Source organism: Anopheles nili, chromosome 3 (genome assembly GCF_943737925.1).
Source record: "Anopheles nili chromosome 3, idAnoNiliSN_F5_01, whole genome shotgun sequence".
NCBI lineage: Eukaryota > Metazoa > Arthropoda > Insecta > Diptera > Culicidae > Anopheles > Anopheles nili.
In genome coordinates this window covers 26577826-26722004 of record NC_071292.1, presented here as the reverse complement: position 1 = coordinate 26722004, position 144179 = coordinate 26577826, and the positions used below count along the sequence as shown (strand labels likewise).

General features: G+C 47.9%; 1 protein-coding gene across 1 annotated transcript; it reads left to right on the top strand.

Moving 5' to 3' along the window:
- The first annotated feature begins 52716 nt into the window (after nucleotides 1-52716).
- LOC128723578 (tyrosine-protein kinase Dnt) lies at nucleotides 52717-138245 on the top strand. The gene is made up of 6 exons (XM_053817333.1): nucleotides 52717-52825; nucleotides 136402-136768; nucleotides 136842-137597; nucleotides 137679-137898; nucleotides 137984-138060; nucleotides 138134-138245. The coding sequence occupies exons 1-6, from the start codon at nucleotides 52717-52719 to the stop codon at nucleotides 138243-138245; spliced, it is 1641 nt and encodes a 546-aa protein (XP_053673308.1).
- The last annotated feature ends 5934 nt before the right edge of the window (nucleotides 138246-144179 follow it).

Genomic DNA, 144179 nt, shown 5'->3' with positions numbered 1-144179 from the left:
GGCCTTTCCTCATGCTGGTTCGATGCTTGGAACGCCAACAAGTGCCACTATTGCTCGTCGCGCCCAAACTGGCTCTTCCAAGGGATTACGAACGATTTTATGGGCTTTTTGCAACAAGCAGAAGAAGCAGCAATTGGCCTCGAAATAAACGCGTTTTGGTCATCGTTGGCGAATCGGATTAGTTGTTATGAAATTGGGCAAAAGTAAACGATACTAGCAGCAGGCATTTACTTAACCGCACCTCTGTTAAGTAATAATGAATATGAAATGTAGCTGTAGTAATAAAATTTACTAAAATATATCTTTCATTGAAATATGCATGAAGTTAAGCGTTACAAGCAAATGTTAAAAAATGATCCAATGGTAAAAAATCCTTTCAGCAGGACTTTCATACACCTGGAGTGTCTAGTCCACCGTACCGAGTGCTTCAATTCAAGCAGATTATGCTGCAGCTGCGATGCAAATTATCGTAAAAATATTGCTTTAAATCCCTCGCGGGTGTCTCGGTTTACGGCGATGGAAAAACCGCTCGGAAGTGTACGATTGCACCCTCTGCATTTTTCCCCAAACTCATGCCCTATCGAACGTACGCCCAGCAGCCAGAAGCATGCCGAACCAGTGGTTTTCCTTCGCCAAGCGGTTCGATATCGATCTCGGAACTATAATTTAATTGGTATTAATGAACAGAACCGTTTCGATTCGGTTCGCTTCTCGGTGGCCGCCGAGAGGGAAGCTACGCGACGATGTCTGGCGTTTTCCTGGCACGTATATATTTTTTTTGTTTCCCCACTTCCATGTCAAGCCCGTGTTGGTGGCTTTCCGGTGCGCTCGACTCCAACCGTTTTGCCTTTTCGCCAACGTCAACCCAAAACCTGCTAAACCGTTGTCGATGTCGATCAACGACAAGGAGTGACGACCCGTCGCTGTTCTAGCCCGGTTCTAGCCTCGCTATGCACCATTTGCATATTCGGCCCCGGTGGCTTCCACATCCCTCAACCGGGGAGGGTGCAGGTCCTTTGATGCGTAAATCGCTGCCCGCTAGCAGCAAGCAACGCTCCCAGTTGCCAAAGGCAACCCGAGCAGGACGTGCGGAAATAAAAGTGAAACCGGTGCGTGTGGCGAACGTTTAGCAGCCACTCCGGAAGCGACATTTGTTCGTTTTGCCACCATTTGCGCCCGATTGGTGGAGAAGGTGGAGACCGGAAAAACGGGGCTCTCAAATACAGTGACACAATCGTCATCGTCATCGGCATCATCATCCTGCTTTGCCGTTCATTGTGCCCGAGTGCCACATGTGAAGCCCGTGTGCGTTCCGTGCCTTGGTGGCACATCGCCCATCGACTCGCTGCGAATCGAACTACAGGGCCACCCCTCTCAGAAGCGTTTTTCCCACCCACCCAGGGTATCTGGGAGGGTTTTTAGTCCCCTTAGGCCCACCGGAGACCGACTCACCACCGGAGCGCACCGGGCGGAATTGGCAATGATTTGATATATTGCGAATGATCGATCAATTAGCAGAGCATTTTCATTTGTGCTGCAGCCAGTGGCGCGCCGGCTGTTCTCCGGCACTGCGCCCGAAGTGCCTCAAAGTGGTTTAATAAAGCTAATAAGTTAAATGCACCGTTGCACCCGCGAGGGCATCCACGCCGGTTGCTTACGTTATTGGTGGCGAATAATGCATGCCGACTCTGACTCGGTTGTTCTGTTCGATCGGGTGGCAGCACAAGGATTTGAGGTTCTTTTATTCATCTGGTTTTTTTTGTCTCTCTATTTGCAATCGCCGCAGGGACCGGCGTGCCCGATCGTACGTTCACCGCCCGTTAAGCCGATAGAAGGATTATGATGCATGCTATCGAGGCTCTGGTGTGGGCATGCATTCGCATTCAAACTATGCTAAGCACTGCTTTAGCTTGTTTTGATTTTGCCTCTTTTGATCTGGTGGTTGGTCGATTACCGCATGGGTTGTGGTTGTTTGCGAAAAATGCAATTAAATTCATTACGCTTTAGATGACACAACGCGGGATAACATGAACATTTGAGAGTAAGTAAAGCATAAATTTCATTTGAAAAGGGAAAAAATAAGCGATTTAAAATATGAAATATTATGAACTATAATGGAATGGTTTTCATATATGATCAGATCTCTCAATGCTTGATTAACAAAATTATAACACTGTATGTAAGCACATTTACTCATAGAAAAGTATACATAATGATCCCTAAATGAATTGTATAGCAAGAGGATAGTTTCTTAAATGAATGTACAACGAAAGAAAACCCGATTAACGTGCATAGTGCAATACTGGAAGTGGGACTTTTACCTAGGTTTAAAGCTCAAAATAAGCATTAAAAAAATAGCTCCTGCCACCTCGAGTTGGCACTGAGGAGATCCTTCTCAAGAGGCTGCACTTCAAAACCCACGACAAAGTCAGGCAAGTCTCATCAGCATCTAAATATGCAGTGAACGAAAAAAAAAACGATTCACTTTAACCAGCCAAGCTGAGGGGCCACGAAAGCTTCTCCTTTGCCGGAAGAGAGTCCCAAACTGCGAGAAGCAGCGAGCTCTTCAGCCCTCCGAGATGTCTTCCTGTCGGTGGGGCATTTATTTTGCACTTTCCTCTCAAAACAACCTGCCGTTGATCTCATTTTCCTCCAGCCCGCGTAGCGCTGTGTTTAATTTAGACTCCTGGGGGTGTTTTTTTTTTTATTGTTGTTGTTCAGTGTTGTGTTTGTTCATCGGGATGCATTTTTCCCCTCGAAACGCGCCCGGCTCACCCGGTGGACAAAATTGTGAAGGCTCGAAAACTCGAAAGCCCCCCCCGAGCAGAAGCGATCTGAATGTGAAGCACTCGTGGCAGCGTCCTCGAGGATCGCGAGGAAAGTGACCCAACCAGCCAGGAAGCCAAACAGGCACCAGGCACCTCGCTCGCAGCACTCCAGCGGTTTGAGTGTCAACGTCAGTCAAACGGGGGGAGCAAAAGTTTTTCTTTTTATCTTTCGGCCTTTCTCGCCGGTTTCGTTATTTTTCTGTATGGAGCCAATCCTCGGTCCCGAGCAGCATCCAGGAGCCGGTGTCAAGTGTGAGGATAGTTTTATCTTCAAACTTCATCCTCCTTCAAGCGAGGCTGCACCGAGTGTACGCCGAAAGGCGACGAGCAGTGTATATATATGCACAAGCGCTAAATAAACACACCTCACCGGAAAGCGGACACGGCTGCTGTGGAGTTTTGTGGAAATTTTTGGGGATGCGAGCACAGCAGCAAAAAAAAAAGCTAGAGGCACCCACACAAAATGGCGGTTCTTTTTTTTTTTAAGCGGCCGGCGTTGCACCGTGCACTTACCGGCGGCTGCACATTTAAATAAAACTCCCCCGCAAACTACGCTTAACTGTTGCTTGCGAACGTTTTCAAACTCCGTGCCCAAACCCTTCGCTAGGTGGTTATAAACGCGCTGAGCAGCCGCCATTCATGTGCCTTTTCACGAAATGTATGTTAATGAGCAACGGTGGAGAGCGTGTGGGAAGCTAAAAATGGGCCCCAAAATGCATCGCTCTTGAAGCAATGCGCATCACATTTAAATGAAATGGCTGTAATCTAAATGATTAACAACGCAAAAACAACGCCCGGTTTGCACATGAAGGCGTTAATGTGCCAGTTGCTCAAATTCTTGTGTTCTCATGCATCGTTCCCGTTTTCATTGGGTTGCTCAGAAAAACCAACCGCCCCTTTCGGTGCCTTCTCGAAGGGTCTTTATTCGTATTTTGCTCTCACACTGCCAAACCGCATTACTCGGGTCGGGACCCGGGATCGCATGGGAGAAATGCACTTGCGCTTTTCCGGTAAAGTTTTCCACCTGTGCGGCCCGGTGGGAGTTCCCTTGGAGAAAGGAAAACTAGCGCAGAAGTCGCGCACAGTCGCGGTTTCGAAACTAATATTTTTGCGCAAACATTTGCACGCCCCAGAAGGCACGAGAGATGTTGGCGAAGGTGTGATGAAACTAAAATGACAACACAACAACGACGGGTCTCCTGCCGAACCGGCGCAGGACAGATGCCGTCACAGGGGGCGGATGCACATTGCACCGAGCCGTGTCTGGGTTTGGGACCAACGGCGCTGGGTGGGTAATTTGGATAAAAGCCTCCAACAACCTCCACGGAGACCGACTGCTTCCTTCGGTGAGTAAGCTCTCGTTTTCAGATGCCGCGCATCGTTCGGTTCCCTCGGATTGTGTGGCCCAGATGGGGGGAGAATGTTCTATTTTCTCGGCGGTAAGTGTGCCTTTGGGAGCCACGAAAGAGAATGCACACAAACAAAAAGCGTTCTATGGCATAATGTTTGTGAAAAGGCTGCGGGCTGGCTGGTGGTGCATAAGCGGGAGAATCACTTTAAGGCGCATTAATTTGCAAGCCTCAACTGGAGCAGTAGGGTCTTGCACCTTTGCGAGTTTTCTTTTGTTTTTACTCCATCTAGGGTTTGAGAACACAAAAGCTTCTCCCTACACAAAAAGGCCGTTGCAACTATAGATTGTAAAAAAATCTGCTTTAGTGCGTTTAATGAAAACTACTCGACCCTTAGATCGTGCTTGAAGCAACAAGATTCTTACAATCCCTCCATAGTACAATCCGTTATCGCATGCTAAACATATGCTTCACCAAAGCACAAACCACTCCAGCACGGTGAGGTCCAACGGCCATTGATCGCAAAAAAAAACACAACTCAAACCCCCAACTCCAGCAAAACTCCGATCCCAAAGTGCGTGTTTTCGTTAATTGCCAGTTGTTGGCGCTGCGTGGTCGTTGTTCCGGTGCGCTCTCGTGTATTTTCCTGTTTCCGTCGCACGTCATCCCTTTACCAGTGTGGCTTGCTTTCCCAAGTGAAAAGCCAGCTTCCGGTTGGCGAAGAAACGGGAGGCAATAATCCTCAACCGATCCTGTCCCAAAATAACCATCATCATCATCATCATCATCATCATCATCACCATCAAAGGGGAGCATAGAATGAATGTATTTTGGGGTTAGTTTCCTCCCCGAAATCGGGCTCCCATGTGAGTGATAAAAGTGCCCGGGATGGAGAGTGAACGAGCGAGCAAAAAGAGCAAAGCCGCCGGCTGGAAGGACGAAAGGTTTGGCCGCACGCATAATGATATGCTTTTGTACGAGCTTAATCCTACCCTACACACACTCTGCCATTTCCTACCGGCCTGCTATGATGGTGCCGAGAACGAGAAAACGTACGCACACTCGCTCCCCACAGCTCCATGGAAAAAGGACATCCGAGCAGGCGGTGGCAAAATTAAATCGAATCGCAACATGTATTTAATTATGGGACCGGGGCAAACGTTCACCGACCGACCACTGACCGGTATGGTCACTTCCGAGGGCGTCTCTCCGGAGGGTGGAGGAGGGAAGGGCGACGACACCGGCCGTTGGTGTCGATTTTAGGGTGGAATTTTCCACACACCCTCCAAACACGGGCGCGCGAGTGCCGATTTCGGGGGCGAGTCAAAGCAAAAGCCAACCGAAACGCCCCGGCCGACGAAGGCAAAAAACAAACCAAAAAAAAAGTGCACCTTCCCGGGAAAATAACTCTTTCCGGAAGGGCATCGGGACACCGCAACACATTATTGGGAGCTGCCGCTGGAGCCCGGTTCCCGTTAGTGCGTCACCCATTCGCGTTCTGAATGGTCTGCCAAATTCGATCCATTCAGTGCCGTTCCGGGAGGTGGCTTTCGCTGATAACGTTTTCCACACACACGCGTCCCCGGACGCTGCGGTTGGGTGTTGTTTTCTTTTCGCACCTCCTCCCCGTTAGGGGTGGTGGGAGGGGAGGTGGAAATCAACTCAATTTTGCCGGCTTTTCATCGTGGCCGGCGTCGATGGTGTGTGCACCTTCCGTTGGGGTGAATCGTTTTCGCTAAAATGACGCCCGGCCTGAAAAAGGCGGCCATCGAGTGCAATGAACATCGAAACGGGGTAAATCCACCCAGGGGGTGGTAAGTGAACAAAAACCGCCACCATCCACCGTGGCGCGCGTGAAATCGAGGTAATATTTCACCGATCGCATAATAACGCAATAATCAGGATAATAAAATTACGCTCGCCAAACACGCGCATGGCGTACGGTGTACGGGCAAAATACTCACACACACACACACACACACACACACACAGACTGCACCATCGTGTATGTCGATTTTGTCCTCCCGCCCTGTGACCCATCAGCAAGGATCGGAAAATCGAAACGAGCAGTCGTTGGGAAAGTTTACAAATTTCCCTATCATTTTGGACGCCGCACCACGCGTCGTCCGTTGGTGACGTCACTGATGATGATGATGATGGTGTTGCTGTGGTATTGGTAGCGTATTGATAGCATCGATAATGATTGGAAGCATTAAACCGGTGCTTAACCGACGTCGTCCCCTCCGTTCGATGTCCATTCTCGGAGCTGGGAAAATCGATTTTCCGCCGGTGCTAAAAAAAACCCACCACCAGCCCAACAACAACAACAGATAGTGACAAAATGGCACCGGGCGACATTAAATGGGAAAAGTTTTTCCCAGCTGCAAACCGGCTGACCGGGAGCGAGTGTTTCATTCACGGGTGTGTGGGTGTTTCGCACACCCAGCGAGCACTGATAATGAGCCGACTGTTTGCCAAACATGTGGTTTTGCTTCTGTTCCGGGATTCCTGGCAGTTCGTTCGCCTCCCACTCGACGCGTGCGGGAAGTTTCGCTTTTTTTTGCATGCTTTCATTCTTTACCCATCCTTGGAAGGTGGGGGAAAAAGAAGTTATTGAATATTTGCGTACACCCTCGCGCCGTTCGATACTACTTGCGTTTGTTTTTCCTCTTTCACATCGGCATGCGAGTGCAGCGAGATCATTAGCGGATGCTTTTATGCGCTTCCCGGAACGGTAAGGTACGTGTATGGTCAATTAATTTCCCACTATCGGCGAATGTCGTCGACGATACTCGTCGCGTTTCATGGTTGAGTTTTAATTATCGTATGGTTCTGTGCTCATTAAAATAGGGAGGACTGGGTTGCGTTTGATGTCAGGTCAACATTCAACTGCGCCCGTTGCAGGTCCGATTGAGTCAACACTTTATTTAGTGTGAGCCTTGCGCCAGATCACTCAGGACACGTGTTTCTCGCGGCAACATGAAAAAGTGACGGCTGACGATGATAAACAGATTTAAAAATATTCTCGCATTAGTACACCCCCCTTACGGACGGTCTAACTTTTGCACAAAACTCCTCTAATAAATGGCTCATTTTCCTCGGCTAAATTCCACCGTTGAGGCGGTTGTTCCTGTCACCAAAAAGACCACCACTTGATTGCGCATTGTGCTACATGTGCAGCGCAAGTGCAAGCTTTTACGCCTGAACTAAACCAAGCCGGTTCCGTTGAGGAATTTTCCACACGAGATAACCGTGTACCGGTCGCGCCGGAAAGTGCACGCTCACCGCCCCGGGGGATTGAATTAATAGTTGTGTATAATTTTATTATAACACATAAATTTCCCACCCCGTGCGCGTACGCAAGAGCGCGGAAGCATTCAATAGGAAGTGCCTTGTTAGTGGTGCGTTCCGTTTCAAGAGCACAATCCGCCGGAAATGGCGTGCTTTGCGACGGGGTTGGAACTTCCACCAGATGGCCTGGTGGTTTTCGACGAGGGAAGGATGAAGATGATAAAAAAAACCTCGTGTGCTCAAATAAATGCCCATCACTACGGTTGAATGGGTGGTCAGTTTTTCGCACTCCCAAAACCCGACGGTTGCATCGATTGCATCTCAACTGACCGTTTTCGAACGGCAGTTCGCTTTGTGGCTGGGAGAACAAAACGGTGGAAGAGCCTAATTTATGGTGACTGTTTCACGGTTGGATTTTCCGGAACTCCGGTCGCTTTTTCCGGTCGCCATTTCCATTGGAATGCACACGAATGGAGTTATTATTGTACTGCGAGTGTGTGGCGTTAATGTACTATCGCATCGTGTATTTTTTGCATCGTGATAAACTACAATTGAATATTTGGAATATTGGTATTTGTTTTCCCTGCATCCGGCGGACTTAGAACCACCGATCGAAAACAATGGCCTGCAAAATGGGCAGCTAGTTCTTTCACATTTCAATTTTCAGCATGCTTTTCGGCGAGCATCAAACAACGCTTCAATTCATGCGCCATTTCCTGAGTCTATTTTCCCCCTGGTCTTATCTTGCTGCTACAAATTCTACCAGCAACGGGTGAACAAAATGTTTTTCATATTTAAAACACAACCTTGGTGTTGCATTCCGTCCCTCTTTATCTGTCTCTTTTCGTTTTCTTCCGAACCATGGAAACTCGCATTTCCCCTACAACGTAGAATGCTTGCGAGATCGTTCGGGAAAAGGACGGAAAAAAAAATTCCGCACCAGCCAAAGGAGCGTGTTCCTTCCCGAAATACCTTACGGCGTTTGTCGCGGTGTTACTTTGGCGCCCCGTTTGCACCCGACAACAGGGAACATGGTGAGATAGTGAAGTGACACGATTATACCCAGCCGGTGCCTTGCGCTGGCAGCAGCAGCGCAGACCCAAAGGAACACCCACTCCAAGCGTTCTGTGCGGGTGTTGGCAAAAATTGCACACGCCTGATCCTTGGGGGGTGCACGACCCTGGCAGGGTTTGAGTTTTTCCCCTCGGCAAGGATACGCGCTGCCAGCCAGCCACGGAGGAGGATAGCTGATAAAACCAGACAATTACTTCATGAATATTTGATAAGATTCGCAACTCCCTTCGGGGGTTGAGCCTCGAATGGTTGGGCCAAGCCGGGACGGGGAAAACTTGGTTCGTCCTTTCCGGAATGAACGACACCAGGGCACTACAAATGGAGTGTTTCCGGTGGTTCGTTTTATGCCCACGATTTCCTTCGTTGGGTGGTGTGTGTGTTTTTTTTTGTGTATCTCGTTCGTTTAATCCCAGGCAGTGGTTCAGCGAATGGTCCGGTAAGAAATGTCTGTATTTCGTCCCTTTCGTTGGTTGTGGAGGGTGATGCTAGGCATCAATAGTCATGAAGCAATCGGGCAGGGAGAGAAAAAAAGTTACATGCTCCCGAGAGAACAAGCACGGGTGGTTCTCGAGAGGGTTTCCTTTCCTAGGGATTAAGGACATTATTTTTCTATTAAAAGCGCTTGTCCTGGGAGTTGTGATGTACGGGGTACGGAGTAGCGTAAAAAATCACACGGAATCGCGTTCGTCTGGTATTGAAATGAGCATGAATTTGGTGCTGCTGAAATGTTGTAATGAAACGTTGGTAGTAAATGAAAGCAAATTTTTTAAATTATTTCTTTATTATATGTGGTCAAAATAATTTCTTTACATTAACCTTATTGTTGGTTGGTATTTAATTGTCAACCTACATAGTTGATGTGTCAATCCTTATGTACTGTATTTTTTTTGAAAAGATATTTTAAGGTTAGTTAAGTAAGAAGGCTAGTAGTTCTAATAATTAAAATACGCATTTATCAATTCGCTAGACATTCTTTTGATTAACTATCTCAATATTTCAATTCTCTTGTAGTAAAACGTATCCTAGGGATCTTACTCATGATTGAAGTACTTTCCAATGTCTATAACCGAATAGTTCTGCGTTTTTATGGCACTCGGCTATCTCTTGTAAGCGGTTCTACGGAAATATGCCATCTAAACGATAAAGTTGAATGAAAAATGGATTCCGATAGAAAAAAAATCCTTGTCCCATCAACACAACGAGACGAGGATTCAGCACTGCTGCAATTCATTCTTAAGCAGACCATTACCGAGCCATCATCATTTAAGCTCGCGTTCAACAGAAAGAACTCGGCTACTATCGCTCGTAATCGAACAAATCGTCTTCGTTCGGAAATTTGCTGAGCAGTTAATAGTATTTCAATCTTTTTTATTTCTACCGTTCTCTGTTAGTACCGCTTCGCTCCGTCAGCCGGGGAATAATAATTCGCGTACAATAATTCATCCCATCGTCGGGCGAGTTTCTGAGTAGAACCTTGTCATTTTTCCGACTATCACTCTCTCTCTCTCTCTCCCTTTCTCTCTTATTTTGCTCGGGGCTGTACCGAAATGTGCCAGTCAGTGCAGCGCGATTGCAATCGTCTATAAGAACTGCAGACCGGCAGGAGAAACTGCCTCAGGTACCGTCCGAGTTTTCCCGCCACCGTAGCAATCGAAACAGGTAGGAAACCGGGCACCAACATTAGCGGAATAGATCGCCCCGATGAACTAACATATTGCTGACGTCAGTGGGAAATGGGAAGATTTTACGTTTATCCGCTCGAACCCGTCTGACTGGGTGCTTCCTTTCCCGGATGGAAGAGGAAAAACTGCACGCTACACAAACAGCACACCGGTACGATTGCACTCGTGCAAGCCCCCGGCTCCGGGGCCGATAAGCGTGGGGGTGGAAGAAAAATCGAGAAAATTGAAGAAAATTGCCCCTCATCCGATCAAGCTCCAGCGACGACGACGTCGACGACGGGCATCGTCAATCGAATGGTGAAATGTTGTTTTAGAGGGAATTAGCTTGGTTGTGAGTGGAATTTTGATCGCATCACGTTTCCCAAACGATGGGAAGCAATTTTTCCGCCCACGAATTCGCCTTCCCCTGTACCACCGGTGCATTCAATCAAACGTCCGCTGCTGCACATTTCTCGTCGATTTTTCGAAAGGTTTTCCACGGCGCATTTCCACGCGTCTCGGGAAAACGATCAGCGAAGCGGCAGGAAATAAAAGCGGGTTCATCTAAACTGCCGCATCATTCGCTTGTCAGCCCATTAGTCGCAGCCGCGGGAGAAGTTATTTGCCTTCACGAACGATCGTCTATCTGTCGCATCGCTTCACAACTGGCCTGGCTGTTCAGGCACACGCCGGTCGTTGTCATTTTTCATAATCGCAGTTAATTTCGGTTAAATAGATCCCCGAAAAGGCCAACGCAGCCCGCGCGAGCGTCGCATAAAATCGACCGAAGCGCGGACATTTTGTTACGTGCTTTTGCTCCCTTTGATTATTTCTTTCCCAGGTCCCCGAGCCAACCTGTGGGACAGCTACAATGAAATCTGATATCTATTAAACCGGCGAAGACGGTGATGATGACGACGATGGTGATGATAAGCGCCCGGCGAACGGTGCTGCCCGCCCGCTGCGATTTTCCCGGGCCAATAAATTATTTCAAATGTATTTCGGTGCGGCTTGGCCGCTCGGGCAACGGCATGGTAATGATTTGTGAAAAGACACGCACCAACAGATGATCTCAGGGATTTTGTGGGGAAAATTGATTGCGTAATTCCATGGAACGGAAAGGGGATGCCGTGCGGGCATCGAGGGTACCGCTGGGGGCCTATTTTTGGTGGGAAACCCGTTGTCATTAGTTCGGCTACGAGGTGGAATGGAAAATTATGACATACTGCTGATGGCAGTTGTGTTGTCGCTGGCAGGAAGCACAAAGTGTTGAGGAAACATAATTTTCTTCGCATTTGTAGTGCCGCCAGAATTAAGAAGCATTCGGGGGGGGGAGGAAAAGAAACTCCTCGTTGGGTCCAGCCCAAGGAGCATTTGGTTTTCTTACAGCGATTTCGGCGCTTAATTGTGGGTAAATTAATTCAATTTTCTTTCGCCATCTTTCTTGTGCTTCAAAAATCTTTTAACAAGCTGCACTCCTGTTTACCAGCCGTGCCTTCGACGCAGCATTGTATCTTTAAAGTTACGTTTCACACATCCAACATGCGAGCCTACGAGCCAACAACCCAGGGGGGGTAGAACAAACTAGAATGAAAATAGAAGAACCAATGCTTAAATATTGACTTTCCCAAAACGGTCCCAACAACAAATACGGCCCGTGCGAGCCGGACAGACGATTTCCAAAGTCAACCTACGGGCACGTCCACCGGTTTTCTCGGTGGGGTGAAAAATTCCTCGATCGACTTTCCCCACCGAAGCGTCAGCCGCCCGAGCAAACAAACACGACGCTGCTCGGCAACAAATAGAGGCACCACCTTCAACGCATGGTACGGCTTCTTCGCCATCGAGCACAACAATGCAAACATATTTGCATAAGTTCTTGGCTTCCGAAGTGATTAAAAAGGGGCGGACGGCGCTGGAAAGAAGCGCGCTGGATAGAATCGAGCCACAGCTTCCCCAGAAACCGGTGCTACACGTTTCAGAGCCGGCAACGGAAAAGATCAACACATATGGCCGCATCACCCAGCGGTTGCGCCCGTGACAGTATGGGATCGTTTGTCTCCGTCCGTCGTGCTGTCCAATCGCTGGCCTGTCACGTGAGCTGATAGCATAAACCCATTTTCTTGCAGATCGTGGCACACTGCTGCCGTACCTTTCTTGGGGAATTTTCCGTCCGGCAGCCGACAGACGGCCCCGGACAGCAGGATGATCCGAAGGTACGTCCACTCGACCCCGGGCCGGTGGCGTTGTTTGGGTTTGCATAATTTCATGAATATCAATCAAAACTTCGAGGTCAGTTGCATAAATTGGCGAGACCAGTCTATTGGATGGAAATGATGCCCTCTGGCGCACTGGGTGAGATGTGCCGACTGCAGTGGGCAGGTTTGTGCAGTGGAAAATCATTGAATCAGATCGATTGGATGTCGTCCGTATTTTTCAAGATTCAATTTTCATATTGATATTGGAAGAAAAATCTGTTGTTCACGTCGTTTCATCTAGAGTGATGCAATATTCCGGCTAGGCGTAGGAGAGAGGCTATTTAAATTTGAATGGGAACGAAATCCTATAAGGGCAACATTTCAAACAATCGTTCATCTCGAGGAACATATGCTACTTGAAAGGCAAATAGCAGTGGGCATCAAGTATGCTGAGCGTTTTTCATCTCCCACACAACGTCGCCCTGTGAACGTAGCATGCGGTGGCTTGAAGTGTCAATGGAAGGCGACACACAACTGACAGCAAAGCTAAATGACACCGCACACTGTGGGGAAGTTGAGAAAAGAAAGAAAACCACGCCTCTCCGCGTACACACATATATTTTTGAGCTGTCAATCACAAGCCGTGCTACTGATCGAATCCTCGATGAAGGAACCAGAAAGTGGTGCGAATTTCCAATTCCCAAACGATTGGCTCACGGCAGCCAGCAGCCACCGGCGTCGGAAAGCGGATTTTCCTTTTCCAGTATGCAAAGTGAGTCGCGATCGCGTCGTGTTTGTGGCCAAACAAAGGCACGAAAACTGCCTGGGTTCTGGGCGGAAGCATAAATCCAATCAATGGTTCATCATCAATTTTTCGCCCCACGGTTGTTCGGACCCTCGCAAGTACACGGTATGTTTGCGTTGGAGCCGTGTGGCCTTCAGTTTCTTCGCTTGCGCTTCCAGGCCGCTGGGGCGAGCATTATATTTAAATTCTGCCCAACAAACCCTCAACCGGTTTTTTTTCTCGCTGCTCGCCAGGCGCGCTCGCGCGTTCCTTCAGCCTTCGGCTGTGGAGCATGTGCGTAAAAACCGGGACGCTTTAAAAGGACGCTTTGTGGGCTCGACGCTTTGCGAGCCCGCCTCGTGGAAAACCAACCCCAAACGGGCTTCCAAATCTGGCCGGACCGGAGGCAAGTAAATCGGTTCCGTCAAACATCCATTAGCATACAAAAACCCCGTCGTCGGGCTGCTGCGCCGGCCGGTGGTGGACGATGATGGAAGAATAACGAATAACTGTCAATCGCATCGCCACCGAGACGGCTCTTTTTTCTGGCAACCGGCGAAGACGACGTGCCCTTGGCGGGTTCGAATTCCATCCTTCGCTTGGTGAGTTTTGAAAAGAAACCATCCTTTATTCCTCGCGGGACGTGTTGCTACACGGAAACGGTCGTTTGAAATCGCCTTTTGCTACCATTATAACGCGATATTATGTTCATTGATCTGAATGATGGTATGATCTTATGATCTGGTTAAGCAAGAGCATTATGCAATATTTTGTCAGAACGTTTGTGCTCCTCAAGAATAACGCTCTACCGTTAGCCCAGACGGCTTCCAAGGATTCATCATGCTAGGAGGATGTATGGATTAGAAAACAAACAAAACCTATGAGCATAATTGATCCTACGACCCTCTCAGTGGTCCGTAAGGGCAAGCATTACCATTTGTGATAGCATTAATCTATGGGCTGCTTAGGAAGATCATCTTGAACAAGAGACAATACGCATTAGGCATCGACCGACAACAGGGGGAACCAATATCGCTCCCACCGCAGTTTCCTTTTCGGGAGCGCTTCCCGAGCATAAACATAAAACATGGAAATACTGTCTGCTCATGTCCATCTTGACCAGCAGCAGCCATGTTTCGGTCGAGAACGGGCACTATGACCGGCATCATAAAGTGCACCTAAAAAGGGTCAATTGTCACTACAGCGCAAGCCCACAACGATACGAAGTGCAGCCATCGAATGGCTCATGTCCCGTAATCGAATGGCTTTTGTGGGAAGCATTTTCTTCCTCTCGTTTGGCTTAGTCGATGGGACCCGAGTGCCGATCTGGTCGGTGACCGAGAACCCCCTGAAGCGTTTATTGGAATTAATTTCTCATGTTGCATGTTTGATAACCGGTGGGGGTTGTCGTAGTAAAAGCAGTAAATTAATGCACAATTTATGGCAGCAATTTATCAAAATAATACATTAGAAGAAAAGACGGAATGATTCTCGACGAATTATTATGCTATCGTTGCCCTTTAGAAGCAAGTTTTGGAACTTGTTTCCTGTTCGGTTGAATTTTAACTCGTTTTACTTATTATAATGGGTGTTATTTTGTTTCGATTCCAATTATACGCTATATGTGAATTCACGCCACACCGAGAACGATAAGCTTCCAGCTGTAAAGGCTGCCAGCGCCGTCTTCGAGTAGAACGAGATGGATCGTTGCAAACTTTCTTTAGCCTTAATTCATCGGCTCAGATGCATCTTATCTGCACCATGCCAGGCTCTGCCTGAAGCCTGAAAGCTACTGCTGATTCTGCAACAACGCCTGAGATCCCCCTGTCGTTCTTGTTGCACGAGTTTGCCTCGGCGCAGGGACGACACGACAGCCAGTCACTTACTTAAGATGCAATTTATGGTTCTTTATCCGCTTCCGTCCGTCCCCGGCGCCCCCCCCTGATGGTGGCGTTTCCCCTCCCCACCCACCAGCGAGGCCCGTATCAGGCCCATAACGCTTAACGGCAGCACGTGCCGGAAATTACAATCATAATAATCTTCTTATGACAGATGATTGGGTGGTTTTTCGTCATGTTGTGCGCGTCGTCATCCGCCTCCGATGGGGAGGATGTCAACCGTCGACACCGCGTCTGGAAACGGTTCGCCCTCCTCCCACCCCGGAGAAAGGGTCTCTTCAGTTTAGTTTTCTTTTCACTTTTCTTTTGATTTGGTTGTGTTTCGGTGGGCTGGCGTTGCTTCGTACGGATGTCGCACTCGGCGACTTGGCCTAAGCGCAATACACGACGGTGTGAAGGTGCCAAGTTGGCGCCCGTTTATCTTCACCCGAATGAAAGGCGTGTAAGATGCCGGGAAGTCGAGTCATGTTCAGCTGTATGCTTCCCGTCTTTCGCCGTCGTCGGCGTCTTCGGGCGTCACGGAAGCATCCTTTACCGTGCGAACGGGATTGTACACGCACCCAAGCAAGTCGACACGACGTGAGAGGCGTTTTATTTAATTCGATAGAAATTATCTTCATGAAGGATAGTGGTTGGTTGTGGCCTTTCCCGTTCCCGGTGCCAATCGTCACTTTCACACGGTTATCGTTGCCACTGAATGTTTGGCTTCAAAGGTTTACTGGCTTTGGAGAGCCGTTTGATTGGAGATACTTTCCATCTGCCATATGATGCTACGTGCATGACATTATGAATTCAGCGGCTGTTTTGCAAGATTGTGCCATTAAAGCGTGTGATTAACACTTTGAGATGTATTCACTTTCTAATAGTTTCCCTTTTTGATTGAAGGATGCAGAAACATGCCATTGCGAATAATAAAATCACAGGGCGCAGCCTTTATGGCATGATCCCGGAAAATGGCATTCATAATTGCGAACCATCACCATCGAGCTGGCAAATAACGGAAAGCGAATCCTCGTAAGCGATGAATGTGTGCTTAATTACAGAACCGGCGCATCCGCTGCCAACTTCAGCCCTCGTAATGTTACATTGCATATGTCTTGCGCAGCAGGAGCCAGCAAAACGCTCAATTGACTTATCAACCACCGGAGAGCCATTAAACAAAAGACGCGAACCACCATCATGCGACGCCGCTCCTGGTGACGCTTGGTTCTCCCGCCGTTTTCCCACAAACGGGTACGCACGTTCGGTGGTCAAAATAAGTCATAAATTGTCTAACGACTGTAAAGCGCATTACCGGCGCTCATTGTCGTCGTTGGTTTGGGCTGCTTGAATGCTGATCCCATCGACCGGTTTTCCCGGTTCGACGTGGGGAACGGATGGTGTTTTGGCTTTTTATTTAGGCGCACAACGGAACGGACGGCAGCACAGGATGAAAAATTATCCCTTACCAGCGCTCGTATGGCACCTTTCTGTGTGCCGGTGCCCGGATCCGTGAGCACACGTGTGCACCAGGACGACTCCCTCGGCTTGCTCTCGGTGTCCTGCTGCGTGTGGCAATATATCAAATCTCTATCACCCAAAGTCCTTCGCCGCATTTCCAACCAACGAAGGATAATTTTCCATCCAACTTAACCCGGCCCGGTGGGATGGGTTTTTTTGTCCTCCAAACGAACGAGCGCTCTGTGAGTGAAAGTAGAAAAGGAATGGAATTGTAAAAAAAAAAATATGTCAGGGAAAAACGGTCTCTACTTGGGATGTTGTCACATTTTGAGGCGCAATTAAATTGCTTCCCGGCATGCCCAAGATCCTCATCTCTGACGGCACAGCGGGGGATGGCACAAAGGGACGGTTTGATGCTGATGGTTGATTCGAGTTTTCTAATCTCCAAAATTCGTACCGGCACTCAAGCAGGAGAGGGTGAGCCAGCAAACAGGATCAAGCGTGCGCTCTCCTCTGCCGGAAGCAATTATTTGACAATTGTGAAACGACGTGATGCGATTGCTCTCCCGGGCCACTCTGGTCGAGGGGTCGAGCTCTCGGTTCGGACGATTTGGTCCGTCCCGTTTGACAAACAAACCATCCTTCGTGTCGGTGTCCTCGAAGGTCCTGGTGTGTCCGGTCCGTTTGGTTGATCGCGAGGAAACAGTCGGAAAGGACGGACGAGCTTTCACGAGTTTGCTTCGATTAAATTACTCTCGTTCGCTAATGAACATCAAGTAAATTGTCCCTGATTCTTTTTGATTGGCTTGCCTTCGGATCTTCCGCCATCGCGCGTGTCCTTTTCGCCAACCGCCTGCGCACAGAGTAAAGGAGTATGTCACTGGAATTGTTTTGTTTTTCCGGCGTTGCGACAGCATTTGTTGTTGTGCATCCTTGTGGCGGTGGTGAAAGTTTTCTTCCACCCCGCTGTGGTGGAGGGAAAACTTTTTCTTTACTTCCGCCGTGCTGGAGAAAAGAAAAGAAACTCAGCGCTGGGGAATCGAAATTGAGGTAAACTTTTTTCGCCAGCAATAAAACTGCACTCGCCTAGCAAATAGACGACCACCTGGTTGGTGGTGGGTGCTGCTGGTCGGGCAAAAGTTTTCCACGCGGTCCGTGGTCAAAACCGCCCAACCGTTCGCGGGAAACAACCGAAAAGAAACCCCGGAAGTAAACCGGATCGGCGGATGCCCGTGCTGCTGTCGTAGTAGGGAAGGAACGATTTGTTGTGCAAATACATCAAAAGTAAGAACCTGGTCGGGTTCGACCGTGGTGGGTGGGTTGATGGAAGCGTTGAGGGTTTTTTCCTTTCCCGGCCGGAGATGTGGAATTGAATTTTGTAGAAAAGTTTCGCGCTGCGGGTTCATTGTACAGGTACACCGGGAGTGCTCGCGGTTCCGCGTGGATCTAGCTTTTGTTAAACAAGTTTTAATTTGAAATAGGAGAAAAAAACGGAAGTAATCAAAGATTATCTGGTGGTAAGCAGAAGAGGAAAAAAAAACGTTGGCTCTTGATTTCGCTGAGTAGTGTTGTAATGCAGGGTATGGAATTGTCGTATCTGCTTCACCTTGGTATTATTTCACGAAGCAAGTCGTTGTTAATTTGTTTATGTGGGTATGTTTATTACTGCCAATCGAGCTAATAAAACTATTACCGTCTAGTTGAGGAATTTAGTGCTTTATTCTCTCAGGCGCGCTATATTGACTTCGCACCCATGTCAGCTTTTCTAACAACCGCTCGGCGAATGGCAATAATTTATTTATAGTCAAATTCTGCGCTCCCGTTTGGCAGCAACACATCACTTAGCCCCGGAAATAATGGAATATTATCCAGAAGCGCCTCATCCTTCCGGTTGCAAAACGCGGCGTTCCACAACTTCCGTAACACCGGCATCATTCGTCCTTTCTTCGGAAGTGTAAAATGCGACCGAATGTGTCCGGGAAAATACTCTCTAATAAATTAGCTCTCGTTCCGGTCCATCTGCGTGGGCCGACCACCGTACCTTCGTCAAATGAGCTGACCTCGAACTTCGCACAAAAACCAGGGCCCAATTCCGAGCGATTGAGCAATTTAATCTACCGGAGCCGTCCGTAGAATAAAGGAGGCCCCCTTTGCTGCATGCTCTTGCTCGTCCCAATCGTGGCTGAAAGTGAGATGTTCGAAGAACACCGTGCACGGTGTTCTTTGCCATTTCAAGGTCCGAAGCGGCACGCCACAAGAGTGCCTTCTCCGCTAGACAGATCGGTTGAGGCTTTTTTTTCACCCTTAACGAAGGAACAAAAAAAAAGCAAGAGAACTCCGTGAAGAAGGAAATAAATTGGGAAAGTGGTTGAGAGAGTGAAAGAGCATAGAACGAAACGCTTGAAGCCTTCGAAACAAGGCTGGAAAGTGGGAAGAACAATTTACACAACAATAAAACATTTTACCCATTTTCGGGTTTTGAAAGGCGAGGCCACAGGGCCACGGGACGAAAACAAACATGGGCAGCTTCTGCGCCGTTGTTGTTGCGTCCTTGGTACGTTACGCTTCGTTAGGGCTTTGGTCAATCGAATCGGATCGAGGCTGCAGGCAAGCTCGAGACTCATCCAAGCAGAGGTCAGTCAGATTCTGGGTGTTCCTGGATTCTTTTTTTTTCCCGCCACTTCCCGTCAGTTGAGTTATTTTTGATCGTTCTCTTGTTCGTCTTCTTTAAGGAAGAAGAATGCCCGGCAGGACCACACGTAACCTCACACTCGAGCACATGGTTTTGGAAAAGGTGGAGAGTTTCCAGGACCGCGTTGAGATTGTGTAGCCTGCTGCCATTAATGCGGCATTACGAATCGAAGGTAATGCAAACTCTTACGCCACCGAGCTATGACTAGTTCCTGCGTAACTGAATCATGCCACTAGTAGCGTTACGTTTGCATAAGCACTAGCCGTGGATAATTTTGGCATAGATTAACTTGTGGCACTTTCGAAGGATTGCAAAACTCGCTCGCTCTTAAGATGGTTGCATCCACCTGCCGTTGGCTCAAGGGAGGCATTTCGCTTGCCCATAAACCGGACCAGCAGCAACAGCGGCTAACCCCCCGGGCCTGGTTGAAGCTGCCATAACCTACAACAAGCCACATAAACAACACGCACCGATGGAACGCTCAAATTCCCCAGCGCTCGATGGGACCTGCTTTGGTCCGCGACATCACGCCCAACTCTCAACCGCTCTGGAGGCTGAGACGCACACGAGATAACCATAAGATCGATGGATTTGGAGGCGCTAAAGTCGCGAAACCGATCCATCGTGGAGGTCTGGTTGGTGGCTGCGAGTGCGAGCGGCGCGTGCTGTCTCGCAAAAGGCCCGCGGAAACCGGTTCCCAAGCGGACAAGACAGTTTTGTGAAACATTATTCACGTCTTGTTGGATGTCAATTGAGCGATTTATTTAACATTCCTCTGCCGCGCCGGTATGCCCGATCGCACCAACCGAACCTTTCCTTTCGGGAATGGCATCGCACTGGCGTGGTGTGGAAGGCGACGGTTCCTGGCGGGTTGAGGGTTTCTTTTCGCAACAAACTGTCGTTGCGTTGTCTTCTTCTGCACCAACGCAACCATCGTCGTCGTTGGCATCGTTTTCTAGTGGTCTAGTGGCACACGCCGGCAACCAACACGCGCGGGAAGTGCTTTTGCACGAGAAGTTTTATAAATTGGCCGCCATAAAGAAGTCGGATAGGAGGAGGAATCGGGTCCCGGAGTTATAAAGTGCGATATTTGTTTAGTTAATGATCTACACCTCCTCATATGGTGCGCTGGTTTTGTGGCAAGATTTGCGTTGTTGCGGTGCAGCTATTCACTTAGTTATTTTTGGTATCGATAAATTTTCAATTGAATTGCGTGGTGATTTGCATGGGTAGTATATATGAGCGCTATAATTATTTAAGGATAGCACCCCATAGAGGTTGCAATTTTCTTTACGACAGTTTTGAGGAAATCCAATCACGTATTTCTGCTATTTTTACTCCTTTTCATACAGCATACATATTTTAGTATTTTTACTCCTAGCCCAACATTAAGTTTTATGCTACATATGATTTAAGATGTCGTTTTTTCCCTATTATCCCTACGCATAATGTTTTCCAACCACCCAGCAAATGGGAAAGGGTTACCAAAGTGGGCGCCATGCTTGCCTCATTTTCATACCAATCTTCCTCCAAACATTGCCAGTGCACCTTGGGGCCAGATGCAGACCACGCTCTAGCCACGACGCTTTAAAAGCTGAAGCTATGCGCATGAAATATGCTGTCGTCATATTTCTCTCCGCCTGACAGCGCCCGGCGGAAACGCCAAGGAGAAGTACGCAAGAACATTCCTTCCAAGTGCGGCCCACGCCCAGGGCACGGAAGGGCATCCCGGTGGGAAATGCGGTCCTCTTCTCCCGGCGCGGCCACCGGACGTGCATTGCAAGCCTGCCGGATGTAAAATTATCACCTGAAGCCCATGATTTATTGAGATTCCGGAGGGTCCTTGTTGGTGTGGCTCGATTAAAATACTCCAGACGCGGGAAGTCGACACACACACACGCGGGTACTTCGCAACGACCACGGCGCCGCTGATCTTCTGCTGGAGAAACCGCGGGGTTGCGTTCTCGCATGTGGGAAAGACAAATATTTTAATGAGGACAACTATTTGGTTGTCGCTTTTCATGTAAGAGATTTCATATTTTTCTCTTCTCTTTCGCTGCCTGCCACACCAACCACTAAAATAATGATCACTCCCGTCGAGAGGCGCATTTTGCTGCGTTGGGTGGAATGAATGCAATCGTGTTTTATTCCTCGTCTTCCACGGGGGAAGTGAAAAATAAGCCAATGTGGATATGCGATGCCCTTAGCAGGCTCGGGGCTGCATGTTGACGTGAAATTGGACGGTTGATGTTCATAATTCATAACCGGCTCGGTCGAACACGGACGTCTGACGCTCATTAGGAGCGGTTGAAACAATTAAAATGGACATAAAATCTGTCCAACGTACGGCGCGCATTTCGTGTGTGTTTTTTGGCAAACTAAATTAATGGATGTGGATGCGAATATGCAATTTTGCTGGTCATTATAAAAGTCATTCGTTTTGCGAACTGTAGCTGCCAGTGAGGATAAAATCGCTTTAAACAAAACGTCAAGAAACATTTGGTTTTATGTAGCTATAATGTGGAAAATTCGTTTATGTATTTAATCATTCACTCATTTAACCTGATCGAACTATCTGTACAGCGTTGAACAAGGTTTAAAATCCATCCCCTTAAGTGGCTTTATGAACAAGCAATCCGTCTAAATTATTCAAATGTTGTTGGCAAATTAAGTTGCCTGCAGAACCGTAAGAACCGTAACACCCGCCGGTGTCTTAAACGGTGCCCACTTAACGCGCACATTCCTGCGTACGAAAGCGACTGAAGAGTGCTTCCGACCGTTGCCCTAGCGACGGACAATTAACTCCAACAAGCCACTGAAATTGGTGAAATTCATCCTTCCACTTGAAGCTACGATACCGGAAATTATACCGCTTTAATTTAGCTCGCTCCACCCCAAACAGCGCCAGACAGGGATTTTTGTGATCGACGTTGTAAAACTTTACGACCGCAAGTAACATCACTCTTGACATTCCTGCCCGAGCGCTACCGTTGGCTTGGGGTTCGGTGCCGCGAATTAGCAATCATCCTCGAATCGTTTTTCATGCGCGTAAAGCGATTTTCCCACTTGCGGAACGAACACCGAACGGTGGCGGCTGACTGACTGGAGCCGGTGGAAAACTCATGCCGAAGGATTGCGTGGGGATTCCGAGGCTGATGGGTGGTATCGTACTTGTGTGCGTGCCTTTAAAATTAGCACCCTCGAGATAGTGGCGGATTTGTTATTTGGGTGTAAAAGTTTCTATGTGAATGCAAGCGGACGTTTCGGGGCTTCGAAGTGGTTGTTGGGGTGTGCATGAACATGAACTTATCGAGGAAAATAAGTGCACTTAAGTACGATGAAGGATGAAAATAACCATACGAGGGAAACATGAGCGAATGCAAGCTGACAGCTTTAAATTAGAAACGTAAAATGACAAGGACATTCGCGAGCGCTGTGCTTAACTATAGATCCGATGAGTTATATAACACCAAACAGCTGATTATTAAGCATCGATTTCGTTAACCACACATAGCATAGCTACATATGAGTATTCGTAAGCCCATGTCCTTAGCTGATCTGCATACACACATGCCACCACCAGCACATTCCGGTGGCATTCCCCACAATCAACCGACCCGGGGAGACTTGTTTAGCATTAAGAGGGATTAATTAACTCATTGCGCGCACCAGAACGTTGGTTCGGGCTTTTCCGTTTCCATTTCGCGGGTGTTTGCTCGGTCCTGTGGTTTACAACCACCCGGCACATACACATACACACGGGGAGGTACTCTTCGAAAAACAATTGGTGTTTCTGTAAGGTACACAACAACAACCGGCAGCAGCCTCATCACCGGCTAGACGTTGCCGCAGCGCTGTTTGCCGGAATGTCGACTGTTGGTGGTGGGCTGGCATCAAAGAGGGCTGGCAGAGAGACGGTTGTGTTTTGTTTGTTTCGTCGGGGCCTGGGCTCAAGCGACGGGGAGCACAATTTTCCGCCACTACGCGCTGCAAACGACCCGAACCTGGTTCAACTCTCGCGCGTAAACGCGACCCACCGGGTTGCCGTGTGCCAGGAATGAAGCCACTTCGACCTACAAATAATATAACTCGTTGTCCTCGGGCCGGCGGGGAGGCTTTCTGTCTGTGTGCGGGTGTCAGGGAAAGCCAAAGGCAACCAGCACTTCGACACGCTAATTGAATCCCGCTCGGTTCGGAGTCGGAAAAGTCAACAGACCCGTTCGACGTGTAGTCGATGGAGTGCGATGTTTGGATTTTCACAGCTTGTACCGGCGCGATGTTGGCAGGATTCGAATCTTCGTCCATGTACTGTACTGTTGCTTTTTCGATCTTCAGCTCAAAATTATCCATCCATTTGGATTATTTCCGATCGATACCGTTCTAAGGAAGTAGTTTTAATTTTTTTATTGGAAAGTAAAAACATCATTCCTTTGTACCATCTTAATAATCCTAATTAAATCTTCGATTCCATATTAAAAAAATTACTCAATGTTTCGATTGACGGGTTCTGTAAAGCCACATGCTTGCGTCAAGCATTTTATCGTTTTTGATATAAACCTGCTAGGTAGAGAGTGCACGAATGTCGCGTGTTCAAATAATTGCTGCCTTCGCTCTCTGTCACCTCTTTCGAGTGATTGATATTCTGATATGGTGAAAGGGTTCCGAACGAACGCAGAGCTACATACGTTCATTCTCTTGCCCGTGCACTTTATGATGGAAAGCATAATTTATGTTGCCTTAAATCACCCCCACTGTTGGCTTATCATTCACCGAGGAACGGGGAATCCATTTCAATGCGCCCATCGAGAGGCGCGTGTTTTTTTTCTCTCACTCCCATCGACACAGTTTGACCCCAATTCCCCAAAGTAAGGGCTTTTTTTTGGTGTATTCAAGAGGGCACGTGGTAATAAATATTTTCAAACCGTACTCGGGGCATTATTATGATCCGACCATGGCGTGTGCTGTACCTTTACTTAGCGCACCTTTCACCGGTACGTACGGCATCGCGAGGTGTTTCTAGTTGCATCGTAAGTGTAATTTTTCGATTTACTACCCTTTCTTAGGTGGGGCTAATCCAATCTCGTCGAGCCTGCCACCGTGTTGCGTTGATTACGCGGAGACGCAACATTTCCATAATGTTCAAATTTGCCTCGTCGATCACGTATCGCACCGTCAGTTTGGGGAGGGTTTCAGTTTCTAGTGCTCCTAGGAGAAGCGGCCTCTAGAGGCTTGAGCGCTTTAGCCCGATGCTTGGCACACCGAAGAAGAAGGTGCGTGTTGGTGGATCGACCACCGTAAACGCTACCGTTTGAAACCGTGCTTCAATGCCTTCAAGCTCTCCGTACAGGTCGATGATTGATGGATGGATGAATTGAATGCTGAACCGGGCGCAAAAGTGTTCAGGCATCGACGACGATGGGGTAATTCCCGTTTACGGCTTGTCGTTAAATAAATAATCGAAGGCGACTGGGAGGGTCATGCCGTTGGTTCGTAACTTGCTTTTTTTTTATTCCACACTTATTCGTGCTGACAATTGGAATCTCCCATCCGCGCTGCACGTTTGGGTGAGGTGTGTAAGAAATTATCAAAAAAAGAAAATTGATCTTTTGCCCCCGCTGGGAACCATTAACGTTGCCGTGATTCTTTTTGCATTATGGACGTGGAAATTAATTTATGAATGGCCCTAAAACATGGCGGACAATTTATGATGAGTGGCGATGACAAAGCGTAATGCAGATGGCTCTTCACAGACGTTATTCAAAAGACAACCAACGGCCTCTGAATGTTATTTTTTTGACATTTTTTTATGTTGTGGGTGTATCTAAAGAAATGTGTGAATGATTTTATGGGAAAACTGCAAGCTATTTCCCTACCTACCGTAGATTGAAAAGTGCCACAAGTGAAAGTAAACGAAAATTATGCAGGCTTGTACTTCATATATATAACGTATTTTCCAAACGTAAATCTCCGTATAACAAAAATTTTATAAGTAATTGCTCAATTAGCTCCATTGCCACCTGATGGCATTTCCTGAAAAACTTTCCCCTCCATTAAGGCGTGAATGTTGCTCAATTGCCATGACAAACCAAGGATCAAGGATCGCGAATAGTTGCTTCCAACCGAAGCCGTGACGACTAGCGGCTCTTTACATTCCCGCGCCAACACGTGATTGAAAGCTCACCTTCTCGCGCCTGCCAGCCGGTGCCGAATGTTTCGAATAGTTCCCTTCTCGTCGGAATCGAATTTCTGCACCAGCGAACTCACAGCCTCGGTGTGACCATGGCTGGGATGCCTATATACCAGCATCCACTGCTCCCGAAGCGCGTCCCAGAGAGGTGCGTATGTTGTGGCATTAAAACCACTGCAGCAAATGGGGTTCATCGTCGCTGTCGTCGTTTGTCGTACTGTCCGGGAAAAGCCAGCCGTGTTCGGGCCGGAGAAACGCGACGGGTGCCGAGAAGACAAACGGCTCGCGGAAATTATTTAAACATCATCTCGTACATTGATTGATAAATCACTCGTTTGTGCCGGGGGCACGGTCTGTCGTGTTTTTTTCTCTTTCTTCTGTTGGTCCCTTGGACACGTTTCGCCTGCGTCATGCTGGCGAAAAGAAGCCCAAAGCGACGCAAAGTCGTCGTGGCACGCAACGACACTTGACGCACGGGCACGGGCCTCTGCTGCGTTCTCTGAGCGGACGTGAGCGAAAAGCACGACACGATTTCGCGATTTTATTTTATTTGCCCTACGTGCGTCACTCACTACGGTGCCTCGGCGTTCCTTTGCGCATTCTGCAGTAAAGACCGGTAAAATAAACACTCGCTGGTGGGGGGGCAAAAGAAGAGCAACGCCAGGCATGCAGTCGCAGCTAATTCGACGGAACGTCGGATTTTTTTTTTGACGAACGAGAACAGCATCTGAAATACCACCACAACAGTCGGCAGGCAGAGGAAACAAATGTCCTCCTTTGGGATAATTAGCAAAATGGGGGGGCATTTTTATTTATTTATTTGTTTGTGATGGAAAATATTTCCTGTTATGCTGTGTTTGTGTTCTCAATTGAATAGATTCAAGATTCTTTGCAAAATAAGCGTCATTAAAATCCGAGGCAACTAGAGTGTTAGTTTAGATTCAACTAACTAAATCTAATTAATTCGTCAGATCATGGTTCTTCTCGTTTATACCTTTATCAACAATCATAAAAAAACCATTACCATTCAATTTATCTTATCTTTTACAATATCAAAAAATATATTTTATCTCATACTAAATATGTAAATGTTAAAAAAATACAGTCTTCTTGTCGAAGTTTTTCGTAGCATAGTACTCCCTGTGTGCCTCAAAACTCATTGAAGTTTCGTGATGCTTTATGGTCTTCTTGAAAAACGCCTCTTGACACCTCGAGACGTTGTTTGACTGTTAGGTGCTCACCTGAGCCCTTGCAATGTGGTAGGAAGGTTTTTTTTGTCGTAAATGCACATTAAACGTCCCGAGCGTGTAGCTCCGCGCCGGAAAGTAAACCACATACACATGCACATATCTCACGCAGCAGCGACAAAAAAAATGGCACATTGTTCGAGTGGTGTTAGCTCATGCCGTAAGGGTCCACTTCCCGTTTTCCGCGTAACCGTGCAAGGTTTTCCGGTGCATCCTGCCCGGTTTGAGAGTGTGTAACGCAACCGATTCTGCCGCGAATGTCACCTGAAGCGATCTTTGACGGCACTGACGGACGTTGAAGTATCACTGCCGCTGGCACTTGACGTCCGCCGGAACGCCGAGCGGTTGGAAAACACTTTTCCGGGCCGGATTTTCCGACACCCGGAATCCGACCCGGTTCAAAAGCACCACCACACGGATAGGTGTAATGTTGTTCCTTTCATGAAGTGGAGCGCGTGAAGCAGCAAAAGCACCCTCCACGCGAAGAGCCCTCTCACAAGAGACCCTCCCGCGGCTCGGTGGGGGGAAAAGTTTTAACATAATTTGAACATCAAGCGCCAAAAGCAGAAAAATACATCACGGCTACGATTAGAGCAAGCGGCTTTTCACAGAGGAAGTTCGCGAACGAGCCATCGCGCGCGTCTGGGCAAACAGAAAATCAGTTGGAAGCGCATCCATCGTAGAAGGCGCTGAGATGGATGGAAATGGGCCTGCTTTGACGCAATCGCGAGGTGCGAAACACTGGGCACACTGCGGGCGGAACACCGACAACGGTTAATCAGTGAATTTTAGCAAACAAAATTGTCATCAAACAACGCCCCCCAGCTCGTCCTTTGATCTCGCGACCCAAAGCGCAGATTTCTTTCGCCGGCCCGGGGAAAAAGTTACCGATTTACTTTCGTTACTTATCCAATTCGTCGCGGTTCGCTGCGGGCCGGCAAATAGCTGCGCCAGTCGCTTGATTTTACGCTGTTTGCCAGGAAGACGGTGCCAATTAGGTGTTTTTTGGCGAGAGAAAAGTTACAGAAAGTCTCCCCCAAAAACTTTGCTTCGTTACGAATTAAAAATACGCATCCGGAATGCCTGACACTCGACCTGAATTGTAGGCTTTGTTTGAACGATTTTCACACGGCAAGCGCCTTCAATATCGCCTTCTTTAACGTCAAACGCTCAAGGATGTGCTTTTCCGCGCTCGCAAGGATCAACTCATTGCCAGCTTCACCGCGATACAATGCCATAATCCTCTTAACGATAAAAAAGAGACGAAGCGATCCTCTTCAATGTCAACCGTCGCCATTGCCTTCCGGCGGTTGTCGCCAACAGTCACCAGCAGCTTCAAGCTCCGCAATCACGCGGCCGGATGTGGAAAGCGTGGGTGAGAAAAAAAAACCAGCCCCACACCGAACCCGAAACCATCGCCACCGCAATCCGCGAGAAGTGATAGCGCGAATAAAAGCGAAGCCGCCAGTCGCAGCGACAAGCAGACGACAATTACTTCATGAATATTTGATAAGATTCCTCGTAATCCCAGCGCTTCGGGTCGCTGGCGTGACGACATGCGAAACCAAATCCACTTGCAAAGCCGTTTTACATCACTTTGGCCACCCTCCCGTGTGCCACCCTTTCGGTGGCCGCCGAGGTCGAGCATATTTTCCCTCGCAAGGGCGTCGCGTTCCGAGGGAAATCTTCAACTTTCCGCCGGGTGTGGAGTGCGATGGAAAAATTGAATTCGAATCTACCACCATAAAAAGCATTCAGCATCTTTTCGAGTGAGATTTTTTTTTTCTTCGTTCGCGCCCTCCTGCTGCCCTTGCCTGCCACGTTGTCTGCCTGCCTTTATGCTGGGGATTGGGTGCGATATTGCGAAGAGAGTGCGTTTTTTTTCTGCTTCTTCCTTTACATTCACCACCCGAACCGAGAACAGAGGCCAGCCAGCGAGGCACTTCCGAAGGGCCAAAAGGGGTTCGAACTTGGGCGCCGAAAAGCGGCAAGATTTATTCGATTACACTGCCAGCAGGGTTGCGGTGCGGTTTGTGATTAAAAACAGCAACACACCACCGTTGCGTCCGCGGGTGCGTGATAAATTTAAAGGCATTAGCGAGCGGCCTAGCCGGAGATTTTGAACCCTGTCACCATCTGTCATCTGCCATTTGCCAATGCGAGGGCAGGAAGTTAATTTCATTAGCACACGAAATGGCGCCCCCCGATATTGAATTAAAAAGGCGTTTGCAATTAATGCACGGCCCCTGCACGGTGTGTGCCACCCGGCCAGTGAATGGTTGGAGTGAAATAAACATTTATATTCATTTAACGGGTGCTAGAATGGTGCGCCAGTTGGGCGTTCCCGAACGGTGATTTGTGCCCGAAGAGTTGAACTTGTGCTCCTGCTGGTAAGAAATCTTCTTCAGGGATGAACCTTTGTGGCTTGGGGATGTCAAAAGAGGACGTTTTACATCTGCAGAGTAGCTTTGGAACCATTTTTGTGTTTGTAACATATCTCAATCTAACGTTTCATGTTGCAAGCATGATCCTTAAGATTATTCTAAACTTCGTTCATTCTTGCCTTTTTATTCCTCATGAGTTTACATTCTTCCTTTATTCCTTTTATTGTGTTCTCGAAGCTCCATTTTATGTTCCTTCTCTGGTGTGACACATCTTCACAATCAAAATGAACGCTAATAACACTTAAAGGTATTTTAAACCATAAACATAGGTCAAATATCAACATTCCTTCAACCCACAAGCGCGTCATGCGTGTGGCTGAGAATTGATGCATTCGGAGTTGAATTTTGATCGATCGATAAATTCTACCCATCCGACTGGCCGTTCTCCACTCAATCAGCCATCGAAATAAATCGCTCCATAACAGCCGAAACGAACATCCAACCGCGGTGTCTCCCCTGCGAATGAGTCAAATGCACCAAAAGCTCCACCGATCACGCGCCGGCTCGGGACGAAAATCCGTGCCGTGTCCTGGGCGCACTGTCCGCCGCTACGATCGAAGATTAATAACTTCGCGCCGGGCCACGAGAACGCAACCGAAGCGATGCTAACGGAATGATAGATTCCAATTGAAAATCAATACCAGAACGGCTGTGTGAAGCGAAGTAAAATCGCACCGAAAACAATTAAACAAATCATCCCTCCGGCGTGTGCTGTGGGGGTTGCATTCGTTGCCACCGCTTCAAGCGACAGCGAGCGGTTGCGTGCTGCGTTTCGAAAGCCTCCAACACCCGGGTGCTTCGTTCGATGATCGTTTGTTTATTTGACGCACACGACGGAGAGGGAAAAAAACAACAACCCCATCGTAGGCCACCTTGGAGCGCGTCCCGGGATGGATGACGAAAAAATCATCTAAACAATTTGTACCACGCTCGAAACTATCATAATCTCGTCTTTCCGATCGTGCCAGGGTGCTGTTGGTTTTGGTCAGCTTCCACCCCGAATCAGAGAACCTCCGCGGACTCCCTGCGGAGGACGACCGTTTTGTGGAAGGGAATCGCCGTCCATGGGACTTCCACCATCACGAGATCATATCGCGCCTCATCCCGGTGTGTGCCGCGAACGATGGCCGGCCACAGACTCCACGCCGATGACTATCGGAAACATAAATCCAAAGCTCGTTTTCCTGCGTGAGCGCGCGATCCTCCGGTGGATGCTGGGTGCGATACAAAAAAGGAAGGACCCCAAGTGGAAGAGTTCTGTCGCGTCGTGGCGTTTCGAGCGCGCGGCAAACGAAGGGAAAATTAATTTTTATTTTCCAAACCATTTATCTTCGCTCGCGTTCGGGAAAAAGACACATGGTGGGGTGAAACCCATCGGATTGTGTGTCTAACCAGGGGCGTGCGGATATGAAGCAGAAGAAGAAAATTGCCCACTTAATAAATACGACCTTCCCAGCGCAGCAGACAACATCTCCAGGACGCTGGCCAAAAAGGAGGGTTTCTCTCGTTTCGTACACCTCGTTTACCGTGTGTGTGTGTTCCCAAGACGCCCGGTGGGGTCTCCTTCGCGTGTTACGGCTGACATTGAAATGAAGCCTGAGACCTTGCTCTGTGGCTAGCCATTTGATACAGGTTCACCTTTTTTTTTTTTACATCCCCGTGTGTGTGAGTGAGTTTTTTTTTCGCAAACGAAATATGCACCCTAAATATTGGGACTCTTCGCGACCGATCGACCAGCTTGGTTGGTGCGATCGTTGGAACGGCTTACGGTTTTGATTGATCAGCTTCAGCAGTCGAGTCGAGTGGATGCAACAGGCGGAGCCAGGCTAGAAGGCAGGCAGTAAAGAACCTACCCCCTGAAGGTGTTTCGTTCGATGTGTGATATTTTGTGCGCCGTTTGACACTTGTCAGGAAACTTGAAACGTTCCCAGCGGGAAACCGGATTTGTGAGTTGAATTGTTTTGTGTGTGTGTGTGTGTTTTTTTTTTGTTCTCAGTTGCTTGCGCTCATAAAGTTTATGAGCTGCAGGGCCACACGAAACATGAGCCCCCTGCTTCGGGTGGATGTTCTGTTCTTCTTTTCTGCGGGCTGGGATTTATTTTTACCATACAAGCCGCCAGCAGCTGGAGCTGGAAAGCGAAAGGCGGCAAGGGAAATATTATGTACGATTAATTGTTTGTGAGCATAAACAAATAATTTACGATGGAATAAATTATAGCCAGAAATTACATCCTTGTGGGAAAGAATGCATCGGTTAGCCAAAGACATTATCGGCAAGCAATGAGGAGAAATGTCTGGAACTGTTAGTAGAACGCTTATTTTCGCTCTTTTTTTTGACTCCTTTGAGTCATTCGGATATCCCACGTTGGCGAACGTAATTTCATCCTCCTGACAGCGCATCTCTCTGTAAAATATTCCCAATTGAAGCTTCATTGAAAGCTCTTCACTGCAATATGATCCAATTGGGCCCTGCGACCCGGCACTTGTGTCTGCACTTGAAACGACCCTGAAGGAATTGGAATGGCCGCTCTCTTTCGCCCAACGCCCATCATCCGGATGTTAATCGATGTCAATTGAATCGCGAATGGACAGGCGGAAACTCACACCGCCCGCGCATTGTCATTCATAATTCCATTATGTAAATTTATTCCTTCCGACCTCCCAACGGCTCTCGTCGGGAAGCGTCGGTTTTGGTGCCGAGCGAGAGGAAAAATGTTTTCCCATCTTCCCGCCACCTCCCAACTCTGGCCCGATTTCCAAACCAAGTGGTAAGGCGAAATCCTTCCCCAGCGTACGAAAACTCGTCCCCCGATGGTGGAAAGGCAGCGTGGAAATCCAAAACCCAACGACCGAAAATATCGCCACTCGGTGACACTTATCAAATTATTCGTCGTTTTTCTTCCGCAGCCCTTAAATCGCTCCCGGACTCGTTCCCGGGTGGACCCGATCGGGGATATCATGGCGCGCCGCTGTTTTTCCTTCGGATCTGTCATTGAAACTTTAGCTTCGCGCGCAATGCATCTGGGACACGAGGGCTTTGGTCCTGCGTGCTACCACCGTACGGTTCCTATCCTTGGTTCGTTCCACCAACAACCCCCACGGTCGCGCTGCCACAACGGGGGAGTGAAGCTTCCGGAAACGGCAGAGATCGAGAACCGCGAACGCGAACTGATGGCGCAAGTTTCAATTTACGGTGGCGCCGCAATTGCAGCCAGCAGATGACACCGTTTGCCGTTGCGGTGTTGGATCCCGGCGGCTTGGGGCTGCCCGAACTCCGACCGGTGCAATCAACGATGGCGCCCCGGGAAATCCGAAAGCACCGCACGCTGGTGTGAAGTGAAAAGTGTAGGTTTTTGGGGAGATGAAACTCGCTTCCATGTCTGTAAAGCAATGTCCTTTCGAAGGGTAGCAGATTGAGTTTCCTGCAGGTCCTTGAACTGAACATAAAACCGTACGTATTACTTCCACGTTACATTCTAGACACTTATCAATCCAAAAGAACTCCGCTTGTTGACCATCAGCAGCATGGTCGGCTGGCTGCATCGACACCGGTGCCAAAGCCCACCTATTCGGTCGGATTTTGGTTTTATTTCGCGAGTGGCCGATCCCACGGGATCGCCCCGGTGAATTGCACGAAATGATGCTAAATTTGTTAGAAACCAACGTTCCGCGGCCCTGCGAGTCGTCGAGGTACCACCACAAACCGTGGCTTGCAAACCGATGCATATCGGTCGGAACGCTAACCGGTGCCATTTACCTTTACCGGTGCCTTGGCCACGTGAACTGGAACACACGGAGCGTTCAGGCCGGGCGTCTGGTGCAGTGTGCCACTGTGCCACTGCGGTGGTGGTTCTTCTTGCTGATCCGGCTTCCGGATCCTCGCAGCAACCGTTGGCAGCTGGGCTGGGCTGGGCCGGCTGTCAAACCACCCGAGACTTCCGGTTGGCTTCCGCGAATGCTGCGCTAGGAAAAATGCCAAACCACACAAAACACGAACAAGTAATGAACAAATATTTACCCATCCACCGACTCGATGCTCGATGGCAGAAACGTTTTATTCGACTTTTTCACAGCACTCGGCCAGTTCGGCTCGGTTTTATAGCGGTGCTGTTTGACAAAATTGTCACAGGATGTTTTTGAGTGTTGTGTGGAGCACGTAAGCACGTTGGTTTCGTAGGTGGAAACATTTTACCCCCAGTTTTAACTAGAGTTTTTTGAGTGACCATAGAATATTGCAAAAAAAAGGGATGGTTGTATCTCCTTCCCTTAGAGGTGATTAAAAAGTATGTCCTGTCATTCCTGTTCAGCGGAAAGGAGACTAAAACTGCACAGTTCCCATTTAATCCTTTACGAATTCAGGAGTATTGATTTGGTTTTGGTAGCGACAGTGGTCAGAAATTCAACACGACAATGTGTCCACAATGACTTCCTGGTATTAGTGGCGATGGGAAGGCTGCAAGGACATTGCAACATTGTACGCCGCCCCGTGCACACATTCGGTACATTTTAATACCCACGCCGATCTGGTGGCGGGAAATTTAATTAAGCGTAAAATATGCTCGCTTTATGTTTAGCAAATATGCGAACAACAAAGCAAATAATGCCATCGAAATCGCTCGGATCAACTAATGCCCTCTGTCCCGTGTGTACCGTGCTTTATAGACACGGTTTTAATTAACAGCGCACCCCCCAAACGAGAGCCCTTAATGAGGCGTCTAGGTTTGTGGAAGCTTTTGGAAAAATTAGCCACGGGAACAATTTAGCTAACGCTCTAATTGTGTTATCCCCGCCGGAGATGTAGCGCTCGAATTTGCATTAGGATTTGATAAATCGAACTACGCGGAATTGGCGATTGGTGGATTTGGCATCGATGGCGCATTTTGTTGTGGGACGAAAACGTACAGGTGCAGTTGCAGCTGTGTTCGTTCAATTTGATTAATCTCGCATTTGGTGTGGTATATTTGACTAACGATTCGGTGGTGCAAAAATGTAAAAAAGACATTACGCGTGAGTGTGCTTTAATGTTGAACGCTATTTTAAACTGCCACCGCTGTCGTCCTGTGAGACGGAAACTAAGCAACCGTTTTAAGCTCTTAATTCTTGGCTTACTTTGACTTCATTACACTTGAACAAACTATTCTTCCCTCTCGGGAAGCACCTCGACGCCGGCGTAAAGTTTTGACGCTGTGATGTTGTACAAAAAAAAAACAACAACTACCAACTGCATTCGTGCATGCACACTTCTTGCCGCACGCGAAGTTGACTCCTGCAAGAAGTTGATAAAGCACTTGCCTGAAATCGGGAACTTCGGGAAACGCCGGCAATCAGGCGTTGCAGTTAAACTTTTGGGCCGTTGGTTGTGAGTGCGCGCGAACTTCGAACTCCATGGCATAGTGGAGAGTGAGAGTCGTGAACCCACACCAGCATCTCCTGGTGGAGGACTAAACAGGAAAGACCTTTCGATGTGGCCAGAGATCAGGTGCGAGGCGCAGGACACGACGGACAAGCAGTGGCGGCGTACTAAGAACAACTTTTTTCCTTTTTTTTTTTGGATGTGTGCTCTCGCCATCTTTCCCCGGGTTCGTGCCGGTGAATTGATTCAAAATTCAATTTGCATAAACATCCGATTGCTCGCCTTACGCTGCGCAGCTGCCTTCAACTCGCCAAGCCTGGTTATGGGGCGAATGGGGTGAATTCGGGGCTCAGAAAAGCGATTTAAGAAACCCCTTCTTCGTGCGCACATTCGTCTAATCCACCCTTTAGCCGCACGGGGCGGACATCGTTAGCCACATCAGCTCCTCCTCGGCCCATTTCCACACCACCTCCGGTTCGGTAGCATCCCCATTTTCCCACCCGGAAACCTCCTGCTCGCGAGGGGCCCATCGACGAGCAACTTAATCAACCGTTGTCAGAATGTTGATCTCGTTAACCGACGCGCTTCGGGAGGCTTTTGCGTCGGCGCGGTCGGTCCGGTCAGCGAGAACCCGTTTTTGTGTCCGCTGAGCTTCGGGATCACCCCGGGCAAAAGGAAGAAGCGAAAGCGGTGCGTCGCCGCGACCGCCACCGGAACCGTCGTCCCGGTGCGTTGCCTCGCAAGCATATATTATCCAATTTTGGGAACAAACATAAAATCATTTGAGAGATAAAACAAACGATTGCACCACGCCAAGGCGAGCTCGCGCGCGCGCGCGCGTCCTATCCACTCTAGGCCGATGTGTGTGTGTGTGGATGGGTTCCATCTTTTTCTGCTGGAAACAAGCCTGTTGGACTTCCGAAGCCATGCGTGGATGGGCAAGCAATAACGTCGATCGAACACCGGGCGAATCTGCCCGACTGAGCGACCACGTAGTCGGTGCTTTGTTCACTTCTTCCTATGCTCCATTCGCTTCTGCTAGACCAACTCCTTCCCGAACCGGCCCTCAAGCAGTGTTTTCTTCCTCGAGGTACTATTCCTCCGGCCAGTGGCCATCTCGCCAGATATTGGGATGTCTGTCCAGAGATTACGAAACTCATCGGATACCTTTAGACCGGCGAATACCAACAGCTTGTTAGCAGTGATTTGTGAAAGGCAAACGAAAACATCGTCACTTTTGCGCTTGGCCTCACCTTCGGGGCAAGAAAATCTCGATGTACCCGTGGATGGCGTTTTTCCCGTGATTAGAAGCCCGTCCGGCCGCGTGAAAGAGGTGGGAAGCCGAATAGGTTAAGGTTGCCAGATAACCGGCTGGAGAGACGTGTGTTCACTCGATAAGCTTACGTCTGTTTTGACTGTTTGCCGGCCCGTCACATAAAGGCGCAGTTCGACAGCCGGTTTTTTTCCCGAGAATAGCCGGTTTAGCGGCCGGAATCCAAATGAGACATCCACGGGACCCCCAATCCATCGATGGATGACAGTTTTGTTGACTGACACGGCTCCTCTTCTGTGGCGTTTCGAGCTGAGCGGGGATTAAGCGGCTCGCTCGAGACATTCGCGGTTAAACGATGTTGTCCCGGACGCCTCCCGACAACCTGACAACCTGTGGGACGATAAATCATGCTCAATTTGGGGACGACAATCACATCCAGGGCCAATCTAGCCGTCGGGTGGTCCGCTGGCGGTTTCAGCCTGCAAGAGCGCAATCGCGGGAACGTTTCCGCTAATTATAGCGCCACCAGCAGCGCCCCACGCTGGTCAGTGCAGAAGCGCAACTCATCCACTCGACTCGTAGCCCATCTGCTCGCGGACGCGGAAAGCGGATCGAGTCCCGTGTGGCCCCCGTGGAAATTGGGACGTGTGGGAGGTAGCGCGCGCGCGGGCTGAGAGCAAAAATTGTCTGGGAAATTTCTCTCGCCAATCAAGTACAATTATTATCATTTTTGGTCAATTGAGTCGGCCGTTCTGCTGTATCATCGTCATTTAGTTGCCGGGCTTAGTTGCCTTTGCCTTCGCCTTCCACCGGTGCTTGGAAAGTACAACTCTTCAGTCGTTCTTGGGAATCTTGAAACGGCCGGTCGAGCGGAAGAAATAAATAAGAAAAAGAGAACTCACACTCCACGATCAAGATGTTGGCGGCAAATTATTCACCCAAAATTGGTGGCAATCTGAAGGTGGAAACAATTTCCACCGATTAGTAGGCTGCTTGTTTGTGGGTTTGAGGCCAAACCATCCCATGCGAGGTCGGGAAAACGATTCCCGGCAGACGGGTTGTGGTCAGATATTAAATTGTTTATATTATTAAATCACGAAATGGGCAGCAAAATGTTCTTCTGCTATCAATATTTGAAATAAATTTGACCACGGCAAGTGAGGCCAATTTGGTAAATTATAGTGGCCACGTGTGAATGGATTCCGTTATTGAATTCCATACCTCATAGAAATGTTACTTATGTGAAATACGCTTGAAGAAAGCCTCTATCAAACGATGCTGCTTGTCAGTCTAATGCAGACAAATCTATTTCTGTGACTCATCGCCAAATGCTCATTAACGTGGCCTCATAATCTCGCGAGTCATCATGATCTGTCCCTTGGTGGAACTCCTCCGCAAACGCACTTCATTCAAATCATGTGTCCAAATAAGTAAAACCCACGGCTCGGCAATCCCGCATGTTTGCCTCCATCGGCAGCACAGGACGGTCGTGGCGAAGTCGCTCTTCCGTTGCAAAAGATCAGGGACAGGACTAATCCGCCCGAACGCCGACGCTTCGTTGCAACTTTTCACCCCGAGGGCACACGGGCATACCTTCCGCTTGTGGATATTTAATTGACTAACGCCAATGGGATTACCTCTTCATTGAGCCACCGTCAACAGAGGCGCCCCAACGGCGGGACAGACAGCAGTCTAGCGGCAGTAGCCAACACTGTTCCTGTCAGCGGCAAGATAATCACAAAATAATGAAGCCGTTTAACGAACTTGCTCTCCCACTTTCTGCAGGACGCCATGGCAACGGGTCGAAGCAAGCGTCGTCGCAGTGACATGCAGTTTCTCAAATTATCGCCCTCATCATCGTGGCTGGAGGTCGAGCAAACGAGCACGAAGAAAATGTACGAAAAATAAAGACAGTGTTACGGGAAATTCGGCTGCCGCTACTGGGAACTGCAATGTCAAATATTGACATCGATCGAATCGCGCTCGAAGCCCGAAAGGATCGAAAGTTGGTGTAACAGTTTTTTTTCTCCTTCTTCTGCTCGTTCCACTCCCGTTTTTCCCGGGCGGCGAACCTGAACTTGCGGATGAACTTTCTCGTTCCGCCATCGCAGCAGCTCGTTAGTAGGATTTGTTTAGCCTCGAAAAGGCGCTCGAAGTTAGGCATTTGTAAGGTGTTCTTTTGAACGCGCGGAATGGTCGCTACGAATCACTTCCGTGCGCTCGCTTCCCGTGTGTCGCATGAAAAATCATCAGCCAGCATTCAGTTTTCCGGTGAGGTGTATCATCTGCCACCACCTTAAGCTGAACGCATCCCCCCCGCATATGTCGTGAGTCGCGATACGGACGGGGTTGAACGGTTTTGGAGGTTGATCATCCTGGCGTGGCTCCGGTGGGACCAACTTCACGCTACTTTCCGGTCCTCGGGCTCGGTGTGAATAGCGCAGCAGGTTCGATTGTCAACCAGCTGTAATCAACTAACAAGAACGGCCATAATCCGGGATGATTGGTTCACGGTTTGGATGAATGCTGCGACGACAGGCTGCGACGATCGGAAATTGAATTTATTGATTTCCTCGCCTCCGCTGAAAGAGAGCTAGGTAAAAGGGCTTCGTACAAAAAAGAAAGATTTTAGTTCACTTCCAGGGAAAAAAACGTCTCATTCAAATGACAGTTGATATGAAGAAGATATCGAGCAAGGCTGGTCCGCAAATCTAGCCCGAAATCGTCTGCAATATAATGTCGTTGCTGGTGCTAGTTTCAATTGGATTCTTCCTGATTTTGTCCATATTAGAAGCCATGCCCATTCCCAAGGCTCTTGGTACTATCTGGTGAAAATCGCCGGCAGAATTCGTAAAACGAAACTCCAAACAATCCCTTCATGCATCGGAGATCCTGGGCTCCAGGATAACAGGGCGGGCGCATCTAATGGCACAAGGGATGTGTACGGAGCGTGCGCTGGTTGTTTTCTCCAATATTTTTATCAACCCGGCGAACGTGCTTCGAAACTTTGAAAACTGCACCCTCTCAACCATAAACCAACGTCACACGTTCGCCAACATACACACGACGGTGTAACTTCTAAATAGCAATAGGTGCCTGGTTTTTTTGCCGTTCTTCTTTTTTTAAAATGCTGCTCTTTGGCGAGCAAATTCATTCCGACGCCCACGGGGAAGAGACGGCAATTTTGTAGTTTGTGGCGTCGGAATTCAGGCGCTTTTTTGCAACACTTCCCAGAGCACGTTTGCGGGCTACATTTGAATCGTAGAATGCTGCACTTGGGTTAGGACACCGGAAGGAACAGAAAAATTAATGGCTATAAAAAGAGCTTCGCTAGAAAGCTCCGTTTGGGGGCTAGTTTACGACGAGCGTGCTATAGTTTTCAAATGGATTGAGACATCCTAAAAGCCAGCTAATGAAAACCGCGTCCTGTTGGAAGTGTTTTGACCATTTAAAGCCAGCTTTAAATCGTGCGAAAGGAAGCCGATAAAACCGGTCTGTATCTAAAGTTTTCTCTCAAGTACACACTTTTTATCATTTTCCGATAATCCCAACTAGTGTACGGCGTATCGGACAAGATGAAGAAACATCACACTCAACGGGGAAAACGTCGAGCTAATTAAGCATTGTACAACAAAGTTACGCTGAGATAAGCAGCGATACTCCGACGATGAACGCCCTTCCGAAGATGCTTCGAACGCATCGAAACCACAATCGACGGCGCTGCATATTTTAATGTCGTCCGTCCTGGCACTGGCACCACGGTTGACGGTAAAACAAACGACTTGCACCTTCGACCGACCGGTCAAGTCAATTCCGAGCTGATCCTCTCGCGCACGGAAGCCTATCTTATCGGGGGCCCGTTTTCGTGACGCGTTCATGCATGGTCCGGCTTCTGCTTCTGGTCACCACCGGCCGGTAGCAGGCGTCAACGGTTGAGAGCTGCCGTGCTTTTTTTTTGTGTGTGGAACGCCAATGCAAGAGACCCACCGGCAAAGGCCATCATCCAAACGAGAAGAAAAAAAAACCACTGCGACCAAATGCGGAACGGAAGCCAAACGAGAGAGCGCTCGTTTCTGGGGCGAAGTTTTGCAAATGGCTTTCGACGAACGAAACGACGATCGACCGAACGAAAGGTGAACGAGAGAGAAAAAAAAAGGGAAACCAGAACCCAACCCAGCCCCAGGAAGATATATCGGTGATGCTTAAGGAAGCGGCACGAACGGAAGGATGGAAAACGATGAAAAAGTATTGCATCCAGGCGGCGGGCTAATAACATCAGCCACCGTAGCCTGTTCCGCTGCAGCACTTTGGTGCACCCGGTGCAGTGAACAATTCAACCGTGTGCATCGTACGGCGGAAGCGTCGACGTCGTTCGTCGCCTCACGGATCATTGGCGGTCTGGCTTTGGCCAACTGCGGGCAAAACCCGCCGAGGAGGAGGAGGAGAAACAAAACAGCAGACACAGGCATACAAAACACAAAAAGAACAACGTTCACGTACGCGCTCTTGGCAAACAGGTAAGTCACGAAGCAAAACCACACGGGGCGTCCTGTTTTCAGCAGAATGCATTGGCCTGAGCGTACTGTGGAAATCTGTGCTGCTGATATATAGTTTCAAATATTCGTAATATTACGGACGAACTTAGTGTAAAACGTTCGCAATGAAGCCGTATTGCGAGAGGCTATTAAAAGTTGCGTGGAAACTCCGCTCAGCTATTTGCAGCCACATGTGTGGCTAAAAGTTGGCACGGACGTTGCAGGCGACTACATGTGTGATTATCGCTGCCGTTCCGTTTTCTGTAATTAAGTATGTTTTGTTTAATAATGTGCAGCATGGAAAACCACATTATTGCGAGATTTCCGTGCATGTCTCTGCACATGTCTGTACGATTCCTAGCCAGCTGAACTGAACCACCAAAGGTGACGCTTTCGAGCCTTCCGCATCTCCTCGAGTCGCGCGTAATTAGCTGCTCGGAGGTTTTTTTTTTCTTCTCTCTTTCCTTTCCTGTGTTTTGCACCATCTCCATTTGTTTGGCATAGGTGGGGTGGCGTTGGTGGGCACCTAGGAAAACCCTCAGCAAGGCACCAGCCCGTGCGACAGGCGGACCGAAGCATGAAAAGTCTCCCCACGAAGTCGTCGACACAGAGGAGCAAAAGCAACTCCTTCCCACCCTCCCAAAGCCAAAACCCGCAAGCAGACGGCGTTGTTGCGAGCCAATCCCGGGAATGGGTTTAGCTTTTCCAGCTTTTAGTCACGGTTCGTTGACAAGTGGGTTCGGCCGTCATGTCAAAGTCTGGTGTGTGGCACGACCTGGTCCCGCTTCCGACAGTCGCTGCACTAACCGGAGTCGCCGGGTCTCGCGAGGATGAGAAGGGAACGAAGATGATAAGTAAACAACCCACAACCGCGCGCACCGGGTGATGAAGCGCCACCGAAGAACATGAAATGCAATTAGCCTTCTGCATTCGGTGCGCTAGAGGCACTGGGAATGAACGCGCCCTTGTTCTATGGTTGGTATAATCTTATCATTCTAAACCCGCGGCCTGGGCTCGCGTGAATGTTGCAGGGACACATTTCTTTCCTCTTTTTTTTCTGCTCGAGGACATGCTTCACTTTTCGCGAGGCTGAGGTTGAGTGGCGGTGTCACGCCGAGATAAAACTGTCACTTTCTGACGATTCTCGTCCTGGAGAGGAGCGAAATGAATTGGCGGATATTTGTCAGAATTTTTAAAAACAGAACCCGAGGGTGAAAAGTACCCTTTGAAGGAGATTTTGTTGTACCGGCTGCAGAACACCCAGTGTGGTGGTTCACTTTAAAGTTGCTTAGCCCTTAACTCAACGCTCCCGGTAGCAAGAAACGCACATTTTTAGCCCATTTCGAAGTACCAATATGGAATGCGTTCTGAGCAAACGCCGTTTCCATATTTGTTTCTGCTTCTGTGCAACCGTTGGAAGAGGTTGTAACTCCCAAGGAAACGTATGCCACACAAGTGCAACACTTTCCGAGATGTTTATCGTGCAATTAACACTTCCAGTCGCCCGTACCCGTGACTGTGGTCACGTCGAAATGAGCAAAGCAGCGACTCTCAGCGTCGGAAAGAATCGTAATTCCCGGGGTGGCAGCACCACACACACACACACAGAGCAACCAAACCATCGCTTAGCGCTTATCGGGTGTGGTTTTATCCTAAAATCTATTTCCCTCCAAGCGCCAACCGCAAACACACCGCCGGTGGCCGAGACAGGGCGCTTGTGGGTGTGCGCGGGAAAAGTTCGACGAAATAACTCACCGACGGCAGTCCAACGTCCGTACGAGAGACGCCAGACGGCGAGCAAACGAACAGGAATCGTCCGAACCAGATGGACCAGCGGAGATACGGAAAGTTGGCAAATATTTGCCCTTACATGATGCGCTCTGCTACTTCTGCCGATGCCAGGATCCAGGCTCACCAACGCCGGGCGCTATTCCGATAAAAGCTTCACACATCCACACAACGGGTCGCCGTTCTGCTGGGTCCGCTTGTCGGGGTCCATCCATCGTCCCTTCGGGCAGGATGATATTGGCATCGGAAGCAAGAGGTGATGATGATCCATCGCGCACGGTTCAGTGGTGTAGATCAACTTTCTTCCGCAAACAGCCGCACCAGAGGACGACAATTTCATTTTCCCCCACGGGGTTGCGCGTGGACGATGGTCGCGCTAACGCCCCCTGGAATAGACGCCCGGAATAGGCGGTACTTGCATCCCAGCCCGACTCATCGCTCATCGTGTGTTCGGTCGTCAATTCCGTCACCCATTGCGCTCGAGTTAAATGGATTGGAAATGGCTCACACCCGGCGAGAGGCGATTCTGGCGATTCTAGCGATTTAGGTTTCTTACGGTTTCGGGCGCTTCAGGGGCCCACAATCGAGTGGCCGTTGAATGGATCCTTAGCCCTCGGAACCAACCCAATTCCGACTCGTTTTGGGGGGCGCAATGAGGCGATGATGAGAGCTGTCATGCGATGAGTGATGAGCCTAGGAGAGCTGCTCGTAAATATCCTTCCGGGGCGCCCCGGAGACCTTGATTTAGTTCGGCACTTGAAGGCATCTATTTTGGCGACTTAGTTTTTACGTTCACAGTTCGGTCGTACTACTGCTCGGTTGCTAGAGTGAGCCCTGGAAAATGACCTATTAAGCGAGCGATGGGTGATATTTGAATGCCACACATTCACACATTCCAAGTGCTACTCCCGGTGGAGAAGCTCTCTCGCTCTCTCTCTCTCTCTCTCGTCCTGACACTCCCGAAGGGTCGACGGGCGAACCGTTAATGGATTGCGATAAAGTGTTCCCGGGACCACGTACGACCGCATCACGTGCCCTAATAAGAGACACTTCAGTGACCAGCAGTAGGAGAAGACATCAATTAAAAGTTGTTGACATTCGTCGACATTCGGTTCGAACGGTTTGAGGTCCCACAATCGGTCGTGTGATGAGGGTTTGCTTAGGATGTTGCGCTAATGGATGAAGCCCTTTTTCCCGCACCGGAACTTTGTCATCGGCTCATGCGAGAAGTATGCATTCAAAATTGAACGATAAACCACTGGAACGGCGGCACCGCTGTGCACTAATCTGGGTGTGTCTTAATCAACATAAGCAGGAAATGGAGACAATGAGAGAAGTATGATTCGGAGAAATACATGTTCAGGTAGCAATGGTAATCAAACTAATATGTTTAATGAACCGTTGGCAAGCTCACAGATTAATGTGTTTATTGTAGTTCTAATTTTTTGAAAAAACCATCTGTTTCTCACTATCTCAGGGGCCTATCAACTACCGTTAACCGAAGCCGTAGAATTGCCTTCAGATTATTGAGAGCATACAGTACTTGTCCTTATCTACGTTCAAACATAATCCATCAAATCGTTGACCGCGGGGTTAGCAAATAAATAAATTCGGCTGCTGTAGATAGCGTAAAATACGTCCCATTGAATGGTCCAGTTTATCAGTACCATTAACGCCAATAAGCCATATTTCAACCGTATAAAACTGACTTTTTACACCCCGGTAGCCAACCAAAACGGTAAGGCATGTAATGGAAAGGTCCTAACTGGCTCAATAAAAAAGGTCGCTTCCTATATGAGGCAGAGAGTAAACAAATACAGAAATTAGACCACGAGTCCCTCACACTTCAACTCGGCGGCAGGTGTTGATGTCGTAAAAAAGAAGTAAAGTAATTTAATTCACCCTTCAAACAGCGCACTGGGAGCAAGAGATACTGCGCGTGTACGCATGGGCAAACAGACCCACGTGGCAAACGGATTGGTCCCGATGCCGTGTCGTGGCGTACGTGGCGCTGAGTCATTGCCCACTTCCGGTCGCCGTGTAATGCCCATTGCTGATGTCGGGATCGGTGGCGTGTGGGTTTTATTACAACTTTCATCAACTTGGCAGCCCTTTTTCGGGTGGTCCAGCTAGAATGGGGATCGTCGGTGTCGCAAGCGTGAATGCTAACGGAGGGGGAGTGTAATGGAGGGAATTATTTTTCGTTTTTTTTATATGTTTGTTTGATGTCACCGATAAGAGGTGGGCTCGCTGAAAGCGGTCTTCGGGATGGGATCGTCACCATGTGACACAGATCTTATCGCGCGAATGATAGTTTCGGACGGATTATTCGCGTTTACACCCGTGAAAGGGGCTTTTGGGGCGGATTACACGGCCACGGCCAATGTGGGTAACAATATGATTCGGTAAGTGAATTACACAGTTAATGGCGTGTGTTAAAAATACATTAAAACTGTGTTGCTATTACCTTAAGCTTTTTGAATTATTTAATGCCGGTTTTATTGCTTAAAATAAACGCTTAAAGCATCTTCGATTCTAGATAACTGCATTGCTGTATATCAATAGTCGTCAGGATGATAAAAAATAGAATCGAATCGATGCGTCATTCGGTCAAAAAACAAAATATTTTTGAGCTCACAAGTGCTCGCTTACGTACTTGACGCAACCTGCACTTTGTCCCACGAGCGCACTTATAATTTGCTGCGTTTCCCCTTGAATAAAATTTGCCCCCCGGCAGTAACAGGACTATCTTTGGCTTACGTTGTAGTAAAAAAATGGTCCGGGACGAATTTGTTTTAAGCTGCATATGCACGCACATGTTGCGACCGTCGGGGGGAAACATGATACCGGCGTGTTTGATCGACTTCTAGCACTCACGAACATCACTCGCCATCAGACGCGCAAAGTGACGCGTCATGTTTCGTCATTCGATACGTTGTCGTTTGGCACGAGCGTTGCCAGAAGCGTTAGTGCAACTGTTGTTCAATCTGCATCCCTTCGGCTAGGCAGATGGGTGAGCATCCATCGAACGCCACGAAAGCTGCACGCCTGCTCGATAGATCTCGTTGAACATGATCTAGGCAGGAACATGAGCATTGAGTACTTGCAACCTGCTACCTTTAAAATGCAAATTAAAAAAAGCAGTATAATTTTCAATTTATCCCTTTAATGAAAGCTTTCAGCCGTCACTCAGTTGTACGGCTTGAGTAGAAATTTTAATACTTTCCCTTCTAAACGAGGAAAAGACGTTTCATGAAAAAAAGTTTTCCTTATTTCCAAAATATTTTCTGGTACCGGTCACAAAAATGTTGTTCAATTGTTATCAAAAGGGATGCGCTCAATTTGCAGAAATTTCCTAACAATTGGATGAACATTTTTGCATATAAATATAAAATTCACTTCGGTATGCAACTCTCCAGCTTTTCCACTGAATGTTTTCCGGATTCAATTAGAATGAAGTGGCTGTAGAGAGGGTCGTGAGTTCCGTCGGAAGTTTCGTTAGATCCCGCATTTCTGCTGCTTCCTGGACGGATACACGCTTTGTTCCCGACAGATTGTGTCACTACACTCGAGCCTCGGAACACTTGAGCGGAGTCCATCCGGTGAAACGATGGCAACAAGCAGCACTTCAACCGATTGACCTCTATAAATCCCCGAAAAACAGCCAAAACCTCCTGGAAGGGTTCCGGATATTTATGCAATTTAATTTGCTAGTTTTTTTTGCTTCGTTCCATTTCATTATTTTGCGAAACAAAAAAATACTACATTCTCTGGTAAATCAATTAAACAAACCTCTGCGAGCGTCCTTCACATCCTTCGTTCCTTGATTTTCGAAGAGGCTCTCTTTATACTCTTGAGTTTTTAACTTTTTTTTTGCAAAAACAAAATTTCCCAAAAGCTACCGGTATTTTCGAATCGGAAAGTCCTTGCACGAAAGGGAAACTTCGGTGAACATCGGGGGTTCCCAATGCGGGAGAATTATTTGCCTAAAGGATAATCGAATTTACAAGTTCCGTTTCATTGGTTTGTAGTGGGCCTTGGAGGATTAGGGTCAACAAGATTTCCCGCTGAGAAACCGAATCCACCGCAGCGAACGTGTAAATATAAAATGGTGTGCCGTGCAAAGCGCCAGCAAAGTGTTTTCGCCCGGAAAAGTTTCCTACAGTTTCGGTCTATTGTTGTTGAGGAGCCGGCAAAAATCTTCAAAGTTTTGTTGATAGAAGTTTCGCATTTTATGCGCTAGACGGAGAGTTGTAAAATGTTCAGTCGTAAGAAAATCGGACGCCGCAAATGCCAATCAATCAAAACATTTTACAATTTCTCGAAATTACAAACAAACAATCATCTAGAATCTACGGACGCATAAAATAATCACTTCAAAGCTGTGGTTCTGTGGTGGCAAAATGGCACATTGCGCAAGGCAGCATCTATTCCAAGACCGATTAGAAACCATGCTTTCTTTTACTGAGACTCGCCGTTGGCGTGTGAGACGACAGAAGCTGCTCGAAGTAGGTCGACTCATTCCTTCAACTCCTCGATGCTCTGTGCTCCAAAAGGACTCGAGAACAGAACTCGCATAACAAAAAGAAAACATATGTTTTGATGTTTTCAAATCAAACCCATTCAACCACGACATTTGCATTTCCCGACCCCGTCCGGCCCGGGAACTCCCCCGGCGTTGCACCTTGCCGGCAGCACGCTTGAGCCAAGATCGCACACTCGGCGTTGGCTTTGGCCATTGGAACGCACCGAGCCACCGAACTGGAAGCTCAACAAGCGAGCGGAAAAAAAAGCAAACGTAATATCCTCTCTAAATGCAAATCGTACCAGGGCCGCCATCATCATCGTCGTCGTCGTTGTCGTCGCCACCGCCAGTGAAGACTTCCTCGAAAGGGAAGCCACACACACGAGGCTTGATTTACATTTGATGGCACTATTTGCTCGGCCTGTCTCCTGCAGTGCCACTTGGCCTTATTTTTCTGTCATTCTGCACCGGGAGGCATCGCTTTATTCCACCATGTGCCCGGTGGTACTATTTGTTTAGTGTATCCTCGAAGGTGCAATGCAGCCACCAAACATTCAAAGCATCTTAGGCGTCCTTTGAGGTGAACTAGTTTTATGTACTGCCGTTTTACCCGCTGGGAGTTGCGGGCTGTGTACGAGGACAAAATGGTTGTACAACACGCCATTTGTTGACGATCTTCAATCGGCACATCATCAATCAGCTGCATTTACAAAGAAACAAAAACAATGTGCATGTAGCATATGATGCAGATTCATGTTTATTTCGCTCCTTAATATGATAACCTTCCTGTGAAAAGAAGTGTAGTTGCATTCTTAACAACAGCGCAAATTTTTCAACAAAAAAAATTGAGTTACATATCTTCATCGTGCTAGTATTAATACGAAGAATAAGTCTAACGTACACAAATTTATTGACAAATAAACTTTCAATTAAAACTCCTTTCCGATGCGATGGGCTCTCCTGCAGAGTCAAGAGGTCCTAATGCATAAAAAAGTCATAAAAACAAACCCCTATGGTTGCATTTGCATACGTCATCGCACCAAGCAACATCAGCTGCAGTTGCACGCCGGGTCGCATTGACCCTTGGCGGGTGCACACAGTTCCTTATTCACTTTCCACGACCGTTATTTCCACCTCATTACGACTCTCACTTTCCGCCGGGACATTCTAGCGGTATTTCCGCTTCCGAAACCCACCGCAGCACCACATTTCACTTTCACCCCGCATAGGACGACGGTTTAATCGTTGGAGAGAAACTCCGAAACTAAGAAAAGAAAACTAGAGCAACAGTGCACCCGGCTGGGTTGTAGTGATGAAGGAACCCCACCTTCGCCACGATGCGTACGCGGGGTTCGGTCGTGCGATGCGCCATCGTTTAACAAATATTTAAAATTTTAATGAACCGGTGGAAACGACGCCGGTTGCCGTTTATACTTCGCTCCCTTCTGGTGCTCTTCCGGTGGTCGCACGTGTTTTAGCCTGAACCTTAAGAATGGGGCGCGTGTGTGGAGACGTTTTAGTGGGGGGAAAATGAGATTTCTAACCAAGCGAAAAAAAAAAATGAGAACAGAAAATAATGATAAAAAAATCTAATTGATGGCCATCGGCACACAGACCAGCCGGCTTGGGAGGAGAGTGTTTTTGAGGGGTGAAATATTGTACCAAAAAAAAAGTTACCCCCATAAGGATATTCCCCCAACGCCAGTACGACAGAGAACAAGATGTCTCATTTCTCAAAAAAATGGAGAGAAAAAAACAAACCAGCACACCCGCTATCGTCTTACTCTGCAAACAGCGTCTGCATTATCGAAGGTGCCACCGAGGCTGCTTCATTGGACCCAAACTCACCCGCAGGAAGTCACGAATATTTGAGCCCACCCCGAATCGTGCCACCTCGCGTGTGCGTGTCGGAAAGGAAAGCCCAAAAACACTCGCCAACTCGTGGACTTTATGAAACACGCCAGCTTGCGACAAGATCGCGACTTCGCTCAAAAGTGCCGCCATCGCTGTGAGTTGCTTACAAAAGCCGCCAGCCCGCGTGGCCTTAAGTGGCGAAGGCTTCTTTTTCTACCGATGGAAGAAGTAGAAGCGTTAGAAAAATGAGACAACGAAAAGCGAAATCTCCAAAGCAGCTGTACAACTTCCCACCTTCGCGACATCTGTCCACTGGTGTACCTGTCCAGATGGAAGCCAATTCGCGGGTGAAGGAAAGAACATGAGGCAAGCATATTTATCAATCATCGAATTCACGCCTAGACCACAAGGGTGGCCTGGGAGGTGGCTGGGAGGAAAAGCGATCGCTAAAACGTTTGGGGTTGGGGATGATTCGCACGAAGCGCACGCACCGAATGTGATAGCCATTAATTAAGATAAGAGATTAGAGATCGTCTGGCGTGAGGCAACGCGCAGAGGTGGAGACTCTTGGGAAAAATCATAGCGGTGAGTGAGGGAACTGATGTTATCATTAGTGCACGGGAAATGGAACGAACTGACCGGGAAATGGGCGGAATGACGAGCCTGTGGGCGAAATCGAGCTTTGTTCGCCGCGTAATGGATGGCCATTTGTTACGTGTGCGCCAAATGGTTGCCGCAAGATTGTCGCTCGAGAGTCGAAAGCTTTTAGGCAAAATATCGTCTCCCTTTCACGCGGGGTCGGGGAGCTTTTCCGGACGATTGGGAAACGGTGCGCCAGGGAACGCGAATCGCAACTGCTGCTGGCTGGCTGGCAGCTGTGTTGGTCAAAGCTTACCTCGGCCGGGAAAGTCCACGCGGGGGCGATGGTGGACGAAATTTATTAACGCCCGTTTGTGGGGGAGGACGGCCGATTAATGCAAAGAAAATACACTTTCTCTTCGCGAAGGAAATGGGCGCCGTGTTCCTCGGCGATTGGGGTGGATTATCGGATGCACGGACGCTGGAACAAACGCCTTGCGTTGAAAGGCCTCAAAATGGATGCTTGCGTAATGATACTTACATCTTTTGCAGCAGTGGACCGGAGAGAATATTTATTTGTTTGTTTCGCGTTATTTACTAACGTATTTATTTAAAACCCCAGATGGTGTTAGCCAAACAACGGTGGTTAGAAACATAATCGGTTCAATTATATTAACTCATGTTGCTTGAACAATTGCATCACTTTTTTACGTAGTTTTTAAATAATCTTTGACCTGCTTCTAGCGTATAATTACTGCACATTTAACTTGTTCCGAAGTAAATTAAAATAGTGCCGGTTTTCCTGCACAGAAGTACCATAAAGTTCTTGCTGGAAATTGAAAAACTATTTCCATTATCGTTTGCGATAGGAAAATCAATTGTTTTTACAGTGACCTTCGTAAATTGAGACGAGATATTTTTGTACTCTTTGAACAAGACTATTATACCCTATTTTGTTCTGCTTTTATATGTGACGTTATTCGGCAGTTGAATTACGGTTTGGTCAAGAATGACAAAATTATCTAAAATCCAAAACAAAATTAGTTTATCTTCCGATTTAAAAAAAACTGATGACTGAAAAATCAATACCAGAATCAGTCACCCATAGTTCGCAGGTCAACAAACCGTTCGCGCGGAAAGCAAACGGGTACCGAATGTTTTAACCATCGCTGTTGAATTACGCCATTTGCATGCGGTCGATGGAACCTTTCACCTTGCCTCCTACTGACTTTTCGTTCGGAATTTTGATCATGACGGCGGTCGTTGACAAAAAGTGACCAAAGTCTGTCCATCTGATGGCATTGTTCGTAATCGATGCCGTAGATCGAAACGGCACGCAAACTTTTCCATCCGCCACAGCGCAGTGTGATGGGCGAATTGGGCGTTTGCGTCGAGAAACACGTTTACGCTTTTTGCTTACAACGGTTTGTCCTCCTGCCGTGAAAACGCGAATGTCGAGCCTTGGTGGAAAATTTAGCATTCGCGCACCCTATGGTCGCGACAAGCGCAATTTCCGGCCCAGGCCCAAGCCGCGACGGGGGTTTGTCGTCGAGCAGGAAGCAACGGAAAATAATTCAACCCATCACAAATTCGCCACCGTTGGATGAGAACGTCAGTTCCATTGCGGAAGTGAACGCGAAAATGGTTGATTAAAATTTGTCTAGCTTGGTTCAAAGTTGGTTATACAAGTAGATCGACTTTGATGCGATAAGATTTACAGTGAGAGGAAAAAGAGAGATTGTGAATATATTGGCATGTGAAGGCACCTGTGTACATCTTTTAATCAAAATATGTTTAAAAATAGACCACGGCGAAATAAGGAGCATAAAAGCATTATTTCGCGCTTTTTCTTAAGCAGACAGCTGACAGCAACGAAAACATCGCGTGGCACTTCGTCCCATGTGATGGAAAACAAGTATGAAGAAAAAAATGAATGAATAATAATGTATTTCAATGCTTATTTTCGAATTTACATCATGTATTGTGTAAAATATCAATCGCTTTTTTTCTTCATATATTACAGCATTTTTTTATTTAATATTTGTTTCAGGTTTTTACGTATTTGTTGCTTTAAACTGAACATTTATCCTATTTCTCAATATTTCGTCTTTTATTGAAAATATGATCTATTTCGAGAGCATGAAATTTCATTTTGACAATTTATTGCATTCGTCGTTTCAGATTTCGCATGCTGTGCAGTTTTATTTGAAGACCACGGATACCGGCCGGTTTTATTTGACAGCATAAGCATGCTTTTCTAAGTTTCATGTGCTCAACATAAAAGTTCGTGCGGAAAACCGAACATAAACCGAAACAGCTGTTCGGGAGTTCGAGAGGGGTGGTCCTCAAGCATAATATTTTCAAACTTTTTCTATTTACTAAAATTTTAAAAGAATTAACAATTTTGTTATCAGTATGTTTTTGAAAAAGTCTCACTAATTTTTTGATCAAATAATTTGGAAAAATAATGCATCAGTTGCATGGTGACGAAAGCATTTTCCTAACATAAAAGAACGAGAATTCACAAACAAACTCTTATCATGTTGGCGAACCCTGCAATGACCACTGGCTTCGTGAATGTTCGGATTGCGTCGGCTTTTGCCAGGAACCGAAAAACAACATCGAAACCCGGCATCAGCTATGCTGTGCGCGATCATGCAAGTCAGTTTCTGAACATTCATCCCGCGTGCTGGGCGTTTATCTTTGCGTCGCGTACAGTTGATGCTTACGTAGTTTCGACTTTTCGTCCCGCGTAATTTTGATCAGCGTGTGGTACATTCAGTCCATCAAGCCGGTTTGCCGGTAGAATATTGCATTTGAAGGCAAACCTCCAGCATATCGATATAGCGTCGCGTTCAATAGATTGTAAGTGGTTTTCGAACGTAATGGAGTCAAAATGGCGCGACTTGTTTATGTGAAGTGTCTCAACCAGCGGGAGTGAAACCGTGTTTTGATCTTATTGTAAAATTGCGTCCCAGTGCTAACGTGATTGTGTAAGCCCTCGAGTGCTTTCTTGAATAAATCGTTCATCGCAGCAACCTTAGCAATTCCGGTGCATAATACTCAAACTTGTCCCCATCGGTACTGTGCAGTTTCGACAATCATCGCAGGTTCATTGCCGCGTAAACTTGCTGTATAATTGTCATCAGCGCCCATCGTGATTGTGCGATCAACAGACAAGCTTGATCGATCGTGAAGTTTTTTTTTGCTCCCTGGTCGTTGAAACAACGCACACGTTCGATGTCTCGTCGTTTACTTTCAAAGCCAGATTCCGCAGTTCTTCGAGAGTTGGGTTGCACAGAAAAGGCACTTCGAGGTGCGTATTTGCATCGCCTTCAGCGCGTTCGATAATTTTCGAAAATCGGTGATGAAGTGTTAAGTGCGGTGTGCGTGTGCGTGGTAAAAACGGATAAAAGCAACCAAATTGTAGTGAAAGAAGAGAGAAACAAAAGGTTGTAGAATCAAACCGTAGAACGCGAAAGTTGAAGCGAAAGAGGAACGAGAGATACACCGGCCACGGTCTGAGGGTTTTTTTTTTCGAGTGGTGCGCAACCCTGAATCGAAAGTCGGAAAAGGGAAAAAAAGCAAGCGAGCATACGAGAACGAGCCCAAGAAAACTGGTGGCAAGCGTGGTACCTCGGGGGAACACGAGACGAGTGAAAAAATACCGGCCGTAGCAAAGTGAAGAAAGAAGTTTAAACCACGCAGCCGGCAGAATGACGAATTTATGTGTTTACGTTGGATTACTGCTGTCCCTGCTGGTGGCGACCGGCGAAGGCTATCTAAATCTGTACATCAACGTGGTCGAAGTCCAGAGATTACTTGGTAAGTTTTTCCGGCTCGGATCGCGAGCTAAGAGTGCCCGTTTTCCGGTGCACGAAAGGATTGCGAGCTCGGCGTCGTAGCAAATCCTCCCCAACATTTTCTTTTTCCGCTAGCTCTCGTGAATGCGTCAGTTTTATTTTTCTTTGGTCGGGTCCGGGAAAAAAGCCTTTTGCTTCCTCCAGGGAACATGATTTACCGACAACACAAACTCTCGTCGTCGTCTAGCGTTTCTGCCAGCAGCGCGACCAGCAATGCATTTATTGTTTGCCTCCCCATTAAGGGGGTTCAAGCAAGTCTAGGGTTTCGATTGCGAAGTCCCGAGGCGCTTGCACCTGAAGAAATGCTCGGTCAAGAGTGCCTGATTACACGTCAAGGAACAACCTCAGCTAGTGTTGTTTTCGTGAGGACGAAATCCAAACCCAACGAACCTAACTAACCCCACGCCTCTAATAAACCTCTCGCTGGGGAATCAGGCAGTCGCTTCATCGTTCGCGGTGGAGGTTCGTTGTAGCTGTCAAGCAATCCTGACGGTTCCTACTGCTGTTGTGGGGGGATGGACGTGAACAGAAGCCGGCGTTTGACGTTTCCAGGTTGCGTGCGCCAGATTCTCCAAACAATGTTTTCCGAACAGGGAAACCGTTTCAACCTCTTCCACTGGGCTGCTTTCACAACGACTGGCTCGAAAGGTGGTGATGATCGGTTGTGGATGTATTTCGAATGAAGGAGCTAAACATATGGGGAATCGCTTGAAATGCCTGGCGCCAAAAATACAGAAAAGCCAATCACACACCGCTGTGACGAGCGTCATACTGGTTGGGGGATGAGTGTTGCTTTTATATTCAGACACGTGCACTCTTATACGTCTTCCGTAGGAAATTGAAAAGAAAAAAGCTTCTAGGAAACCACCGGTAGGACGCTGAGAAACCAATTAAAAAGTTGAACATGCATTGGTATGGTTGTTCCGAGTCTCCTATATTGTAGGAGAACAAAAAATTTCTTGTAAAACAGGTCACCAGTGTGTTGTACGTTATTGCCAACAACAATGCGAGAAGTTAAAATGGATGTATCCAGGGTAGTGAGGTTACGAAATAGATACTCTCTCGTCTTACGTATAGCTGCAGAACTAACGCCGTAATGAATGATCTTTTCGTTTATGACAGAAAACAATACAGCTCAGCATAATGAATGCGTTAGAAAACAAGGACTGCTATGTAAACAATACCAACGAGCCTCCTTTTTATCCCAAAACAGAAGCAGCCTTCCCGTTAGAGAAGGACACTACGGTGGTGCTGATTCACGATGACAAGGCGCGTTTATTGGATGCTAATCATCATCCTTTTAGCTCCTCGTTGATTAGAAAACACTCGCTCCCGCACGCGCTTCCGATCCGTTCCGGACGCCCGTTTGCCTTTGCCCTACTGATCCCTAGCCTCGGTGCTCTATTCATCAATTTGCAGCCGGGAAATTTTCCTAATGAATCTATTCTTCACCAGCATCCCACACCAACCAGCAGCCCGTGTGGGCTAATGATTGAATGGCGTTTTTTTCCCTGCTGCCTCGTACCAAAAACCGTTCCGTGTTGAAAGATTTTGTTGCCGTTGAAATAAAATGACGATTTTCCGGTTTTACTGGCCCTCCGGACCACTGATGCGGCTTCTTCATTCGCATTGATCGCTTGCTAGTGTTGCCACCTTGAAGGGATGTGTTTAAAAAAAGAGGAAACTAATAGAAAAGGTGACAGAAAACCGAGTAATCTCCAAACCCATTCCAATAATCCTAAGCAAAAGGTGGAAATAGAAGGAGCGAAACGAAAGTCCTTTTTCGAAATGCCCAGGCCATGGTTTCCAGGCGCGTCTGTCGAGCACAATCAGGAGAGTTCTTGCAACCCAAGGTGCGTACCCTCCGGCTAGGGTACGGATTGGATAGCAGACCTATGAAAATCACCTTTCTTCTTATCTCCTACCTGACGGCACACCATCGTCAATGGTGAACCCACCAGTTCTCGATCCCTTTTTTTTTGTGTGGTACGTGTTATAAATCAATTAAAGGACTTTTCATCGGTGGTCGTTTCTACCTGACGCAGAACCAAACCCACCCCCCCCTCGTCTGAGCCGTTCGTCTTGCTCGGGTTACAGGATAGGATCCCATTTCCGTGTGAGCGCAGGTACGCCACTGGTAGGATGCTCGAAACTTTTCCTTCCACCCAAATCCAATCGACGAGAAAGGCCCACACTGACAGGTTAAATATTGACTGTCGTCGTACACGGTCCTTCTTTCTCTCGAAGGCTCGAGGCGGTTCGGATCATTATCACTGCGTCACCGATAGTGGTTCTGGTCGGTGGCGGGAAAAAGGACGGAGCTTCCATCGCCACGCCAAAGGGACAAGAACTTATCTCCGTTTCCCTTGATTTTTCGGGACGGACAGGTAATGAAAACTCTCCTCACCGTTGGTGTGTTGTTATCCATGGTCAGCGCACATTTGTTGATTTTTTTTATGTCCACCCAACCCCTACGGAACGGGCCTCCTGTGCCTTGTGGGACACAAATCCGTTGAAAATCTGTTTTATGAAAACATGCCAAAACCAAACTCACATAATCACCAACATCCTCGTTACGGGCTTTCTTCCCGTGAGGGCCGGATCCCTCGGTCGCGTACGTGTACGTTTAAACTTCCCTAAACCCGGCATGATTTCCCATGTCATTACAAATCCACCGGAATCGAAGGATGCGGCGCGGCCCAATTTTTCGGACAGTTACTGACCAACTTTACTTTTGCTATTTTTCTACCCTTTTTCTTCCTCACTGGCTTCCGTGAGCTGTGAAATGGACATTGAACTAGCACGCCTTTGTGGGTCAGGACGAAAAGGAATTCGGTGTTGAAGTAACTTGGGATGATTCCTTGCCGCTACGACCGACGGGAACGCCATTCTCGCTGGAATGCTTCTACTGAGCAGAGTAAATATGTTCAAGTGACAAGCAGCGAAGTTACTGAAAGTTTGTTTACTTTGTCGATAGCCCATGCTCACTATCCTTCTTTTCGAGCTGTTTTTATTCCATTTCCGAATCTCTCGTGCTTAGAATATTTTTTCAAATCCTCAAGTTGGCTATTGAAGATCGGTGGTGAATAATGCTATAGAAGAGACTTTTTGAAACTTTGTTTGATTTCCCTAGATAGAAGGAAGGGTTTAGTTGCATTTAAATACAAACTTTCTTCATTTTGAACCTCATCGTTCGATGGTGTGAAAAGTAAACAAGATTCGCTTAGCGTAAATTTTTTATATTAAAAAATCAATTTCGTTATAACGCTCAGTAGCTACCCAAGACCTTTTAGATGTTTTTCTCTTTACGGTTGATTGCGAAAACCTCTTGTCTGACTGCTAACAGATAGTGTAACCGGACTCTGGGGCACTTCAAAATGTCACTCAAAATATCACGCACTATGCTTTCGTTGTCGTAAGAATAGCCGAGGCGCTACCAAGCGTTTCTACAACCCATTTGACACCATCAAAACAACGGAACCTATTTCTTACTGTTTTGGACGAAATACCGTACAAATAACATCGGAACGCAATTAAGAACGCTTACAGGAAACTGATTGCAGTATCCCGGGTCGTTTCCGATGCTCCCTTTCTTATCTGGCATGAGTTCGACCTCAACTGTTCCCCGTGGCTTGGATTAATCTCTATCTTCCTCGGTGCTGTACGTCAAGTTGAGCAGATGCAACAGTAGCGAAGAGTAGCCTCCAACGGTGGCCAATCCCTTCGATAGGACGCCGTTATCACGACCTGTAACCATCGGCAAGGCGTCAAACGCGCCTGGCTCTTCCATCTTCCTGCGAAAGGAAGCGAATGGTGGTGCTAGCGATTGATGTTTTCATTTTTCACTAATTGCCCACCGTCCACTGGCACACTCTCCCTCGGGATTCCATGCCCTACCGGAGATGAGCGCGCTCGGATTGCATTCGAAAAATGTCCGCAGCTATTCGCAGCATGAATTTTAATTTGCGCGTCCGTCCGCGACTGCCAATTCCGGCATACCGGGAAATTTTTGGAGGGTGAAGGCAAAAAAAAAACAACCTACTCCCGACCATCGGACGTTCGCGTTCGCCGGTCGCATCGTGCGGCCGTGAGAGGAAAATGTTTTCCAACCGGGTGTCCTACCCGGAAACGCCTTAAATGGAAGCGAACCTCGCGTGGGCTTCATGAGCGAGCGAGGAAAAAGCCTGTCAAACCGACATTAAAACATGATATTAAAACTTTTGTCATCTTGTCATCACCAAAGAGCGCTCCACAGGCGGGAATAAAATTCGACCGTCAAGGAATTCCTACCGCGGATGGTCCTAATTAAATTCCGTGCATGCCCAGAACCCATGCGCCCTTTGCGTGCTTCGCAGGACAAAAAGTTTTTGCGTTTCATCCATCGACGACTGTCAGATTTTCGGGATGCCTACCATAGTGATCGTCACCGATGGGGAACGATCAGTTCGGTGCGAATATTGCGAGTGCAGATTGTGCTGCCAACTGTGTTGCAATTAAGAATGCAACGACATGTTGTCACCTTCTTTCCATAAACTGAACCGGGCCCCATCCCGTTGGTCCTGCGTCCTGCTGGCGATAGTTGTTTTGTTCCCCTTCGCCTTTTCGATTGGGGAACGCATAAGACTTTACGACGCTCGCGCTTCCAGGGATCTCTAATGTGTAGTTCGCTTTTTTCGCGACGCATATGGAACACGGTGGCGAGCGCTTGGTCCTTTCAGCTCCCCGAGACCTGTTTCCAGTGCGCGACGCTCTTTCTGGCGTGTAGTAGCTGCCCTGGGAGATAGCCAGTTATCGGTGGCAACGGCATTATGAATTCAATTCGTTACAGATCGATCCGGTTTGATGGTCGGCCGCCTTGAGCGGGAACAAAAAGCGGTTCGAAACTCCCTTGCTTTCATGCGAAACGATCGGGATTGATGGGCCGTATTTGGGCAAAACTTGACAGCAATAAGCGCTGATGAGAGACAAGGTGTGTCGTCGCGCGTATATGTATATGTGTGTGAAGAAATGTGCTACTGGCATATTTATGCGAAGCATAACTTCGTCCTGAACCGGAGAAGGAACCCTGAATTTATATGACCTATTATAGAATGTGGTTGGCATCTAGCGAGCGTCGTGTGGAATATTTTACTTTTTCTTATCTCCCCAAAAGGTGGGCTGCTTCGCATATACGCTGGCCGGTTTCTGAATTGCGTATGCGAGCGTCGATCGCGCACCTATGCTTAATTGTGATGGATGTGTCCGTGAAATACGAAATGATTTCTGCCCAAGCTCCTCCAGGTGTTGTCTAGGGTGTTTTATTATCTCTCGTGTCAATCCAGACGCGCCAAGTTGAGTTCGTGGGCAAAAAAGGCAAACAATTGACTAGCAAAATGATCGTTTTTTTCTTATCCCCTTTCCTCCATGCTGAACACTTCCATATCACTTGCGGGAGTTGAAAAAAAAAAAAGAAAACAGCACAAGAGAAGCACAACTCACAGAGCAATGACTCCACTATAGGCCTGAGGGCGACGTGGCTACGGTCGTGTCATAACTCAACGCTCATTATTACTATTTATCCCCGGGGGCCTCCGGTGGAAACAAAAGCCCTTTTTTCCGTTGCCTTTTTGCCACTCGAAAGCAAACGTTGGGGACTCCATCCCGAGACCGATATGGAAAGTGTTAACAGTGGCACCGGCGGCTTCTTTTCCCGCTTCGCCACCATAACGCTTCTGTTTCCTAGGGCGCTGGCAGGACTGGGTGCGATCGATGCTGCTGATTGAGCCGTTGAGGCACGGGATGGAAATAAAATGCCATAACCGCCGGCCCCCTTCGAAACGACCCGCTCTGGAAGGCGTTTGTACAAATAATCGTAAATTCTTGCTCTATCGCACCCGGCATACCGCAACTGGGCATTCCATTCCGGGGATTATCGTAACAAATGTGCCAGTTTAGCATTACGCTCTGCCGGGAGATTCCACCGCACCGAACATTAACTTCTTGGTGGGTGATTCTGATGGGCTGTTTGAGAGGGAGCAGAAAGAAAAAGATCCATTCCCAATGCATCACCACGAGGTTGTGCTCTCTCACGTGGAGAAGAAGGATGATCACCAAACGCACATCCAACGTGGCCATACATCGATTGGCGGCGCCCGTGGAAAACCCAAACCCGCGCAGACAACTTGTCGACAAACGGAATCGGAAACCACCCCCCGGCGGGAGCGATCTTGGCGCTATTATAGCCCCAAATATATGGCCTGCGTCGAAATCAAATGTGTGTCTGTGCCACTGGGGAAAAGAGTTGGCCCTTTTGTTTATTCCACCGATATCCGGTCCGGATCTGGGGACCAATTTTCGGGATGATCGCGGCCGTATGTCATAACCGTTTATTGCGCCCCCAGTTACTCCAGGCGAGTTTATTTTCCGGGCTTCTTCCGATTGGGCGCCCATGTCCGTCCGATGTCGATTCCGAAGATGCGGAATGGTCGAAAAAAAAACACGAGAGCACCGTTTTATGTGGATTTCCATTTTCCATTCCATGAAATTGCCACCGGAGGGTCCTCGCTATCCATTAGCGCCCGTGATGTATGGCTGAGGTTCGCTATCCGAAACAATCTTTCTCAGTCGGTAAAAAAACCGGCTTAAAATTATGCCCCAAAGCTAACTGGCTGGTATTTCAACTGTGTAGGGTTCATCATGCGGTTGTGTTGTGTGCAGATTTCCATCCTCGGTTTGTGTGTTTTTGAAGAGACGAGAACGAATCCCTAGCTAGGATGGTGGTTTTAAATTCAGATCCCATGCGACGAGTTGCGCAGCTAAAACCCAACGACTGCCGTTGCATCATTTTAATTATTGTTTTCTCAAGTGGGTTTATGAAGTTCGATCATTTTCACACACCGTATGATTGTTCCATTTGAAAAAGCGCGCGCGAACCCGTGCAGCAGCAGCAGCAGCACCATCATCGACAGTGCCATCTCCCGGCGGGCGATGTTGGTTTAGGTCTTCCTGGGAGTTTGTTTAATGTGGCGCGATGCATCGAGCGCATTTTGTTGGACAAATATTCGACGTACCATCGTCTGCGAACGGGCGTATATCAGAGGGATGGCTTCTCGGGGTAGCAGATCGCGCTACCAGCAGACACGTACCTCCCTGGGCAACTGCACTGAATCGTCGCGTCGTCTCCTGTTGAGGAATTCCCATACACGCGTGGTCCGTGTCCGTTACAGCACGAGCGAAGGGGGTGGCCCATGTAAATAATACCGCGCGCGAGTCGGGCGCGTATGTTTGTCCAGTTTTTTCTCGAACCTCCTGCGTCGTCGACAGACTTCCGAATATTTGGACGCGGATGCTGTTAATGTTTTTAATGTTTTCTTAACGGTTCGATGCGTGCGTGGGGCTGGTAGGAAATTCTCACGTTCCCCTGATTCGAGACTCGTTTCCTGCCTTCGACAGATGATGCATTGCGCCACGTGCACAAACGTTGAGATGCGCCTACATGTCTAAGCCTATACTGATCGAATTTAGAATGGATTGATATTTTACAGCCGTTCCATAGAGATGATACAGCGTGAAGTGTAGCAGATCTCCGACCGGCGATTGTGCATTTCTTTTCTTGGAAATACGAGCATATAAATAACAACGAATAGATGTTTTAGGTGTTATGTTTTGCCAATCCTTCGGCAATCTGGATTAGGCCCGGTTCTCCACTTCTGACTTCGCACATTCGGATCGTTCGTTTGTGAATAATAACGCAATTTACCCGGTCCCATCGTGTGCGGTGAAATTCGATTATGGAAATATGCTGAATCTTTAAGTGGGTATCTCGGGTGCGATAGATGGAATATGGGATGCTTTAAATATAGACCCGCATTGCGATGCCTCTCAGGCTAGCTGAGGGAATCATGCCCTCGTTGCTTCATGGCTATTGTTTTCCCAAAACCATACGCATTCTTCCCGCCAGCGGAAGAGTTGGAAATAAGGTAAAATAAAAACAATCCTCGAATGCCTACCACCGGCTAGAGGACCCGGCGTTGGGACGTTTCTAGCCGCGTTTTTCCAACGGACCAACATCGGTTTTAACCCCGAAACCCCCGACGCTGCCGTAAATCATCCCGCGCCAACCGAAACGAGGAATAATTCCCTCCTTGGTAAACCTTGGTGACCTTTTTTGGCCTCCACGGGTTTTCCTCTCGCGTTCGCCCGAACCTGGCGTTTAGTTTTTCACACTCCCCATTCGCTGGTTGAATGGGCTGCCCAGGGAACGTCGGTTTTGCGGCCAGTCGTCCTGTGCGAACGTTGATCTATGCGTTTTATGGTTCCTTCGAACGTACGCCAGGGGCATATGCTCTCGAGATATGGTGTAGAATGATTCCTTTATTGCTCTCTCACTCAACTGTGTTTTCGTTTTCATCGCAAACTATTGCTTCGGTTGCTGGCCCGCGTCACTGCCGCGTATTTGGGCTTTTGTTCGTCTTCGCATTGCCGGGAGGTGATGAAGTTTGTTTCTTACTGCGCCTGATTTTTTTTTAAATTTTCTCAACCGCGCTCTTTAGGGATGCGGGCAGCGCACGGGGATGCAGGTGGCGGGTCGGTGGGACAGGTTTTTTGGGAAGGGACAGGAACTCCGCTCGAGAACTAGGAATCCGGTAGGGCAGATCCGTGGCCAGTTTCGGAAGAGCATAAAAATTTAATAACGAAGTCATAAATTAAAATTTTATTGCTTTTAATTGTTTTGTGTTTGCGTACGTTGATCCAGTGTAGGTTTGGAATGGCGGGCAATGGAACGAAACGAAATGGAGAAACTGGTGGATCCGATGAGAAGGAACGATGAGATGAGAAGAAGGGAAATGCTTCCTTCTCGGTCGTCTGCAATTGTACTGTCCATGATCGAGAAATAGTTTTTACATTTTATGAGCATTTGTTTTTCAGCTACCCCGCGGGGAGGGAAATCTATCTTTTATTATTGTAGAACCATCTTTTTTTTCTCGATCACTCGTGTTTCTCCTTCCATGTAGCGTGGGATGTGGAATTTTGTGTTGCCGCGTGCGCTAAGTAAACATTGACGATGATCATTTGATATTCTGAAATGCAGCGCCGATGCAGTTTGGTGAAGTATTTTATCTTTTTATTTTCGTATCCCGTCTGATCTACGCTTCGTTGACTTTCTGTTACATTTATTGCATGTCGTTGAATAGTTAGAAATAGTTCTTCTATTGAACCTTTCCTTCTGTTGAGCGTTATAAAATTGATTACATTTAATGATCCTGAACGCATTTAAAATACTTTGCTTTCGTAAATTGCATCACAATTTTATCAACTATTGCTAGACAACCAATCGGCCATAAGAAGAAGTAATTTCATATTGTGTTACTGTTTCACTTATACAAATTCCTATTTAGTACGATATACGAGGTTTAATTAAATACAAACGGGGTATTATTTATTAACCATAATAATGATCCATGATCAGATAAAATTGCGTTCGAGTTTTTCAAAAAGCGACCGCATCTAATCAACTTTTCGCGCTTTTAAAAGTCAGTAAAAGCTAGAGGAAAAACTTGTGTCATCAATCATCGTAAACGAATTAAAGTGTGGTGCTTTTTCGATGTTGGCACACTTTTATGCGACCCTTAACATTTCAGTTAAACCCAATTGTACGTAACAACGTTAGACGAGAATGTCACAGTTTTTGCCTGCGTGAAACCGGCGCTCGCCGGCATTTTCGTGTAGTGAAAAGTTTTTCGCTTGCCGGAAGGAATTTTATAATTAGACTATTACTCGTGCTCCTATCGGGCGTCTGTCGTTTCGTAGGCTTATGCTATGTGCCAACCGTTGCCCACACTGTGTCACGGTGTTTTCGTTACAAAAGGAAAAGTTTCCCGATATTTAAATTCATTCCACCACCGTCCCAATTTTGAGAATGATGAATTTAATTATAAAAGGTACGGCTTTCAATTTGGTGCGATCGATTTTACAAGGACGCTGGGTGCAGTTGTTTTAAATTTCGTAAACTTCCTGGCGCCTCTTCCTGTTCAAGCTAACTAAACAATCAAGTTAGAAGTGCCGTCGTTTCGCAGAAGCAGCCAGGATAAAAATTGAGAAATTATAGGTTTGCTTATAGAAATCAGCTTCCCGTTTTTTGTGCGCCAAATTTGTCCAATCAAGCGCAAGCTGCCTTGTCCTCTTTCAAACGGCATTCCATCTCGGAAGGGGAAGATCATTTCTAACCATGCTTTTTTGGTTGCCGTCGTCGCTAGGCACTCGCTCGTTCAGTGCATCAATCAGCAAGCCCGCATCCATTTAGATAGCAAATATTTTCCCCCACCACGTAGTTGCGACGGTGGAATGCATTTTCCGCTTTCAGCAGCAGCACGCGAGCGCACACTCGTTCCTTTTTTCTTCCCTTCATCGCACGACAATGGTATGTCTGTTGCTGTGGCCGCAGGATGTGAACGCCACGAGCTAAGGCTACGACATAAAACGTCAAACATTCGCCACCGAAGGGGAGGCCGCGAAGGGCGCATTGAAAAAAGAAAGGAAAAATCAAATTGCATGAACCGGAAGATCAAAATCGTTTTACACTACTGGTGCGTCCCCGAGCTAGTCCCCTTCGTGTGAAGGAAAGTATTCCTTTTCGCTACACGAGCGGTTCTATCCGCGCCCGCCGTGTTGAGTGGTCTCGCGAGAGCACTGGGAAAATGCGAAAGAAGCGTGCACGAATATTGTTGATTCAATTATTCGCTATTTTCCTCCAATTTCCTTCCCTTGCCATACGAGAATCCAAGCCAGTGGAAAGGAGATCACTTGCGTTCGCGTACACGGCACGGAAAGTAAAACCTCCGTATAAGGACTAGCGCGTCCTGCTGGACCGAGATAGTGGCGAACTGATTGAAAATGTTTCGTGCTCTTTCGCGCTAGCTTCCGCCTTTGTAAAAAAATTTCCCATCATGGTTCGTCTTGCTTTATTCGCATCGCCAGCCGGTTGGATATGATACGGGTTCGATTGTAGTCGAGCATCTTGGTATGCCAGTCGTATGGCGGTACAACCAGATGCGCCAGTGAGCGGATGCAAATAGTGCAAAATTTCATCACAACACCGCGTTTCTTGTGCGCCACTAGCAAAGGAATTCGGAAGGCAAGAAACATGATTTCTAGCTTCCATCGTGTGTCTCAGAGCACCGGGCGTAGTGATGCAGTCATGTACCTGACACCATCATCATCGTCAGCACCTGGCAAAAGGGAAGCTAACCTAATTTAGATCCTTCAGAACTTCCGGGCGCTTGCCGCACCAGATAGGGCAATAGCGTTGCAATGCTTTTACTTCCATTAATTTATTTTCCATTCCACTTGTGCTAAAAAGCTGCCACCGTTGGAGAAACGTCGCTCGACAAACGCGCGCTAAACGTGTGTTTTCAGAGCGGCTTTGTCTCCATTGGGAGATTGAGAACGTGTCGATTACGTTGACGTTGTCGCCTTGTACTTCAGGGAAGGAGAAGATGCATTTGGGTTGTGCGGGAAGAAAATTGTTACTAGACGATGGCAGCTGTCAAAATTGTGTATTTTGTTAGCTCGGGACTTCCCCGACACTCTTGTTTTTAATATTCCTCCAACGTGTTGATGTGGAGCAACGCTATGCTGCGATTCAGCTAAAGCGCACATCAAAGGGAGAAAAAATGGGGACAATTAGCAGAAGACCATGGCAATATTTTGGCCACGTTGGTGGAGAAATCGAGGACTAACTAGGGAAACGCCCCAGGGAAATGGGCAAAGTGATGATATTTGAGGTTGCGTGTGCTGGGAACGCAGGATAAACCACAGAACTGGCAGACGCGTATCGTTTGCGAGATTCTCAGTTTCGAGGGAGAGTGTTTCTTTTTTTCGCCCCAAGAACCTAACCGCAAAACGCAATTCCCCGTTGGGAAAATTGTCCCATTTTCCCAGTCACGCCCGGCAACAGGCGCGCATTGCGTCACATTGGAGCAAAGGATTGAAGCTCCGGCTAATCGTTAAATCATCCCTCCCAACGGCTGGCCTAATGGGACGGATCCGCTGCTAGCATCGTTTCCATCTGATTGTCAACAGTCGGTGGAAATTCGATACACTTGGCGACGCACGGCGATTAGCCGGCCCATTAGCCGGTGGTTGGGGTTGGAAAATGGGTTAAATGTTTTGATCGGACTAATTTTCCGCCCGAAGAAAACACTCATTATTCAACCTTGCGCGGTTTATGAAGCCGCCAGATTTTATTCTGCCCATAATTTTCTGGCGATGACTGGAGGCGGTGTCGCTTTTAGGGACCATTTTCCGCTGTTTTTGTGTGGATTTGAATGACTAAAAATAAAAACGTTTTTGTGTATTGCGTTCTGTTAAGTTTAAAACACTCTCAACAACACCCGAAGTGAATGAAATAACAATTTTCTTGTTTTATATTTCATTGCAGGTACGTACGAACCGACAAAACGAGTACACCAACTGTATTAATGAAGCGAACATGCAAATCCATAAACGCAAGTGCACACGCGCCCGCGCGCCATGTCGTTCAATCCATGCACTATGGCACCGCTTTTTATTATTGCACAAAGACCGGTCCTGCTTAATTCGATCAAGCTGCACCGCTGCAGATAATTGCAATGGGTTGGGAGGTAGAAATCTCGATCCAAGCACTTTCCCACCCCCAGGGTCTGACGCATCTAGCCCCTTCCCGCGTCTTGCGCCCAGTAGCCGCTTCCTAACGCATTTCTCCACCATCGGGCGTAAACAATTCATTAGCATAATCACGTCCTCTACTGGCGCCCTCTAAAGCCGGCGCGTTTTCTCTCCCCGTTTGCCAATGCTTCATGCTGCAAGCGCCACGCGAACCGTGCGTTATTATTGGAGATAAATAAATTTATTGCCCGTTAGCCTCTCCGGCCCCCGGGGGCGCTGTCAGGGATTATACGGCGTTACGTGGTCAAGCGTGGCTGGAGTTAATTAGTCGTGGCTCCATTCGCTTGATAGTTCGCAAATGCGAAGATTGCTGCACCCCGAGCAGGTTAAGCGGGGCGCGGTTGCAATCGGTTGCTGGGGAAAAAAGGGTGCAAAAATAGCCGGGGTCGCTAGTTAAAAGTTAACACTGGAAAAGCTTCCCATCCAACCTCGGCACCGCGAAGGCGGGTTTTGAGCTTTTGCACATGGTGGGTGCGTTTTGTTTTCATAAAAACAGCAGTTAGCAGCGGTGACGACCTACCGATGTGCAGGAAACGCCCGTTGTGTTGAAGCAGGTTCAAGCGGACTGCCGTATTACCGAGAAAAACTCTCAACGAACCAAGCGTCGCGTAAAGAGGAACAAGAAAACGGAGAGAAAAGCGCCTCGGCCACTCGATGCTGCACTGAATTTCCATTTTTATCCCACCAACGAGGAAAACAGGTTCAACAGCAGCAACAGCAGTGGCATTCCCGATGGGACACGTTCCTCCCACTGCACTGTATGCAGCGGGATTGTGTGTGTGTGTGTGTTGTCCACACCTTGGAACATCGTGCCCATCCTCCGCACAGTAGAGATGCTCGTGGCAGAAAACAGGCGAAGGTTGCAAACGTCGACAGGCAACGATGCCAGGCAGCTACACATAGCTGGCTTCACTTCGGCCAGTTTGTTTGTCACTTTCCATTCCGCGGCCTCCGGGGCTCATCCGCGGCCCAGGAAAAGCTCAATAAAATCCCACTTCAGACAAGGGAAATGCAGCCGCGAGGGAAAATGATTGAATCGAGCGACGGTTGGTGGAGACTGACTTGTTTGTCGCAAAGCAGTCGATGATGATGTGGTCGTCCCGTTGCCCTTCAGAACCTGATGGAAGTGGGAGAGCAAAACACTTGGCTCGTGCACGTTCACCCGGAAGCCTGTGGTACAGGATATGCAGTTGTGCGAGATCGCGCCCGCGTAACGTCCAATATGTGCAGTAACATGATGGTACAATTTTTATTGCATGATCACATATTTATTCTACGGGCAAACTTTTCCGGCCGCCATTGGCTTGACCGGAGACCGCTTCAACCACCTATTTTTATTCTCGCTTCCACTGCTCCATCTGTACGCAATGGTGGTGAATATCGCACACAGGCACACGAATGAGAGTGTGGAAAATTCTGCCCTGGGATGGCGGAAAAACTGTGGTACTGTGTGGCGAACACCACTATATTGTTGCGTCGAGTTAGCGAACGAAGTGAAGCTCGTGGCGTCCAACAGCGAATATTTTCCGTCCTGAGAGCCATTTTTTGTTGCTTTTGGGACGCATTCGAACTGCATGTTGTACCACTCGACAGCATGTAGGTGAAAAAAAAATGGAAATAGATCGCTGTTGTTAGCTTGCAAACAACAACGGCCGAATGTAGTGCAGTGCAGCGCAGAGTGCAGCGACGGAAGCATACGAAACTGCGATACCAGACGACAGGGTGCATCGGTTGTCGGTTCATTGGTGTCTGGGTTTAGATTACGTTTTGGATCTGCCAATAGTCGCCACTCCACCTGTGACCGTTCGTTTGCGCGTGGTGTTGAGGTTTAACGGCTCGTGGTGAAGGAGCATTCGTTCCCGAGCGGCTAGCGGCTAGCGGCTGTGGGCCGAAGAGTTGATCCAGAAGTGGGAAACTTAACACTTCTGCTGGCTCTACTCCCGGTCAGCTCACCGGGAAGACCTGCAGTGCATCTGCGAGAAGGCCAAAGAGTGTGACCTCAGGAATGCAACCATGGGGCACTAGTGTGTGTGTGTGTGTGTAACTGGTCGGATCAAATGTCTCGCTATTGTTGAGCCATTTTGCGGACAGCTCTTGAGCACGTGTGGGATGGGTAGAGAAAAGTTCTACTTAGCACTCCCGAGGAGTGCCTTCATAAACCACTGCTGCAAGTGCAGCTAACTCCACCAAAGTGAAGCCATACGGACGATGAAAGTGCAGTCTGCAGTTAACAAGATGAGGCACAAAGGATTTAATTTGTGTGTGTGTGTGTTGTCTCTCGTGACGGGTGGGCTCGGAGTTTTTAAAGTTTTGTTTTTCATTCGATGACTTCAGTTAAGTTGATGGCTGGTTGTTTAATTTGTTGGTTAAACTGGCTTTTCATTACAATGGAACTGGACTTCAATGGAACGGAACGGTTTATGAATGAAAATTATGATATTTTATATCACTCCACGACAATCGCGTCGTTACGGTGCATTAAACGATAATTCGAGTACCATAGATGGACTTTAATTGCATTGAGCAAACCCTAAAGACAGCAAAGCGCGCTCCCATTGCAAGGATGTGAAGATGAAGTAATGCTTCTTGTGCATTTCAAAAAGCGAATGCAAAACAAACCCACCGAACAACGAGCATGTCGAAGCGAAACGGACATTCTTTTGGGAACTTCCAAATATTCGTAAGGTGTGTCCAAAGCCAGGCCCAGTTTTGCACACGACTTCTTTGCCAAAGGAAGCCCATGGTCGAAACGTTCTTTCGCCGTTTCTTGTCAAGGGTTAAGGGTATCGTGGAAAACGGTAGTTTTTTTTATCGTTCGTACGCTCGTAAAATACTCCACCGTCGCCAATTTCCTCGTTCGATGCGTTTTTATTTCGCTTTCGAATCTTCTTTCGCGCGATGAGATCTTTCGGTTACGCCCCTCCTGAGGTCGGTGTGTGTGTGTGTGAATGTGTTTTTTTGTTCGTTTCATGCTCTCCGTGGAACGGTTCATTGCGTTTCTTTCGCCCGACTGCCGTCCTTCGGTGCTCTCTCCAATCGTTCCTTCCGGCTATGCGTTTCTTTCTTCCCTCGTCGGTTTCGCCGTGTGTAATTAGCTGGTGATTATTTTGTGTGTTTTACAAAACACACACACAGCGCGCCACGCCTCGTCCTCACCGGACGTCCCGGGTCGTCCCTATGCTCGAGCATAAACGAGCCGGGAAATTGATGATGGCGTACGACGGCGGTAGCGGTGACGACGACCGCACCCGAGAAAAGATGGAAACTGACCCACAACCGTCAGGATGTGGAGGGCTCGCAACGACGTGTATGGGATGGGCCAAGGGCACGTTCGTTTTGTAAGATTCTCCGCTCGGTTGTCCGGGTTCTCTTTTGCCAGCTCCTGCGAATCAGATCCATTCTACTGGATGGCTATTTCGCGTGGCAAACGGCCACCATGTTTTCCCGTGTGCCGATCGGTGCGGTGTAAGGGACGAAAATTAGTTTGGTCAAATTAAAAACCACAATCCATAACCACCCTTCATCAGCAGTGCAGTGCCGCTGTTTTACTGCTCTCACTCGGTGCTGCATACCGAACAATTGGAGCGATTTTTTGTGCATCGTCCAGACAGACAAGGATGGCAGGATATTATGATAGCATAATGAGCATGGCTCAGAGCGTTGAGGTTTGCTACCACAATTTTGAAGTAGCTGCAGACATTCATTTGCGCTTCGCTCCGATGCAGCTATCGTTGGTTTGGAATCAGTTTAATTTCTGTTGTTTTTCATTACGCCTTGTTAGGGCAGGAAAAAATCTTAACACGAAGAAAAACTGATCCAAACCAGCATCGTTTTGGGATGAACTTTTTCAATCTCGTAGCTTGTAGGAATTAGGCTGAATTTCATTCTAAGTTTTTTTTTACATTACAATATTCAAAAACTTTCTATATTCTCCATTACACAACATCTAGTAAATACGAATGAAATTTTGAAATGAAATTCACTTACCCTAATGACGGTAAGCATAGAGCATGCACTTTATGTCTGCCATAAAAGGCTCTATAATTCTCTGGAAATTTGGAAATCATTCGTTTTCGAATTTCCAATTTTCGTTCATTCATTTGATTATTTCCAAATTTGTGCCCTCTCTCGTTGAGCAATCTCCCAATACATGCTCGTTATTTTTTTTACGATTCTTTTCCACCCGTAGGCTACGTATTCCAATTTTATGTAAATGGCAGACGCAAGCCTCAAAATACCGTGCGTTGTAAAACATACTTCAATGGTGTTACGCCCGAAGTGATGATTTTTGCCGCGGCTGCTTTTGCTCCCTCCATAAAGCCGCTCTTTTTTTCCTGCAAAGCTTTCAGTCCAATGAGAGGCACAACAACTACAAAAGCTGTGGCCCCCTTTCTGCCGCTCTGCTTTCTCGCCTCTTTTGATGCATCTGTGTGGTGCATAATTTTTTCGTATCTGCAAATGGGTTTTGTTTCCATGATCCTTTTTTTTCTGCCGTCTTCTCTAGCGATCATTGCACACAAAAATGCTCCCATCGGTGGAGGCTCGAAAACGCTCGTTTCGCTGTTCCCCTGCGCGTTACGCCATCTCGGGCTGGTCCTTTGCCAGCTGGCCTGCCCGTGGTGCTGGGATTGTTAATCGAGATTGCAGATGATTAGTGTTGGGTGGTTGGCTGTGCTCTTATGGTGACGCCACCGCCTCCGGTCTCCGGTTTGTCCTTTTTTTTCCCTTATCGCCTGCCAAATTTCCAACCGCCTTTTGCCCGTGTGGGAGTATCAAGTTCGCCCAGACGATGGCGCCTTCGACGATGACGACAAACGTATCTGAAAAATAGGCCTTGGTTGTTATTTTTTTCCCACTACCGGCATGCCGAGAAGGCCTTTTTTACCATTATCCTGCCGATAGTGCTTTTTTTGTCTCCTTCCCGGCATCGCTTCAAACTGCCCGTGCGCCAGTCTGTCGTCAAACGGGGTTGGACTATTTTCGAGCTCCTCTTTCTCGGTTCAAGGATTCCTAGAAGCATTGGTGTGAGTGTGTGCCTTTCCGCTTTCCGCTCGCCGATTGCTAACAGGGCGCGTTTGTGCGTGTACACCCGTCCACTTCCAGGACCTGTCGGCTCGTATCCTGCTGTTTTCGCCAAGCTCGAAAGGTTACTGTGTCTCGTGTGGCCTCTCAACCGGGTGACGGAAATGCCACGAAGGCGCCTCAGAGCCCGGCTAGCCACAGGCGCCTCAGAACCGTCCTCCACTGGGGTTGGCATAGCCGGATCTGGTGATGTTAACGCGCGCGCCGGACTGTCGTCGACGGTCGTAACCATTTGTCTTTCTTTTGGTTGCTTTTGCTGGTGGATTTTTTTTTTGCTTCCTTAGGAAAGGGTCCTTTTTGCGCACTGCACAGCCTCGAGTAAACACGTTTTATCCGTTCGTTCTGTTGAATGCTCGGAAAACGAGAGGGTTCGTAGATTTTTTTTGTCGAATGATGTTTAAGCCGCGGATTTTGGGCAAATCGATAAGCCACCACGGTTGCGAAACGCCGATTTGCGTACGGCACCGCGGGTCATAGATGACGGGCTTTCGTGTTCTAGTTTTGTCCTGTTTTGAAGAGCATACTTTTTTCGCTAACGGAAGGATAGAAGCACCGCTCTAAGTAATCTATGACACAGGTCACCGTGTATGTTGGTCGTGTCGTGGATTTGGCAATAAATCGAGCAATTGACCCTTGAAAATGTTTCTTAATGATGTTGGATGATCTCATCTGCCCTAGTTTTAAATCATTTCATCTTTGAGGAATACTCGAAGATCGTGATAGACAGATTTAAGTCCATAATGTATACATGATTTACTATAACATTTATTCTCAATCTCAAATCATTTCCCTGATTTTGTTGTGGAAAACTTATGCATTTATCAAACAAACTGATTCTAGTAGCAATTTCATACCATCCTCTCGTTGAGTTATACACCCTATTCTATTTCTTGCGTGTACAAATCAATGAGTTTTATTTTTGGTGTCATCCGATTCCCATGTGTCCTTTCAATCATCAACTCGATCACACTCTAATGTCAAGCTTTGCGTTAAGATTAGTTTTTAATTAAAACACCACCATCTCTCACTTCCTGTGCACGCGTGGGACGCCTCCCGATTCCCACTGTAACCCGTTCCCGAGAGTGCGCGTTGTTGACGGGATTAAACAAACTCCACCTCCTATCAAAACGGGCCCCAGTAGAGAAGTGCATCGAAGTGATAAATCCATCAACACCCGAACCATTAGTGGCAATAATCTCGCCTGTCGGGGACCGGCTATGGTGGTGTTCGAGCCGTCCCGGGAGTTGTTCGGTGATGGATTTTCCTTCCGTTGAAAATTCCTGTACCAGACTTAACCTAAAATTTGTTGCCACCGCACAGCACTCTGCTGTGACCGATGATGCGGCTGCCATGGTCCCTCGTGGTTTAAAGCCTCATACGCACGGTTCCGTTCCATCGTCTTATCGCAAATCTTGTCGCACGTCTTCTCGTGCGCAGCACGAAATGTACGCATTCCAGGCGGTACTCTTCAGCTCACACCCATGCTTGCTGTCGTGCACTGCCGGTGGAATGGATTTTTGGTGCTAAAAACCCGGAGGCCTTCGGGCAGGTTTTCAAGTACACTTTCCGTGTCGAAAGTAGAGAGCATGTTTCCAGACTGCATGCGAGGAAAAAAGTAAAATATCCCCACCACAAGACCCACACCCTGCAACAACCTCACAAGCATCTATCCCAGGGCAAACCGAGACTCTGGACGACTTTGATGGTGTGCTCGAGGCGTTTGCTCGAATCGCTCCTGGGGTGCGCCGGCGACATTCCGTTAATCTTAGGCGATAAAAGATAGGCCACTTGGCATAGCACCAGTCTTGAAAAATCGAGAAAAAATATCTCCAATACTAAAGATCTTGAACGAAGCCCAACTAAAACGGTACCCACGTTCGCCTCACCAGACATGCTTCGGGTCGCAGAATGATACAGAAAACCAATTTCAATCGTAGGGGATAGAGAGTGCGATCGCAGGGAGTGCTTTCTTTTGGAGCCACCGAAATGGAAATGTCTTGTATCGAAAGGCTTACGGAGCAACGCGCAGGGGGAAAATCCAGCCTACTGAGGATCTAGCCCGAGTGTAGAGATTTAATTTTATTATTTTTCTCACTTTTCTCGGTTAGAACGGGCTCTGAACCAAAACTTTTCGCTTATCGCACCTTTTTTCACACAATTTTTGCCTCCTCGAGGGCAGAGAAAGGATAGCCGACTCATACCAGCATGATGCTAACTCGTGTTTACCAGCGATGGCTAATCCGAGATCGGAACAGAACAAGAAATCGGAGGATATTATTCGAACGGTGTCGGTGTCCCTTCCCAAAGGGTTGATAATGGTTTTAGTGTTTGCTCTCTCTCTCGGTACCTCCGAAATCTACCGCCGAGGATTACGGAAATCCAGTTTCATGCTACGGAATGTCTTCCGGCGACTTTCCACTATCCGCCCTTTTCGTCGGCAAACAGTTTAACCGTCTGCTCACGGGAAATTAATGAACCCGAGAGCATGCCATTTTAAAATTCCATCTGTGTATTGCCTTTATCAGTTTGGAAAATTAAAACAACGACCGAAAATAAGCCACTTTGCACTGGCCACGCTCTGGTGGCGTGTAGTGTCGAGGATTGTGTATTGAAACACAGTTCGTGTTGGAAGTACGACAAACTTTCGCACTCGAAATAGTCTTGTGGGTGTCTGTATGCTGTTTCTGTCTCTCATATTGTCCTGTCTCTGTCTCTCTTTCACTTGCTCTACCTCTTCTATGAGGCAAGGAGAAAAACTTTTCCGCTTTGGCGCATATTTATTTTTCAAATTTTCCGAAATTATTCCCACCATTAAATAGTCTTCGGGAAAACTCACTCCCTCTTTCTCTCACCCTGCACCGTACACGCGAACAAGTACGAACGAGGTCGGGGTTTCCTGTTGCTTTGCCATCGCAATCGTAGCGTTTTATGGTTCGCTTAAAGTTTTACTTGCTCTCTCAAGCTGTTCGAAGCGTCTCCCATTCGACGGAGGTGCATGTGATGCCTTGCAATGATGTATGTTTATGATAATTGCATTCCTGCATTTCGTCTGGCCTCTTCTTTTCACGTCGCTTCGTCGCTCAAGTATCACAAACGGGTCTTGCTCATTTTGCGCCTAGATGGAGCCTGGTTTGGTTCTGGCGCGCGATCGAGATGAGGGCAGACATTTTCCCTGACGTTTTTGTTCCATGAAAACCCTTGAAATAACAGGCGACCCAGCTGCGTTTCAGGAGGTACTCGAGAAGCAACGGCACCACACAAGAAAATCAATGGGAACGGGAAATTGTAGCGCCTTCTGGCCCGCCTGGGTGTCGAAATAAATGGCATCCACTTGACTCTATCTAGCATCGCCTTTTTTCTCTCTCCATTTCGTCAAGCCGTTTTTTGCCGCCAAGTTGTGCGTTTATCGTCGACGGAATGCATTCCTAGAATCGTACCGCCAGCGTCTTTGGGAATCCATTATTCTAGAATGCAATCATTCTCATCATCAGCATAACCGCGTACACATAAACTCCTCCATCATCATCATCATCATCATCTGGCACATCTTCAGTAAAGAGGCCCGGATGCTGCAGGTCGTGGCAATCGAGCAACACATTTTGGGGTCGCCGTTTCGGAGCTGATTGCATTTGTCATACATTTCAATGAAACCAATTGGGGAAGAGAGCTTTGTTTTCGCGTTTTCTTCCACACCGAGGCGGCGCACTTAACGAGTAGGAGAGGCTGTGCCGGTTTCTGGAACGTTTATTTTGGTGTGCACGCCACCATCATGCCTCTGTGGACGACTACGCTGGCGCTGGCGCGATAAAAGTGGGCCTAAATGATGGATGAAAATAAAGATTGTCTCAATTGCTTTTTCCCACCTCGCTTTGCTCGCTCGCGCGACCTTCCTTTAAACTTATTTCAAGTTTTCTTCTACGTTGGTCTCACAAACGGATGAAGGTGATTGCCTTACAGTGAGCGAGCGGGGTAGAAAATGTCCCAGTCGATAAAGTTTAAATTTAGGGAAATAATCTTCAATCATGTAAACAGACGATTGCTTGTCTCGAGATGAAGAAATATAGCACAAGGAAGCGGCCAATGAAAATAAAGAAATTGACCAAATGAAGCTCGCTTTTTATGAGGAAGCATTTAATCATTTTATGATGTCCTAGCATATCTTTATGTTACTTAGTCAGCACTGAAAAAACATTATTGGACGGATGTGCTTACAACAATAAGTTTGTTTATGTGATTTTCCATAGCATCATATTTTTGCATAAATGATTGAGAATAATATGGTACAGTATAATATATGGTACTATGGTATACTATATGGATACTATTTGCATAACATCTCTAAGTTAAATTGGGACAAGATAAACTGAGAAATAATGAGTTCAAACGTGCGCCAAGAAAAACCATTGTCACGTACATACGGACCAGGAAATGTCTCTGATGAAGGTTTTTTTATGAAAGAACGACTAACCTAAAAACGAGTTAGTTTTTCACCCATTCGGTTTTTTGCTTATGCTTCATAAAAAAGTGCTTCATTGTAACGAACAGATCCTCTCTGATTGTCCTCGATTGCTGGTAGGCACGTTTTCATCATGAGTTGTCCTTCCACTCTCAGGAAACGAACAAATCCCTTCTTTATCTGCTTCTGCTCTCGGGCAGTTGTGTGGTGGAGCAGCATACAGCTTTTTTTTCACCGAACCCCCTGGCGCCTCCACGCCATTTGGATCGTAAATCAAGGGCGACCTGCAGCCACGCTGGTGCTGAAAAGTTGAAGAAAAGCGATGGTTCTTTTTCGTTTATTTTTTGCCTGAAAAAATCCACCCCTTTACGCGAGAGCTGGGTGGAAAAAAATCAGCTAGCAACAAAAAAGAGCCCTCCCGTCACTAGCAACGTGCTTGGACCGGGACTCCACGAGGGAGAAAGTTATGGTCGCGTCTTCGTCGCGGACGTGCGGCAAAAGTGTCGTTCCGTATAATTAGGACGTGCTGACAGGACCAACGCAGACAGCGGAAACGGTGTCGAGAACGCTGCGAACGAAGTCGGTACCTTTTCGCGCGCGCGCCTTTCCAATCAGGTGCCATTCGTTGCAACACCGCGGCTGCTGCAACAGAAGTTACGGTCAGTTGCGATAAAATAGCAAAGTTATAGCCATAGCCGCTCATCTTCATCAACAGCGGTTGCCTACTGCTACGCCGCTGCAATTGGCGGCGGAGAATTTATATTTTTTTGTCTCGTCTTCCGTTCTGATGCCACAAGAACCTTTTGCGACAAAAACAAAATGCCTTGTGAGATGTTCAACCTATCTGGCAGCTGCATCACACCCGGCCGCGGACCGTAGAGGCCCAGAACACGGAGGTGAAGAAATAAGAATTTTAAATGAACATAAAACTTTCCATCGTGATTACGGTCGCCGACTGGAGGGAACATTATCCGTGTGCGAGATGCTTACGAAATTAAGAAAAAATCTGTCCCCAAGACGGCTCCCCGACGACGACTCACCTTTTCCATATAGCGTCATCGGCCGTGTTGCAGCTGCACAGAGAAGCCCACGTGAAGCGGATCTGCAACAGCGAGGATATTTAGCGCTAAATGATGCTGCATTCGCACGAATTCGCTTGTGCAATCAGTCGGTTGGAGAGAGAAAGAGAGAGAGAGACACTGTTCGTCTTGATCGTCGGCGGGTGTTGTCCACGCGGAAGAAACGTTGTCGTTGCTTAACGAGCGGACAGTGGACTGGAGATCTCCCGCCGTGGTGGAGTACACGCTGCTTAACGAAAAGACAATCGATGCAAATCAGAAAGGAAGACACAAGCGAGAAGGAAAAAACAGCAAAGTTGACCAGAACCGCGGACGCCATCGTGTGCTCCTTTGGGCCAGTTTAATGGTGGTGATGATGGTGTCGCACCACCTATCAGTCGCAGACAATCTGGTTTGTTTCTCTGCGAACGCGGTTGCAAAGTCACGGTTAGCTTTTGTACAGCTTAGTCTCCACTATCGTATATCCTTATGGATTTAAGAAACGATTTTAATTATTTTTTTTTATTATTGGAAAAGAATAATTGTAAAGCTAATCTTTTAAAATAGTTAATCAAACTACGATGATATCCTTAAATATATGACACTAAATTCTCTTCAAAGAAATGCATCCTCAGAAGCTGCAAGGGGTTTTTGTGAAGCCATGTTTTATGTTTTGTTTTTGCTTTATTCTTCGAATCGCGACACGGTGGGTACACGATCCGGGCTTCAACAGCCAACACGCATCGTCTTTTCCATCCTTTTCCAGTGAGGTGTTGCCTGGCCTTCCGTACGCAGCAAGCACACGCGGTACCACAACAAGGCACAGTTCGTGAACATTAATATCCAAACAGACCATTATGCAGTTTTGTTTTGTTTCCTAAAGGAGAGAAAAATCGATGACCTTCTCGTGCGCGCCTGTAGGTAGGTGTTTTCTGGACAACAAGCGCTGTGCTTTTCGGACAGCGTGCACCGTTCGGGTCTGGGTTGAGATATGTGTCTAAGGTGTGCTGGTCCCGCATGGAGGGATGTCCAAGAATCGTGCACTGATCGCGGCGAGATCGAGCGTCTGCGAGCGAACAAGGTGTCCAGCGTCCTTCGTGGAACGCTGGACAGTCCGTGTAACTGCAATCGATAAGGCACACATCGCCACGGTGGGTAGCGTGTGTATGTGCGTCTGTGGCCCGATGGGTCAAGAAACAATTGACATTTCTTTTGACCCTTTTCCGCGGGGTACCGTTGGAGATTTTTGTTTTCTCAAAAGTTTTCTTGTTTTATCCGTAAACCTCTGAACCTCTTTCTTGTAGCGATGGCCATTTACACAACCGAGCGAGGACACTACCGGAATTTCGTGAGCGGTTGAAAATCGAAATTTTAAACGAGATGTATCTTGCTTGCCGGTAGTTCAAAACAACGTACGCAAGAAATCCTTCGTTCGTGGTTTGCGTGGCTTGAATTTTGGGAGTAATTGGTTTCATTGCCTTACTCTTCGTTTCGCTGTCTTGACGATTGCTCCAAGTATTTCGAATTAAAGATTAATACATCCCGGTGGGAAACTATTCTTGGACGTCGTATGTCGATGGATGTATTTAGCCCCAGCTTAACCTTTAGTCGGCATTTGTCTTCGAGAATCTCCTCAATGTTACTGGTATTTTACAACCAACGTAAACGTGCAATCAAACTAAATGCCTACTATCGACTGGCATTGAAAGGGCCAAGAATTGTCCTTCCGATAATACCTCCGAATACGCTACAAGAAGCGATCCTGAGCGCATTTCAAATCCCCTTTCCCATGCCCATAGAGTGGAAGCATATTTGCGGACCACTTTAGTATATCCAGAAAACCGCTGCAATCCACAATCAAACCCATGTGTGAATGCTACGGATCAAGTTGTATCAGCAATCCATTAGGCATGGGATTCAGCGTTCATCGTTTTATGCTCGATGGACGGGGTTTCAAGGATGCTTCGGATGGGGGTGACGATGCGACGAACATGCCGAAAGATGTGTGCAGCTTCCGAAGCATCGACAAGAACGCCGACCTGCCCCAGTCTCGATGCGGAAACATTCATCGTAACCCTATCCGACGTTGGTTTGATGTGTCTAGGCAGGACACTGGCGCATGCCTGTGACAGTGTAGTGAGTTCTGAAGTAGCTTCATGGAGTGATGTCGTCCCTTCCGATCCGGTGTATCGGTATCAATGATGAGTTTCGTGAAACTCGAAACCAACCAATGCTCCCAACATTGAGCTGATTGGGTCGATTGTTGACGGCAGTGCACACCATGCTGACGATGGTGTTCGAAAGCTCATTTCGTTTCCCTGGCACATGCCGCCTGAACGTTCACCCAACAGTTCTCATCGGTGAAGGGTTAATGTGTTTTGGGTTTTAAGTTTCGTCCACACGATGTTGAATTCAGAGAACTCCGCGCTGACTGATGCCACGTGCGTTTTTCTAAAAGCCTGTCAAGTGTTTATTGATGATAACCATTGTTTCTTTTTCGTTTTTCTTCTTCCAGGTAAGTGTTCATACGATATTCATGTACCACACGACGTGTATTAAGCATACCCAATACGGTTATCCGCTAGTGGTGAGTTCATTGATTATTGAAAACACATGAGCTGGGGACTTATCAGCTTATCTTACTAGAGAGTAAGTGGCATGTTTATGTTTTGCGGAACATATCCTGTCATGTTGGTACTGTAATCACTTTTTGGTATTATGGTAATCGCGATTCCCTGCGGATTCAAATTCTGTCAAACTGGTTATGCCGAACGGCACGTAGATGCTCCCTTAACCGACGTCATCCTCTATCAATCACTGAAAATCTCATTTAGCACGACAGCTCCTTCATCAACAGTTTAGCATTTCGGGTTTGTTAGTGAATCGACCTCGGAATCCCATCGCCGCTTCCGCCCTAAACGCCGGTGTGAATAACTCTATTTGTAGCAGCATTTGCATATCGCCGGTGTGAACTCTCTAGATGCTCTGGTTGGTTCTTGGCCGTTTCCTTTTGCTCCGCCACCCAGCTGTCCGTAAACCAATCTTATCTCCCAGCAGCTACGAAGTGTCAAACACCATCTCCGTCGAGATGGTAGTTGTGCGCGTGTTGGTTCTGTCATAGCAAGACAACAGCGCGCACCCTGCGAAAGGTGGAAGGATTTCGCAATCCAGACGTCCACCGCTAGCCGGCGCGATGGTGGAGGATGGAATCATCTGGTATTCATTATTTTGCTGTCAACGCACTGGTGCCTTAGGAAGTGTGTATTGCTAGCTTCTTCCTCTTCCGGTGTCGTTGTGTTTCATTTACATGCATGATGTTTCCATATGCAAATGCAACATACCCTTCTCCGAAGCGCGTCCCGGCAGAAGCCGGGTGGAAGCTGAGAACTGGCCTTCGAGTGAGCGCCATTCTTCGCTGTTGCAACACCTGGTTCTCGGGCTTCGTTGTGATCCACAAGACCCGTTGTAGTGAAGCTGCTGTTGCCATTCGAATGCAACGCTCCAACAACCGAACGAGCGCAGCTACTCGGCACGGTTCGATGGCATGTCTGGGCATTTCTAGTGTTGACTCACTCCAAACAGTGCTTCGAAAGGCACGTGCTTAGTTGCTGGGTACAATGTGAAGTCAACCTTACGATCTTCGAAGCTCGCAAGTCTACTGCCAAGAAGTATTGCATCTTAAACGGTTCCGATTTCTGGTGCGACCATTTAGTGTTCCGTAGGTTTCTAGGTCGGAAGATTTCCTCCGTTTTCGTAACGAAAATAAACCACCAGTCAGGCATTTCAAAATTCGACAAACGAAAAGACTTCCGGCGGGCAGCCTCTCGAACAGTCGCAAATACAAACCGGAACGGATTTTCATGAAGCATAAATAAAATAAACAAACCTAGAGCAAACAAACAAACACGACTAAGCACGCCTGGGAGATGTGAAGGAACATTTCAACGGACGAATTTTGGGTTCGGTAGGGATGAGCAAAAGCAACAAAAAGCGAAGAAGAAATGTCACGCGACAGGACGAATCTCTCAGATTTCACTGATGAACCCGTCGTCCTCCATACCATCCTCGCATATGTCCGTTGAGGCAATTTGTACGACTTTGGTTTTGGCTTACACGAAGATGACAACGGTGGCAAATACCTCCACAAGGGTCGGAGCTGCTAATGGTTATGTTTTCTTGGAATATTTAAATAACTTTCACTTTCCATTGCTTATCTAATATAACAAAAAAAAGACATTTCATGCACTAACACAATGTTGGTGTGCTTTGTCTGGTTTGCCTCTAAAGATGCTAAGAACAAACAGCACTGGTGTCTTGTTTGGTTTGCGTGTGTAACAATCGTTTCCGAAATCGTCAACAACTGGAAAATTGAAAACATAATCTTCAAAGCGAACCCGGAATACACCCAATCTCATAAATACACGTTAAGCTGCCACAGTCGCCTGGATGAAGTCGTCTTAGAAAGGATATAAATTTTAAAACTAACAACTGCTTTAAGCCCCGTGTCCTTCCGCAGCTCGTCTATCGCTCGCCGAAGCATCCTAGCGCGGGCGCATCCCTTATTGCCGGCTATTGCTTTTGACTTCCGTTTTACAGTTCATGCATGTGACTCCGCTCGAAATGAAACGGTTCAGCGGGTCGCCGATGTCGGCGATGCGGAAAACGCAAGGATGCTTATTTTTTGCTCGCAAAGTTTTCCCGCAAGTCAAGCTTTTGCCCATAAATCCACTATGCTAGCTGGCAACACTGCCACCGAGCAACGGAGAAAGCAGAGCCCATCCTTCGGGTTCGTCGTACTGACGCGCGACGACGCCGCTGGCGGGTCACCGGGATTTTCCAAAGGTCGCCACGGAGACGAGTGCGGATGTGAATAGCTTTGGCATTTCGTGGAAAAATGTTCTTTGCCACGTTCCGTCCGATTCCGTGGCAGGCGAGGAAAACGATTTTCTGGAAAATTGTTGCAGTGATTCATAAATCACTCCGCAAGCAGTCGAGCAGAAACGAGCCGCGTAACCCTTCGTACCCAGCCAGCCAGCCAGCCAACCTGCCCCAAGATGGTTGGGATGAGCATTTTCGACTGTGAGCTTCCCGGTCCTCGGATCGTCACCGGCAAGAATGCAATAGCTCCCGGGCACATAATCGGATTGCTTACCCTTTTTCGGGATTCGGTTTGCCGCAGGGGTCGATCTCCGCTTTACTCCCCATCGTCAGGAGCGCATCGCCGGAAAGCTAAATAAAATATTAACCCAGCTTCTTGACGGGTGACGGGAGAAAAATAAAACATCTTGTGGGACGAATTAACCAATATTTGTTCTTGGCTTTTTGTGTGCTTGCCGCCGTCCTTTCTTCGGTGTGGCGTGATGCCTCAGGATAGTACTTTTGTTCTGCTGGTGTGTAACTAAAGGATCGTCGTCTGTCTCTCGGTGCCGTTCAGTGTTTCTTGTCGACAGTAAAGGAGCCCGTTGCCCGACGTAGACATAAGCGAGCACTGGGTCACATTAATTAGTCATTAGCTTGCCTCAAGCCACAATTGTCACTTCATGTTTCCGGTGAACCGAACTCTTCCTGGTATGGTCTTGTTCAACGGGCGTAGAAGCACGTGTGATATCTCAGCACGAAGCCTGCACCTTCACAGGGGAATTTCTCCCCTGGAAAACTGGAAAAAGCATCCTTCGAATCACGGTGGGAAAGCAATCGGCTAGTTCTTGATGCCCCCTGTACGTGTGTGTATCAATGAACCGATGCGGAAGGGGTTGCGATTTATCCGCAAACACGCCTTCTTCATTTGCTCCTTGCAACGAAGGAGCGCACTTGGTCGTGATACATTGGAGCAGCCACCACCGCATCGGTGGATAGAGAGCTCGTTGCAGCAATAACCAGCTTCCCAAACAGCAAACGACGCTATGTTTCCTCATTCGAGCGCAATCGGACCAGAAAAGGCGATAAAAAGAAATACGACACCTACAACACCCTGGGTACGGTGGTTCCGAAGGGTGGGCAGTTTTCTTCGACCAAAGGGCCCACTACTGCCGCAGCGTATCACCTTTCATGGGTAAAGGTGTGCACATGTGTGTCGGTGTCCGCTGGTGCTGCGTCATCGTTGCACAGACAGGCGAGCCGAATATGTCTCGATTGAACGTCCAGATATCACGTAATACGACACAGAGGAGAACACCCTTTTCCGGCGCACACTACAACCCCCTCTCAACATTAAGCCGATCATATCCGACACCTCTCTTTTTGCAACCGAAGGCCTTGCAGACGCCAGATCCCAAGCTGTGACCACCAAGCTTTACCACGTGGTGGTGGGTGGAGTGGTGTCCCAATCTATCGTACTGCTGTTGGCGGTCCTGCGAAAGTAGCAGGATGTCTCCAATGCAATGGTCTCTCTCTCTCTTTCTCTCCCACCCTTTTGGGTGACTGGAAAGTGACGGCATCGAACGGGAAGAGATCAGCACACCCAGACGCTCAGGGAGGCCTTGGCTGGCGTGTTCACGTACCGATTCCGAGACGACGTTCGTTCTGCTCCAAATCTCATTCCTTATTCAATGCGCCTCCAGCCCGTTGCAGGCGGCCTCCTGAATTTTGGAAACCTCCCCAAGGGACCTCCGGTTAGCCTTCTCACAGTGGGCCATTTTTCGCTCTTGTTTTTTGTTTTTTGCTGCTGCATGCATCGGCGTTCGTGTGTATCGATTGAGACGGCTTTTCGTGCCGGTTGGTCGTCTTGAGGCCTGGTGGCTTCTGTACGTTTTTTTTTTATGCACGCCAATCTTGTGCCTCCCTTCGGTGTGCCAGCATCACTTTAATCCCCAACCGAGACGGCTCCTGGACGGTGTGTGGTGATGCCCAGGGGGAAGCCGTTTCGATCTATCGAAGGGATCTCCCGGCAGCACACAGAATTTTAATTAAGGCTCCGTTGTATGTGTTTACGAACTTCAGAGGTACGGGAAACTTCGTAGCCGAGCCTTGTCGGAAGTGCAGAGGACTCAGTGAGCTTTCTTCGAAAGGCATCTCCCCCAAAAGGAGCAGCATGGCGCAAGAAATTCATTTAGCTTGAATCAACATTCTTTCGGGCGCATTATGAGCCGAAGTTGTTGCAACTGTGGAGTCCGCTCAATGACGACGTCACGAAGAAGAGATAAGCTCAATTGCGATATTGGAGGAAATTGGCCCAATGAATTGATTTCATAAAGAATGTTCAGCAGCTATTGGAGGAAGGCCGAAATAGAGACCTTTTTTCGATTATTGAGCCTATTCTTTCACGTTATACTATTTAAAAGATTAAATTTTTTGGCATTTTTTGGCATATGTAGATAATTAAAAATTGCATTATTTATGACTTAAGCTAGAAGGATGTAAAATTTCTTGGTTTTGTATAAAAGCTTTATTATTGAGCTTCTTGGGTGGTGAAAGGATATGCAAACAGGACATAATTTGCATAATCCTAAAGTTGAAACCCCTTTACATTGGTTCGAGAGGTCGCAGCTCGTCGAAACCAGACCTGGCTGTTATTCCTCGTTATTTCTTGGCAGTTTCCTTGCTTCTTCTGGGCGGTGGCTTTTATGCCGCACCCAAGGTTCATGATTGCTTATATGTTAATTTCTCAATTATCAGAGTAAACAAAGCATCCCAGGGCGGGAAATCAAATGCTCGCATAAAAACAATCACCCAGAATGCGCTTCGTTATCGTCACCTGGGTTACGATAGTGCGGGCATGATTTCTTCGTCCTTTGTGCCCAATCCATCCGGATGCGTGGAAATAAATCTGCATGTCTGTACGATGTGAACACGCGTTGCGTCGATTGCTCCCTGGTCGGTTTTCTAATCCATGGTGCTTGTTGGTTGCCTTTCGCTTCGTCCGCTCGGTCGCACCTGCTACCAAATGTTGTGCGTATCAGGCGGGGCAGCGAAAAACGATTTAACGAACGTCGAAACGAGAAATTGACGGAGCAAAATTTGCATACCCGATTTGATGATGTATTCAACCATAATTCGTTCATTGATGGACCAGAAGGTCGCCTCCTTGAACTGTGTGAGGAATCGCGGCTCGGTCGTGTCACATTTTGGCAACAATTTTGAATTTCAAATCGAGCTGTGGCGTATTTTATAGCGGATTTTATGGAACAACGTTCCACTTTAATGCTTTCTTAATTCGAAGATTGTAGTTTGCCTAAAGTTTATGAATCTAAAGGAGCAGATTTATATAATTGCAACTAAATTTGAGTATTACAATAAGAAAAAGGAGCTTAAATCTTAAAATATATCGCTCATATTAGCTCACTTTCACTTTTTCTTAATATAAGCCTATTAACCTCTTAACACACCGTAAAAGAAAGCTATGTTGAAACCTTCTCTTGGCCTACATTGATCCAAATTTTATCTTTGCGTGAAAAAAATCCTCGCATGCTGAATACATCTCTCTCAAAGTAAGAAATCAGTATCGTGCGCTGCCCTTGTGAATTGGTGCCATAGTAAAAGCCTGCAGGGATGTGATGTGATCGAAGCGAACAAAACACATCCATAAATGAAGTATTGTTTTCAGTTTGGCCGGAAGGTTAAACACTGCTTGGGAAGCTCCTTTAAAGGCTCGCGAGCAAAATGCATCCCCCGGATGGATGGAGAAGGCAAACAAAGCTATAAACAATCGATCGGACATCTTGCCGATGGACGCACACGGCTCCATCCCGACAATGTACTGTCGATCATCTTTCCCAACGTGGCTGCTGCATCTGCTTGCACGTGAAATCAGCAGTGCAATGGACGTCGATGGGGTAGTACACCCGACCGTTAATGGTTGCCCTTCGCACACGGGCCCCAGCGCTGATCGTGAATTCTTTGGGCAATTTTTAACCCGGTCTCCTTGTTTTTTGTGACCCCGACCTCTTCCCAGAAGCCAGTCGTGGCCGAAGCGTGCACTATTCAAACAAGTGATTAGCATTGGTTGATTTTCAAAGCGAGCCTCGTCGCGAGCCATCATCAGCTCAGGTTTCTCTCTCTCTCTCTCTCTCTCTCTCTCTCTCTCTCTCTCTCTCTCTCTCTCTTTCACTCATTCACTCACTCTGACTCCGGAATACAGCATCGATGATTACGTCTGAATTTATGATGGGTCCGGGCGTTCGTGCCTCCGATCCATCATTCAACCCTCACAGCCTGAAGAGCCACCAATTTTCTCTCAACCATCCTCCAGCATTTACCTCGACCACTCCCGACTCGACCAACCCTTCAACCCAACCTTTTCCACGAGAAGCTTGGGAAGGTTACGTGCAAAGGTGATCTTTCTTAGCATAACGAATGTTGTGTCGCTTCGGGAGTACCGCGAACAATTTTCATTCCCTTTCGTTTCCACTCTTCTCGTCGAGCCTCTCGGGAGACGTGTCTTCGATGCGCCCGGGAAGATTTTGGTTCGTTCATATCCACGGCAAGGCCGGGGCAAAGTACGATTTCTTTATCTCTCTGCCTCACGTGCCGAGTGCTCCTGCCCGGTGTACCGCTGCTAGGGAAATTGTGCCACGGCACAAGGAAGCAAAACGGCGAAGGAGCGCACCACATAAACGTGACGATCCTTTAACCGGGAAACCTTCGCCGATGAGCCGAAGAAAAGATAATGATATAATTGCATGCTAAATGGGCTTCAAATTGAAAATGCATCGAATCAATGCAAATAAATGCGGTTCCCGTAGCGCATGGGTGGATGCGGGCTCCTCTGACCATTCTCCTGCAAATAGAGGGAGAGGGAACAAAACGCATAGGCCGCTTTCTCTTCTCCCGGCTTGCCAGGTCCACCCGACAGGATGTGTTGGCCTACCAAGCGGCGGCAGGTATGGAGCTTGTTAGCCCTCGTCGTCATGCGGCCGGGCCCGACTGTGATGAGAGGTTTTGTGAGTAATTGCGCACTAATCATCGGTCTCCGACGCGGGATGGTTCAGATCTTCCTGTGGTTTTGCGCGAGAACCCTTCAGCGTGCTCTCGGTCGTGGAAGGTAGGGAAGAAAGGCATGCTTGTTTGTGGTGTGCTTCCTGCAATACTTAACCTCTCGCTCCTCAGCGCCCGAGGCTCCGCCAGAGCAAAGGGCCATTCATCAAGATGCAGCCGGCTTGAATTGCATCGCCTGTACCGCGAACCACCGCTGGCCAGAGCCGTCTTCGTCTTGCTGTGTCCACCACGATCGGAGGTTTCACTGTACCTGGTGGTCCGGAGGCTATTAAATCATCTTCTCTGCTCTGAAGTGGCGGGAATTGTGCAGGTTGCAAAAATTTCTCGTGAGATGAGTACGCCTGACGTGGTTACGATCAACAGAAGAAGGATACACGGTGGGGTCTTCGGTCTTGGTTTTACACAACAAGCTATTACCGTGGTCTTATCATGCCTCAAAGATGCCTTGGTGGAATCTTTACGCTGCGGTGGTCAGAAACAGACGACAAACGAGACGGCTTCTCCAAAATCCGTACTATTTTGATTAATAACTTGTTTTGTAGCTTCGTAGTCCTCGAGGAAGGGTTGGGATCGTCACTGTTGGAGTTTTAATTTAAATTTTTCTTCGCTCTATTGCCACCTCAAAGCCAGTCGTTCTTTAGACAATTTTCCAGCTCTCACTGGACGCCAAGAGCACCATTAATTTTCGCAATTGTCGGGCGTCTTCTCGGCCGGGAAACACCGTTTATCCTTCGGGATCATGTGCGCTAGGTTTACGGTTCATCTCAAAGGACATGCATTCCTCGTTATGTGTGTACGTGAGAGCCGCTCTAACAGCAAACACTCGAAAGTGGTTCCAAGCTGCAAAACACTTCCATTTATCTCGACTAGCAAAACGCTTCTAGAGCATTGGATTGCTTATCTCTCTTCCCGAGCTTTTCTTGTTCAAGGTGAGAGGTAGGATTAGTGATACGCTCTACTTATGCCGGAGCGTTCATCCAACCACATTACGGGTGATTAAAATTTGATTACAAAAGTTTGCGAAACCACTTGCCACGACAAGCCTCAGCAGCACACACCGTGCTCTCATCTGGAGTCGAAAGTGCAACGTTTAAATTGCTTCACTATCCACCGCAACGAATTTGCCTCATCCGTACATGTTGTCTTTAAACCTGGATGCATTCGTCTCAAATGGCATTTCGCTCTCGAGTAGATGAAAAGTGCACGAAAGAGGATGTCCTGACTGTCACTCCAATAATCCGGAGTGAGCGAAGTGATACCATGATGCGTCATCCAATTATAACGCTCACGCAACTACAGAGCATCCTCTTTGTTCCGGAGCTTAATTACTGCTTCTTTCTCCTCCAAAGTATCCCTCACCTAGTGGACACCCGATGATCTCGCTCAAGTGTTGCTTCACACCGTATGCTAAAATATTCGGTCGTTAGGCCGTGGATCCTTCTTCTCGCAACCTTATCCATGGCACCGTAATCTTAGGCAGGAACAACACGTGGTGCGATGTACATTTATGGCCTTTTCGGAGCAGATCAGATCAGTAAGCGGAAGGATAATGGGCCCTTTTTTTCGCAGTGACCTACGCCCCCCGGGGGGGCTTCGCCTCTCTAATGAGAAATTGGGTCTAAAAGGAGCGCACGGTATTGTCTGCGATTTAGTTACATTTTGCGCACACAAGTAGAGCTGTGGATGAACTTTACACATGGACGACGCGTGTGGCTATGTTGTGAGGCTTGTTGGGCGCACAATGATGGTGACAGAACGCCACACTCGTACGCTTGGCATTGATGGCTTGCTGGTGCGAGATAACACTCATATCATTCCATTCCCGGGACGGCAAGATCCCACAAGAGCACCAAACTCACCCCTAAGTTGAAAGGGTGCAGCAAAAGCTCGGGCCTACTCGTCGTCTGCTTTCTGTGACATCACATTAACGATTTACTGGAAATCCTGCGCCGTGCGGGTGACGTGAAACCTATCCCAACACAAAAGGATACGCAGACTAAACGCGGTAAAATCCCACAACCACACGACGGATTCTTCCCATTGCTCCGTTGTCATCCTGTTGAGTGTGTCCTGTGAGCGATGCCTATCTAGACACTCTCGGATGTTGCTGTGTAATGTGAGCACTGGACGACCCTCCAATCCGACATCACTGTAGCCCTCAGACTCCCTTGGTTCGTCACCAGATGTGTCACGTCACGCATAGCAATATTCACAGCCATACTGGGAGCGCCACCGTAGCGTGTGTTGTGCAAGCCCTTTTTAGTAAATATCCTCTTAAAACGCTTGTTTTTGAGAGCGTCTATCGGGAAATTAGATTTATGTGGCAGAATTTGAGCTTGTCCTGAGGATAATCTTATTATCATGCTTATTGCGTGAACTGGCACTTTCCAGTAGCTGTGTATTGCATGCGTGTTGGTGAATCATATCCAGTAGTTGAAGTTGTAAAGAAACAGGAATTGTCTCTACGGGGCAATGTTGAGCGCATAGTGTAAATCAACAATAGAATAAACATGGCGTATACCTTGAACAACCCACATCTCAAGCGATGAAACTGCCAACAAAACCTACGCAAAGTCCGCAGAGATGTCCCCGTTGTTATAAATTCGCATCCCACGCAAATATTCACGCACAGGACACTGAAAGTGCGAACATAAATCTATTACCTGTCGGTTTTATTCGGGCTTGATGCACATTTCGTTGCGCGCGGGCACGGCAAAATACGTCCTACATCGCACACAGATCGTATTAATCATTGTCCATACTTGCCGAACGAAGTTCATCGCCAGAATCCACTCTGCGCCGGTATATGCGGGTAAGAGAAATGTCCAGCCGCTTGGTCTTGGCTTTCAGCAATCTTTACATCCCAACTGCAGCGAAACCGACCTGCGCCCACCTTCGCATTTGATCGCCAGCGTGTTTTCTGATGACCTCAGCAAACCGCAAATCCTGCAGCATCTCGTCGTCGTTCTGGTGTTGTCGTGGGTTGTGAGTGTCGTTACGTCCAGCGCCATCGAGTCGCCTGCAGGACAACTACGCAAGTGGAAAGCCACAAGCGCCAGAATGGCAACGTTAATTGAATGCAACCCGTTTACGCCCGGCCCGGTGGACGGCGTGAATGGTTGGGATGGCTTTTTGATCGAGGTTGATAATTTTACGGTCGAGTGGTTTATTGGTTGAGGTCGGGAAGTGCAAATTACAGGACGGACTCCCCGGCAATTGCTGTGCGCACGTAGGATGGTTTAAGATTGTTCCACGCGGTGCCATTGGTGGGCGACGTCGGATTAAGTAAGCGCTTCCTCGAATGTTATAGTCAGTGGCATTTCTAAGCTACAACGAATTGGTTTTGTTCGACCACATGTCAATTCTGAAAATCAATCAATTCGTGCACGAACAATCTTTAAACGCTTGCTTCCAAATCTTTTCCACAGGATGTCACGATTTTGATGGATATTTGATTTTGTATGCTTTCTGGAAAAATAATAAACCTCCATTTGGCGCTGGAATACAAACACTTCGCCCGTTGTAGGAAAGAGAAAAAAAAAGCATTAACATGCTTATGACGCTCGGTTGTTTCGGTTGCGTTCGTCCACATTCTGATCTCTGATCTTTATATTTTTTAACCACGCTCTCCTCGGTGGTTCGAGCCATCAACCCAGCGGGACACAGACCAGTCGCACTTTCGACGTAGTCTTCAAGACCTCTAGATCCCGCACATTTCTACCAGCCAGTGCCGCTCCTGATCACCGTTCTCTCGATCGAACCCCGATAACTCCGGATGCTAACGAGGGTCAGCCATAATCGATTTTACGATGACCATTATTTATCCAATTTTTGACAGACTTCCTCCTCCAGTTCGTGTTCCCGATTTGCTCCGGGCCTTGAAGTCGTACTGATTGATCAGAGATGGATGGTTGCCGCTTCGGGGGCACGCTGTAGCGTTGTGGTTGAGCGATCGAAAAGCATAACCAAATTGTGTTCGAACGCGAGCCTTCCCATTTTCTACGCGGTTGTCTTTGGTACCGCTTCGTGTTAGTGAGATGAGGCTCAAGTTTCCAGTCCGGTAGGTACACCTGGATTGACGGGGTTGTCGCAAACAAATCGTTCGGTTGTACATTCGACTGATCAGCTACTGGTGGACGATCGGGGAAACATATTTTCTTTCGATTCATAGCTTCAGTAATAAATGATGTTTTTCGTGTGCTTGTAAGGTTACGAAGCTTTCACAGTAACACTGTGAATTGGACAAGAAATTCTAAACCCGACTAACTATCGATGGAATGGAAAACTGGAAAAGCTTAGCTGTTACTCAACGAAAGGCGGAGGGAGCGATCTGGCCTGTACGAGAGCCGCTCCGAGCCAATCCACGTAATTCTTCCAATCACGCAGTCGAAGAGAGCCATCGACCGCTTAACAAGCTGTCAAAATGTTATGCCTTTTGTTAAATGCTGTCGGCTTCGTCAAAGAGCAGAAGCGGGAGGGCCAGGCGCGTGAGGATGAAAAAAAAACACAAATTACATCCCAGAGCGCTGGCGAACAAGTTTGAGCAACTTTCGGACTTCAACCGCGCGAGGTGGTCAATGCCAGAGTGCAAATGGGAGTCTGCTGGGATGGGCCGAGGAGCCCGCTTGTACCAAAGTACCGTAAGGTAAATTGTTAAAAGAAAATATGAAGCTCGAAAGATTGATGCTCGAAGAAAGGGAACTCAATTATGGAACGTTTTCTTTCCCCTTTTAAACAACCCGGTGGCCGGAGAGTTTTGTGCGAGTCCGGTGGGGAGCTTTGTGCTTCCAAGTACCAAGTTCTCGGGCTCAGTTGTGGGAAGATGGTGATAATTTATCGGCTTTATGCACTCTGAGCGAAGTTTTTAAATCAAGTCTTTCCCTCGAACCAGACAACCGGAGGTTCTCTTCAAACCTAATTGATTATAAACTACTACCAATTGGTCTTGTCAAGCGTTATGGGAGGTAATTAGTTTTTTTCCAGCTGCACCTGCTCCTGTCATGCACATGACCATTCAGATACTTTGTGTACATATATTAGCTAACGGTGTATTGTTATAGCTTTGCCGTTTGAAAATTGTAATTGTCTACAATTATCGATCAGAGAGCTAAATTCAATTTAATCAATTGTCACACCAATCACCAATTTGACTGCCGTGAACATTTTTTGGGTTGAGCAAATAATTCAATCGCTGCACCATAATCCTCCCGCTAAACGCGCTTTTCACCGAATCCGCACTAATTTGATTCAGACTTCGGTGTTCATCTCGGGATAAACCGGATAAACTCCAATCAATAATGCAATCAATCAATCAAACTTTTTCGCACAAACAACTGTATCGCTCCATCAAATTTTCACTCCTTGAGCGACAGAATGAACAGAACGAGAAAAGGGAGTAGGAAAATGCACTGCGCGATGCACATAATTCTTGACCAGCGTGGCACCGTGGCGTTGGCAAATAGTGGAAAGCAATCGAGAATGGCAGAATTCGTCAAATGCTCATGCACTCACACGCACCTCGCTTTAATGCGCACTTCGCTGCACGCGGAAAATTGGGAATCATTGAACGAGCGTCGAACCACAAAAACGCGCTCAGTCGTGGCTTCTTTTTTTCTGCGCGATTCATTCTCGATGGGGTTTCTACCATTCGCAGGGCTAAATGAAAAATCGCAATCGCCAGTGTACGCCTGGACAATGCACATACCGCGGACTCAACGTGCCATAGTCCTCCGGTGTGCTACAGTGGAATAGTAAAAACATGATACAAAACTATCGAAACCACTTTGTTCCATATTGTTGCTCGATGGGTGCTGCCGGTGGTGCATGTCAATTAGTCTATGCGTACGAGCACTTCTCGGCATCTGCACTCATCGATCATATTTGTTTTGTAGCTTTTGTTTTATTCCTCTTCATTAGTGCTGGAATAAACCGATGGAAACGGCGAATGGAAACAGCTTTTAAAGGGAGTACGAAATTTGCTTACGTTGATAATAAAGTTGATTGGTTTAAGCTTTATCCCTTCATAAAGGGATGCTTTAAAGGCGCAAACGTGTAAAGGTCATATAATATAGGTGCTCGTTTCTACGTTTTCTAACATGCTGCTTACAATTCTCGATAATCACGGAACAATGAAGCTCCGTACCATTCATCAGCATAAGTGCAGATCGACCGTTTGACCTCACGGTACCTATTCTCGCTTCCTTCCCTAATCGTTGTCCTGGCAGCATGATTGAAGGCGTTGAACCGACAAGGTGTTTGCGTGTACAAGACGGCGATTTGATGACTTAATTGCCCACAGAACGCCCGCCTATCCATTGCTTGTGCACCAGCACCGAAGCACGGAAGCCGGCTCGGTCTGTCGTCCCCGTTGGCGGCAAACTCGGTTCTCTCTGGCAACTTGTGCGGTTCGCTTATGGATAGCACTAATTTGCTCGGACGACCACCTTCCGGATTTCCATGGAGGGCGTGTGTTACTGGCTCCGTTAGCTGGCTAGCCCTTCCCAGCCCTAGCAGCACCTGAGATAAGCGGTCCGTGCCCTGCCAGGGGCCACAATTAATGCCACGGTGCGCGCGCGGTTGTAGCATCTCCTGTCCGTGGTCGACGTGTTTGCTTTGCCATTTAACCAGCTTTGCGGTTCGCAATGGCACCAGCGGGCGTCGGAACGCCGCGTTATCAGCCGTCGTGGCTTCACTTTTCCTCGTGCAATAATCCAACCCAAACCGGACAGCCATGTTCCTGGCATATTGATCTAATTAACTCTCAAACCAGCGCGCAGCATCATCTCTCGCCCGGCTGCCCGATAAGAGACGGTGGAGAATGGCAGTCGCTAGAGAACCTCGCGAACTGGAAATATCTGCACAGAACGCTTTCCACTCCCTGGGGCCCCGAATACCGACAACTTAGTTGCAAAGGCGGTGTCGGGCGGCTTTCCCTAGGTTAAGTTAATTATCATCGTACCGAATTTACCACACAGCAGCGATGGCCAGCCGGCGTTAGATGGACAGAGCCACCATTTGCGAACGTTTCTTCCGAGTCGAGTGATGCTGATTGATTACGTTAAATGTTCTGTTGCGGGCGCGTCTATTCTTAGGGCCGCAAATGTAGCGTTGGAATTTGTAGAATGTTTGAGTTCATTTTCTCAAGGGAAATATGCTACACGAATCGGTTGCATTCCCTGGAACGCTGGAAATGATCCCGCAGAATGGGATGTCTTTATCGCATGAAATTGGCCATTAACATCGGCATCATTGAAATTCGAGCCTGAGTGCAGAGTGCCGCGCTTTTATATGGAAGAGCGTCGAACCTTCAACAATGCTCATAAGCTATCGCATACCAACCATGTGCGTCGAGCACTTGTTTTTAATTACCTTATGCTTGTTCAAAATCGCAGCTCGCTTTTGGAGTCGTTTATGTATCCGGTGTAATAATCCATTACACGAAACGTGATACAACCAAGCAGATGCTCCACCAATTGCACGCACCGTGACGTGAGGCTTCGGCCGATTCCAAGCGGGATTGAGGCATTTATGTCTTTCGATTCATCGTCTCCAAGCGCCGAGTACACTTTTGAGTCTGTAGCACCACGTTGGACAGCGACAGCGACTCATACACTCCTTGACGCGTTTTACTTGAGCATCCTTCTTTCTCGCCAGTCACGCTGTACGGCCCAAAAATGGCCGAAAAGCAGGAACATCGGCGTAGTCCGTCACGGTGTTGGTTAAAACAAATAAACAATACGCCCGTGGAGTAATATTTCGTACTGCATGAAACGTTCGAATCACGTCAGTGCCCAGAGCTCTCCATCGCACCTTCCACCGGCCTGGTTTCAAGTGGCAGTTGTCTCGCAAGTATGCCTGAGATTTTGGTATCCTTCGAGACTGCAACACTCGACGGCTACGGCTAGACGGCATCGACAAACACCCTTAAGTGGCCGGTATCACCTCCCACATTGACAGCTGGTGAGCGCGAGCAGATTCCAAGGAATTGTACCCTCGGTACGACGTCGCTACAAGGCCGATATTCAAGAGAAGTAGAAGCGAAGTGTGTGCCCCTAGGCTAGGGTGTCAATGCCACATCGGTTTGGTGGCGGCGTCGTGCGTAATCGAAGCATTATGGAAATTTGTTTCATAAATTTATGACACTCCAGCGCACTTGTTTCGGGGGGATGCGCACCGAGAGTGGTCTCGAGACGCGAGCTCTTCTCAACGTTACCGAGTGAGGCCGAGAGGGCTATTGCTAGAGCAGTTTGTTTGTGCACGTTCATTTCATGCGGTGTGTTCTTTTGCAAGACCAACGCGAACGTAAGCCCCCGAGTGATGAGTAGAATTCTTGAGAAAACTGTGCCCTGTTGCATGTGCGTGGAAATCGTTTTTTTTCCTGTTCTTGCTCCCGGGCAATAGTGCTCTTTGGAATGTAGAGATAAAAACAAATCAGAACGTCGTCCATGCTCAGCGGCTGTCAAAACACTTAGCTCAGTTCCAAACAGTGCGCGTCGGAACGGTCTATGAAACAACCGACACAACCGGCTTGGCTTCGATATTCGACAAACCATCATTAAGTTCCAGACCGCCTCCCCCACGAGGCGAGACGAGATGTCGGTGAAAGATGGCGAAAGATTTGTTCGGTGCGAATGGATTAATTAGCTGACGCAGGATGCCCACGTCCTGCCGCGCTCTGCTGGAACTAAGCTTGGGGTAATTGAAGCCCAAATTTTACTCTCCCATTGGGCGTTCCGTGCTTCGAGCTGTAGATCCGCAGCTATCAACAAACACAACATCCTGCTCGGAGAAGGCGGCAAAGAAACGAGGCCATTCACAGCTGCGCGCATGCAATCGTGTTGTGGTAATTGTTTCCAGATGCGTTCGCCTGCTTCTCAGCGGTGCAGTCGGTGTATGCGCCGAAAGCTAGCGGCCAAATGCATTGGTCAAGTTAGGCCAACAGCGACACCGCAGGACGCCTTTTCGGGGGAAGGTTTCTGGTTTCTTTCGGGACTGGCTTGGGTACCCCCACCGGATGCTCACATGGTGTGGGAATGTTTTGGTGAAAACATTCCTTCCTTCTTTCTTCGGGGTCTTGGAGCGACCCGAAACGACGCACCGTGAATAATTGAGGTCACAAAGTGATTTATTAACTTCGCGCCCGAACCGTGTTTGTGTTACGAGTAAATGGTTCGATTTACTATGTACGTTAGAAGACAAGATGCATGTGTTGCCAATGAATTCAATTCTTTTTTTGTTGTTGCTTGAAATAGAGCTTTTTTTGTGTGTATCAGCAGACAATTGCCGAATGTTTCCAAGCATCATTAGTTTCGGGGTACGCTGACAAACGGCATGACAGTTTAATTAAGCCTTTCGCCAAAGTCGCCCAAAAAACCGACCTACTTTGCAGTGTGTCTGCCGCGCATTTGGAGCAGAGTTTTGGCTCCCAAGTGTTTCAAATGATAAATGAAAAACACGGCGGGGGAGCTGATCACGCATGTTGCGGCGTTGATGCTGATTTTGCTGCTCGTGCCCGTTGATCCTGATTGTACGGTGCTAAATTCGCTCATCCATAACCACGGACAGATGAAGCGACTAAGCCCGACGGCTGACCTGAAATGAACATCAAGCCACTCGAGCTGTTCCACTTCTAAATGACAGCACATCCCATGGGAAGGGACGCAGTGCATTGGTAGGCTGGAACGAAGGTTGAAAAAAAAGAAGTAATTGATTTACACCACACGCTCGTTCGCCCTTCGGAGTCTCGCGCTAGAGTTCATTCGGCTTTGATCTTGAACTTTGGACGTCCGAAAAACGGATTTTTTTATCTCCCTTTTGTGTGTTTAACTTCTTGGCAGCAGTGCAATCGTGTCGAGCAGTCTCTCCTAACTCAAGGTTAGGGAAAGGCAATGAAAGATTTGAGAACAGCACACATCTCCCTCTAACGCATTCCAAGTCGTCATCACTCGTCGTGAGGTTTTCTCTTCCCTTCGAACGAGTTATAAAAATCTCCACCAAAGGATGTATAAGGAATCCCAAAAGAATTAGGTTGACCAAACTCTCATTCCTTCTGCTATCGAGTAAGGGATCGCTATGGCTTGGTTGGAGAATGTCAAGGAAACCGATCTGACTTAATTCTATTTAAATTAGAAACTGATTCTTCCCCGAAAACGGTGATACGATTCATTGCTCCTTTCATTTTTTTTTTGTCTCCCATTCCCGAGTGAGATATTTTTAGGACATTTTTCCTAATCTGCCAGCAAGGATCTCAATGCAGAACAGTTTGGCGCATTTTTTTTTACCTTGTGTGCGTGGTCGCATTTGAGAAATCGAAATCGATTAAATATCCTACTAACGTTATGTCGTGGATAGATACCCCCTGCTGTATTTCCCCTTATCAGCCATTTGTGCCTTTCCCCTGCGATCAGTAAATAGAAACAGAGTGCAAAGAAAGCGTTCGCACGACTTTGACCGTCTCTGCCGTGTCGTCGTGAAGCCCTTTCCGCACTGTATCTTACTAATCTGCACCGCATCCGCGGGATAGATCGGTACAATTCGTCTGCTTTTTTTGTCCCGCCAACTGAACGTGATCTGACCAATTCCTACGAACTTTGGGCGCGAATGAGAGACTCATTGATTATCGCTCTACGATCGGTTGACCAACTCTCGTTCGCGTCCGGTACGTGCTCCGGCAAGGTTTGCGTGCCTGTGAATAAACGATGAATCCGCATGACGTCCTCTGAGGCTACACCATGTTTCTGGTGAACATCCTCGACACCATTGGAACATAATTCGAATGAGAGAAAAAGAGATAGATTGGAAACAACGCTGTGGCTTCTCCTGGCGGGAAGGCTTAGGACAGCTTTTTAAAAAATGATTAATTCCAAGATCGATCTAAGTGATTCCGCCTGCTCGCGAAGGAGAACAGAAGAGCGCGATGAACGGTCGTAGGAATGGCAGTTTTGAAATGGACCCCGGTGTGGGCCTGCTTCGTTAAATTGGTTCGTGTTTTGATCTAAACGATTCGATAAGAAAAACATGGCTAGGTCGCCCTCTGCGGCATCCTTTTCCGGGCTTGTTCCTGGATGGCTCTACATTTCGTACTTGGTACAAACTCTCTACCAGCGCCAGGTCTCTCCTGAAAAAGAAGAAGCTGGAAAACAAATCATTTCGATAAATCGAATGTTTTTCGGTAGCCCACTCGATGGTGGAGTTTTTGTTTTAATCGAAATTGAGGCCGAACCTTATAGAGGGGACTTGAGCAAATATTGGAAGAGCGAGAATGAGTTCATTAACGACGAGGCAAGGGATCATGTGGGAGCCACACTGTATAGGTGGTGTTGATGGGGAGCATTGAGCTCCATAATTATGATGTTTCGATTCGGTAAAAATGTAGGGAATTAGCTTGCTTCATTTGCGGCTTTTAATAATATTTGCTCAATGATGTTTTAGTTTCATCAAAAATGTTTGTATTTAATCTTCTCTTGCAGTGAAATCGCTTAAAAATAATGCTTTTTGATCAACTTAGAATCCCTATAGGATCTGTTTCATGGATCGAAGTGAGAGGATCAAAGTAAATTCGTTTCAAAAAAGGAAAAAATCACCTTAGGCTATCGAGACCCATATTATATTGGCTGATTGGTTGATGTTTTCGATCAATTTTCAATCCTATCTTCATTTGTATTAAGGTTAAGTGCAGTTGCAGAAGATTAATTGCTAGTACAACAAAATATTGGCAGATCTCGTAAACCCTTATATTTGGCTTCTGCATCATGTTTCTGAAAGCGGCTTCCGTTCAAGGTGTGGTTGCAGAAAATTATTCATATCATAAACGAATACATAATCGAAAGCTTACAGGATAAAAAAACAAAACAAAGGCGGGGAATATAAGCCACTGATGAAAGCCATTAAAACGGTTTCGTCCTTCTGACGACGATAAAAAAGGGCTACATTTGGCTTTTTTTTCTGTTTATAATTAACGCAACTTTTTCGCTTTCGAGACCCACGCATCATTCCTCCACCGGGCTTGCTTTAATGATATCGAACGTGTTCTCGTTGCCATTTATCTTATAATTACAAGGAATTAATTAGCCAACCTCATCGCCACCGATCCTATCCGCCCTCCCCATGGCCTTCTGTGGTGGGGTTCGAGACCTTCGTGCTCGCCCGCGGCAGTGTGTTGACTTTTATACCCCACGACAGAATGCATAATTATATTATATTCATTTTTATGGCATTTTTTTCCTCCCCACGACTCTACCAGCAACGGACGCGATCGGGCTCCGATTTTTACGCTTCGGTGGAAGCGCGCGCGGACTCACAGCGCTGAATAATGTCACTTTCCGTCCGGCAAGGGCGTTTCCCGATCGTTTACGAGAGTAGCTAATTAAATTAACGCCCACGGATCCGCTGCGCGATCTGCCATCGCCCGGGAGTGCATGTGGAAAACAAAACAAAAAAGCGACGCCCTTTTCGTAATCAACCGACCGGAAATGCACACACAGAAGTCGGTGAAAGCTGAAGGTTGTGACGAAAAGATGAAAACATCAGTGGGTAGTGAACGTAAGGAAATCGTATGAAAATGAGAGCATTCCTAGGCGAGAAAGGAACGCTTGAAGAATTTGGGGTACGTGATCATACGTTTTTTTGGGAACCAGTTAGACTTCCTTTTTATCGGAGCACGTGGAAAGTCATCAATATGTGCATAAATTGTCAGTCAAGCCAAATTTAGGCTAGTATTCTGTCGGATGTTTAGACTATGATCGTTAATAACCCACAGGCTGCTGATAACGAAACGGACACAACGGATGCGACGGACTGGAACGGCAAACTTTGCAAAGCGAGCCCCTAATTACTTTTCCACTCAATGTCCCGGTTGCTAGCTTTTGATCAGATGGTGGAACATCACTATCATCTAGCGGCGCTATTTATCGTCACAAAAGAAAACGCTAATGCAAATTTTACTCAATAAAACATGTTCAAAGTACGCGGACGGCAGAGCACTTGCGGTTCGCGAACGATACATAGTCATCGAGTGCTTCCAATAATGGAACCGTGGACGATAATAAGTTTAGAAGTCAATTATCCCGCACTTATTGGGCTCAAGCGCTGTGCGTTCGCTTCAAACATTCAGCTACTCATCATCATCGATGAGCATAGTGGCTTTTCGACACGAAGCATAGACGAACACGCCGTACATGTGCCGCTAACGCTCCTGCGCTGTTGGCATTTTTGTTTGCATGCGTTCCACTTCAGACGGCTGGACACTGGTCGATTTTCCTGCACAGTGTTCCTACTTTCATTAGAGCAACAACAGCAATCGGTGCTAGTTGCTATCGTAGAACGAGAGGGGTCTTGTTGTCTCCGTAATGAGAAGTAACAATGCCCACTTCCGGAAAAGGCGTTCGTGTGTACAAGCACCATAGCAAGGGATTCTGCGTGCAGCGAACCGTAAGGGACACAAGGGTGTCCTACTTGTAAAGTAGTGAAATTAATTTCGAGAACGCAGAATCATCCCCACTCCTAGAAGGTTCCACCATAACGCCATCACCCGACGTATGGAAACTCGCCTTTATGTGGCGAGATTTCGCTGGTCCGTTCTGTTGAGCATTTATCGTCCTTCCTGAGCTCCGGGGGCTCGTGAGATGGGCCCCAGTGGGTTGTCGCTTTTAGGCGAAAGTTAGGTAACTGAGTTTAGACAATGAAAGCCATTTCGCCCTTCCAAGTTCGTTTTGAACGACGCCACCTCCCCCCGTTTCAGGACTTGGCCAAACGCGTATCCAAATTGGAACGGACCCTAAACGTATTTCCGTTGGATTCCCCACGGGTGACGGGGACACTTCAGGACGTGCTGAAGGCTGCCATTTATGTCGGTGCTCGTTTTCGATGCGATGAACGATCATTCCATTCGCGATGCGTACGCCTGTTTCCACTCCGTTTGGAATGGAGCGGGCGGCTCACGAATGGAACTTTGTCCGTCCGATTTACTCCGTTTAGCGTTATGGGTTTGTCCGTCCGTCCGGCGATATATTTTGCGCTATAACGATCCGACACCCGGCTGAAGCCAGCCATCTGCGATCTGTGAGACTCGACAGTGGGAGGATTTGGCTCGGTGGCAATCGAATTAGAAACAAATCAGACAAGTAACAGCTTTCGGCACATTATGGCGTAATAAACTGGTCATGGCCTCGATGCAGGAGTAGGTGATATTTGCGTCAAAGGACGGGCTTGTTAGGAGCGTTTCGAATGGCTTGAGTGGACAAGGCAACATTTCCATCGTCGAACGACGACATAGCTGTTCCCGTTCCAAAAGCACGCGCTTAGCATGCGTGATGGCTAAGGATTTCAATTACTTGTTGTTTGCTTATTATGGAAAATGTGCTGAAAATAGCTTCGAAATTTATCCATCTTCCTTTGAAGGTCTGAGTGTTCCATTGACGTTTATTCTTTAGCGCAAATGCGTCCCATAAATTTAGCCATTCACACCGACTGAACAGAAACGGACGGTGGCCCAGCATGCACTCAGAAACGTTGCGCTTGGCTGCGGAATTCGAACACCGGTGCAATGCCATTGCAAATCTATTTACTCTTTTCGCGACATTATGTTTTCCCGGCGACGACACCAGGATTTTCCACCAGGCTCGAACATCCTGTCGAACATGGCTGCCGAAAATGTGGGGTGCTTTGATGGAACGGCTTTCGAAGCTGAAAACGGCACCAAATGTTCCCATATTGCATGTGTGTATGCGGCGATACACAATCCTTTGGTGTGCACAAGCGGTTGCATCACGCTGCATGCACTTGGTGCATGTTTCTGCATCTCGCACGCCGAACGAAAAGCGTGTTCGAACGCGCACACCCAGTTGACAATTGGCAACAACTGCAAGCGGTGGTCGAGATTCGAACCCATCTGGCACTCGCAGGAAATGCACCGTCAAACCGCGCCAACGGTTGGCATTGCAAATGGGTGAAATGCATTCGATTGTAGTTCGCTTCAGGCGCGAGGGTTGTGTGCCGATTTTCGCTGGAATATAAATGCATCGTGACGTTACGGTGCAAAATTGCCACTGCCATTTTCTAACGACAGACTGTTGCCCCGCCAAAGCCGTACAGGAGTTTGCAAAATCGATCGATTCGATGAATTATAGACATGGTAAATGTTAGATGCATATACTGTCTGGAAATCGATGAGATTCCAAAATTATGCCATTATGCCATTCTTATCAAACATTAATTTGATTGATTCCGCAATGCTAATGTACGTTTTTCTTTCTCTTTTCCCTGTTTAGGTGAGTTTCCAGAGGATAATCGATTGGCGTTGCACTTCATTCTGCTGACACTGCAAGAACAGTCACCATAGTCCTTCCTAAAGTCAGTAATACGATTACAAAATTCGTAACACCCCATCCATGGCGTGACCGTTTAGATTCAAATATCGAATTACCTTACCGCACGGCAGCGTGAGCATTCGTCGAAGGCGATAAGCTTCTTATCGTTGTACACACCATCTTCAGGTTCATTTTCATAGCACACGGTGTGGCTTAGCTGGAAACAAAATACTTTATCGCTGGCGCAAAGCGAGAAACTCGAATACGTGTCGGTAATTTTTGGGATAAAACTCCTAAGGCTTTCTAAGGAGTTCAGGCTTCCAAGTTTTTTTTTCTTCAGATGCCTTCACCCGTGCTGCTCGCACGGGGTATTGCATCTCCCATCCATCAGCCTGAGAATTGGAAGCGCACTGGTGTTTGAAATTAAGATTCCGGCAACTTCCACCCACACATTCCCTTCCAGGTCGCCTTAAACGATTACACACGAACGGAGGAGACACGGTGGTGTTTTGTTTTTAAACACGGATGAGCATCCGGACGTCCCAAGCGTTGCCACAAACTCACGCCCTACTCTGCAAATCCTGGATCGCATCCGCATTTTCCCGCGGGAAGACTCGAACGCAAAGGGTTGTCGCGTACCTCGACGGGTTTTCGCTTGGGTTGAAAGTAATTAGAATACTTGGAAAAAGTTTAATGACACTAATTTCTTCGCTCCCGACGTGGGGACATCGGTGCCCACGGTGTTATGGGGGTTTCTTCGAGTCTAGCGACCGGGCTTAGCTTGTCGCAGAAACTCGTCAGGACGGAAAGAAACCCTCCGGCATCGATCGTCCTCGTCTTTGCCACCCATCGAAAGCGATCAGAACAGGCCACACGCGGGTGAACAGGAATTGAAGTGACTTGGATCGGAGCAGGTTCCCTTCTTATCACCCGTAATTACTGTTCGATGCAGACACACTCTCTCTCTCTCTTTCTCCTCTAGAGGTGGTGAGGCTTCCATTGCTGAACACACCCCGGAGGCGATCAAATCCCTACGAACGTAGAGCTTCCAGCCAGTTCCTTCGCTATGGCTTCTGCTCGCAAGGGGCTTTACTATTGCGAGGGTGAAATAAATGGTTCCCGCCCCCCGGGGCTCCCGGAGTCACCGTTGCTATCGCATCAGGTCGATTTACACACATCTGCGGCCCCGGAGTTACTTCCGGGCGACCGGCTCGAGTCGAGTTTCGTTTCCGGAGCCGGGCGGGGTCGCACCCGGTACACTTAATCTTGGGCGCACACGTACATGTTCGTCTCCCGCCTCCCAATCCAGCGAGCTAATGGTGGGGCTGGTGAAAATGGTGATAGAAAGTCAAACAAACAGGCGAGCTCTGGCAAACAAACAAACAAACAAAAGAAATTCATTACGAATTTTCCCATTTCCTCGCCGCCGGAGGTGTTGAGGCGAAGGAGTGGGAGGGCTAATATGAGCGCGGATCCTGAAACGGGGAGCTGATGGTGCGTCACTCTCTCTCTCTCTGTTTCCCAAAACCAGCAAAGGGATGACATCCGCTTCCGGAAGCGCATCCGTACAAATGCGCTTTACTTGGCGCGGTATTCAGCGCTCCATTGCGCCTGGTAAGCTGCGTTCCTTAGCACCGATCATCCTGCTCGTGGGTTTGTGGCAAGTGAAAAATTATGTAATATCACTTAGGTACTCGTGTGTGGCGTATGCTTTCACGATGATTGACAATTGGGAAGCATATTTTGGTTGGTTTGTCGCTGTTTGAGTGATTGAATGGAGCGCTAGTACTGGCTCGTGGAAAATGCAAAGGTATTGTTCTTCATTTCTCCTACGACCGGAATGTTCACGTACTCGTTGGGAAGCCATCGGAGGCTGTTGCGCTCATTTTTCAGCCTACATTTTGTTCCCATTTTCCCATATTGAATGGTGCCGTTTGACCCGATTTTTCTCCTGTAGCATGTAGCAACGACAATGTCACTCGAGAACGAAATGGTTTTACAATTGATGGCGTTGTTTGGAGATATTTTTTACTTACCAAAGAAAACGTATTGTGCAATTTTCCTTTAGTATATATCATCTTTATCAATCGAAAGAATGAGAAACGAGAGGTTGTAAGCATCATTAAGCCTTTAACCCCTTTTTTAATCTATCCTCATCCTTGAACGCAACAATCACGTCACATCAGCTAGCAGGACATTCGACCGAGTTTCCGCCACGAATCTCTATCGTAATCGTCTATTTTTACCACCAATGCGTGTGAAAAATCATCCCTCCGACAGACGGCTCTCTCCTTTGTTGGGATGATTTGTGCACCGTTGGGATTTTTTCTTTCATTCCCACCCCACGCGGCCCTTTTTTACGCCCTGCTCTGTTTACATTGCGCGCCTGGTCACGTGCGAAGCGCAACACCACCCCGCTCATTACGTTGGCAACGAAAACAAGCCGGGAGGCGCCCAAGGGATGCACTTCGAAACGGTGCCGTTAGCTCTCCCTTTCCGCCCATTATTCGGCACGCAGCGCTGCACCAGTAATGGCGAAACCGAGTTGGAATTAATCACCGAAAGCCCTCGGCCCACGGATCGGCAAGCGGATATGGAATCGCTCGCAACGGCGCCCGAATAATGCCGTCACACGCCACATGCATTAACGGCAATAAATTTTGCATCCTTACTCCGCCGCGCCCCTATTGTGCGCGCAAACAAGGATCTCGCCCGGTGGGATTCGCTTATTTGCGTGCATATGTGTGTGTGTGCGAGTGTTTTTTAAAGGGAAAGTGTGCCGCACGCACTCGACGCAAAGTGTAAACGGTCGCGTAATTGCGCAACCACTTTTGCGCGACAATGACGCGAACGGGCATGAAACGAGCTGGCCTAAAGGGAGAGACCGGTTTTGGGATGGGAAAGCGCAATCGGGAGAGGTGGGATTGCGGTACGTCTATGAATTTCCCGCATTACATCTCTCGGGGTTTTTCACCGCAAAATACACATTTTAATGTATATTTGAAGAAAAAAAAAAGTATATCACAAGGACATTGTCAAGAAACAATACGTTACTCTCTGCAAGCAATATTTAATGCGTGCAGAATTTGATGACTGTTTTCTAAATTAAATTATAAAACGCCAGAGAAAGAGCACGCAGTGCCATACGGGTCGATTTCAAGCGATTGTATCGGGCACCGACCGTTTAGGTTGAGCTGCGCAATCGCCGCTCTTAATCAATGGGTATTGCCCCCGAACAAGATAAAAAGGAGACACTTCTCTGCCCGTTATGCTAATGAAATGCGATCTTTCCGCATCGGCGTTCTCAGCAGGAAGGCTTCGATTGGCATTTGCGATTGCAAAACTCCTTCGCCCGGAATGCTCGTTGCGATATGCACCCGGCAACAATACAAACATTAACTGGTCTTCTTGTGGTGTGGCTTTTTTTTTCTCCTGCACCACGGGATGCGTCCTCCTCCGCCGAAAGCCTCTCGGCGCGTCCGGTGCAAGGAGTGAGAGCAAAAAGCGAAACGTAATAAAACCGCCATCGCGAGAACGCGCCTTGTTGCGAAATGGGCTCGTAAATTGTGCAGTAAAACTGTTTCCAGTAAAGTGTGCATATTTATTTCTCGGCACGCTCATTCGAGAGGTGGCAGTAAAATTTGCGTTCGCCTGAACTTTGGCTGGTCCAGCGTGGAGCTGGGGACACTTTGGTCAGCAATCGAAACCATTAAGATGGCGTCGAACCGTGTCACCGGGGTCCAGGTCTTCGCTCCTTCCCAATTCGGGGTTGATTTTTTTGTGTTTCAAAATGTCTTCAGCTGGCCACGGAGATGACTTCTCTTGTTTCCTTCATCTGTCATCGCTGCTCTGGCACCATATTTGTTTATGTTTTGATTTTTGGTTCGCTTGTTTATTTCTTCCCGAATCAAATAATAATGACATTTGCTCAATCGCAACTCAATAAAATGCTGTCCACCCATCGAGGAAGCGTCACGACAACACCCCACATGCCTTTTGGACCGGAGACGTCGAGACGATTTTCCCCAACCTCCTGTGGGCTGTTAGACGTCATAAAATGTCGCGTCCCAGTGGTCAGGGCACAACCTGAGGCCATGATTTAGGACCTCGGGGAGCGAGGAACTGTCCGCGTGGGTCTCCCAGTCCCAACTGGGAAAACTCTCCACTTTAGCTTCAACTTTACGGGCACCATAAACCAATCCGGGCCAACTGTTGAAAGCGGGACTCGGGCAGGCTTTTACGCCCCCGGCACTCGTTTGTGGATTGAACTTGGAAATATTCGGGCAATAAATTACGCTCCAGCTAACAGGACGGTCAATTGCGTTGGGAATCGGTCGGGGGAGGTGAACGTGCGTTTGCGGGGCTCCTGGTAATTATTTATTCACTTTTTCAACATTTTCTTTTTCTGAATTTCGAGATGCCGTTAAATCGAAAAGCCACGAATATCAAATTTGATTTTTTAATAAAGTGTTATTGTTGTCATTGACTCGCAAATTATCACTTGCTTTGGTAAAATGTGCTTTCGGAGATGGTTTGTAATTTTTTGAAGCTAATTAGCTTTTATTAAACACACAAGTTTTTCATTTATAGTAAAACAACTTTATTCTGAAATGCCCGATCATTTTTCTAAGGCTTGCTCCATTTCCATGCCAGTTTTTATTTCCATCTCATGGGTGATAACCCTTTGAATCCGTTGAACCATAGAAAGTGCCATCCCATTGAATTATGACCCACGCTCTGCTCCGGTGACCATGTCCCTGACAGTTTGGCAGAATCTGCACCAAAGCGGGCACACACGTGGACATCGGAATGGCAGAGATTGTTATTTAGTTTAAAATAGTGGATTTCCGCTTCCCGTGCGCGCCACATCGTCTGGGTTCGCTTATAAACCGCACATTTTCCGCTACTTTATAACTCCTCGGTCACCGTCGCTCGAGTACAAGGGCCATATGGAGCAAAAGGCACGTGTCGGGGTTATATAGCTGAAACGTGAGTCCATTTATGAGATTTTTCTGCTCATAGACTTCGGGAGTGCACTCGCGCGCCGTTCCGGAAGGTAGATTCGTGCGCTTGGGCTCTTCATCACCTGCTTTTTATGATGCGGTGCCATCTGGTTCCAACCCCACCGGGAGGGAGTCGTTCCTCTATTGGTTATGGGTTTTAAAGGAAGTTTTTTTTTGGCCTCCGAGCATGTGTGGCTACCCATGCAATAGCTCTGTTTCTGGTCTATGAGCGGACAACAAAGCTAGCCTTCTGATGACAATCTTTAAAATCTCAGCCAACGGTATATGACTTGCTGTGGTGGCTTTTGCACTGAACCCGAAACGTTTGCTCACTGCCCGTGTCGCAATGCAAGCCCTAGAACGGCCAATGGGCTGGGAACGAACTCCATTCTGAGGTTGTGGTGGTTCGCGCCAGCCGGCAAGCATTATTGTATGGTATGGCACAAGCGACGACTAGCTCTAGCAGCATAACGCCTGCTCTCCCACGGGTGCTGATACGTATTGCTTCCAAGCGTCATAAATAACCGCACGCTACACTTAATAACTTTGCTTATTGTGCGAGCATTCGAGGTCCTGGTGCCGGCACCAAACTTTGCGGAAGCAGATTCAAAAATGGAACCGACACACAATCGTTTACGCTCCTTCCGAAATTGCACCCACCACTCCAGAACTCCACGAAAAACCGCAGAGGCCGAGCTGCCGGCACCAGACAACCGCAAACGGTGTACGGCCGGCGAGCAGAAAAGTGGACGAGAGACACAATCGACACAATCCTTCTTCTGCGCTGCCGTGTGTAGGATGGGCATTCATTTTGCGGAAGCCGCGCGCCAGACATTCCGTTTAGAGGGCCCAACCCGTGGAATCAGAGTGCTGTACGAATGGCGAGTGCTAAGCGAGGACATCCCTCGAGAAAATGGGAAAATGGAAGCCCCAAACCCCGTCGCTGGGATGGGACATGGGATTGTCTACGATTTTCGGTCAAAAGTTGGAATTGGTTCGGTTTTCCCTTTTTTAATATCGTCTCTTCTGCATGCGCCTCGTGGCCGGGTTCAGTTCCGGTGCTCGGTTATCGTGAGGCTACTGGCGACATTTTTATCCTGTGTGGCTCCGCAACCAGCAACAACAAAAAAAGGTCCCACCCGACTGACGAGGGATCGAGCGAGGAAGCGATGCAAAAACGTGAAAGTGTTATAAATATTTGAAAAAGACTTGATTGCGCCCAGCGCGATAGAGCGTTGGACGGGCTCGGGGAGCAGCAAAAAATAAACCAGAGGAGATACTTTTAAACCATCGAAATCGACGACGGCACAAACGGATCCGCCGGCCTTTCGGAACGCGCGGGACATTTTTCATGATCAACTTCCCTCACGGCTTGGCTTGCCGGTCGGTGCTCGTGTTGGTGCGGGAGTTTTTCAAAAGATCATTTGCGATAGGGAAATGGTGCAAGGTATTCTCGCCGCGAGAAGTGAAAAGTGAAGAAAACTAATTTGAAATAAATCACGTTCACGGGCTTTTGCGAAAGTCCTTCGTCGCCTGCCCAGCGGTAGCGCTTCCGGTTCGAGCTTGTGGACAGGAGAACGGTAATGTGATGCTATTTGCGACGTTTCCCGCGGCTAAGTGTCCCAGTCTGGTGGTTTTGGTTTATCTAGGGTGGTCTGGCTTTTCCGCTCTCGAGAACACAAGCCTATTACGGCGATTAAAACAGAAATTTCGCGGAAAAGAAATATAAATATACTCAGAAATTATGTCTGTATGCAAACCATCTAAGAACACTTTAAACGTAAGCGTACCGAAAAAATGATTAAAATTATTTTCTTCAATATTAAAGCTCAGTTCGCATGTTACCGGTCAGTTGCTCATTTCTCTCTTAAAGCTGATAAGCTACATTTGTTCGCGCATGATCTTTAGCGTGGTGATGTGCTATCGGCTTTATTGGGGAAAAATGCTTAAAATATTTGACCGGAGGTTAGTCGATCGTGGAAATAAATTTTGCTTCCGTTTGCATCGTTGGCCGAGGGTCGAATAGCTTGCGGTTAGTTTAATGAAACACGATGCCCAAGGAAGAAGCTTGCATTGCGAAAAAGTCTAATAAATTTTAACTGGCGCAAATAAAATATGAAACAACCCCTCGAGGGGGAACCAGCGGTGGGTTGCGAGCTGTGGATTCTTTTCTTCCACCCCCACAGGAAGTAGAAGGGATTGCTTAAACCAACACAACACCGCTCCCGGGTCCAAAAAAGCACAGTGAAACTGCAACCACTTTCCGCTTGCGGTAGCCAGCACTACCCTACCGTCGCTAGTAGAATAGCTCTTCTGAACCATTTTGTCTGCTGTGGTGTTGCGTGGTAGTCGATCGCCAAAAGCGTGGTAGCATCACCACCAGCCTTAGGGTGGAAAGAGAGAGAGAGAGACACGACTTCTTGGTGAAGTGAAGAAGCAGAAAAAAAGCATAGAGGACCCAAGCAAGCAAAAGGCGGCAATATTTATGACCACCGCCACAACAGCAGCCACCAACGATGTTGATGATGACGACGACCAGGGCATGATCGTGAGGAGGACAACACTTGGCCGAAGAAGGCGCACTCAAAAGTCGTCCGAGCGAAATAAAACAAGAAGCAGAGGCAGAAAAAAAACCGAAACGCAAACGCGAGATGATTGAAGAGCCACACTAAAGACGCTGCAGGCGAAACAAATTCTCCACAACCCGAAGGACTACACACGCAGCAGCAGCAGCACGAGCAGCAACAGTATCCTCATGCACTGGCCGCTTTTGGGCAATGTCCAAAAAGAGCAACGATGTAAACGACTCTCGCCTCCCGAAGGCGTTCGATGCCGAAATGGGGCGTAGCGGGGAAGAAATATTGGCCATATAAATTCATCATAAATATATCAAAAGTAATCGCAAATGCCGGGCACGGGAATTGAGAGAGCGAGCCAGCGCGAAGCCAACGATGCAACTGCAACGGAAATAGGAATAATAATTCTCCACCAATGGCACCGGAGGCTGTACAAGGGATGCAGCCACCGTGGGGAGGTGCAGATTGCCCGGGAAACGAGGCGTGCAACGAGGCGTGAAGGATGCAGATGTTTGCACAAGCACAAGGAGGTATATCTGCCACGCAGAAGCGAAGCAAATTCGTCCGACGAAACGAGATGGAGCGGATCGTGGCAGCGCAGAAGAAAAAGCAAGTCTCGGATGCGAAATGGAAAAGCGCTGGTTGAGAAGCTCAAGCCGCGAGAAGTGGGTTCTAAATATTCGAGCTTTGGCGAAAAATAATCTTGCCAAGAAATGTCCGGCACGCGGGCACATGAAATCTTACCCGTAAGAAGGAGCCACGGTGCAAAGAAATGAAATTAAATACAGGACGACGGCAGCACTCTGGAGCCCGTCGATCCCTTGCGTACGAAACAATGAACATCCACATCCTTGCTAGGCGATGGCGATGGCATGCAACAATAATCTCGACCCGCGGTGATATACAGCGAGAGCGAGAACACAGCTGGCGGTCGATCCCGGTGTCAAATGTCGTAATAAATGCCGCAGCACCGAATTCGACCTGCCACAGCCGGCTTCAAGGGAGGGTTTCGTTTTTCACAACCGCTCCATTTCGTGCGCTGCAATTACGTAATTGTCGATCTATGGGACGGAACCCGGTGTGCTTGACGCGTAAACATTAAGAGGAAAAAAAACCGTCCATGCTGGAGGGTTGTAGAAAAATTAATTTTCTTAAAAGTGCTCAATGATCCGGGACCACCTCCTTCGAGTTAGGGTTGCACGAATAAATTCCCGAACTTTAACAACGATCGCGAGGTGATTATGACGGGCGATAAGTTCCGTGAAAATGGTTTATCGATGAGTATTTTTCGGAGCTTCGAATTGGAAGCGTTCTTTCGTCTTTCAGCCACGCATTCCCAAAAACGGACGCTCTCGATGGACCTCAACGATCAGAAGGTGCTTAGGCATGACCGGTTGCCCAGCGAAACGTCTCCGTCTCGACGGTTGCGGGTGGAAAAACGAGACAGAAGAAGAAGCAGAAGAAACAGGCATCCCCGCACCCAGCGGAATGTGGTGAAAATTGGACAAAACTTCGACGAACACAAGCACAAGCGCACAGAAGCACCGAAGAAAATTGGCCCGACCGCGCGATGCCCCCTTGGCCGGGAAGAAGAGTTAGCTTCGCTTCCGCTAATTACAGCACAGCATAAATCGACCATAATCCGTACCTAACGAGCCATAACGACCCCGTGTAGCGTCGGGGGTTTGGGCGAACCGGCAAGGGCGTACGAACGGGAGCAACAAGGAGAAAGCTCACCCAAACGCTGCTACCGCTGCTGGACTGGCTGCAGTTGAGCTCAGCGCAACTGCCGAAATCAACAACAGCAACAAAAAAAACACACGCAAGCAAGCAACACATCGGAATGACGATGAGCTAGCAATGATGCTTTCCGACTTGGTTCATTTTTTTCTCTCTCCTTTTGCACCCTTGCCTTTTCTCTCCGCGCGGGCTCCAAAAGTCTTGCCGAAGTTTCCTCCCAAAAGGCTAACTCCCCCCCCACACGGTTCGAGCACACTGTTGACGCCCGCGTCTAGGCACCCAATCACGTGTAATTACTATCATTTTCGCTCGATTCATGAGCTCACCATCGAAACACAGACTCCGCGACTCCGCGTTCGTGTTTGCGGGAAGATGGGTGAACTGCAGGCGTTCTCTAGGCCCCCGGGGCGACCCATAGAAGCCCACGGTTGGGCGGGCTCGTTGCGCTATATGCGGCCGGCGTGGTTGCGCAAGCAGTTTGCCTAGATCGCCGGAACTTAGGTTTGCGTTCAATCGTTTGCTCGTAATTTTTCGGTAGTTCAGCAGCACCCACCCCAAAGCCAGCCGATAGGGGGAAAGAGGGATCGGGTGGGAGAGAGCGGGAACAAAACAAGCAGCGAAATTATCTGTAATCATATCATTAGACAGAATTATTCAAAACAAGTTTAAACTCTGGCGAGCAACCGGCAAGAGTCCCGGTGAAGGGAGACGATTTCCTTTCCTTCGGAATCTGTGATGGAAGGGCTGGAGGGGGTGGCGGGCACTCTCCCGGGAACCCCCCGGGAAAATCTCCCCTTCTCAAAAAAAAAACACCGCGCGGGAAATGAGCTTCAATAGGTTTGATTTGCTTTCGTCAAGGGTCTCGGGACGCCCGCAGGCCGTTGAGCTTGCGCGATGACGAAGGGTTCGTTGTTGCCTAATCACGATGATTGGGTGGAATCAAGGGGCCAAACCCCCGGTTTGAGAGTGGGTTTGCTGGACGCGCCTCGGCATTATTTTGCGGAGGCTAATAACTGCCAGCTTGGCCGCTTGCAGCCGCAGCATAATTCCGGTAGCCCATTCTCAGAAAGCGCGCTTCCTGCGGGACTTCCGGGATTCCGGCGCTTCCGTGCACCAGCGGCAAATGCAAATATTTTCGCTTCTTTCCACCAGCTGCGCGTTTCGATTAGGTATCGCCTTCGTCAGCCCTTAGAGCTCGCGTTTAAGGTTCAACCATCGATACGCCGCTGTTGCGTGAGGATTTTTGTTTGTCCGTTTGAGTTTGAGCGAAACTCGTAAGTCGACGCTTTCGAGGTTTATTTATTAATCAAAAGGCTTTTGATTTTTAATCAGTTAATCCGCGACGTGGCGTTGGTGAAATCGATTCCCATTTTCGCACTTCAGAGCGGTGGGTCGTGCCAGCGTAAATGAGCTCCGTCCGCTGGTGACATTCCAACGAAACCAGTTAGCTATCGATTGGCAGCGATCATCATCGAGCGTTTGGGTTTTGGCTACGAAGCCTACCCGGCGGTGTTAGGTGAGCGTTGTTTGCGGGAAAATTGAGACACCGCAATCCATTACGTCTTGATTAAATCTTGCCACACACCCGATGGGAGGCGGTTGCCGGAAACCAGCCTTCGGGATCTTCGAAAGCCCGTGGGCTTCATTCGAACAGCCCCCAAACCATCACCGGTCATAAATCCACACGCGCGTTCCTCTGTTTCTGTGACTGGGACGAGTGTCGCCTTCGCACAGGTATCGTATGATCGTCCGACGGCGACGACCTTTCCGTTTGGAAACACGACAGGCTGCTGACCAAACTCATCCGCGAGATGAAATGCGCGATCCGCCCGGTGTCCGCTTCGAAGTGGAGGGCCCGTTTGATGTGTTCCCGGGCGCGTGAAGATTTGTTCGGGAAAATTTATCGCCTCCGAACGTGAAATTAATTGACACGCTTCTCCATCCGGTGGCATCGCAAGAGAGAGAGAGAGAGAGCCTTGGGCTGGCCCCGGCAGTTGGTTCCAGTGGGTTGATTTTTCTTTCCGGCAGCTCTCGCGACCGGCGAGATGGGCTGTTGACGCGCCAGATTGGGATTATTTTAATTCCACCCCAAAAACCACCCGGCGCGGGCGCGTATCTAACGGTTGCGATCAATAACCAGCGTGCGATGGTCAAGCTGTTTGGATCCGAAGGCTGGTTTAATTTCCTGTGTGCGGTTCCTCTCCAGGGGTCGGAACGAACGGAAAACCGGACTCTGAAATATGGGTTCAAATTTTACGATCTTCCCAGTTTCTTTGGTGGTGGTTTTTTTTCCCCTCTTTCCTCCTCGACGGCTATAATAGTCGTGTGGATTTTTTCCCTTCTTTTGCTGGTGGAATGAAGCCAAGCGTGACTCTAACGAGCGGGAAATTTAAATCGCGCTCGCATGCCCACGAATGCAGATGCTTATGATGTTGGTTTTAGGAAATAGATTCGAATCTATTTAAATCAATTTTCTTGTTTCATTCCTAGCGAAAACGTATTATTTAAGGCTCATCAAATATTAATTTAGCTGCAGGTGATGAGAGAAAGAGAGAGAGAGCGAGAGAGAGAGAAACCGGAATGTGAACCGGTCGGTTATATTTTATGCATACCCCTAGCGTGTGATATATGAGATCTTTTCCAATGACACATCGAAATTCCAAAATCAAAGCGCGATTCCAGCATGGCTTAACTTTTTCGTTAAGTTGTTTCGCAATCGTTTCACGTTCGGCTCCCAAATGCTAGATAAGCTAGAGTCCGTAAACGCTACATCATCGATAGCTCTCCCGGCCCTTGTTAGCATTTAAGCCACAAAACGAAAAGAGCACAGAAACGAACGAAAGATCAGACATCAGGTCAAGCGAAACGGTGGTGTGGTAGCTCTTCCCACAGAAGTGAAAAAAAAACACACACACACTCTGCGCTCCACAACAAGGCGAGAAAACTCCCCAAACCATCTTCGTTGCGGGAAATTGGACCCAGCATCAGCGCGCTCTTGCTGTCCGGTTCCCAGCTACACCTCGGTTTATGGCAATTTCAATAACGCGAACCGATCAACGGGGGCCGTTTGAAGGAGAGCACAGGGCAACGTGGAAGAGAGAGAGCAGGCTCGTTAAGAAGTCGAGAAGTAGCGATCAAAATATTGACTTTTATTGCTTCTCTCGTCACCGTGGCGCCCCCGAAATCAGGATGATCCTCTTCCTGTCGATGAAAAATGACGCTCCGAACCGAACGAGAAACCACTGTCAGAGTCCTTCCTCGGTTCGTCAAAATTACCCATGCAGTTCGAGCTCAGTCAGGAGGTCAGTCGGTGGCGAAATTCAATTCTCCACCACAAAACCAATCAAGAAGCGTAAGCGGCCGAGAACTGGAGCACCTCTAGTAGCCCCAAAACGTCCTTCGTGAAGGAAGGGAGAGGATGCGTTTGGTTTCGGGAAGACGCAAGCCTCGAAGGGTGCAGAAAATCGGTGTGGTCTAAAGGTTTTAAGTGGCCACACCGCCGGCAGCAACGAGACTCCTACGAAAACAACCTTTTCGGTTGCGTGCAGCCGCGCTGCAGGGAAGTCTGTGCTGTCTGTGTGCATATTGCAATCGATATCGACACACGCGCCTCCGTTCTGTTTATTCGCCCTTTTGCAACACCCGATGGCCACGCGTTCGCAATAAATCTGCTGTCAGTCTGACGCTCGCCAGGTCCAACCGGGGTGGCTAGCGATATCCTTGAGCGTTTGATTGCGGAGCGGACGGCACTGCGAAACAACGAGAAAAAAAGCATACCAGGACGCTCGAGGGACTGCGGGACATTTTCCAGACATGATGCCACCGGATGATCCCGGAGCAGTGATTTCGAAATATTAAATTGGCCCGCGCAACGCGCCGGCCTCCTCTCGAGGGAGAGTGAAATATCAATTTAAAATCGACGGCATTGGCATTGAAGGCCGTGTGTGAGGTCGATGTGAAGGACGAGATGTGGCTCGCGTCACGTGCCATTGTTTGCGCATCCTTTTTCCCAGCAGGAAGGCAGAGTGTTTCACATCCGAGCGAGACGTCCTTCTCGCGCTGGTGGGATTAAAAGTGCACCCCGCGCGATGGTAGCTGTCAAAAATGCGAGTGATTCGAAGGAAGTGAAACAAAAACGCAATAACTACTATCACGTGTCCTGTGCGAGCCGGCGGCTGCACGTCTCGGATATCCCACCGGGGAACAAGGATATATGCAAACGGGCTGGGGATTTACGGTGCCGAAGGCAAAGACCCCCGCAAACAGAACGCCTTCGAGCGACGCAAATTTGATTTGGCATTTGCTGTGGCGGCTTGTGAAGGGCTTATGGGCGTTTAAGGATTTATCCACACCGCACCCAGGAGATGAGAGCAACACGGTTATTGGTTCCGCGTGCCGTGACAGGTTTCTAAATGTGTTAAACAAACTTGAATTTATTCGTTAGCTTAAGGTATTATTCATAAATCCCCCTTTTTCCAAGCTGACAAACTGTCGCAAGCTAGACGTCTTGGTCTCAAGAAGTGTCTAATCTTCTCAAAAATGTATATTCCATCAAATCGATATCGAACACCGGGTGTACGTTATGACACCTAAAATTGGCAGTCGAAACGTGTCAATGATACGGAAATGTCAAAGGTTCGCCTACAAATAAATAATGACGCAACATCGTTCATTTCCCACACAACGCAGCATTATAAGTGCACTCAAATGGATGACATTGTGCTACAAAATTCAATATCAATAATCGATTTTAGAGCCACACACTCCATCCATTTTATTCATGGATAGTTATTGGCTCGTTAGCAGAGCGGGTGTGATTGGTGAATGTTTTAAATTCCTCGCGAATCCTTTTGCCCCTCTCACCACACTCACCCGTGATCCCCCCCCCCTTTTCTGTCTCGACATTTCGCACCGTTACCGTTCCATGCTGTCAGCTGGTTTTAAAACTGCACATACCCCAACCGTCCAGTGGCTCCTTTGGCTGGCTAACAGCTTAAACCTCTGAACCGTCAGATGCACTCACTCACCAAGCGAAAGCTTCGCGTGCACCATTGCCCCCAATGTAAACAGCAGATAAATTCGCTTTAACGGCAGCGAAGGGAGTAAAAATTCAATTCGCGATCTTTACAGCGGCGTGCTATTTTGAGAAACGGCCACATTGCGTGTCGCCATCCGTCTGGAGGCGTCTCCGGCGGCTGGTGAAACTGGCGAGACGAAAATGCCGGTAGAGTTATGAGCGGTGTTGTGTGTGTGTGTCTGTGTGTGTGCATTCGATACGATCGAACGAAAAGCGTGTAATCGTAAATTGAAAAGCCATAAACTCCCCTCGTTCGGCGCACGTTCTTTTTCTCACTCTGTTGCCTCCGAGGGTTGAATGGATCGAATAGGGGTGTTGTTGAGGGTCACAGGAAAGGGGTGAGATCTCCCTGGAAAAGCCCTACAGGAAACAGGACCCGGGGAGTCGCGTTAGCAAATGAGAAAGTGTCCGACGTGCCGCCAGACTGCCGACTGACCACCCGCTGTGAGCTCAGAGCTCGTTCGCGGTTCTCTACAACTAGAACTCGGCGCGTCTTCCCACGGGCGTTCTTAAACCGCGCAGCCCAGCGGGACACCACCGGAGTTGGTGGGTGAGTCGAAAAGGAACCAAACTCTGGCACGCCGCCTTCGTAACTCGGCGCTGTAACCAAACACCAAACATCATTGGCACGGCACTCGGTGGGATACGAAACGGGTGGATACAAGCCGTGCTCAAGAATTTTCGTAAACATAAACCAACTCCTTCACTGCGCGGGTAAATGGCTTGGCGCGAAAAAAAAACTGTGCTTAGAGCCCCCGTACGATCGGACGATCGCTGATCGTGGTGGTTTCTTTGCTTGATCGTTTCCTTCCCGATCGCGATCGAAGATCCATTGGTCACGTCGTTTTTTGAGGCCGTCTTCACACTCGCCCGTCGGTGATAATCGAAGAGAAGAAGCAACAACACGAGGGTGAAAAAAAAAGTAACAACAACTCACCACCGCCCATGTTGCGAGAACGAAACCCCGCCGCATGCACTCAATATTTATTCTTCATAAATTCAAATCTCAATCAAACGTTAAATAAATACTGGCCCGAAAATAAACAAGCGCAGCGAATTCGATTTCGTGCACTTGTGGCCGTTGCGTCGGAAGGCCGGAAAATGATGAAGCAGAAGAAAATGCAGAAGAATCCGCGCCCAGATCGATAAGTTCGACGATCGGTCTTATAATATTCCAGCCGCCATAGCAGTAGGGAAGGGCATGCGAGCATAAGGTATGATTACGTGGAGTAGGTGGAGATGGAGCGACAACAAAGCGGCCCAAGATGAAGAAAAGATGAAGAGAAAGAAAAGCTGCAGCCCCCAACACCTTCGTGCAAACGAACCAACACGAGACCGCGACCGTGGTAAAGGGGTGAAAAATCCTTCTTGTTTGGATTTTGCTTCGTTCCGGCGTTCGCCACCAAACTCTCGCGCAAGGTGGCGAGGAATATCAGCATAATCTTGTTAAAAATTTTGCTCCTCAGCGGGTTGGCGCGTGTGTGTGTGTGTGCGTTGTTTTGTGGTCGGGAGGGACGTGTTCGAGGTAATAAATTGGCGGATGTTTAACCATCCGAAAAATCGTCGAATTTCAACGTCCCACGGAGTGTGCAGCGAGAGCTAGAAAGAGAGAGAGAGAGAGCGAGATTTGATGTCGAATCAAGAAGGGGTGAAGGTGTGATAACGCCTCCTTGTTGCTGTCTGGGGACGATGCTGGTGGTTCGGGGTGCATAACTTGTTTGTGATTCCGCCAACTGCAGCGTGTGCAGTCTCTCGATTCCGTCTGGCACCCATCGTCCTGTGGGCGTTGTGTGCAAGCGAGCTGCTGATTGCAGTCTTGTTTATTTGTTTTACGATTTTTGCACGCTCGGATGCGCCAAGCAATTGCGTCCTGCTGCACCAGGCCAACGACGACGACGACGACGACGATGGCAGAGGGACTTGCTGGCTGGCACCCCCTGGGGAGCATCTTCTCGCTTTCGTGCGTCACGTCGCGTTAAGGCAGCTGTGATTAATCAAGCAATTTACCAGACAAGCCCGAAAATATGTCCTGTTTGATTTGCAAACATACACACTAATCCCTTTCTCTTTGTTCTCTCTTTCTCTCACTCACAGGTAAGCTTAAGCCGGTGGAACCGTTACGCTTAATCGCACCCTTACTCGTGCCAAAGTCAACAAACGGCTCCCTCCGGAGGTTTGGTTTGGTAAAGCTTTTGTCGATATCGATTGCATTCAATCGGCAGGAGTAAAAACAAAAAAAAAAGGAAAAACGATAAACGCATTTTCCACAAACGTTTGACACGAACGAGAGCATCCATCCGGACGGAAACCGCAGGGATGGACGAAAAACTACAACGCGATCGCCACACGGCTAGTGATGTGAAAACCATCTCCACCCACCCAATGGCACAAGAAATAACACACGCAAAAACCCCAAACGAGATTCATGGCGTATGTTTGTCAACCTTTGCGGGTGCAATCCCTCGCGGGGGTTTCCCACTGCTATTTTTTTTGTTTTGCTGTTGTTGATGCCCTCCGCACCGTGGGCACAGCGATATTTGCCACCTCGATTTCCGGTGCGCCTCCCGGGCGTGCGAAAGGATATTACACCCAGGAGCGCGCCCGAATGGTTGCGGTTACGAAATATCAATTTACAAAAACCGCCTCGTAACGTCAATCAAAAGGGCTCCACCGCAAAATGTAGGCTTTGGGTTGGGGGTGGGATGGCTTTTGGATTGGCGTTTCTTTTTTTTTTCTTCTTTTTTTGCTTCCTCTATTATGTTGTGTTTTATTTTTGTTTCGTGGCAATTTTTGTCCCACGGGCTTCCCTGCAAGGCTGGATGAAATTGAATTGACCACCGATGGGACCGAGTGGAGGATGATGGCAGAAAAAAAGGACTCGTGCCATCCATCACGAGCGTGCACCGCATCGATTTAAGCCGCTGCAATCGTCCGGTGGTTTGTCACTGGCAATGTTTATTTTTGTATTCTTTTTTTTTTCGTCCCGAGTCTCGCATCCCACTCCAAAGCCCAATGGACGGTTATTTACTACAGCTTTCACTCGCCACTATCGGGAGGATGTTACAATCCCTCATTCCAAAAGGCAACGATAAAGGAACGATAGTGGTTTGCGCTATGGATTTCTTTTCAAATCGGCTGGCCTAAACACTACTGCCGTCAGAAGGATGCTCCTTTTGAAAGCAAAGCTTCGTCAATCTTCCCCGGCTGCTTCTCCAGTCTGGCCATTCGAGGCAGACGTAGTGGCGTGCGGACGATTTTGAAGCATCATTCTAAACGAAAAGCCCTTCATACCCATTCCCATTTGTGGTGCGGAAAAACCCCCCCACTGCTGGTGAATTCCAAAAAAGCTTTTCGCATTGCAAAGTGCCGCCGGTTCGTCCTTGTGGTTGCCACGAGCAGCTCGCAAAAGCCGGTCGTTGGAAGTGAAGCGATCGGAACCACCAAACCCCAATACCAGATGGGTTTGGATCGTAGTAGTAAGCAAGTTTACGAGGGTGTGGGTGGTGTTTTTCCTCGCTTTCCCTGTGGGGATGGGAGCACAACTTTGTCGAGCCGCGTTCCCGCATCACTTGTAGCGAATCGTGGACAAAAACGAGCTTTCTTCGACCACAGCCCACATGAGTCGCATCAGGTCCAGCGGTGGCAGCACCTGATCGCTTGATTAATGATGCAACTTCGGTGAATAAACATTTCCACCCGGTCGCACCGCTTTTCCAACGTTCGCCCCAACCGGGTGGGGCCCGTTTAAAGCACCCGGATGCCCATTTTCATCAGCAAAGTCCGCCTCGCTATTAGCGGAAGTAGACACGCTTCTTCTTGCCGCCTTTCCGGCACACCACGAGCCGAGAGCGATGTCTCGCTTCCATAAATCACTTCCATTACCCACGGTCCGATCCGACGGGAAGGAAGGAATTCTCCGGCGGTCAAATATGCGGTACCGAGCCGGAACCGAAGAGGCACGGTTAGACGGGAAAGTCTCCGAGGTAACCGTGGTCAACGATGTCGTCGTGCACGTTTCGTTGTTTGATGGAGTTTTATCAACTTGCCGGAAGTTCGAGCGAACGAGCACCGGCTCGGATCCTGATGGACTCGATCCTTGGACAGGAGCGCTCGGTGATAAAGGGCCAGCCAGCCGTGTGCCAGACAAGCGGTGGTATGCGCCTGCCTGCCCACGGTAGGGTTGTGTCAGGAATTTAAATTAATGACATCTCCACCGGAGCTAGGAGAAAGCCCTTCCAGCCAGTTGGCACAGGTACGATGGGGGCATATAATGGTGCAGAAATTACCCCGAACTGAGGCAGCTCCCTGTGCATCACCATCTGGATGGCATGAGTAAACTAAATTTTTCTATCAATCAATCGAAGCACCAGGATCATCCAGAGTCCATGAGCTACTAGTTTGTGCTGGTCAGCTTCTGGTCAGCTGCTCACACACCCACACACACACACACACAAACACAGGTGCAGGCTTTCTCCGGACCGTCAGCATTACTTATCGTTTAACTGTTTCGCCTCCCTAAAGGTGGTGGACCTGCGGAACGATAAGCAAACGGTCACCGCCCCCATGGGCTTTGTTATCTTCGAAGGAATGATTACTATTCTTCACTAATGGATCTCCGGATCTAAGATCGGCTGGGTTTCTGGGGTTGCTTTATGGTATCGATTCAGGCAAAGCCATCGGAAAGCCGCCTGAGCCGCCCATTAGGCATCGCTTACTGCTATAAATTTATAAAGCCCAACCCAAGCACCGTCCGGTAGTGTGCCGTTGTGTAAGCCCGAACAATAAATCGTATAATCTACCGGAGACCCGGCGAGAAGGTGCACTTGCATGTGGATTAAGCTTTCGCACGTGCTGCTCCATCAAGAAGTGCCGGTGTGGTTTGTCTTCCCGATGTGTGCCCGGGTGTTAAACGCATTCCATGCGATGCTAACCTGAACACCGTTAGATATGATGCGCCGACACGAACCTTATTATGCATGCCTTGTCAGCTTGCGACTGCGAACAGCGGCACTTCTTGGGGCTCAATCGTTCGAGCGCTGTTGTTTACGCCCCCGTTGGCCAGTGCTGGGAGTTAATTAAAAACAGTTGCAACCATAAAAATAAACATTAGTCCTCCGTGGAAAACGCCATCCCAGAGGTCGCACACAAGGGTGAGAATAAAAGGAGGAGGTACAGATACAGCCCGCGGGAACGTTATAAAAATTCTTTCCAGCCGTGCTACGCGCCGGTATGCATCGCTTTTTTCGGGGAGAGTTTTTGGGCCCCCCCAAATTCCTTCCCAGGCGAAGTTCCGTTTTTTTTTTGGGAAAGAGACTTGACGCACACGATGACTCGCTACCGAATTCCCGATCAGAGTTCGCTCGAGACGATGGGATGGATTTGGACATTCCGTTTATTTAATTAATCGTTCGCCTAATTCTCGAACAGGCGGCAACCGAGCGTCCGGAAGTCGTCAGGTACGTCATCGTGTGGCATGGTGGAAATAATAAAAAAAAATCTAGAGCAATGGGCGTCGACTTTGGGAGGAAAATGCTCCCTTTTCTCGGTCGATCGATCTTTCCCCAGGGAAGGCAATGGATGGTGCATGCAGATTCAATTTTGGGGATTGCCACCAAACGGCCGTTCGACGCCGTTTCCTCGATTCTGATGGAGCGAAAACAAAACACCACTAGCGCGTTCTCGTTTTCTCTCGATCGGCTCGATCCTGTCGCTCGAAACGGCGTAAGGAAAAGGGCATAAAACCCAACAGGCGAGGAACGCTAATTTATTGCCCCTGGAGTAGCGCGTGGACGTGCCTGTTCTGCGCTTCCACAGCCAAAACCCAACTCCACAGAGAGCCCTGTGCGCGCTGGTGAGCTGGTGGATGGAGTGGAAAACAAAACCTAACCAAGTCCGTCGCCACATAACCTATCCGCAGTCTCGTTCCCAAGTCATTAAATTAATCGGATTACCGGTCGCCGCGTCGATCGCGAGACCCAGAAATGGATAAAGGCAGAGCTGAATAGCGAAAGCGCGTGTGAGAAAGCGAGCGAAAGCTATCCGGAAGACGTGATTCTAGCGGGTCAGAATTTTGTGCCCCGGTGACTAGAGCTGCTGCATGAACGCTGGCCATAAATCTCACCTCTCGTTGCCGGTGTTGACCTGAAGAAGCGAGGTTTAGATCGTTTTTTTTTGGTCGATATGCTTGAGCATATACCAGCATAGCTATATGCCAACCGTTGCATAGACAATGTGGAACGTCATGAGGGCTTGGGGATGAAGATGTTACTCTGTTCACAAATACCCACCTAACGAAGGGACGCCGCCGTAATGCTGGAGCTGCCGATCAATCGATATATGCACCAGACGATCGCTGTGTTCTCTCCCCCCAAAAAAGCCGGCCCGGAATGCAGTGAGACAGGTGAGCAACGCGATGCAACCGTGGGTAGAATGGTGCACTCGTTGGTGCTTGTTTGAATTTGAATGGCATTAAAATTACATAATTTTCCACCAACACGAAGCGGAAAGTATCTTGCTCGTGCGATCTGGAATGTGCAGCACCACGACGACGTGGTCGAAATGCAATTCGCATAAATTTTCCATCACTTGTCACCCGCGAAACGGCGTGACACATTCGTTGGTGGTGATCATTTAATTTCGAACGCGTGGGGTGGATACGTTGGATAGTTTGCATGAATTTTGCTGCCATGTGAATGTGAGCGAACGATTGCTGCAACATGAGCACTGGATAGTGCAGTTTTGCATAAACGATGAGATAAATAATGAATATGGTGGCATAAATCAAAGACGCAAACTTTTATGTGCAATCAAATATTCAACTTCATATTTATTTAAGTTGCAGAACAATTGGAGTTTCCCAGCAGTGATTTACGTGGGTCTTAAGCTCGATATGGAAATGATAGTCATTTCTTTAGCAGGTTTACCGACGTACCTGTTGTGTCCCTGACACAAAATATCGACTTTATTGGTGTAAATAATTCATTTCCAAAATGCACTCTCAAACAACCTTCGATGTACCGTGTTGGGAAATGGTTAAAATGTACGATATCGTCATGTACTGCCCGCTAAGGATGGAGATCATCAACAATTTGACCATACGACTCTGGCGCCACCTCATTTCGCAGTCAAATAGCTACCTGATCCACGCTTTAGTATGATGCATTAAGGGGAAAAAAAGAGATACAAATTTATCTCTCCACACCTTTCCGTGGCTCTCATAAAAGGACGCAATTTAATTCCACCCTAAAGTGGAATCCTCTTTCCCTCACCGCCCCATTCTCCCACCGTAATTGGGTTTGCGAAGATATTGCTCTGCCCAATGTCTGGGTTTAATTGGCCGAATGGACGCGAATCCCTCGGTTGACTTTAATCCGCACACACAACCGTTTCCCGGCAGCTCATGCGCAACCGTGTGGGGGGTTTTTGTGGGGTGTGGGATTGGATTGCATTAATCGTTGAATGCATTTCAACCCCCCCTCCAAGCTTCACAGGGCGCACCATCCGGATCCATACAACCCCATATCTCGCCATGACGCGCGTTAAAGCGTACATATTCTGGCAGGTGCTGGATGGCGAATTTCATTAATTCGCTAAATGAATTGCCACTCATTATTATAATATTCGCCGTGGCACACATCACGCCGCATGCTGCACGGAATTGATTGTTTCTCAATTATTGCATCACCCGAACCGTGAACCTTGCGGAGTGAGCAAAAAAAAATAGTTTTAATTTCATTACATCGCAAATGGATTTCTTGCTGGGGTTGAAGCTTTTACTCGTATTTCGCGTGGTTCGTTAGCTTGTCATTTCGCTGCATTTGGTTGGTTTAATACCAAAAACTGTACTCGAAAATCGCGCACATAATGTGCCTACAAATTAACGTACTGAAGCTTCAATCACCGATTCGGTTGGAGGGTGTTTTTTTTTTCACCACCCCCCGAGTGGCGAACATTTGAAACAATACCCCCCGTGGAGAGGAAAATCCCGATCAAACCCCTCTCGAGCATGTGTCGAATGCTGAAGCGCCATTGGCGGACATCCCGTGCTTGATTTACGACTGCAGGCAACCCGGCCAGTGTCGGTTTTAACAGCTTCCGTTTCCGGGCTGCCGCTGGGAAGTCAATCACCAACACCGACCATCGATTCGATGCCGTACCCGATTATCAAATCTCCATTCTCCCCACGAGATCCCTCGCTTGAAGAGGGTCCATTCTTCCTCGAGAGCTTTACGCCAAAATCGGTTTTGCGTTTCCGATCGCTTTAAATATAAAACAAACACCATCCCGACGAGTCCTTCCCGCCAGCAGCTGTGAAGACTCCTACTTGAATCGCTGTGTGGACATCAATTATAATCACCGCGTGGAAATGTGCCTGAACAACCCACTACCGGTCGGCTCGAGTGGAACAAATGGCGAAATGGCCAAATCGAGTGGTTGGTCGCGCCATGCCCACTACAACGTGCTTCAATCAATGGTCGCTGAGGGTGTTGAGTCGGGAGAAAAAGCCACCCTCCAGCTGGGGACTCGAAGCACACATTGAATTTGACACTATGTGTCGCTCGGCAACTGCGCCACTCTCGAGTCCTGGCGAGGACGACCGTACAATTCGGGGCGTTGTAGAGGTGTCGATGGCTCACCGCCAACGAAATCTCCCTCGAAAGCACAATACACGTACGTGCATGCCATCGTCGTCGTACGGCTCGAACAAAACGTTCTTCGCTGCACAATGCATTTTATTGAGCTGCGCTCAGAAAATGCATTCCAGTTTCGGCAACGCGTCCAAAGCGGAATCGCGAATAAATCGCAAAATCATTGGGTGGGTTTTTTTTTTCGCTGCCTTCCACAATCGAACCATTCTTAGTGCCACAACAAAATCCCGAACCGTTTCGGATGTTTTACTTTTGTCTCGTGCGCGCGCTGAATGGGAGAAAGTTTTAGGGGTTGAATCGATGGCTGCAGCTTGCAGATTCGAATTATTACAACAGTATCACCCTCCAGTGTTCGGGAAACGCCCGGGTCGTGCTTGGGTGCTTCAATTTGTCCAATGTCGGGTGAGTCGTACATCACCCCTCGTTTTCCCGCGTGTGTGTGTGTGTGTGAGCCTGAATCAACTCCGGGACACCTACCGTGACCGTGAAAAAGCACTCCTTCAAAATATTGTGCCCATCCGGACACCATCTTGTCCGCTTGTGTGAGGAATTGCCATTCGTTCACGCTTCACCACGCAGGACGTGTCCTTAACGAGTGGAAACCAAATGAGTCTCCCGCTGCTTCGGAACCTGTGGATTGGCAGCGAGTTCGATAGGGGTTTGTGTTGCGAAATTTTCACGCCCCTTTGTAAGGATCTTGCACCGAAAACCATGTAAGAAACGCAGGACCTCACATTAAAGCGCGAACAACGTGCGTATTTGTTTTTTTTTCCTGTATGTACCATTATCCCGCTCACTCTAATTTGTCCTGGAATTATCCTTGTTCCCGGTCTCGGCTCGTGCATCTGTCGGGAGCAACGGTCCTCTGCCGCGCACCATTTGGGTGCGAGGGCTGTAATGTAATTACATTTTTCCGTGAAATGCTCAATGAAATTGTATTTAGCACAGCGAGGTTATGAGGAAAGCCGTTTGACGCCACCACCTCCCATATGCCACACCGCGTCCACCGTGTGTGTGCGTGTGTGTGTGTTGGCCGCGCGCAAACGAAGGGCAACGAACCGTGAAATTGAACCGTCGGAACAAACGCCAGGACACAGCGGCAAGGACGCACGTACACAGCCCATCGTCGCTGATGACCGGTGATGAACGGCGCTATCGGAAGCTGTTGGGTAGGTTGGTTGGGGACGAATGGTTTGTAATCGAATTTGCGTAGGCCGCAGATTGGATGCCAGTGTCCGTGCCCGCGTGTCCTATCGGAGAGCGAAAATGAATGAAGGATATACGGCGCACCGCCAAGGACGTCGACAGCCATGGAGGCGCGGGTGCGCGAACGTGATTTAACAATATTATTACGTGCTGCGTATTTTCTTTTTTTCGAACCTGTCGCTTCTGTTTGTGTTCGATTTCGGCGGGGCACATCACCACCGGCGCATTACACGGGCATTATGCTGTTTGCGCCGGTTTGTTTGCTCTTTAAATCGCCATAAAGTTTGTGTTTATCGATCAGATTAAACTGTAATCAGAGTGAGATCTTTTTTGGCGATGGTGTAGCGCCACAATAGCTGCATCGTTAGGTGTAATAGAATTAAAGTTTGATTTTACCCACCGTGCAGGCAAGCTGATTCTGTGGAAATGGAAAAGCATAAATGCATAGATGCTTCCATCGCGTTCGAAATAAGACAGCTGGGTTGTTTGTCAACTAACACACTTTCCTAACGATTCTTGCCAACAAAAAGGAATGCCATGGTAACTTGGTGTTACAAAGATTTTCACTTAAAACTTTTGTTCTCCACGCTTAACTTCCTCCCGCTAACAACACTGGTGTGTGGTAGAAATATAAAAGTTCCGTTTTGAAATGAGAAAAAAAACACGCTATCGTTCCTTTCCCCGGAAAACCTAATTATCGGAATTGTTTGGCGCAACATTTTCGAATCTAAACATTCGCGAGCAGCGCCGCATTTTCGATTGTGTGCTAAATTTGTAAAGATTATTGATTCACAAACACACGCTCCCTCCCCCGGTATCGATGCGCGCTGGTCTCGGCTCGGAAAAATCGTTGACAATTGTCGCTCGTTACCGATTTTCCGTCGCGAGAAAAATGCGCTCTCCCTCCGCTCAAACGACTCCTTCGGTGTGTTGCTTCGTCAGTGAATGAAAACTTTTGTGTTATTATTACTTTTCGTGGCGCGATCGAAAACCATCTGACCATTATACGTTTACTTGCTTTTGTTGCTCGTGGTGTTACGTCCCCGAGTACAGTGGGCTTTTTCGTGGCTCGTCTTACCGGCGGTATCGGTGCCTCGCGCGAGAGACGCCCGAGAGGATGATGCTTTTTAGCCTGGAAACTGGGGTGCTGGAAACTAAGTCCCAAAGCGCATTACTTACCACGTTTCTGCCACCACCGTGTGCCGGCAAAGGACGAGGATGGCCGCTGGGTGAAGGCGCGCACGTGCTTACATAAAAAGGAAGACGACCAGCGGAGACTGTGACGCGGAATTCCTTCAAAACGGCGTTCCCATGGAGAGGGCGCGAAATTGTGGCGCTTTACTGGGAAACCCTTGGTACGCGGAAAGGATGCTGGAGGGTGAAGTTGGAGGATAAAAGAGAGAGAGAGTGAGAGCGTGCCGGTAGAAAAGAGAAGATGATGGCTTTTATCAGAGGCCATTTGTGAGCGATGGATGGTTCTCTTGGCAAGTCATCCAAGCGGCATAATTTCTTTCAATAATAAGCTTAAAATATCTTGCCGTCACAAAATTCCCCCCGGTGCACACTTTCTCTCTATCTCTTTCTCGCATGTGGTCTCGGGACACGATCTCTTCCAACGGCAGTAGGCCAAGCATCGTGTAAATGTCAAGCAAAACGTCATCGTCGTGACACGTTTTTGGCGAATATCGCTCGCGGCATTTCACGCCCCTGCGAGCTTCGCGATCGTACATCATAATGAGTCGCCGAGGAGCGCAAAGCAAAGGGAGCAGGGAAAATGCAATGCACGGTCCCCTTTCGCCACCCAGCGTATTGATTAATGCCACCGGCCGCGTTGACTTTCCAAAGAAGACGGTGCGAAGCGCGCAAACAAGCAGTTTCTACACGCCTCCTGTCAATTTCGATGAAAGATGATTTTACTTCACACTAAATTTTCATTCAGCCATTTCCATTCCCGCGGCCCATTTTTCCTCCACCAAGACCGCCTCTTCCTGCTTCCTAATAAAGTCCCGTCGCGTGACCGTCCGTTGGAAGGAATTTGTCATCTCGCAACCTAACGCCTCGCGCGGCGGGCACTCGCGGAGGGACTAAGTGAAATGTGTAGCATTTAATTAACATCGTTTCACGCGAAGCGAAGGTCCTTAAAGGGCGCGAGGAGGCCGTAAGGTAGCCCATGCGAAAGGTGACGTTATTTGCTATTTATGTTGTGAACCAGCACACAACACCTCCACCAGCACGGGAAGAGAAGCCGGTGGTCGTCTCATAAACGTCGTAACGTAACGTTACGCCCCAAAAACCGGGCCGTCCGTCGTCTCGTGCCGGCTCGTTGAATCCGCTGTCGGTTCTAATTTAATTATTATTAGCAAACCTGAAACGACGACGACGCTCCGGGTGAGTCTTCACCGGAGGTTGGATGGAAATTCCCTCGATGATGGCGTCCACACGAGAAGTAGGGCATTTAAGGTTGAATTTATGCTTTTTTTTTGTGTGCCTTCTTCTCCTGCACCAAAAGCACGCTCAATCAAAGCGAAAGGCACACAACGATGGGCGGACAGATTTTCCAATAGACCCGCCAGTTTGTGCAGTGGCATAATTGCTTCTGAAACGTAGCGCGAGATCGAATGAATCGTAAGCGGCTGTAATTAGTGCTGCTGCTGATGTTGTTGCTATTGTTATTGTGCCCTTTGTATGCATCATCGTCCCCCAATTCGTCGATGGGTGATTTGCAGCCTCAACGAGGACGAAAACGCATGGAACGAAACGTCTCGTTGGAAGACGTTCGTCTGTCTCCGAAGGGGATTGTTGGTTGTCTCCCTATCACACGCGAGAACGCTCGTCATTGGCAATATGTTCGAGAAGAAAAGTCGATGGGGGCCACCCAATTATATCTCCCCTCAACGGTTTTCTTGTGGCCGTTGCGTGAAACAGAAGGAAAATGGCTTTCCTTTTTCCAGCCCATTGTCATTCGGGGGACGCACATCGCACGTCGGCTTACATTCCTATCACGAAGTGTCCTCAATTAATCAAGCATTCATAAGGAAGCGGTGTACGAGTTTTTCTAGCGCAATACGAGCGATAATTCGAAATGAGCAATAAATGTAACGGTGGGAAATTCAAGCACCGTGTACTGTTGGCTAATAAAACTGATACATACATGCGGCGTATGTCCTTGAAGCGGTTCTTGGGGGATAGAAATGAAACAAAAAACCCTGTGGTGTGCTTTAATTTGTTTGAGGTTGATTTTGAATGATTGTGCTTACTGCTGTTACCCATTTAGCACACACTTAAATGAGTAACCAACACACACGCCACCCATCCAAAATGAAACCGAAATGTTCCAACTTTGGACCTTGTGGTTTAAACATGCAAAAGAAAATGAGCCGCTTTTTGCACCGAACGTAAACCGAGGTTTTGTGGTTTTCCGTGTGAAGTACGGGCCATTTTTTCCTGCTCCCAATATCGATCGATTTGTAACGATCCTTCAGCAATCAGCGCCCGAACATTCGCGGGCAGAAGAGATGACAGATTGGCAGGTGGATTGGGATGTGCGGGAAATTCGTCTAGCTCCCCTCTCCCCCGAGTGGTGAGGAAAATCAATTGCCGTTGGGTGGTGATGATTTGCAGACCACTTACACTTCCTGGCGCCCTATCGGACCTTTCTCTTATTCCTCGCATCCACTCGAAAACCCGCACATAAGGCAGCCACCGCTCGCACACCACCACGTTCATCCTTCAGCTATTTGCCTCACCAACCATTCGCGCGCATATCGGTTTTTGCACAAATGGTGTCCGAATGAAATTAATTAAACGAAGAAATTAATTGAAAAGATGCTCTTCCACTGTCGGACTGGCGCGCCACGCGGGACCGCTTGTGTGCTCCCTTTTTGGGCTCAGGGCCAGTCCTGCGGAAGGCCTGCAAATATTACAGCGAATGGGGCACCGGATTCTCATTTGGATTTCCGCACGCTAGCTCTTCCAGCTCAACCCGCCGGCCACTCGGCCATAATTCGCTCGTTCAATCCGAGCGCCGGAAACCTTTCCCAAAATCATACAATCTATGCATATTAAACTGGAAAACCATTTTCCGTTTCTCGGCTGTCGGAAAAGCACCATCGTTTGGCTTTTCGCGACCATTCGCACACTCTCTTTTTGCGGCCTACTTTGCCGACGGTGATAAGTTGCTGGAAATCGTAAGAAACCAGCGTCGAAAAGGATTTCGCCTTTAGCGAATCGAGAATTCAATCCGTTCGCACCCGGGCCGGATGCTAGTATGTCGCGCCGGAGAGTCATTTGTGGTGGAGCCCTTCCAAGAGGAAACGATCCCCCGAGAGACGATATTGGGATCACAGATATGCATTATGTGAGCGGAATAAATTTTCCGCTGACAGTCCATAATTCTCCGTGGTCGGTCGTTTTTATTTGCTTCTTCTGTCGCGCGGGTTTTCGCTCGCGTTTCCATCTTCGCGCGCGCGTTGACCATGATTTGAGGAAATTAAGCAATTAATTCTAATTAAAGCAGAGCACGGCTTTCGCAGGCAAAGGAGGATGGTCCGATGGGTCGTCGTCCCATCGTTATTGCTCGCCCAAAAACGGCCATCACTCAGCAAACGCGTACGAGGAGAGACACTTGGTGCCTTCTTTAAGGGCGCAGCTTTGGTGACTACTCGTTCCATTCGACCATTGGTGACCATTTTCTTCTTTGCCTGTGGAATCGGGCGTTTGTCGTCCGCTAGGGCTACCTAGGCCTGGGGCCTAGAAAACCGGACGGGAGTTCTTGTCGATGATCCGTCCGAGTCCGCCTCTCGGTGTCATTAATCATTCCGCTAATTTCTGCGGTCCCACGATTGGGGCGGTCACCGCCAAACGAGGTGCGGTTTTCCTCGCTTTTTTTAGGGGTGCGTCCATGAGACCATCCTCCACATGCACCTTCTGTGCGAGGTATACGTTGGCCAATTTGTGGAGGAAGGCAAATTTTCCTTCCCAACTAAATCCACAAGACGGATGGTCTTGTCGGTGGAACTGCTTAGAATAGTGCAGTTTGATTTTAAACTACTGTGATGTGAATTATACGGAACGCCAGCGAAGAACAAAAGTGGCTGTGAGAGGAAATGGAAGCGAAAAGAAAAAAGCGCCAAACCGGCGACAAATGGAAAATGCAAACTTTGTGTGCCGAGGATCGCACTGAAAAGGGGGAAAGTTTTTAAATTATAAATTAGCATCAAGTTCTTTCTTCGCTCTGCAAACCAACCGATCGGACTAAAAGTCATCGCGGGACTCGTAAAAGTGACGATTTTACGTCGACTTACCTCCTCTTCGGTGGCTGGACTTTTTCGCCGGGAAGTGGTAGGAAAAAGTTTCCGCAAAAGGCCACCCCCTCGAAATGGTACGCCAGCTTTTTTCCCCGTTCAACTGGAAAAGCCCGGTGCGCTTTGTAACCGACGAATGTCAATAGACTCTTTTTTTTTCGTACATCAATTCGCTACGAATGAATGCGCCGATGGAATTTCTTGGCTCAAAATTTCATTGAAAAGCTGCAGCAGGGGATGGATTTGTTTTATATTGTTTAAAGTCAATATACTTCTAACGTCCACGGGCACTTCAATAAAAATTCAATAAAAACTAATTTTTGAGTGCAAATCGATGTCGTCCGGTAGCTCATTTTCTCCCCACCGGCATACATCCTTGAGTACGATTACATTCTCCTGCAGCGCGTTTCCATTTGAGTAAGCTTTTATTCCACTGTCTTTCCTATTTTTATGATTTTTGGAACTTTGCCCAATGACGAGATTTCTACCGTGCTATTTTTTTTTCTTCCATAATTTGCCAAACAACGCCGCCATAAGAATAGAACAATTACCGTCAGCAAACGTGTGCCGGTCGTTTTACGTCTTTAATTCAGATTCCGATGCGGTCCGTGCTTCCCACCCCAAGGGGTTCTATTATACTATTTTCACGCGTATCGTATCCTTTCGGGTCTGATTCTTAATTCTATTTTTTTTTTTGCTTTGTTTTCACTTCATGGATTCTTTTTCCGCATTTTCTTGCGCCCGTAAATTGACGCCTTTGTACCTGCGCTCGATTCTTTCGGCGTCTACTTATGTGTTCGGTGCTCTGTTTCTCTTTTTGCAAGCTAAAAGAAAAAGTTCCCTTTTTGCTTTTTTTTTCCTACGCATCCATGTTGGCATTACACACTCCATTGTTGAGATAATATTAGACCATCGCGCAATGGAATTGGTTGTAAGCGCTTTGTGGATTTCATTTTCGACAACATTTGTACGGATTTGCTTCTTGTTTTTTTTTTTGCGTTCTTGTTTTCCTCGTTATGCTTCCATTTCCATGTGCCGGACAACCGGTGGAAAGAAAAACGACACTAAAAATCCGCCCTCGGGACAGGAAATTAATTCTATGGAATTCACTTACCGGATTTTGCAAAGAAACAAGCAGCAGAAGGAAGAAGAAAAAAACACCCTACAACAATGCTGCCGTTCACACGCAAAGATAGCGCATTTCACACCTTCGAAGCTTTTAGCCGGCTGGGGAGTTTTCCTGTCCGCAATGCATGCCCCGGCAGCATGTGCTCGGAGAGCAAAAGTGAGCGAAAAAAAAAATCAACCAAAGGTGTCACACGATTAAAGCGATTCCCCGTGCCGTTCCGGAAGATTATCAGCCTGGGAATGAACGTCGTCGTGGTAGAGACTCGAGAGCGAGCATACACACACACACACCGTGGGTTTGGCAGAAAACTGCAAAGTACAATCAAAACTGGCCACATTCACACTCAATCATAACGCGGATGGCGTGTGGTCAGGGTTTTGTAATTGAAAGCGAAAATGGCCCGCCCGCGTAAAAGCGCACAATACCGGTGCCACAAATGGTGGTGTTTCCTATTGTTGTGCACAAAACAAGCAAAAAGAAAACAGCGATGCACTCGAATGCATCCTCGCGCTTATCTGGCGCGCTACACCGACTCCGATGCACGACGGAAGCACCGGTCGTTCTTACTGTCCGTAACGTTTGGACAAAAAGCAGCTACGAGTTTAACTATTTACCGTTTATCATAGTTGTTTATTTATAGAGAGTATTTTATTTAATCTGGTGCATCTTTCGGAGCTGGTGCACTATCGGGGAAACGGAATAAACAAGCTGCAGATCACAATTCTTCTCCCCCTAGTGGGCTAACTATTCAATTATCAGTGGAAAAGAGAAACGTCCTTGTCGAGGACTACCAGCCTTAGAGGTAGAGAAATCAAAGACCAGTAAAACCGACGAACCGTTTAGTAGAACCGACGATAGAAAAAAAACAACAATTTCCCGCAGTTTGCGTGCGAGCGCCTGGATAGCGAAATTCAATAAGATTCCCTTCAAGCGCGTAGTTTCATTCACTCTTGAGCCATTATCCTCAATATTGCTTGCCGCCGGAGTTCCGCACTCTCGGTTGGCTCGGAGTTGCAGGATAAAGATTCGGTTACCATGGCACCGGCGATGGTGTCCTGTTTGCCGCAGTTGCATCTCTCGCCGGAAAAGCAGCTCTTTCCATTGCATCAATTTTTGCTCCCACAAATGGCATTTTTTTTTTCCACCACCATTATGGACGCGTTCCCGCCGCCACCACCAGAAGAACGGGTGTTTTGTGTCGGAATTTGTCGGAACGCGCTCTCTGTCTCTCTATCGCTCGCGCTCTATTTCGATTGGCGTGTCCTTTTTTAACCCCCTCTTATTGCACGTCGCGAATGCGTTCTTTTGTATTGAAATAATTCTCATATTTCATTCACATTTCTTCGCTCCAGCTCCCGGAACGGTTTTCATAGATCAATTTATTGCTTTCTAAGGTCTCTTTTTCTCACCCCCCCCCAAGGGCCTTCCTTTATCGGCACTTTTCCCAGCCCGCAGACCCCGGCATTCATTCAAGAGGGCGAACGTTCGCCGAGTGCGCTGTCGTTTGCAAACATTGCGTTTGTGATTGAGTTATTATGTACGCCGGTGGATTTTATCGCCGATTCGCTTTATCTACATTTCACGCCACATCTCTCAACACGCCACCACCCGTCATCATCATCATCAACCCATGCTGCACCAGTGGAACGGGCTCCGAATCATAAATACGCCACTCCGTCCCTCGGAACTCGCGGAACGAAATGTTGTTTGGGGTTTTAAATTCGTCACATTCGTTGGGTTGTCTCAATTTTGTGTATTTTTTTTTTGTTGTTGTCTGTGTGTTATACCTGTCCATTCTTCGTTCTCCCATTGTGCGTTCGCTTCCATCCCGACGCATAATCCGCACATTAGCATCTAAATCTGTTCGTTTCCACACCGGGGGTTGCGTGCGGTGTTTTTAAGGGTGGTGTGCACACCCTTTCGCCCGGTGTCCGGGGTCTAGTTGATAAAGCCCATCTGTCAGACGCTAAATAAAAATATTTAGTACCCATCCGTCCCTGGGTCCGTTGAGGTGTCAACTGGTTTTTCTCATCCCCCTTTTTCCAGGGCTGGGGTTGCTGCATCTGAGGGACCTTTACGGGGTGCGTGTTGTGTTGCAACGGTACGGGTGGGGAAAAAAGGCAAACAGTGGAACGTGTCGCCGCCGGGTTCGCTTCTTCTCGCTGCTGCCGTCGGTCGTTTATTAAATTTAATCGGATTATCTCTCAATTTTCTGGTCGATTGTTATTATTATCTTACGCGTCAGCAACGAAAGAGAAGAAGCTTACGCGCGCACGGATTTGTGCCGTATTTCAGCGCCCCTGAACAATCAACCCTTCGGAAGGTGGCCAGAAAAATGGGCGAGAAAACGGGACACTCGGGAACCTATGGGGACGGGTTACTTTGTCGCCGAGAAAAGCCCTCATCAGTGCACGCACTCCACGCGCCGTACCGAGGCTTCATTTAGTGCATTTAATTAGATAAAAACATTTCCAATTCATCCCTCGCAATGCACACTCCAGGCCCAGGGGCAGGGAGACAGAAAAAGGCCGAAACGGAAAATCCCATGAAAGGGTGGGGGAGAAAATTAATTCCAAACACCCGTTAGCGGACGGGAGGCGTGAAACTGAACGCAACCATGAGAGAAGAAAGAACTGGAACAAACCAACGCTACACCACCACCCACAAATACTTATCTCCCCATGGTTGACGGAAAGGCGCCCAAAAGTCTGCACACAACTGCACGTGCGAGAACAAACTCGCCGGTGGCGCGCTGCTATGCATCATTAAATGTTGGTGGCATTTGTAGTTTTTCTTTGCTTCTTTTTTTTCTGTGGCGCTTTTCCCTTTGTGCTTCAAAATTCGGCTCCATTTGCAGGCTCGTTTAAACCACCACCCCCTTTATTCCCTTCGAGCACCCACGTTTCCGCGTTTCCGGTTGACTATTTGGCAGTGATTTATTAGCTCGCTTTTTCTCACTTTTGAAAATTGAAAGCAACAACGAGGACCAACAACAACAAAACAATACACCGGCACAGCTAACTAATTCTGAATTGAATCGCGCGATGGGTGGCTGGGGAGATCAAAAAGGGTTAAATAAACGGTTACAACGGGATTTTGGCGAACGGGGCAGACAATGCTCTCTCGATGTGCGTGTCTAATGTGCGTTTTCGCGCGATCTTTTGCGCGAACGCGTGAAAAGCGGGCAAACGACAAAAGCACTATTAGTTGGAAACGAGGTTGTTGGGAAGCTTTTGCGCTTAATGCGCTTGTGTGTCATGAAAACGGCAACTAAGTAGACCCTTAGCGGAAATATGTAGGCATTCATCGTTAGCCATTTGTAATGGGACTGAAGAAAACATATCACTTTACGTTGATTGTAATAAAGAAGTCGTTCTACTGGTGCACGGCAAACCTCGCCTCATTCAAGCCATATGGCACACGGCGATTGTTTTATCCCAAAAACGGGTCCTGAAAAAGAACAATATGTGTGTGCTTTTTTTCAATTTTCACCATGCCCACCCAAACCCACCGAAACACCCTCCTTCTACTTCCCACAAACAAGCAGCACACTATCAACACTCTCGCGAGCGCGCGCGCGCACCCCTAAACTGCAGAAGCCACCGGGCGGCGGATGCAATTTGCGCGGATTAAAATTTATTTTATAGCAGCTTACTGTCGCATTAACCGACCGACCGACGGCAACACTAACGCCTCATAACTCTTGGGCGATAATTGTCGCGAATGCGAATTCCACCACCAACAACAACAACCACCAACCCCTAGTGTTCTGGTTGCACACTCTTTTCTCTTTCGCTTTTGCCCCGCTGGATGTGCGGAAATTTGCATTCATTCCTCCCTGTTTCTTCCACCTTGGCTGTGTGTTTGGTGTAATATATTTCTTTAGTTTGTGCCCTCGTTCGCGAGGATTTTTTTTTCCATCTCTCCCTTTCGTTATGTGTGGCCAGAGGGGGCACATATTATGCGCGAAAATTTGCCACCCATTTGGGTCGCGCGTAGTTTCATCGTCGTGTAAGAGAGAGAGAGAGAGAGAAAAAAAAGGCTGAACGCATCCGTATGCACACCAGCCCACCGCAGTGAAGATATTAAATGAATTAAATGCCGCGAAAGCAGAGAGTAATGCTGGCAGCAGCTATTTTGAAACACATTAACGTTAATGCTGAATTATGTACCAACCCCCCCTGCAAAGGCTCTTCCGGGAGAGAGCAGCTGGCTTCCGGTTTGTGTGCGGTTTGGTTGCATAATGTGCTCTGAGCTCTGTACGAATTTATGTCTTCAAATGTTTAAATCGCACCTCCTAACGACACGCTATCCTTTTTTCTTCGCTTCCCTCCACAGGACTGTCGGCGGAAATTTACTACGTGCGCGAGGGTCAAGTGAACGAATATGCGCTGCATTTCACGGTTCCGGTTCCGGCGGATGTCGAGGAGATTTCGTTCACCTGGCAAAGCCTCGCCAAAAAACCGCTACCCTACCGGATCAACATCGTGTCCTCGGATCCGATCGCGCTACCAAAACCAACGATGAACGTATCGCGCGAGGACGAAATCCCAGAGCACATCGAAACCTTCGCGATCGAGCTGCGCTGCAGTGGACGAGAATCTGCCGAAGTTGATGTAACGATCGAGATCGAGGTAACGCTCGATCAACTCACCGGAAACACTACGGAGCTTCTGTTCCGCCGGAAGAAGATCTGTCTGATGAGGTAAGCTTGGTGCTTGGACTTTCTCGCGATCTTCCAAACACGATCGCTAATGAAATTCGTTTTCCGCTTCCAGTGAACATCCGGACGTTAACCAACCCGACCCATACCTGCTGGAAAATGCCTCCACTGGGCAAAATGGACTTATCACGATCATTATCGGTGGTATCCTTGCGATCGTGTTCGTGGCGATCGTGATCGCGATCGCGTACTGCGCGCGTGGATCCTTCAATCGGAAACCTCACCACGCGCAACCCATCCGCACGTCCAGCTTCCAGCGTTTGCAAACACACGCACCCTCTGCTCCTTCCTCGATCGTGTCACCACCCTCGATCGCACCCACGATCGCGACACTCTCACGTAACCGGATCTACGCAAATGCCGAACCGGAAGAACTTCAACGGCGTATTTCCGAGCTAACCGTGCAACGATGCCGAGTGCGGCTGTCCAGCCTGCTGCAGGAGGGCACGTTTGGACGTGTGTATCGCGGAAGCTACAACGACAGCCAGGAAGTGCTGGTAAAAACGGTCGGACCACACGCGTCCCAAGTGCAGGTGTCGCTGTTGCTGCACGAAGGCATGAGCCTGTACGGTGCGCAACATCCTGGCATCCTATCTGTGTTGGGCGTATCGATTGACGATCATTCGGCACCATTTCTGCTTTATCTGGCACCGGAGAACACGCGCAATCTGAAGATCTTCCTGCAGGAACCGGTGGCACGGACGTTGACCACGATCCAGATCGTTAAGATTCAGCTGCAGCTCGCGCAAGCCCTCGGTCATCTGCACAGCCACGGTGTGATCCACAAGGACATTGCGGCACGGAATTGCGTGTAAGTAGCTGTGGTTTTTTGAGCGTGAGATTTCAGCAGAGAACTTACGAGGATTTTGCTCTTTTTTTTCTTGCAACGCAGGATCGACGATCAACTACGCGTGAAGCTGGCCGATAACTCGCTGGCACGGGATCTCTTCCCTGGTGACTACTACTGCCTCGGGGATAGTGAGAACCGACCGATCAAGTGGCTCGCACTGGAATCGATCCAGTACAAGCAGTTCAGTGAAGCGTCCGACACGTGGGCCTTCGGTGTGTTGATGTGGGAACTGTGCACGTTGGCTCGACAACCCTACGCCGAGGTAAGCACGATCGTGATCTTTCATGCCTCGAGAATGGTTGCTAACGGGAGGCTTCTTCTTGTCTTATCTCAATTTCCTTCGGCAGGTTGATCCTTTCGAGATGGAACACTATCTGCGCGATGGGTACCGGTTATCGCAGCCAATAAACTGTCCAGATGAGCTGTAAGTGCACTTGAAACGAAGCTGTTCGAGGGAAAACGAACATTTCTAACGTCTCCGTTTTGCCCCCTTTCAGGTTCGCGATAATGGCCTACTGCTGGACAATGCTCCCGATGGAGCGACCCTCGTTCGAGCAGCTGCAGATCTGCCTGCAGGACTTTTACGCTCAGCTGACGCGCTACGTCTAGGGATTGCCGAGTCCCGGCCAACGGTTCTACATGTTTCCTACGCCCCGGGCACTATCGTTAAGCTTTAGATTTAGAGTCAAAAACCGATCCCCCGCACTGCCACCTGTACCCACGCCCACCACAACCACCGCCAATATCATTACGAACGGAAGCAACACCCTGCCGGCAGGAATCTCGTGACAAAGCGCTACCGTCGCCACCAGTGATGTGGCGGCGACGACGACGTGCCTTGGGATGGTTGGATCTCCGGCTACCATGGCGTGGAGTTCGACGGTTGGTTCCACCACCCTCGTGGGCACAAAGCGCAGCAAGAAGTCGAAGGACTCGTCCACGATTGGCAAGGATCAACGGAAGGAGCATCACCATCATCACCATCGGTTTCCGAACTTCCGTACGATCGGTCCACAGTGTTCGAAGCCACCGGTGATGGCGTTACCTGCGGGTGGAACAGGTCCTGGTGGTTGTGGTGGTGGTGTTGCGGGATCTCTCGGCCCAGCGCAGAAGAAGCCGGCGGTGGTGGTGGTGCAGGAGGAACCGGACGAGAGCATCGGCAGTAGTGGTGGTGAATCGGCGATGCAACCGTACGTCATTCCGTGTGCGCCGCGATGAAAGGACGAATCGAAAGGTGGAATCGCCGGCGTCCTGGAGTCCTTTTGCCGCACGTGGTGGTGCGTCGTGTGAATATGTCGTGCCAAAAATTGTAAGGAGCGGAAGTTGCGGACCGACCGAGCTCCTTCTCCGCCCCAGTGCGTGCGAAAGAGAGAGAGAGAGAGAGAGAGAAAGAGAAAGGGAGTGAAATTTCCCGGTTGTTAGTAGGTTCGTTGGTTTGTTAGTGCTGGTAGAATTTTTTATGCTTTACTACGAACGCGAGGTGCCGCATAGTCAACGAGAAAAGGAAAATAAGGTGCAGAGGTGGTCGGTTTTTTGTTTGTAGAAAGATGAAGAGGAAGAAATACGTTTGAACCACATCTCTCATAGGGAAGTTTTAAGGATAACAGGATATTCTCTCTCACGCGCGCGCGCCTCCGTTCATTCGTCGTAAGAATTCATATCCATTCCGACCGGGCAGGGGTGGCCAGAGGGAAGGATAAGGTTTGCGCCTCGTCTCCCCCCTCCCCTCGTTCGTTTCGTTTCGTTTGTGTAAATATCATATCCCGTTTCCTCCCATAGATTGTAGTAAGAATCGAAATTAAGAAATAACCTTCGTGCTTGTGCAACCATGCAAAGAGGGTGGAGAAGAATGGAAAAGAAAAAGGGCGGAAAAGAAGAAGTTATTTATTTTTGCTAGATAGTTGCGACAAACAAACCCTCCCACACTCTGTTTTGTATGCGAATAAGGCGAGTACGGTACGTGTGAATGATGATCATCAACACCAATAATAGTTTGAGGACGAGATAGGGATATATATATACATATATTGGGGCCTCGCGATGTAGGCAATCATCTGGCTTAACCCCCCAGCAGGTCCTTCTAGGCGATAACTTTAGATGCATTTTGATAACGAGCCCCAGAAACACACTGCCAGCGAGGTTGCAGTGCTCTTTAGAGAGGTCCTCCCTTGATTTTTATCGTTTGTAACCCTTCTTCCGGGACAAGACGCAAAAAAGGGAAAGCGATCGTTTCGCTGCTTCCTTAGACGCAGATTCCCGTGCAGGCCCCGGTTGTGTGTTGCTTTCGGGCGTTCCATTTTCCCGGGGGTTTTGTTTTCGTCATTACTAACCTTCTCGGCGTATCGTAAAACTGTTAAAGGAAACACACTGTCGTCTAGCTATTACTACTCCCCCGTATAACATAAATGCCAAGAATATTAATACAGAAAAGATGGGAAAACAAATGTTGCTTTTGTTGCATCCGAAAAGCGAGAAAATGCGAAACGGTGTCCTGGAAGACGCAACACGGTGTTAAAACCTAAAAAACAACGATTTACGATAATAGCGCAGTTTGCAATGATTTTGCAATCAAAACGAAAACTTTTAAAAAGCATTAATTTAAATTTTTAGCCTCACTATAAAATATATAGCTTTCCACATAAAACGTGATGCTATAAATGGTTTAGCTTACTATAACTAAGTAGCTATAATCGCTATAACGCCGGCCGTGGTGCAACAAATATGGCTCACGTCGCTAAGCGGTATCAATTCGGCGTCGGATTTTGAACGCCAAAATCACCAAATTTGAAATCACTAGTAACGAGAGATCATGCGTCGAAGAGGTTGCATGCACCAGCTGGAATACCACACTAAGATTAATGGATTTCCCCTCCAAATGTTATCAGTACATATGGTCGATCTTTCCAGCGCATGATAATCAGCATCCCATCTCGTTTGCTCTCGTTTCCTATGGATCTATCCGAAATAGTAATCTTTAAGCCCATGCCACCCGATTTTTATCAGCAGTGCCAAATTTGGCGTCGTTGCACGTAGTTTTCACGCATGTGGATTTCAGATTACGTGGCGCACGCTCGATCGAGAGAATTTCGACGCCGATTTTGAACGCCAAAATCGCTAAATTTCAATGCGCTAGTAACGAGAGATCATGCGTCGAAGAGGTTGCATGCACCAGCTGGAATACCACACTAAGGTAAATAGATTTCCCCTCCAAATGTTATCAGTACATATGGTCGATCTTTCCAGCGCATGATAATCAGCATCCCATCTCGTTTGCTCTCGTTTCCTATGGATCTATCCGAAATAGTAATCTTTAAGCCCATGCCACCCGATTTTTATCAGCAGTGCCAAATTTGGCGTCGTTGCACGTAGGTTTTGCGCATGTGGATTTCAGATTACGTGGCGCACGCTGCTAATCGGGAGAATTTCGACGCCGATTTTGAACGCTAAAATCGCTAAATTTCAATGCGCTAGTAACGAGAGATCATGCGTCGAAGAGGTTGCATGCACCAGCTGGAATACCACACTAAGGTAAATAGATTTCCCCTCCAAATGTTATCAGTACATATGGTCGATCTTTCCAGCGCATGATAATCAGCATCCCATCTCGTTTGCTCTCGTTTCCTATGGATCTATCCGAAATAGTAATCTTTAAGCCCATGCCACCCGATTTTTATCAGCAGTGCCAAATTTGGCGTCGTTGCACGTAGGTTTTGCGCATGTGGATTTCAGATTACGTGGCGCACGCTGCTAATCGGGAGAATTTCGACGCCGATTTTGAACGCTAAAATCGCTAAATTTCAATGCGCTAGTAACGAGAGATCATGCGTCGAAGAGGTTGCATGCACCAGCTGGAATACCACACTAAGGTAAATAGATTTCCCCTCCAAATGTTATCAGTACATATGGTCGATCTTTCCGGCGCATGATAATCAGCATCCCATCTCGTTTGCTCTCGTTTGCTATCGATCCCGTTGCTCTAAGCACACTGTAAGATCTTTGTTGAGCAGTTTCTTGCCGGTCATAATTCGGTCGCACTATTTTGCCGGTCATAATAAATTGTGTGGCTGCATACATTAATTCTTTTTTTGATATAAAACAAAGCATCAAACAGTGTGCAATAAATTTCTGTTACTTAAACCACTGTTCTCCATATCATTGAGCATCTTTTTATCATAAAACTATATAAATCTAGCGAGATATTCAAACACAGTGTCCAACTAGCATGCCTCACTCCATAGTGCAGGTAATGGTCACCTTCTAAGCTCGCCTGGTACAAAATATAGTAGCATGTCCTTGTTGCGCTCACGTGTTGCTCTTGTTATCCGAAATAGTAATCTTTAAGCCCATGCCACCCGATTTTTATCAGCAGTGCCAAATCTGGCGTCGTTGCACGTAGGTTTTGCGCATGTGGATTTCAGATTACGTGGCGCACGCTGCTAATCGGGAGAATTTCGACGCCGATTTTGAACGCTAAAATCGCTAAATTTCAATGCGCTAGTAACGAGAGATCATGCGTCGAAGAGGTTGCATGCACCAGCTGGAATACCACACTAAGGTAAATAGATTTCCCCTCCAAATGTTATCAGTACATATGGTCGATCTTTCCGGCGCATGATAATCAGCATCCCATCTCGTTTGCTCTCGTTTGCTATCGATCCCGTTGCTCTAAGCACACTGTAAGATCTTTGTTGAGCAGTTTCTTGCCGGTCATAATTCGGTCGCACTATTTTGCCGGTCATAATAAATTGTCAGCCTGCATACATTAATTCTTTTTTTGATATAAAACAAAGCATCAAACAGTGTGCAATAAATTTCTGTTACTTAAACCACTGTTCTCCATATCATTGAGCATCTTTTTATCATAAAACTATATAAATCTAGCGAGATAATCAAACACAGTGTCCAACTAGCATGCCTCACTCCATAGTGCAGGTAATGGTCACCTTCTAAGCTCGCCTGGTACAAAATATAGTAGCATGTCCTTGTTGCGCTCACGTGTTGCTCTTGTTATCCGAAATAGTAATCTTTAAGCCCATGCCACCCGATTTTTATCAGCAGTGCCAAATCTGGCGTCGTTGCACGTAGGTTTTGCGCATGTGGATTTCAGATTACGTGGCGCACGCTGCTAATCGGGAGAATTTCGACGCCGATTTTGAACGCTAAAATCGCTAAATTTCAATGCGCTAGTAACGAGAGATCATGCGTCGAAGAGGTTGCATGCACCAGCTGGAATACCACACTAAGGTAAATAGATTTCCCCTCCAAATGTTATCAGTACATATGGTCGATCTTTCCGGCGCATGATAATCAGCATCCCATCTCGTTTGCTCTCGTTTGCTATCGATCCCGTTGCTCTAAGCACACTGTAAGATCTTTGTTGAGCAGTTTCTTGCCGGTCATAATTCGGTCGCACTATTTTGCCGGTCATAATAAATTGTCAGCCTGCATACATTAATTCTTTTTTTGATATAAAACAAAGCATCAAACAGTGTGCAATAAATTTCTGTTACTTAAACCACTGTTCTCCATATCATTGAGCATCTTTTTATCATAAAACTATATAAATCTAGCGAGATAATCAAACACAGTGTCCAACTAGCATGCCTCACTCCATAGTGCAGGTAATGGTCACCTTCTAAGCTCGCCTGGTACAAAATATAGTAGCATGTCCTTGTTGCGCTCACGTGTTGCTCTTGTTATCCGAAATAGTAATCTTTAAGCCCATGCCACCCGATTTTTATCAGCAGTGCCAAATCTGGCGTCGTTGCACGTAGGTTTTGCGCATGTGGATTTCAGATTACGTGGCGCACGCTGCTAATCGGGAGAATTTCGACGCCGATTTTGAACGCTAAAATCGCTAAATTTCAATGCGCTAGTAACGAGAGATCATGCGTCGAAGAGGTTGCATGCACCAGCTGGAATACCACACTAAGGTAAATAGATTTCCCCTCCAAATGTTATCAGTACATATGGTCGATCTTTCCGGCGCATGATAATCAGCATCCCATCTCGTTTGCTCTCGTTTGCTATCGATCCCGTTGCTCTAAGCACACTGTAAGATCTTTGTTGAGCAGTTTCTTGCCGGTCATAATTCGGTCACACTAATTTGCTGGTAATAATAAATTGTCAGCCTGCCTACATTTAATACTTTTTTGATATAAAACAAAGCATCAAACAATGTGCAATAAATTTCTGTTACTTAAACCACTGTTCTCCATATCATTGAGCATCTTTTAATCACAAAACTATATAAATCTAGCGAGATAATCAAACACGGTGTCCAACTAGCATGCCTCACTCCATAGTGCAGGTAATGGTCACCTTCTAAGCTCGCCTGGTAGAAAAATATAGTAGCTTGTCCTTGTTGCGCTAACGTGCTTTCTGGCGCACATGGATTGTATACACAATTATTTAGCCACCAATAACGGAACAAATCCAGCTGGTACATGCATCCTCTTCGACTCATGATCTCTCGTTACTAGCGCATTGAAATTTAGCGATTTTAGCTCAGCGCCGAGATCCACACGGGTTTGTTTTTTGTGC

Coding starts and splice junctions, on each gene's coding strand:
- LOC128723578 (XM_053817333.1), top strand. CDS start 52,717: ATGACGAATTTATGTGTTTACGTTGGATTACTGCTGTCCCTGCTGGTG. Junction 52,826..136,401: donor CGAAGTCCAGAGATTACTTG/GTAAGTTTTTCC, acceptor TTCCCTCCACAG/GACTGTCGGCGGAAATTTAC. Junction 138,061..138,133: donor ATAAACTGTCCAGATGAGCT/GTAAGTGCACTT, acceptor GCCCCCTTTCAG/GTTCGCGATAATGGCCTACT.